Raw genomic sequence first — 133,256 nt, 5'->3', positions numbered from 1 at the left:
ACGTTTGCAGTTTTAAAAGAAATTTGATTATTATTTTTTTATTTTTATAAAATGCAGTGCAAAAGCTTCTTTTCTCTACAACGAAGAACGCAAGCTGTTCCACGATGGATCGGTTCAATATACATTTGTTAGAATTTCTTCACACACTAAATTTTCTCTAATAAACCTTAATTTCGGCTAGCTGTCTCGGCTAATGCTATTTTTACAAATAATAATTTAAAAATATTTTTTACCGACACATTTAGTTAGCTTGTTAGTATTGCCTACAGATCAATTCTACTAAGCTACAATCCATCAATGAATAATATATTATATTCATATTATTTCGTTCTCTCGTAGAATTTCAATAACGATTTCGCTTTAATCGCTTATTACTTACGCAAACTATTTCAATTGAGCAAAAAATAAATTAAGATTTGCAATTATTAGTTACTTTATCCGCTATTATAACTATCTTACAAAAAAAATAGAGGAGAATGAATACTTGTTTCTCATTTTTTTACAATTAATATTCAGGTACAATTTTGCAAATATTATATAATAATATATAATGCAATAGACATAATATAAATATCATATAAATTCATGTTATAATATGAACACAACAGTTTTGTGGTAAAAATCTATCACGCATTTATTTTGTATTTATAAAATGTCAATGTCATGTCAATTTCTTGAAAAAAAACTATAACCCACTCACGGTTGCAGTTTTTTTCTTTTTATTAGTTTTCTTTTATATTAATAGGAATGAAAAAATAATGCCGATAACTATTAAATATGTTCTCGTTGTGAATTCAGCCGGTTCGTTAGTCTATTCGCTAGCTTATAAGGCATGAGATCCCTTGGGCCTGGATTCTAATCCAGAGTTGGAGCAATAAAAGCTCATGGATCTCTAGGTGCTTTTATTGTAACGTAAACTGACAGTATTACATTCCCATCGAAATCACGTAAAGCCTTTGGTCCTACACCTGATCTCTTTGCGAGCTGCCGTCTCATCACCACCATAAATCAATTTAAAAAGTATTTTATTGTCTTTTATTTAATTACTTTTTGAAAATTAAGGTTACAGTTTTCGTCAAGTACTTAATAATGAATTTAAGTGATAATTCCGGACCTTATTGAAGCCAAAGTATCTTATATTTAATTAAAAGTACTGACAATCAGGTGGAATAAAACTATATTGCGAAACCACTGTGTACAAAACTCAAAATAAGGAGTAATGTTGAAGGCGTTGTTCAATTCCTTCTAAAGTTAGAGCTAAGCCCCCGAACGTTTGAATGTAACAGTAAGCACCAAAACGTAAGAAAGTGACTATAGCAGTTGAAATAGGACTACTTGCCCATCAAGGGACTTTTACTGACCACTTGTCATTTAGGAGCGGCGTAAGCGGTCAATTGTATTTATGGGCTGCTATTTTTACTTTCTAAATTAGTCATTAGTTGAACGGGCACACAATATTATGCTTTGAGAAGTGATTTCTTAAAATTTCGCATTATTCTTGTCTTCTTAGCATTTATTTTATACAAAATATCGTTTAGAGTAATGATCTTCAAATAAATATTACTAAAATAAAATATTCAAAACAGATTTACATCACGATATGTTTAACGCGGTACTCTCCCCATGACGCGAGGAAAAATTTTACTAAACCAACAAAAAGTTCCATTCATCTGCCTCAAAAGTACATAAAATGTGGGAAAGGGCTTCACAGCTTTGGAAATACGACCTTCAAAGGATTATTCTCGCATATATTTAATGTAAATGTAATAGAGCAAAATATGAGAATGAGATTCATTTCATCATCTCAAATAATCCTTTTGAAAAATAGTGATTCTTACTTTCTGTTTTTCGTATTTTATTTATAAAATTTTCAAAATGTTGATATTGTCTGTCTCTGTTTTTCGGACTACCGTATATTATCTTGAATACTTTTAATAGTTAAATACTTTATTAAGCGGGCATTGAAAATATCATTCGATTAATTACGATTTACACGTATACGATATATTAACAATTTAAATTTCGAAAGAAGTGAAAATTATTCAAAAACGAATACAAGTTCGAATATTATATCATCTCACATAATTATGCTAATAATATTTTATCCTATGTTAAGTAAAATATTTTCACTTGACAAATTCATATAACTGCAAATATCTATTTTCTATTTCTAAATGGAAATGTTTATATTTGATTCATCGAAATTTTGCGGAACATGGTAACATCTGGTTTACCTACGGAGTGAATTTTATCACACTAACATGAAGATTCTTTCAACGAGAATTGTAGGGATTGAATTTACCAACACTGTGTAAAGTTATGTTAGTTATCTGTATGATTTTTTTAACCGATACATCTTCTGAATTCTACGAAATCTCAATATCAAAATTATCTACTGTATGGTCTTTTATTCATACACTAACAAAGAATGAATTTCATTAAACAACGCCATTTTTTTTATTTTGCTGGCACATCGATATTTTGTATTGACAAAAGGCTAAAAAGCGTAGCGTATTCATTCGAAAATTATACTAAGGTTTTCGGAAAACATTTTAAACTAAAACTTAAAATTTACCTCTCTGATACGCATAACGACCGTGGCCGAAAAATAACCAAAAGCTCATTATGTAGCAGGTGTGCGAGTCGATGCGCAATAAAACAACTTTTATTGGTATTCCTTTCAGTCTTATTCTATTCTTTACGCGTTAAAATAAATTAGAGTCTATCATACAAAACAAATGCGAACTTCTATAAACCGAATTCAAAAATAATTTAAAATGCAATAAAATTTGAAGGGTCTTTTTTATTTATCATAAGCCTAACAATACTTTATAACTATAGTATTCACTATTACAATTGATTCATAAACAAATTATTTATGCACGAATATACATAAAAATATAAAAAATATAACAATGCACAAGTTTCTGCTCAAACATTTGTATACTCTTTATTCTCTCACTCTCATTATCAGATGGGACGGAAATCCGATACAACCGCAGTGAGATCAAACACAGAACCAAAGGGTTTACATGATTTCAAAGGGAGTGTAAACATTATCGGTTTCCTAACTGCAAGCTACTACTGACATTTTTCAGAGAGACTATAACTTTTACGCTCCACGAAAAAAATCTACGGTATATCTTTAAAAAAATTGCCGTTTTTATTTTGCAATTTGGAGTCTTGGTAAAGTTATTAAAGTGCTAACAGTAAGATTAAGATAAAAGGTGGTCTTAATGCTTGAAGGCATTCTTTTTAGTCAACTATTAAGATAACAATCAAATAAATGACACACAAACGTTATATAAATATTATTATTTTATACAAATATTAATTGTAAAATAATATTAAATAATATTAAATGCTAAAATTAAGGTTTTTTTTTCTATATGCGCCGGGATGGCAAATGACTCTACTCCACCTGATGGTAAGCGGTAGTAGAGTCCAAACGCGACGACGGGAAGAATGTTCTGTACCAGCCGTCCCCGCCTTGCCGGCCCGCAAGATGCCTCTTCACGCCTCGTTGGAAGGAACCCGGGTTGTAAGAGGAGGGGAACACGTGAGTTGGTAAGGAATTCCATTTTTTGGAAGTGCGACAAAGAAATGAGTTACCAAATTTCTTTGTGCGCGATGGAATTGATGGGGGAAGTAGTTATTATTTGTTGTTATTAACCTGAATATTAGCATTCCAAACAGAAATTTAACTAATTTATTACGAAGAGATGTCTCACGTATACCAAATTACAATAAAATAAAAAAGCGGATGTACCATTCAAATTGCAAACAGTGGACACACAAAAATCCTAGGAATGGAAAAACATCACCATTTATCAAAACATGAACAAGAGCTATTGAAATGTTGGAATCTTGATACAACGACATGTATGTAGCGTGTTTGTTGATTTAGTAGCATAAAAGACGAAGCAAGACCCCATTGTAAAGGAGCCATCAAATAATAACGGTATATGAATGCAGATAAACCTAAAGCCACATCTTTAAGAAACGGGTTACCAAACTATATTAGAGGAACCGATTGATTAAATTCGACTAAAAATCGAATATAACTGCGACAATAGTTTAGTGTGTGCGCAAATAATTAATAATTATATAATAAATTTAAACATTTTAATGTAATTTCGCAGTCTATACTTGAGTTGTCACAAAGAGGCTTCAATTAACTAAAAAAAAATATGTCTTTAGTAAAGCTTATTATTGTGTTACTGTATTTTTTATTGTTTTTTTTTTTATTTACTAATTTCAAAAGAAGTGTAAAAAAATATAATAATTTACTGTATTCCAGTGTCGCCATTAATTAATGTTATTTATAAATGTTATGTGAATAAACATTATTTTATCTCTTGTTAAATAACGTAAAACGAAAATATCTAGTACAAAATAAACATTTCTGTTATTAAAATAGATACATAAAAACTAGTATAACCGCGAGAATAGTTGAATTTAATTGACATTGAGCATTTCACAGGCAAATTGTGCGGGAGAGCTAATATCTGATGCTGTTTATCAGTGGTGAATTTAACGTAGCTTAAATCGTTGTATAAATCCTCGCCACATTGAATAAAACGTTTATGTGGAAAATAACTACAAATGAATACAAAACAATATTTTTATATTACCGTATACACAGCAGTTGATTAGTTAAGCTACCCAATTGGTAGAGAAATTGTAACAAAAAAATTTAAACAAATTATTTTTAATTACAAGCTGTAAAATATGTGTGTAAATAGAAAGTATTTTCACCGTTTCCTTGCATTATGTTGTTATATGTTGTATGTAACTTGACTCCGATGTGATTCGGTAGAACTTCAGTGCGCTTTCGACAGAGTCGTGATGGTATCGCTCAGTTCTGAGCAGAATCAAAAAAAGAAAAAAAGAGCAAGGCATCGGTCGGTCAAGGTCACGGAACTGTCTTACCGTTCCATAAAGTACTTTGTGTGTGATATAAATTGTGAAGTGTAATAAAGTGTGATTATATTAACTTAGTGTTAATCATTTCACGATAACCCACTGTACGCCCACATGATGTTCGACGATCGTGATCGAAGATCTGATGCCCCTCCGACATATATATAACACATAAGCAATACATTTATAATCTATTTCAAATCAGTTTCCATAATTATTGTAAGTTCCTGCAAATACTTTTTATTCTTATAAGAAAATATCAGTATTACATATACAAGTACCAGCACTGTAAATCTCAGGTCGTATCGAACTTATATAAGCACTTATAATATATATTTTTTATAGAATAGGCAGGTGGACGAGCATATGGGCCACCATGGTAAGTGGTCACCAATGCCCATAGACATTGGCGTTATAAGAAATGTAAGCTATCCCTCACATCGCAAATGCGCCAAAAACCTTGGGAACTAAGGTGTTATGTCCCTTTTGCCTGTAATTACACTGGCTCACTCACCCTTCAAACCGGAACACAACAATACCAAGTACTACTGTTTTGCGGTATAATATCTGTACATGTACACAGCCCTACCACTAGTAATATATAGTTATAACTTCATAATGCTAAATATATGACATAGAAATCATATCTAATTTACATTTACAATAATTTAACAGGTTAAATTTATTTAATCGGAAAAGATATGTTTCTAGCTTTGTAGCCTGTTACTTCCATTACTAATATTGCTTTTGTGGCGTGGAAATTATGCGCATAAAAATAATAGGACCGTATAATATAAGCGACCGAGGAAAGTTTGGCGTCATCTGGGATGTATGACCAGTCGTACACTGAAGGTAATGTCGTACTTCGCAGGTATGTTTTAAATGACTATTTATAATGTAGTTCCTTTGACATATTCGTATAACTAAACAAAATTACAATGTTTTATTTTAATTATTTTTCTTATCATTTTTATAAAATCACGTTATTCATCTTTCAATTTTTATTCTGTTTCCAAATGTAAAATGATTTTACAGAGATAAAAAAAGAACCAAGCTGCTAAATGACGCACGCATATTACTAACATAAGACAAGAAAATATTAAAAATAAATAACATATAAAATGATAAAAGAACACGTCGCAAAGATCAAGCTTTAATGTACCGGCGGGTAGGGTATCGCAGGTGAGAGTTTGAGCTATATTTGCCGCGTCCTCGAACGGCGCTGTTTGCGTGGCAAACACTCTGCTCCCCTAGTCAGCTTCGACCCTCGCCACCCGCCGCCAAATCCCGCCCACGATAACCTGCCCATCACCTGTTAGCACTGATTTTATGATATTTGATATTGCATGTTTGATCTCAATTTGTTTTTGACTTTATTAGCAACAAATTTGTTAAGTAAGTTAAAGCAATTTAAGTATCAATTAAAATATATCCATGTAAATAGCCAAATTACGGTTACCAAAGAGAATCTTTCGTTTATCACACTGTTGTAAAAATGTATGTGAGATATAGAAAGACTATGCATTGTCGTTGAATAAAACAATTCCAAATAATAAGCCTCAGCAAAGAAATGTTTACATTTAGTTCGTTCTTGTGATGTTTGTAAGCAATATGTGGAAGTATGTAAACGAGCTCGGCGCAAAGAACGCGTGCCGAAGAGACTTACTCATATCTCACCAACCCAGCCTCCTCGTCTCAAATATTTCTGTCTTCTTTATTCAAATAAAATATATATACATTTTAATACTTGATTGTATGTCAACAGTTTATTTCGAGCCCGTTGTGGTTGCGTTACGTAAGATACAATAAAAGTTTGTAGAATCCACCTCATAAAAAGTATCTTTTAATTAACTTTGTACTTACCCTTTTTATCGTGATTAGTCTTATCTTAATTCAAGTAATTTACATGAGAAACATTTCGTGACTGCAAAATTATATTATTAATTAAAAAGGCTTATTCTTTAAATTACTAAAGAGTAGATCTATATTATATTGTAATGGCATTAGGCCATTATTTTAGACTCATAACATAAAACGATACATAAGCATTACCTTATTACTGGTGGTAGAGCTTTGTGCAAGCTCGCCTGGGTAGGTACCACCCACTCATCAGATATTCTACCGCAAAACAGCAGTACTTGGTATTGTTGTGTTCCGGTTGGAAGGGTGAGTGAGCCAGTGTAATTACAGGCACAAGGAACACAAAATCTTAGTTCCCAAGGTTGGTGGCGCATTGGCTATGTAAGCGATGGTTGACATTTCTTACAATGCCAATGTCTAAGGGCGTTTGGTGACCACTTAACATCAGGTGGCCCATATGCTCGTCTGCCTACCTATTCTATAAAAAAAACCTAATTTGTTTTATTTAAATATTATAAGCAAGTAAATCATATCATGAGCAAGCATATATTCTTGATCCGTTTCTCTTCTTCATTTTTATTAGAATAACATTTTACGTGTTTAGTTAGTGTTACGTTTTTTTCTTTTATTTGTTATAGTAATTATTTCAAATATTAATAATATTTTAAATTACTTTTCCTTAAAAAGAAGGAAACCTCGTATTAAGTTACGTATATGTATTTCAACAAAGTCAGAATGCAAATAAATCGTGAAAGTCGATTTTAATCAACAGAATATTACTAGTCTATTACTGTTTTACGCTTGTTTACTAGATAATATGAATTACGTCATAATACGTTATAACAGCGTGTACACTATGGAGAAACGATATCCTACTGACCGTTCCGATTCAAATTCGTAGCCTGACACAATAAAATTAGTAAACTGTGTGTATTTAATACATTTTCGTATAGTGTTTATTTTCCTTTCTGGATCTCAATTCATTTGCCTAAAAGACAATGAAAGGAATAATTTATCCATGAATATTAATGAACTGGGATTCGCACTCATCTCCCTGCTCACGCTTTTATTGCGTATTAATATAATAGCTTCTGAATACCAGGATATCGATAAATCTTTGTAATTTACGGCCCTGATTTGTAATGAGCGATAAAATATCGATTCGTAATTAATAAAGTTCGACCTATATACTTATAAAAACTAAAATTTTACAGACATGACATTATGCAAAGAAAAGTTAGTCTTTATTTATTATTGTATTACATTATTGATTGTCGAAAATCTATTGCTGGTTTGAAAATAAGGTGCTTATTTTCACAGACGTCGTATAAAAATAATCTTCTCTCTGCTTAGTTGCAATCAAATCAATGAAACAATACTTTACACGATAATATACAATTTTAACAACAAAAATGATGTTGAAAATGTTATAATGGACATAATATTTTGCATAAATTATACATTCAAATTAATACAACACTAATATTAATGGCTACTATAACTAAAACTACTCCTTAAAAAAATATGCATACACTCTCATGCAACTACTATTTTAAATGAATAATAAATTAAAATTCAACAATTCAAATGTTTACATTGCATATATTTCTTCAAGGCATTCTATTAGAATTCGAAATGAATGTTAACAGAATTTAATTTCGAAAATATATTACTTGAAAGGGAAATCATGTATCTTATGTTTAATGTATTAAAAATATATACATATGTGTATGTATTATTTTCTCAATCCACTATTATATAAAATAATTTGATATATATTTAAATAAGCAATTAAAATAATTTTGTCGATTCTAACCCAATAACGGGTTCACATCGGGGTAAGCATAATTTTAATTTTGATGTGATTAATTTGCGTCATGATTAATCTCGTGCTTGATATAAATTGAATTTTATAGTGTGGAAACCTGCTTATGTCTAGCCAAATACTAACACACCAGATATACAATCCACAAGCTATCCTATCCTTTTTACCTTTAAGTCTTTTATAATATTCCCTGTATGCAGTTAACTTTTTATAAATTACAATTAAACAAACTTTAAAAATATTGGATAAAATAACATTAAGCTACGATAAAACCGCGTCGAAAACGGCTTAACAAAGTTAAACGTAATATAAACAATTTGTGGCAACACGCTTCGTAAAGTTACATTACACTACAGACCTCCTCGCTGGAAATTTATATTTAGCCGACTACGCTTCGTATTATATATTAAACCCAACATTCGTTTATGTATACTTTATTTTATATTTAAATATATAATGTCAGGTTGTTATATAAATGTTCATGATACATAAGCATATACAGCAGTAGTTTATATAAAGACCATACTGATGTAGAAACTACTTCAAACATGTGCTAATTGTATCGCACACTAATTAGACTTTAGCTTGCAATTAACAGAGCAACTTAATTAAGTCATGATTTTGAGGTCGATGTCAAAAAGGTCGCATAGGTCATAAAGGCGTTAATTGTTTCTAAAATATCATATATAAATTATTTTATTATAATATTAAACATACTGAATATAAAGGTATAATTTTTATATAAATTAAAAATCTTTATCAATGTAAATAAACGGTTTATACTTAATAATCGTACTAAAATGAATAAAATGATACTAGATTGTATTGTCAAAAAAATTGAATTTTAGGGTTAAATTCTAATAGTTTATTAAAAAATAGTGGCTTTGACCTAATACTAAGAGATAAAGTTAAATCAAAAATCTCAATCAGTCTGTGCTTTATTCCCATTTTTATTCCCATATTGACCCGTCATGTAATCATGTACCACAGGACTAAATAGAATGTAAAATTAGAATTTCTTCGGAAGGTAGATTCTACCAAGAAGAACTGAAAACAAACTTAATAGTCTCCGTAGCACCTTTAATCTATTTAATAAAATATTAAAGTCATCTTATTGTGTGAATTGAGCTAAAAACTGTTTTAGCTGAATTGTTTTTTAGTTTCAGTCAAGGCATACTTTTTATGTAAAATTCAATATCACTAACATTTTGGCTCAGTGACAGAAAACCTGTTTTCAGAGCCGATGTTGAACAGATATTTGTAATTGCGTACGAATTTTTCGATCTGGGTTACTCTCTTCGAGCTTCTCATCTTGTCTCGCGACAAACGTAAAATAATTTTACAAAGAAATTCATAATAATTCGTATAGTTTACAAAATTTCACCTCATAAAAGTTTTGGTGAAAAAGAATATAATCTATATTTTTTGGAAGCATTTATTTTTAATAGTTTTTCATTTCCTTCAGAAAAGGTCACCCTCATAGTGCTTACAGAACATTACTTAAATTTTATATACATCGCTTAATTACATATATGTATATATATTATTATTCTTAATAAGGCCATGATGCCATGAGGCTGATGTAGATTCAGCGAGGATACTGTTACACGCTAGCTTCCGTAGTGCATACTTTACCTGGCATGTATATTTTCGTATCATCAAAGGATTAAATTCTGCATGAACATTAAGATCCGTCGCAAAAAAGCTAAAGCAAACAAACGAACGTTGCAAATATTCGTTAAAAATTATGTCTTTGTTTCGTTTGCAGTTGTAACGCTTGCACCTTGGAGTGGAGTAATAGTGCAAAAACTTTTATGAAAAATATAAAATATCGTCTTATTGCCTCTACTGGTGACAGGGCTGGTTCATTTTTCGCCCAGAGAATCGCAATTGCGATTCAAAAGGGAAATGCTGCTAGCATTCTTGCCACTACTCCAAGCGGTTATGAATTGTACAGTAGATTTTTCTAATTTTGATTTATATATAATAAGGCTTTAATATAAATAATTCTTATTTAAATAAATTGTAAGAAAAAATATTTATCTATCATCATTCAGAATCGTTATCTGTTTCAATTCAGATTTATATATTAAATGTATAATAGTTATTTACAGTTATTATAAGGATATAAATATATGTATTATATATTACTCAATACAAACTTACACATAACGGAAGAATATACTAGAATACTTGATATACCTAATTGTGTAGTATCATCATTAAATAAATTACTATGGATGTAATTTGGTTTACCCACACTATCAAATTTTCCTTATAAGCTTCACAAGCAGTATTCATTTAGTTATTATGCAGACGAAAGAAAAAAATTGTCAGGTAATAATTATGTCTATAAGTTTTGTTTTTTTTTTTATCAATGGAATTGTTCCACAGTCCACAAAGTTATACATTCCAAATAAAGAACTTCCAAAAAGCAACCAATTAATAATTATTTTATTGAAAAACGAGAAGTTAACAAAGGAGGGTTCATTATTAGCATATTATTAGAGAATGATGTTTTATACAATAATGGCCGGCTTAAAAGGCAATCACTTACTTTCGCATTCAAGTTGAGCACTTAATGGGTATACTATGAATACGTGATAAACGTATTAAAACAGAAAGTGCAGTGCAAGTATTCGAGCCGGCGCCACGTTTGATAGAATAATAAAATAAGTTTTATAGCCTCTCTTTGCCCTAATAAATCTTTACTATCAACTCGCAGATGTCTGCAAAGATAGGATTGTACAGCACCTAAAAGTTTTCATTACTGTGATATCGCACACACTTATGTACTTAAAATTCTACTCCGTTATCTATCTAATCATCTAGATTGAAAAAAAGGCTAAAAAAACTACATTATCTCACCTTACCTGAAGTCATTATTAATATAGAATAATAATAATGGTCCTTAATATGTCTTTAAATCTAGTTTCTACCATTTCAATGAATACCGCTTGATACTCGTAATTAATACCGCGGAACCCAGAAATGTATTTTGTAAATTCACTTGGGAGCACAAACCAATGTTCAATTGTTTCGAAACAATACCTCAAATCAATCCATGTCGAGCTAGCAAAACCTCATAAATCCATAATCCCAAAGGCATCATTCAGATAAAACTTTATTTATTACCTTGAGTTATTTATGCAGTGCGTACCTATTGACAACTCAATCTACGATTTCCTCCTCATAACTATCAAAGTAATATTGAAATGATATGTCAAAAGCTTAACAATACCAATAACAACGTTTAAATTTTATTGAAAAAAATAATAGTAAAAAACGACAAGCTCCTATATAAAAAAAACGTATAGGTACATATGTTTTGGACCGTTAAGGATTTTCTTCGTCCGTTCGTCATGTTGACTGCAAAAATTAATTGTCATAAAAACTAAAACAATAGGTAAAATTAACTTACAACATAAGATAAGAGAAAATGGTTCTACAAATAAAAGCTTGTAAAATTGATTGGTACTAACTTCTAATGTGTAGTTATTTAGCTTTCGCAACGACGGACAGTTAATTAAATAAAGTATATTTTTACTTTATAAATATAACTCGTTTTAAGACGGAAACTGTTTCTTTTAGTTGAAATGAGATGAAATAGATTCTTCTCGAGCTGATAGTGAAATACGTAATAGTTTAATCTTGTCTGTTATTTCTGTTTGGCATTGTTTTATTGACTAAAATATAATTTTTAGCCTTATATATAGCCTCAATTGCTGATTATATAAATATATATATATATATATATATATAACGAATTATTTCCGCTCAGTTCCTTTGTTCATAGCATCGCAAACACCTCCGGCGAAAAGATCAAAGAAAGAAAAGTACTCAACGCCACTCGCCCTTCGCCCTTTAAACGGTCACGCTTCAGTGCCCGTCAATTTGCAACCAGTATTTACAATTTCATTTATTGTACTGAGCGCATTTTCTACTGGAGTGTTTTTTAGATTGTACTGGTTTTTTGCATCTTTCCTTTAATTGATTCGACAACAACCGTTTAAGTAAAAGTGTGAACATTTTTTGCCGACCACTACTGATCTCTGCGACTGCCTGGTCGCCCGTGTCACAGCTCTGTAAATGAGAACCGGTACATTGTCGGCCAAGTCCCCTACCCTATGAAGTAGAGGAGGAACGTAAGCCACGGCCAGGTCGATCCCCCACTACGGCATGGACTGCAGCAGTAGGTCAGGAGCCCCGAGGTGTGGTTAATGTTCGTCTAAAAGAAGCTGAATACTGCGCTCATGTCGTTTGCAGCATTGCAGCTTCTTCTTTGGCCTGGCTCCGCCCGACATTAGTGGGGAACCGCAAATAAAATAGGCTTTTTTTTAAATCGTAATTTTTCAGTTTTTTTTTTAATTAAAAGGCTATTAACATCTAAATTTAACATATGAAGTTTGTGTGTCTTCTAGAAGTATCTTAAATATAATTTTGGAACATAGTTAGTTATATGTTTTTTTTGTTACTAAAAATTCAGGCTTCTAGCTTTGTCCACAAAGAAGTTACAAGAGTTAAAAATGAATGGCGTCCAGAAAAGAATGTTACGGCGGGGCCAATGTTTTGCCCTCAGATTCAAACCTGGACAAATACTACAGAATTTATATGTGGTTAATGTAATGGTTTTTTTTTATTCATTTCGCGCTAAGCAATTATGAAAAAATTGTAGGAAATATACATGTATTTATTTTATGTGTGTGTTTGAACATCTGTTACATATTGTCACCAATCTATAATATACCGCCGTGGTAGAATTAGCTCCTAAACTTCGAAAAAAAAAGGTAAAGATCTCCATTTTGCATTTACGTTTGTCATATTAGTAAGTTGGCATCCTGTATTGAAACTCTGCCAAAGTCATAACTAACACAAAGCCATCCAACATCGTTATTGTACACAATGTATTTTTTTATATCTTTTCTCGATAAAGTAAGGAAAACTAATTTCATATGCAAAGACCGAGTACTTGAATTTTTATCATGCTCACGTTTGCACAATCTAATTAATTGATTATGCTTTCGAAAAAAATAACATATATATAGAAAACTGAAAACAGTAAAGAACTAGGAAAATCATCTTTCATTTTATTGTAAAAATAAGGATTTTATCAAGAAAAGGATTATGTATATAAAAGTGTAAACGTTTAAAACATGCAAACTATTGAGTATAATGCAAAAGTATCGTTTGTCTATCTTAAAACAACACTTCTTAAACAATTTTTTTGTAAATGTTATTTTTTCTATAAAATTTTGCAAGACAAAAATAAAATCAAATTATTAATTACATGAAAACATTATGATCGAAATTGATTTAATTTCTTTTATAATTTATTAAATACTATATACAATTTCACTAACGCATAGAAAATAACCTTGAAAGTTAGGCTTTTATTAGAAAAAACATTCCGCAACGTTGGAGATGCTACCCTCTAGTGTAATAAATAAACAGTATCGATTTCGAGACTTATGAGCCATATATTATTACTGGAATCTGTCCATTACCATTATTTTCATCTGGCCAAAAAGTTTTTTAACTACTTGAGGAGAGATAGCAGCTCTTTTCGGATCATTTGATTTCATTACGGACTTACGTTCTTCAAAGCGAGCGAATTGTGCGAATAACCGTAAAATACGTAAATGGTATCTTAATTGCGAATCAAATTATGGATGGTACAGTTATAAAGACATTTCAGCTCGCCTTAAATAATATCAAATGTATTATTGTAACTAAGTCGCGAAGTCATTTAATAATTACCTCTTTATGTATTTTTAGTAAACAAAAAGTGATTGCATTAACATGATCTTGATGAACATGAAAACGATGCATAATCAAAAAATATGATATTAGGACTAACATTATGTGTCACCAAGATTTTATTTTTTAATTGGTTGGTGGCTCGTTGTTTTTTGTTTTTTTTCTTCAAAGGCAATGTAAAATTTAATGTTAAGCGCTCACATAAAGTTTAAGCAACGTGTACGGTGAAGAGACAACCAGTAGGTTAGTAGTAAACAAGAGCTTTGTTATCAAGAAGGAGCATATTATTATTGACATTATTCTACGCTAAGTTTTATGGAATCAAAAACATTTTTTTATAGTATAGGTAGGCGGATGAGCATATGGGCCACCTAATGGTAAGTGGTCACCAACGCCCATAGACAATGGTATTGTAAGAAATGTTAACTATTGCTTACATCGCCAATGTGCCACCAACCTTGGGAATTAAGATATTATGTCCCTTGTGCCTGAAATTACACTGGCTCACTCACTCTTCAAACCGGAACACAACAATACCATGTATTGCTATTTTTCGGTAGAATATCTGATGAGTGGGTGGTATCTACCCAGACGAGCTTGCACAAAGCCACCAGTACCACTACCACCAGTCAATACATACATTACGTTATATGCATTTTTATAAAGAAGCCAAAACACCATACAGACCACCGAACGGTAAATAGTGAATAAATTGTTGCCAACGCCTGAAATACTTCTTCTTCTTCTAAATAGCTTCAGTGTCATAAGAAAGTATGACACTGAAGCTATTTAAACTAACTTTTATTCGAAATACTCTAATTTCCTAAAGAAATAATACAATAACCAGGTCAAAAACCTCATTTATGTCTAAAAAATCTAGCTCTGTATCTACTTTATAAACGGATAAAAAGAATAAAAAATTTATAGAAGTGAAGAAATTCTATTGCGACGAATAAAATATAATACACAATACCAATTTATTATCAAATAAATAGGACCATATTTATCCATCTTATAAGAAATATGGGAAAATGGAAAAAGTGTTATCAGATTCGTAACTAGATCGTTTTTTTTTACATTGTCAGAATTGAACTAGAATCGAGCGTTCAATAGTAGACTCAAAATTAATATATATAAAATTAGCTTGAATGATATATTAATCTCATCTGCATATTTGATTAAAAGACTAGTATGCAATAACGAGTGACAAAGCATAGCGAAATTAATCCAAGTCACAGGCTCCGATGCTGCTCAGCTTAGCTATAAACTAGAAATGTAGCACATTAATGTGTGACGTAATAAAACGCAGTTACTATATTAGGCCATATATAATAACAACACAGTACATCGTAAACGTGAGGACCGACGCGCTAGACAACACAGTCAATAGTAAGGTAACATTTGTTACACCACCTCGTTCCCTTACGTTCTTCATTAATTGACATTCGATTGACATTAACTGTCTAACCCTTCATTTCATGTCGCTGTATATCCATTCATGAGTTTTCGTCAACATAAAGTCTGGTGACAAAGTATACTGTATTTTTTTACAATTTCAGTGAGCTCACGAACAGGAATACTTTGAGTATAATGCGTGCAAATTACACTGTTTCAAAATAACTCTCACACAGTAAACCTAATAATTATATGAAAATTCTATACCCATTTGCTTAGAAAATTAATTGAACTTACTGAAATACAGTCCGAGTCCAATACATAATATTATGAACATAAATATAAACACCTTGGCCACGACAACTACGTTTATCAAATATGTTTCACTGTTTATTTTAAAATTACTCAGGTTCGGAGAATTTAAGCTAATTTCATAGAACAGTGGTTGAAAATGGGAAAACCTACGCAAAAAGAATAAAAATATACATAGACTACACTTTCATAGCATCTGACATTTGCAAATAGAGTTCTATGTATATCTTGTTTAAACATAACCGGCCTTACATACAAAAGTTGCCCTTTTTGACACTCGAAGAAAAAATATATAGTCTAACTAACTACCCACTACATTTTATAGTGGAAATTAGTGGAAAATGGTCTTTTGATAATGTCCAATATTTATGAGATTATGACGTGTTATTTTATAGTAAGGTGTGTGCTACGAGATTCACATTTTATTTTAAATAAATTGTTCAGATTTGCATATTATGATATACCCTATCAATGAAATGTTCTGGTTTCAATAACTATTTCAAATAAAATTGTTTTGTAATAAATCTTAGCAATTATTATTATTAAATTATATTTATTTAATATAAGTATTAAAATATTTATATAAGATAAATAAAGTTGTTTATTTACGAAATTAAAAACGCATCACATATATACTTGTACAATATCATTAATAATAATATATTTTATATATAATTTACATATACATTTTTGTATAATATGCACTCAAACATACATATATATTAATTGTAATCTGTTTGGCCTTATTTTATAACTATCCATCCATCATTGTACGAAAATAAAGTGTAACGCCGTTTATAGCGAAATAAATAAAGGTATACGAGAATAAAACTCAAAAAAACAGAAGAAATAAATAAATAATTATAATTTATGGCGTGAATACAATAGTTGCAAATGGTTTATGGCCCGCCTAGCGATGTAAATATCGCAGGTTCGATTCTGGCCCTTTGTCGTCCCCACTTCTAATACACAACTAACTGGAGGGGTAAATAGAAATGTTAGTAATTCCTCGAAAAAAAAAATATTTTTCGCAATGTAAAAAATTATCCTAAAGTAAATATATACAGTTAATTTTAAGTGACTGTATTCAAATAGCAGTGTTGTGTAAATAAAACCTTACCTTTATCGACATTGGATCCCGTTTTGCGTTTAAATTAAACGTAGCCAGCTAAATTTTGATGTAGGCTATTAAAATACAAACTATGCTTAATGTTTTAGAAATCACAAAGCTGATATAATGGAATATTATGACGAAGCTTTATCTGTCTTTGGAGATTAGTCTGACTTAATACAGTTTTCCCTGTTTTAGTTACATTATAATTCTAGTCATTTACAGAACAGTCCAGTCAGTATGGATAAAATGATCCTTTGGCTTGTAAAAGGTGGTGTAGTTACAATTCTGAAATATATCGTTTAGGTTTGTATTCTGATGAAAAATCCAAGTTTGTGACCTTGAGGTGTTGCGGTGACGCTGCCAAGTTGGATGAAAGGTGGCAAAATCTGTTTTTTTTTTAATATAATACCTAAACATTTGACCCTACGACTAAAAACGTTCAATATTAACCTTGAAGGGAATAAAATTTCACACATAGTGGAACATTTTGTGGAAGTCTCATATGTATCGAGTTATATCAGCGTAAAGATGAAAAATTGTTAACAAAATCAAATTTGATTTTTTTTTTGTAAATTTCAAGAGAATAAATAACATTATATTATTTTCACACATGAAAATAAGATTATACGGCGAAATGTATTCCAAATTGAAATAGATATTATTGTTATTAATAATATGATATTCAGCATGAACGTTTCAATTCTCGTTCGGTGAGTTCTGTGCAGATGTATTTAAAAGCAGCATTATACCTGTATATAACGTTTTGATTATAAAGACAGCAATTCCCCTCTACTCAACATTCGATGCTGTTTTCTTTATTGGTGAAGACGTCGATCTTCTCGTTATAAGTCCTTTGGTGCCAAGTTTCCAACCTCAGACTTATGGATTTTTTTCGATTCCATACCATTTCTGAACGTCCTATTGATAGGTCCTCAACGCATGATGTTGTATAGCATCCTTCGTTGAGGGTAAACTTGCAATATTAAATTTGCTTTCCAATTATCGAAAATTAATTAATTACGAAGGACATTTCAGTGTTGCTTGGCCAAATTTGAATCTGCTATCTTCCTTTGGTTAAGATCAACGTGCTGCAAGCACAGGGCTCTCTTGCACCATCGAGACACCGCTACCAGAATACCAGTGTGATTATAACATTTAAATAATTATATTTTTAGCATACATTAGATACAACAAATAATTAAAGTTATAAAATGATTATCTGCTGCTATAAGTAAAACATAATCATATTCATTATTAGATTTTGTGAAGTACAAGTGTACTACTACAGAATTGATGACCTTAAGTAAAAATAATAATTATTTCTTATAACACAAAATATGTATATAACTTCTATATTTCTAAATCAACGGCATAGCTTTCTCGTTAGACTATATCGATAAGTTCATTTGCATCAGCGAATACTTTATCAGACATTCTTGAAACACTTGACCCACGAGTAGAGGGGGGGGTCGTATTACGGCGTATGGTTGTATATCATTAAGTCGTCTATAAAAGTACGACATCACATCATTATACAGAAATTATTATTATTATTCTCTGGTCAAAATCAATACTTACAATTAGTGCTTTTATTCCTACAAAAGCTGTGAGAACCGAGTTGGCGGAGTCAGACCTGGGCAACCAGTAGGCTCCAAAACCCCAAAAATAGTTAGCCCGGACTCCTGACTGACCAATCAATTAGGAAGATGAGCTTATTTATTCTTCATTTTATTTATATTTCGGTTAGTATAAAAATATCATATATTTATTATACAGTAACATAGCAATAAACATACACATTAAAAATACTTTTTCCATATATATATATATATATATATATATATATATATATATGGAATGAATATTTTATAATTGATATATATATATATATATATATATATATCAACTAATCAACTAATACAACTATCAACTAATATAATATATATATATATATATATATATATATATATATATATAATCAACCAACCAAAACAAGTAGATATTTTCGTGATGACCATTTTCATGTAAGTAGCTTAGTAATAAAATTTGTCGTATTTATAAATTTTAGTTTGAGGATCAAATATTTGTATTCGTTTAATATTATAATACGTTGAATACCGATAGTGTTGTCATAAAAGTTTTTATCGATGAAAAATGCATTTTAACGTTAATCTTAAGTTTATTGTTAATCTTGAAGATGATTTGTGAACAACGTCGTATAGCCGATAGTATAAGTTGAAAATATCCTTAATGACTGTGATTCATTGAAATTGATTTTCACCATATTATGTTTCCATAAGTCAAATACGAAGTCTAATATAGTACGTATTATATAAATGTAATCAAATAATTCTAATAGGCTTATAATTGCACTTTTGAATCATGCATATCATAAGCATGTTACGGTATGTACGGTATTGAATTAAATGTGAAGCTACCACCGGTGATCTTCTAGTTTACCTGACCGATGGGCTGAAGCAGTTGAGTCAGTTGAGTCTAAAAGTCACCTTTTGTACTCAACTACAACAAAATTAGCAGTTAGTCTGGACATAGAAAAAACCTTTGATTGGGCTTCCAGGGAAATAATGCAACTGGATCACCAGTTTTGCCAGATCGGACCATCAAGGTCGTTGTTGACGGTGCAGGCTCTGACTTAAAATTCGTCAATTCTGTTATTCCACTAGGCTGTATGCCTACTCTGCTTTTTTACATATTAATGACATGTGTAAATTAGCAACATTCAATGTTGGGAGACGACAGCACTGTAGACACCTTATACACCGGCCGCGCTAATATTAGGTCCTTACATATGAAATTGGCTTTTGTACGGGAGGAATATGAAGTCAATTTTTTTTTTTGTAAAATATATTTAATTAATCAACGTATGCACCGTTGTTATCTATGCACTTATGCCATCTTATATGTAGTTCATTGATCTCTTTACTTAAAAAAACAATGGGGGCGAGAATCAATAAACTCTGTGAAGGCGGTTTGGACTGCCGCATCGGAGATGAATTTTTTTCCATGTAAGAAGTTGTCCAATTCCCGAAAAAATCTGCTGGAGCAAGGTCCAGGGAGTACGGTGAATGTCACAGACATTCTAATTGTAGCTAATCTAACTTAGTGGTTGTTTGTTGTGCAGTCTTGCGTTGTCGTGAAGCAGCAGTGACCTAGAGCGATTGACCAATCTCGGTTGTTTAGCAGCTAGTTTTTCCTTCATGGTTTGCAGTTGCCGAAAGTAGATATCTGCCGTAATCGTTTGGCCAGATTTTAGAAAGATGTAGTGAACGACACCGGCGCTAGTCCACCAAACACTCACAAGTAACTTTTTCTGAATCAATTTTCGTTTAGGGCAGGATTTAGCTGGGTCTCCAAGGTTTAGCCATTGCGACGAGCACTTTCGATTATCGTACAGTATCCACTTTTCATCACAAGTGAAATGATTCGATTTAAAATCCCTTCATTATTGTGTCGGTTGAGCAAAGTAACACAGCAGCCGACGCGTGTTTGCAAGTTCGATCCATGAGGTACCCATCGTTCAAGTTTTTTTTTACTTTCCTGATTTGCATCAAGTGGATTAATACAGTTTTATCACTTATCCCGAAGCCTGCAGCTATCTCTGAAGTGCTTTGTAATGGATCGGGTCCCACAATAGCCTTTAATTCTTCATTTTCCACTTTGGTCTCCAGCCGTGGTTCTGAAGGTCGAAATTTCCAGAACGAAAACGTTATTCAGATCAAAGTGGCTAGTACGACAAAACGCTAATTTCATATGTAATGGGAACACGTCGATGAGTATAAACTTGGGTCTGAAATTACAAGTGTTTATTAATCAAAGTCTGAGATTGGGGGCAAACAAACTTATTTTAACTCAACCCCAATACGGCACAAGTTTGCGCTATGATTTCTAAAATTTCAACTTTTGTACATATGTACAAAAATTGACATTTTGCCTTTGCATTTTGAAAATACCACCTCGCTGCCAAATCCAGTATCGGGACGTTAGGTTCCGCGGTCTATTGGAAAGTGAAGCCAAATTAGCAAGTACTTCACGTCAGTTCCTCGCCTAAAATTCTAAGCCGAAGGTAATGGGTTCGATTCCCACCCAGGATAGACATGTCATGTACATTGTGTACATGAACATATCTGTTAGTCCTGAGTCTAGGTGTAATTATCTATATAAGTATGTATTTACAAAAGAAAAGTAGTATATGTAGTATATCAGTTGTCTAAATTCCATAGCACAAGCTCTGCTTAATTTGGGATCAGATGGCCGTGTGTGAATAATGTCCCAGAATATTATTATTACTATTATTACAAGTAGGCACCTCACATCGCTATGTGACCAATGCCATAGTATGTATGCATCCCTCACAATCGAGATTGTTCATTTTATTTGCACTTCATCACAAGCAAATTTACAATAATATGCCGTGACTCTGTATCGTAACTATCGTGCCCCGAATTGTGTATGTAAAATTAAAATATAGGAAATGTAAATTAAATGTAAATATAACTCTGTATCGATATTATCTTCTATTGAAAGCTGAAAGCACTAGTATCTCTATATGAAGAGTACGGACTTATTGCCGATCATAGTTATGATCAATCTGCATTAACAAAAGATTAAAATAAACAATAATTATAAGCTCACTAATATATTTCGCGTGATTTGTGAAAGAATCCACAATCATAAGATCGACTTTCGGTAGATTATTTGTTAGTCTACCTGAAAATACTGCTCTTATTTTAGCATAAAATAATATATTAAAAATCATTCTTATATTATTATAAGTTAAAGAATGTATGTGGAGCGTCAAATGACAAAGAAGAATAAAATAAATGCAAAATGAGCAAGAATTATACGAGAGCGCCTAAATTAATTTATTTATAAAAAAAAACGCTTACATAATATAATCATAATTTTTTCACACATATTATTATAATCATTTATAGATTATTGTAGTACAAAAAATATTACATTTTTTTAAATTTACATTTTCCTAATTGCTTATTTACAGGCTGTTTCTATTACTACTCATACAACAAAATATACAAACATTTTGGAATTAAAAAACAAATATACAAACAACAATAATATAAAATAAGATATATTTTAAAAAACTTTCCTTAGAGTAACAAACTAATTTGAAGTAAAGGTATTTTTGATTTCGCAAAACAATGTGTATTATTCGAACCTCACTTGGCATTATAACATTATACCATAGTGCTTTTATTAGTATTGAAATTAATAAAGTTCCATTGTACCATAACTTTATACCCATATTTCATATTTCATAATCAAGTCATCTGACAACTAATTAAACTTATTACTAACTACTTTGTTACGATGAAAACAGTACGTTTTGGGTTTATTTTACAGAATATTTTCGTACTGTATCAAAATTCGGAACACGTTTCCTATAAGTTACCCATCCTATCATAGCTGCCAATAAATGTTTTATCTAAACATTGTGCGTTGGTGAACAAATAAGACATTATGTTGAATGAGTGGAAGCGTTGTATACGATAACTTAATTAAAATTTGACCTTGTTTTAAATTAAAGGAGCAACGTACGTGATAACTCGCTATGTCTCATACACTTTACACGTGAGGGAAATGGAAATTATCTCGACCGAGAACGAACCTGTATCATTGCGATCCCTGCATTAGTGCTGTCATTTGTCGCTTATTAAACACGTGTATACGTGTAGATTTTCCTTAGAGCAATCCGAGAGGCTTTTTCGGGTTTCATACACAAAAGGTGTAATAGAGTTTTATTGCTCTTATAGTTATCTGTTTTTTACAATCTTATATAAGTCAACGAGTATAAAATATATAGCTGTAAAAAGTAGTATAATTGTAAAAAATATAGATCACATAGTAACACGCTAATACTAACATCCAGAACACACAGACGGACAAACTATTTTATATTTATTTTTAGTTTCATATATGTTAGAAGTTATTTTTTTTAAATTCAAATATTTTCACTTCTAATTTTAACTTTTAGTAGTCAGAACAGTATCTTATTTGTTTTAAATAGGAATATATATGATACGATTCTGAAACCAAAAAGTTATAATTTGTGTGTTCGCAATCCATTTACACGGCTGGACTTCAGGACAGAGGTCACCTGAATGTTTCTCGTGTTCTTATAAAAATGTATTTTTTGGATTTCTCACATTAAAAACAATCATTAATTTTCATTCTCTCAACAGATTAAAAAATTATTTAAGTTTTTAAGAAATTTTAAAGGTTCTGTGGATAGGTATTCCTTTAATAATTGTGTAAATATAAAATATAATATTTTAAAAAGTTAATCTCGACTTCAACCTTTCAATAATATTATTTTAGTTTGTCTTCATACGTATGCAGCTCACATGATTAATATGCGATGAACTGGTTCAACTTTTAACAGGACTTTCACGTGATTTGAAACTCTCCGCATGCGAATCTCACGTATGTATTTAGGCAGCTATCGGAATTTCTCTGATAAAAAATAACACATTACTTGTATTGAGAATATTTTAAAACTTGAAAGACTGATTAGACATGTGAACGACTTAATGAAATTTATTTAAAAATACACTATATAAACAAAAACTAAACCTATCAAATATAAACATATACATCGAAATTACAAATAAAAGTACTAATACAGTATCTGTAATTACACTGGCTTACTAATCAGCAGAATATTTGTTGAGTAAGTGATACGCACCCAGACGGGCTTTTTTTTTCTCGCTGGAAAAACACATTTATGTGTGTCCCCCACATGAGGTGGGGGGGTATGTGCGACTCGCCGGCGCTGAAGGCGCCGGAATACCCACTAAAAATCCAGCGGTACCCACTCCGTCTTGTCGGGGGACCTCACGGGATCGCTTGCGCATACTACCGTGCCGTCCCGACGGTTGGCCCGCTTCTGTGGGCCTTCAAATCCTAGGGGGTTCTCGGGGTACAGAGACCCCTAGCCCCGGCGACACTCACGGTGGGAGGAGAAGATGCGCATAGCGCCGACGTCTTCTCCCCGGTCTTCTTCGGCGAAGCGGGTCAGCGGAGGCACTCTCCTCGCGCTCCCGCTCCGCGGCCTCCTTCTGCGACATGACATTTTCGCAGAAGGAGACCATCTATATCCAGCACCATGGGCCTGCACTAAGCCTTACCACTAATACTTTGGCAATGTGGTTAATTAACATTTAAAAAAAAACAAACAGATACTGTTCTTTTAATTTTATAAAATTTATATTTCTATATATTTTTACCAAACTTAGTTGACCAAAGGTTATCTTTTTTTTATAGTATCGGTAGACGGACGAGCATATGGGCCTCCTGTTGGTAAGTTGTCACCAACGCTCATAGACATTGACATTGTAAGAAATATTAAACATCGCTTACATCGCCAATACACCACTAACCTTGGGAACTAAGATGTTATGTCCCTTGTGCCTACAATTACACTGGCTTACTCACTCTTCAAACCGGAACACAACAATACCAAGTACTGCTGTTTTGCGGTAGAATATCTGATGAGTGGATGGTGCAAGTTCGTCTGGGTGCTTGCACAAAGCCCTACTACCAGTAAAGCGATTAGATCGCTTTTGCACGCCATGTTTTTTTCTATAACTCTTACAAACGATATAAAATTGTATGGCAATCAGGAATGATATTTACATAGTTGAAAATTGCACGCGAGCTGCTGATTTTTATTACGAACGTAAAAGGGTTCACTGACTATAGAATGTTTACTTATAACATCTCATCCCATTCCCGCAAATTTTCATCGTCTCATTCATTTATTCATGAACATCTATATTTCATCTCACATCTACTTGGAACCGTGGTTTGTTACGAGACTGAACAACCATTATGCGGTGAAAATATTATTTACACTGATCATAAATTAATATTCAAAAACACTGTTAATTTATACATATATTTCGATTACATTAAATGTATTCTTTCATAAAAAATATTTAACGCTTATAATAGTTTGTTAATTATTGTAACATTTTTATAACAACAATTTCATGATTTCACTCACATTAATTCCAATGTTCTGCTATAAATAAATATTTTATATTAATCAAGACTGTTTATTTAGTGACTTTTTGTAGTTCATAACGTAGCAGGGCTTTAAGCAAATCACATGGAATATGTAAATCTAAGGTGTATTTATCTAACTCCTCCTGTCATTTGAATATACAACTATTATAGGTACAGCAATATATAATTCATTTACATTTAAAATTATTTACAAAACATTCAGGTACCGTTCGTAATGCATGACGATAACAGCTATGTTTAGATAAAAAATGAATTCGTTTTAATAATTGTGCCCGCTTATATTCCCATTAAAATTCTCCTCACGAAAACTGTCCGCACAAACAAGTTTGTTTGTAAACTGTCTTGATTAGTGCCTGCGCTGGTACTAAAATCCCCCGCCCACCTCACGTCACAACCACAGCAACGCGACCGCAGTGAAGTTGCAGCGGCAGGAGTCGGCAGAGCAAACTAACGCACCGTAACTTAGAGCAGGCATCTACTTGATGGCGGTAAATCCACTCGTAAATAAACCATGGTATATTGCCTCCAGCATCACAGTAACTTGTCATATGCAATATATACATTTTTAAATTATTTATTCGTATGAATTGGATTGTTCAATGGATTCATTATCTTTTTGCGTAGTCTTATTTCAAATGAATGTTTAATTTATCATCAAATCTCAACGGATTTAATAAAAGAAAAGCATAAATATGCTACAGAAAGAGATCTATTTTAAGATTGCGACACTTCGTACTATATTCAGCAAAGCCAACCTGTGACCCGACACATATGACGTCAACGTCGCTATCAAAAGATTTTACAGTGAAAAAATGTTTTAAAAAATGTATAAGACATATTGTTATTATTATTCTATATCAAATTAATTTCAAAAGTTTATTAATATAAAAATAATTATAACATCACTATGCTTTAGTATTTTGATACAACACTGATACAAGATTTTTTTTTTATTTAGGACAAATTTATAGAACTGAGTACAGATATCATACAAAACATGAGTATATTGTTATGCAAACTCTCACAAATACAACAATCACTACAATTAATTAAATCATCTACCCATATTAAACTTCACGAGAAAACAAACTTGATTAGTACAAAATTATTTTAATAACTTATCTGCTCTCAGCTGTTACATCGCGTTGCAGACAGCGGTAACGAAGACATCGTTGAGTTTGCATGTAAAGTTTGTGAAGTCACATTCTTTATTTCTGAAATGCGCTAACGTTTGTTCGTCGTGAAAGTATATAAGGAACGAAAATAAAAAAAAACCCTTACTAACTTGTGTGACGTGGATTCTTCTTAATTCTGAGTTTTTTCGCTTATTATAAATATCGTAGATTAAATTTTCGGAAGCGTGATTTATGTTGTATTTATATAAAAGTAAATTTCTTTCAAAGCATCTATGCAAGTAACTACAATATATGTTCCGTCGTTTTTTAACATAAGTCACTAAATAAACTTAAATGAATTCAAATGTAACTGAGCCTTATCGTGACTTACGCCTTATTAAGAACAAAATAATCACTAATATTCTCGGCGCCATGGAGAATGTCTTCAACTTGGTTTATATTTATGCGGTCAAGTGTACAGTAACGGTCTCGAAAGATACTTTATTTGTACAGTTATAACGCTAAAACAACGGAAAAGCCGTGCCGCAGAATGGCGCCGCGCCAAATGTCAGTATCACCAGGATTAAACAGTGCTCAAGTCAAAGCGATATCATCAACTGATCTCTCGTCGACTTAAAATTTATTACTGTCACGAATACTTTCGTTTTTGTATTTAATTTTACAAACACAACAGATACATACATAAACACGTACGAACAAACACACATATATTTTGAAATTTGTTCACCTTAGCACAATTACATAAAACAAAGTATATCAATAGCTTTTGTCTCTTAAAAATTGTGAATACGCTTGCATACAAACAAAAATTAAAGAAATACACTTTTGCTATTGTAAGTCGCGCTGATCCAGTGAAATATGAAACATCAGAATTGGCGGCGAGCCAGTGTGCTTGCTTCGCGTTGTAACAAAGGTTTTCATATAACAATTTTTTGCAGAATCATAAAAGAATAAATATTGGAGTCCCCTTAGTGTAAATTATAATTAGCTTTAACTAAACATCTGAATTTTCTTCCCACGTCTGTTCATACATTTTATCTTAATTTCTTTATCCAAATAAAGAAATCCTGTTTAGTTTTATTTTATTAATAATCATTATTATAAAGCTTTTATTAAATGTAGGTAAATCAAATATATATATATGAAAAACGAGTTTCAAAGGAACTATACCATCGTTTTTAAGGCGACACTTTACTTGGTTCCGAATGGTCTCGTTGCGATATCGCATTTACTAACGTGGAGTGGACCTAGAATGTTGCAAGTACTGAGCGAACCAATACCCATAGCCTTAAATGCAATATATTTGCCTTATTTGACTCCTTTGATGTGCAATTAAAAACCGACAGTGGATGCAAAAACATATATTTGTTATTTGCCATATTTGTACAAACGAAGTAAACATAATCAAATAAGTCCTCTTCTATACACAGTCGTGTTCAGGCAATCAATGCAAATACGCTACACCAAGTGCGGTGCCGCCATAGTGAACGTAACAGGAAGTAGGTATTGATGTTACCTTATAATATGTATTATAATTGATCTGGTAGACTCTCTTCTTTCGGTTCTTTTGTTAGTAACCTTTTTTTAGTAACGGCTTAAGTTCTAGTAATTTTACAAAGTATAGAAATAAATATAAACCTATACGATCTGTTAATATGTTATTCATACCCATTTATTTTATAATTTTTGAATAGAAGTATAGTATTTATGTATTAAATATAGATTTATTTAATAGAGTACATAAATCCATTTATAAAAAAAACTAGCTGTGCCCCACAACCCCTTGAAATTATTTTCCTGAATACAAGTTATTTACCTAAATGGTTATGTCAAAATTTGATCAACAAAATAAAAAAAATATATATAAAAAATAGTAAAAATGTATGCGAATATATATAGTTAAAAACAATGTTTAATGAATTAGTAGTTGGAACTAAGTATTTGCAATGACGCTCATTACAATTCTTTGTACATCGGATCTATAAACAAGCCTAAACCAACAAATGTGCGCCCAAAACAAATAACCTCCGCCCATGGAACGAAACAAGAAACATTTATTTCCATAAAAATATAGAAATCAAAACCTCGTCGATATTTATTTATTTTACCAAAATATTTGAGTTTTTGTTTCGTTAAGATTGCATTAAGAGCTTCCTTGTCTCATACAAAAAACCGAATATTATCGATTGTCCTTTACTCCTTTTTTATTCACACATGCTACTGAAAAAATATTTTGGGCGTAATTAATAATGTAACAGATTGTATTAAAAGGTTAGTAGCTTTTATTACTAAATAAATTACCGCCGCCTTTACAGATTTCTGCTTAGCCTAAAGGTTGACTGGTAGAGAATGCCTTTAGGCATTAAGTCCGCCTTTTGTTCCTACTACACAATCTGGTGGTCAAAAAAGTTTTTAAATAAAAATAAATAAATTAGATATATATATACATACAGAGTATATTATACAATTATATTGGATACTATCTGTGTTCGCAGCTTTAAAAAAGTATATTATGTATATACGCAAACGGAAAAAGAAGCCCGGTAGCGCTTTTCATTCTGATTTGATTTAGGAATACTATTATTTCAGGCTAAATCTTAATAATACTAAAATAAAATATAGCCTATGTTACTTTTGGATACTGGATAAAGTTGCTTTCAAATGGTGAAAGAATTATTAAAATCGGTTCAGAAATTTCAGAGTTTAAAAACAAACAATTATTTCTTCTTTATAAAATTATTATTATTATTATTAAAATAAAGTGGACCTTGAAGTTATTTGTAACGAGATAATAAGCACTTTAATAATAAAATTATTGCGTAAATACGGAAGTACTTGTTAAACAAATATTACGGAATATATCTCTTACAACAAAACCTCCATTAATTAAAGAATTTTTTTGCAAAGATATCATAATATCTTCTCATACCTCGAATAGTCGTCAGGGGAAACAACAGGGTTTCCGCTGAAATCCCTTTTATCTCACCCGAATTAATCCCACATCTCAAAAGAGAGTGGAGTAATCCATAGCCTAGTCTTTATTACTGACATCGTTCACATTAATTTGGTTGAGGAGGTACTGAAAATTATTTAATTATATGCCCTTATTAATACTTAAGAATAGAGGACTATAAAATGACCACATGGATAATAAAATGACAAATAAAAAAAAACACCCAAACGAATGTAATAATAATTTAAAAAGGAAATAAATGCCCATCCGTTTTTACATTTAAGTATTTTCTAGTCTTATATATATGAAAATAATTTATTAATGCATTCTTAGTGCGACGAGGTGGTGTAATTCCAAAAACTTATTTTATCATAGCAATAGTATTTATTTACTACATGAGACATATTGTCACGATTGAAGAACTTTCGAAAGCTTAATATTCAATAGCCTAATACTTATCGGGAAATAATTGCAGTGCATTATATTATTAAATATTATAATATATTATATAAAAAAACTCAGATACCGTGGCAGATACCTAAATTCAAAAACAATTTTTAATCAAAAATATGTTTCACAATGGTATGTATTAAAATGTAATCGATTTGTAAGACGTTTTATGTTTCGTATCGTAATTTGGTTAGGGAAATTCCGGACTTGAAAGTGGTTGAGTTGATATTCGACGGATACATTCGTATGGCACATTTGGTTCCAATTCAATTCTCTGCTCGGCTCGTTGCAGCAGTGAATGAGCCATCGCTGTGATTGTCTCCGCTCTCGACTCGGCCCCCGCCCCTCTGTCCCGCGTCTATCGCTCCGGCAGGTGCCCTTAACTGAAGCAAATTGCTTTTGTGCTGTTTTAAGCTATTTGAATACTAAGTTACAAAATGTTTGTAACATAATGCAATTGCGACGAAAAAAACATACCATTTAATTCTCAATTAATAAAAACTGATTTTACTAACAATAATATTTTTTGCTTTTGAATATTATTCATTTATGACTATATTATATATTATAGGTACGGACCAGGGTAGTCCCCATAGTAACAAACGTTGTATGAAAAAAATCAACCGTTATCCTATTTTTATTAGTGGGATATAATTTTATTTATAATTGTACACAGAGTACATTGCTATTATGAATAGCGTATATAGTTGAGGCAACTGCACATGCGGTGTAAATGTTATTAATGTAGTAAGTTGATAAATCTATAGAAATAGTTTTGTGTTTTTACATATTTTTTTTAATATAAGGGAGAAAATATTATATGCAAGGTCTATTCGTGTTAGGAAATGTCAAGAAGATATTGGTGTTAACTTTCTATTTACTTATAAAAAAAAATAACTGGACTTGTACGTGTCAAAAATTTCAGAAATTCATCTCTGGGATGAAAATGTTACATTCCCCTCCAGGTGGTACGGAGTTTTGATTTTTTTTTTTACTTAAAAACGGAAAAAATATTGCTCTTTTTAGAGTTTATTTGCTTATGCGGAACTACCTTATCGTCGTGAAATTGTAAAAAACAGTTTCTCGAAAATTCTAACATCTGAAAAAAGATGAATGTTTCCTGAGATTATACCGTTGGAAAATACGTCTTGTAGTAGGATTTCATGTTTTGTAACGAGTTATTTAATTTCATTATGTACATATTAAAAATAGCTCCAAACTTTATATTTATCTAGAGAGGCCTTTACATACAATATAATTAAAAGTATATAAATAAAGTGTGCATAGAAATATTAATTTTTTTATATTTATAATCATTTTTATTTTTGTTGAATCTAAAAACAAAAAACCGTTAATATATCATATTCCTACAAATAGATCATCGTCTTTAAACCTAAAAAGAAACGAGATAATGATGTGAAATGGTCATATTTGTTTACCTCGCATTTATTCTAAATGTGAGATGAACATTTAATGTTACGAAAAAATAAAATTACAATAAATTTGGACGAGCCGGTTGGCGTGGTTGGTAGATACTTGCTTTTTCACGCCCAAGGTTGTGGGTTCGATTCCCACCCAGGACAGACATTTGTGTGCATGAACATGTCTGTTTGCCCTGAGTCTGGGTGTAATTATCTATATAAGTATGTATTTACAAAAGAAAAGTAGTATATGTAGTATATCAGTTGTCTGGTTTCCATAGCACAAGCTTTGTACAAGTTTAATTTGGGATCAGATGGCCGTGTGTGAAAAATGTCCCAGGATATTATTATTATTATTAATTAATGAATTACATATTTTCAATGTATCTCAATCTTCGTGTTGTAGATTATCCTTTTAATCAGTGTAGAGGCAAGATGTAATGGCAGACTTACTGCGTCACGCTTTCCTCATTACCTACCTAGAGCGCTAAACTATAATACCACAATTACATCATTGGATTTAGGTCATTATTGTTGACATCAATTAATTTCTATGATTATATATACATAGAGGCAGAGAATATAGAATGAAATACAATTTTCAGCTCCTTCAAAACATATCTATTTAATGTCATATTTATACACCTTAAGTAGGTATATAGAAAACTAGCTGACCCGTGCCCATTTCGTTGGACGGTAAATATTTTTACTTGTGATGAAATTATGAGTGTGGTTCGGTAAGTACTGAGTGCTATGATTTATTTCCTGACTGCCAAAAGTCCAAAGTCCAAAAGTCGCGTTGGCCGAACATTAGTAAAATTGTCTTGCGTATTTGATATTTTATATTATTATAATTATTTTAAATTATTATAATTATTTTAAATTGTAAAGCAATTTATTTCTAATTAGATTTACGTGTTGTATATGAAAAAAACCGTCTAATAGAAATATCACTCAATAGATTATGACACGATTGTCCTATGTCGTATTATCTTTAACCATTCGTCCAAATTATATGCAGTAAAAGGGAAAAGTCTTTTGTTTTGAACACTTGGGACGATAAGAAACTCGGAGTTCTGAACAAGGTGCGGCGTTTTTTCACGCCACAACAACTGTGCCTGTTATACAAAACACAGGTACGGTCTTGAGTTGAATATTGCTCGCACCTTTGGGATGGCTCCGCTAAGTACCTACTGGAGGCCTTGGACCGGTTGCAGCGACGTGCAGTACGCATTATTGGCGACGTAAAGGTCACAAACACCCTTGAACCTTTACAATTGCGTCGCGAGATAGCAGCACTGAGCGCTTTCTATCGACTGTATCACGGCGAGTGCTCTGAGGAATTGTTCTCTCTAATTCCTGCTTCCCCTTCCTTCTTAAGTCCACGCGAGCTGGTTCTCGATGTCACCGCCTAACTGTGACATCAATTCCATCGTGCACAAAGAAATTTGGCAACTCCTTTCTTTGTCGCACTACCAAAAAATGGAATTCCTTACCAGCTCACGTGTTCCCCTCCTCTTACAACCCGGGTTCCTTCAAACGAGGCGTGAAGAGGCATCTTGCGGGCCGGCAAGGCGGGGACGGCTAGTACAGAACATTCTTCCCGACTGTACTGGCCGTCGTCGCGTTTGGACTCTACTACCACTTACCATCAGGTGGAGTAGAGTCATTTGCCATCCCGGGGCATATATAAAAAAAAAAAAGTTTACTTATTTTGATAAGATTTCATAATTGTTGATAATATGACCAATAAAAATGACCTGATGATTTATAACGATTTCAATTATTTTTTTTTAATAAAAAACTACTTTCTTTGAATTAAATATAAAAGAAAGACATATGTTGCTGACTGTTGCTGACTTTTTTGCAGGTATTATCAAGGTCTACAACTTTTTTCTAGAACTCAATCATATATCTCTCATCGTTGAGGCAGCGTTCGTTAGAAACCTTTTCGTTCGACCGTTTTTTCTCCAACTTCCTTTGCAAATCCGACTACCACAAAAAAGTATTTTCATTTGAGTTAATATATTGACTATGATACTTACAAATAATGTGGCTTTCTATCGGTAAAAGTCAGTTCAAAATCAGTTCAGTAGATCCAGAGATTACTCCCTACAACCGCACAAACGCACAAACTTTACCTCTTTATAATATTAGTATTGAAAACACTTTAATTTAGTAAGCAGTATCTAAAAATATTCTTGAAGTAACACGCATAACTAGGTTTGCAATTAACATGTATTCATACATTAAAACATATTTTTTTTCAAACACGCTGATCAAAAATAATTCAAGGCTTACTATGGAGTGTTTGAGTTTATACTCTGTTGTATTTGTTCGGAACATTTGCGCCTAATTTAATTCTCTGCTCTGCTCGGTGAATGATTGCTTTATGGTACTGTCGTTCCACTCCCGCCTCACGATACAATAGAAACAGTATAATATTTCGATGCACTATTTGTAAATTATTAATATTTATATATTAATATATTAGAAGTATATTTATAACTTGCATTTAGAAAGATTTTAATTAGAATAGGACTACAAATTCTTAATCATGAACAATTGACAAGCGTTTGACATTGTACTTTGATTAACTTTATAACTTAAATAGCAAGAAATATTAATTTCTGGTGACAAAAAAAAATTGTAGTGAGTTAGATGCAAAATAAATTTAAATATTTAAAGTCAAAAGTTAAGTCAATAATATCACTACTTATACGATTTGCACCAATGGACAAAGTGATTCATAAAGAAGGTTTAGATGTATAATTCATTAATGTTTTGTGTATATTGGCTGAAATATGACGATGATTAATGAACATGACAGAAAAATTATGCTCCTAGCATTACTGGCGTACGCCAGGTAAACCAATTGTTATTTTTATATTTATTAGGAAGCCAACGTTATATGCTAAAACATACATTTTCTTATTGAGTATATAAAAATAGTGTTACAAAGCATGTACCAAATACCGTAAGAATCTTGGGCAACAAAATGTATACCACGGTTTCAATGAATGAACATGTAGACGTCGAAACTGACAGAACTTATCATTAACAAATAAGTAATGCAATAGTTTTTCGTGTAACTAGTAACACGTATCCTCAACGATGTCAAATGCGTAAAAATACTCAACCTTCTACTTAACTTACTAACAGCAAAAAAAACGCACACGCATATATATTATAGATAGGATAGGGTCCTCTAGACTGATTTCGGCCACGGCATCCAAACTCAAGAGAGATTAGATTATATATATATATATATATATTGGTTTATATATCGATATAAATCAATAGTGTGCCAACATATCAACGTATTAATAAATCGAGAAAGTACACTGATGTTAAAAAAATGTAACATAATAAAGCTTTCATATGACAGGCGGTATTTCTATTAATAGCGACTGCAACACCGATGAGCGGGTTGAAGGATCAAGGTGTCGAGACGACGCTCTTAACGAAGTTACCGCTGGTTGCAACTCGCCGCCCGACCGCCTCGTTCGTTCAGATTTATGCAAACTCACTTTATTACAAGGCTGCAAAATAAAGAATTTTTGACTGTTTACTTATTCCAGACTGCCTATATCTTCAATGTTAATTATAATAAGGCTCGGAGTGTGATGTTATTAAATTTATTAAATGTTCTCAATTTACTTTGCCTACATTTATCCGAAGGATGCTGTGATATGATGTGATGATGCTGTTTAATGTGTGGTTGTTCCGCGCTCTCTTTATCAGTGGCGCGTTAGAGATATGCTTCGTTACATAGTTGTGTAGAAATAGTGTACATATTAAAATATTTCTTGCTACTTAAGATTGGAGTATTGGAAATATCAGCATCTGTTATGCTGGATCCGTAAGGCATTTAGGCACATTTTCAGAGAGTGGCAATATATGTTAAACAATAATTAATACTCTGCAAACAGAGTGCAACGCGAAAATATGCTCGAAAAATCATATATTTCATTTTTTATCATCATTGTCTTTGCCGTAACTAAATCACTCAGATACTTGATTTTGTCTCACTCGTGTTTAAGGACTGGTGCTGATACTTTATCTGAATAATAGCGATCTGTTACACAGACACTATAATATTTTGTATTATTTATATTTCAATATATGATATTTGCATACATTTCACAAACATCTATAGTTTATACTTTGTCGAGGCTAAGGTGTATGCACACAGCCACACATGTTGTCAACATAGCTTATGTTGCTTACACTAATAAGGGAATTTATTACAATTTTATTTTATTACAAATTTAAATAACAAGAATTTTCAATAGGAAATTATAAAAAATATTATAGGTACACAACAATAACAATAGAAGTAATCTTGCCACTATCGCCATTTTGGTTATTTCTGAGCCTTCGAGGGTTTAATCGTGAGGATCGCAAGATACCATCAAGATCGCAAGATAATATATTGCCATCCCAGGGCATATAAAAAAAAAAAAAAAATACTCAATGGGTTGACAATAGTTGCCCGTGAACGGCGACGGGACCTATTGTGGACGCCGCATGCGTTGACACATTTTCCCTGTCTCAAGTCAGGGAAATGACATTGTGAGGACGGAAGCCGTGAAGAAAATTGCTAAAGCGAACAAGCGGCAACATATTCGTCCCTTATTCTAAATCATATATTTTCGCCATTTGCATTTGAAACAAATAGATCTTAAAGCTAAAGTGAAAAATAAACTACAAATTTAACACCCACGTTTGTTTCTATTAGTATCAGGAATGTTAGTCCTACAAGGCATAAACCGTCCTCGCATGGGAAATCTAGCGATTTTCCCGTTACAATAAATATTATGATAGACGCAGACAGCATCAAGCCAAGCGACTTATGCGCCTGTACTGTGCTTATACATCTTACTAACATCCCCAATATCTTTTTACAACTTTAATTAATATATACTTGTTAAACTACTAATTTAAATTCTACTTGTCAAATTTAAAATTGACAAGTATAAAAAATTTAATTATAATATAAATTATATTTTAATTATATTTTTAAATAAAATTTAATAAATTAAAAAAGTTATTCACTCTGGTAAGGGCTATTTCTGTTTGACGAATAGATTGAAATAAAGTTTTCCAAAACTGATTACTTGTGGTGGTTTCGACTGAATGCTTGCTAGTCTAATTGGTAGCTTATAAAGGCCCAGATCCCGAGGTCCTGGGTTCACGGTATCATATATAGCTCAAAAAAAATTCAATAACGATATATCGACTTTTCGATTTTAATTTTTATTAGAATTTACTAAAAATATGATATATATTTCCGGAAGAAATTATCTAAATGAAAATTAAACTGCATCAAGTTCGTACCCGAACTTGCAGCTTGGTATAGCTTAGACAAACTAAGCAGACAAACAGACAGCAGATATGGCGACTTTGTTAAGTGTTTTTAAATTAAGCTATTTATTTTATTATTAATTACGCGTAGATGAACAGAAAAAGGAACATAAAATACGATTTAAAATAACAAGCTATCTTAGATCGGGTTACTACAGTATCGCTAAAAATAGTGCTCAAACATACCTTTTTTTGCTTACACATTAAATAAAATCTCATAAAGTATAAAGAAACAAATTAAATAAACACATATGTACCTAATATCTTTTGTCCACCTTAAGCAGCTTGTTATTATTGTTTTCAACTGTAAATAAAATAATTGTCTTTTCATAATAACGAGAATAATTGATTTGATTACTTTGATTTTATAATGGTGTGAAATTAACGTAATTAGCATTTGTAACCACGTGCACGTACGCCGATCCCTATAAATACGGTTGCACTATCGGCACTCGAGAGACCCACTCCACCGACTTCATCCTGAGCCGAGGTGCGATCTCGTAGGAGACACCCTCAGGATGGACGTCACGCGGAGCCCGAAACGGCTCCAATTTCAAAGCAGAGTAGTACTCGCCACACCGCCCGGCAACGCAATAGAGGCCAGTAAAGCCAACAGCATACGTACATACAAAAAAAAACGACACTCGAGCATTATTACTCGAGCCGCCAAACAGTACGGACCTCTCTGAGACGTTACGTTGCCCTTGGAATATACGAAGCGCAGCAAACAAGTATTTGACTTTTTATTTCGACGACCCAAATGTGAGTAGTCATCATAAGTTAATAGTAAAGAAGAAGTTAACAATTGAGACGTAAGCAATGCTGACCTTTACGGAGGTTCTTCATCCGTTACTTTTATAATCTATAACATTCATCTTATCATTTGTTGTCTCATATATATAAATACATCTTAAAACTTGTCCAATAATATTTCAAGAGGCTTTGTGTCGAGTAAGTAACTATCGCAAGTAAAACACAAGAGAATGTTAATTCCAAAGCTTGCAACAAACAGATACTAAAGAAAAACACTTCTGCTATTATTCAAGTAAATCGCGCTGATCTAGCAATATGAATAAGACCCTGTTTGCTTACTTGTCGCCATAAAGATTTTCATATCAGATAGTGAATCTTAATAAATTCTCATCATAGTGTATTAGCTTTAATTATGCGAATTAATAAATTCTTTTTAATTTGCCATTACATCCGAGTATCGAAAATTCACAAACCTGATTAAACTGAAATATCTCTGAGGCTTTTAATAATAAAATATATTTTATTTTATTTATTAACTCTTTCAACTATACCATTAATAATAAAACATTTAACAATGTCCTTATCAAACATTCAGATAAGTTTCACTTTAGCACTTTTACGAATATAGTCAATATATAATAGCTCTTTCTACGAGTTTTCATCGCCTCATTCGTTATTCATGAACATCTATATTTCATGTCGTATCGACTATCGACATCATGCTACTCACCATTGCATCAAAACGATCATTCATTTTATACACAATGCCCCTTTAAAGGCGTTAATCATATAAAAGAAAACCTAATATTTATATTTTCTTAGACCATATAAGGTCTTAAGCTTTCATTTTAATGAAATTTAATTATCGTATTTTGAAGTAATAACAACAACAATAATTATACTTTTTGAGTTAATTTATTGAATAAACACTATTACCCATTTTAAATATAAAATATACGTTTTAGAAGAGTTAGTGATAAGTAGAACTATACGGCAATAGTATATAGAGGCTTAATAAGACGGTATAAAGACTATCCTAATATAGCATTACATTGGTGTGCCTCGTTAATTGTAGACGTACAATAATCTCGTTATGTCATCACAACCTGTAGGTGACATACAATCAGGTTACTAATTACTTTTGTTATCAAAACAATCAGTACTTACCGCTTCAAAAACCCATATGATGGCTACGAGTAAAAGCGTTCCCAGGGTGAAATAGCGTCAGGCAGGCGGCCAGCCGTTCTGAATGGATACTAACCAACTACACAGGACATAAGATTATATATAATACACAAGTTTATATTTACGCAACCACAGGTGCTCACTGTTCCCTCTCTCATAATCCGAAGAGAAATCAAAGTCTAAGAAAGAGTTTAGGCCCATGACCAACGGCTTTTCGTGCTTTTACATGCTTTGCTACTGAGAATTTTAGGTATAAAACATTATTATTATTATAATCATCCTGACAAGGGCTCTGAAACCAGGACTTCGGGATTTGCGGCCGTATAAGTTAGCTACTACACCATAAGGTTGCCTTACTTATCACCTTACTTATCGGTATCATATTGCGCATCATACTTATAATAAAAAGACGTAACTCTTTTAAAAAAACAAATTATTCCAATTATCTTTTCTTTACTACATGTGTATATATTTCTATTTATTCTATTAATATTATATGTCCCTTTAAACTTAATTAAATATTATTGGAAAATATTAGTGTTAGGTAACTGTCCGGTTTCATTTGTGTTTTAATGTCTAGTAAACTGTTTCGACTTATTAGAAAATTGAATACACAGGTCGGCGAGATATAAATATATTTAACACATAATAAACCAAGAGCAGTACCTATAAACTTTTATATAGGTCATAAAAGAAGACACGACGGCAGACCTCGCCCTTCGATGACATTATGCTTCGTTTTAGATAGTCCACTAAATCTCTTTTAGAAATAAATATAAATATTATTATAAGGTACTATTTTCTATTTTACATAAACTGTTTAACACGTAATGTAAACCAGAATAAGAAAATAACACATTTTATATATATTAACTAAAATGAAGTTTAACAAAAGAATATAGATTATTGACTTATAATGTTTGTTAGTATTAGTATAAGTTAAATTAACAGTCTGGAAATCAATCTAAAAAGAAACATGCTGAATCGGTATTATAGAGCTTTGATCAGTCCAACAATTTTTGTTAATTAAAAATGTTGCCATCTATTCACAGGAAGGCTGTACAATATTAAACAAATGATACATTACAGAAATTAATCACATCAAAATAATCGTAGATTCTAATGATTTGTGTCCCCTGCAATAAAATTGTTCGTTACTTTAGAAATATTAAAAAATACCTAATAAGCAATGACCAAGGTATAGCCAGTATAAAAATATTCATTACTGCATACTTCATTGATAATAATTTTAATTTTGTTTTAATATTAATAGTTCTCTGTCTGTAATATTATTATTTTTTATTTTGCCATTTATGTTTTACTATTATGTATTTATGTATAATTAATCACTCCATTTAGTTATTATCATATAAAACTAAGTTTTTTTTGTATTTATGATTTAGTGTGATTGTTAGTAATCAAGCAAAAAAAAAACAAAAAATTAATAAATGAATATTTGCTTATTTCATCCTAAACAAAAAAAAATATCTGGTTAATAGTGATTGTTAACTGAATATCTAGTACATTTTCTCCCAATACGCCTCACTCGGCTCGTTGCAGCATAGAATGAATGAGCCATCAACGGAATTGTCTCCATATCCGAGTCCCGCACCGCGTCTCCCGCACATATTCATTCACTTTTACGAAATTAATATAATATGAAGGTCAGGATTATTAGTGTTTTAGTGACAATATTTTTTTAATATTTTTTATTCTCTACGTAAATATGTCACATAATTAGCAATAAATTTATTTCGTGTAGGTATCATGGAAACGGCTATAGCGATTTTACTCAAATTTTATATTAAGATAAGGTTACCTTGATTAATTTTATACATCAGTATATAAACTTAAATATCTTATCTTAAATTGCATTTTTCATTGCAGAGTCGAGTGAACCTCGGCCGGTACTTGTATTAATTATAGTTGTTATTACGAATATATTTTAAAATACTCCCCAAACACACCTTTGCACGAAAAATTTTAGGAATAAGCACATAAAATAAATATACGAAAATATTCTTCTGTTCTTAATTAAAATGAATCGAATACAAACACCCGAACTAGCTTATAGTTCTCTTTTGTAATTTATATCGTACTGTCATGAATGTGAAGCGTGATGCGTATTTATTATCTATAAAATCCAGAGTTCATTTAAATACTTGGTACTTGGAAATATAACAGCAATTCACTCACTTCACTATCGTCATTTTGTTCTCGAACATTTTAATATAATGAATTTGTATAAAAATGAACAACCTGAAGTGACGCTTTGTGAAAGGTAGGTAAAAATATTTTTTCTCGTTCAAAAAACATCCTTTATTGAAGCAGTACTTACTTCTATTATCGAAAGAATAAAATACGGTATAAAGCTCACACAGTCCTAAAACGTAGCGACAAGCATCAGCTCTAATATCTTTCCACTACATAACGTAATGTCGCACGCGCGCTAAATCTTTCTACCGCCATTTACACGCATTGCAAGGGTAAACAGAAATTTTCCCTTCAAAATATAAAAACCCTTTGTTCGCTCTAGTGTGAACACTCTTGTATTATATTTAATACTATCAAATTAGCTTTTCATTAACCCACGATTAATATATCTTTTCCAAAAAAGTGACCTAAGTTACCTATTCGTTTTATAAATTATTACATTATACATGACATAAAGCGATATTCCGAGGTCATGAAAATAAAATGAAACCAAGTTATTTAAGCACAGCAGTACATATTGTAGTGTAGTTCAACATCAATATATCTTTCTAGTATTATTACTATAAACTAATTTTAGTGCATTAACGTAGGTACCTTTAAAAACTTTATTTTATTTACATTACACTTATACTATTAATTAGTTTCCTGTACACACAAGTATAGTATGTATATATTATTTATCACTTTATTTCTATATATCTTATCTTTCCTTATTTTATATAGTTTGAAAATATCGTACTGTAAATCATATTTCAATTGAATATTAAAAAATCGCAGACGTGCAAAAAACGCGACATTTATAGAGGATTTATGAAGCATTCGACCTAAGGAATGAGATTTGTTTAAAATAGGTTGCCAGCTACAACTACATATACACCCTCATTTATTATGTTAAGGAGATTTCAAACTTTAATTTGGCTTTGTTTCCATCCTTAGCTTGTGAGCTAACAGACCGACAGAACATGAATTATTTTTAAAGTGAAACTTCTTATCGTGGCCTTGCGTCACCGACATGCCAATGTTAATATATTGAAATCGTTAAAAGTACAAATAATTTAAGTATTGTGGAAATTAATAAGGATAATAATCATTCAAATTTATTTAAATACCGTTTGGCTGTATCAACTCCCGCCTCTTGTCCGCCGCTAAGGGGGGGCGATGCTCCTTGACGAGAGGGGGGCGCTCCCCGATGCCGTTCAACCGGGCGTTTATTGCGCCGACCGCAGACACTATGGATGCCTTTAACTCCTCAAGTGCCTGCGCATCCTGCATGGTGTTGGCCACCGAATCGTTTGCCGCTGCCACCGTTGTTCGCATCTCCTCGCGTCACCGACATGCCAATGTTAATATATTGATATCGTTAAAAGTACAAATAATTTAAGTATTGTGGAAATTAATAAGGATAATAATCATTCAAATTTATTTAAATATTATTTATTTAAATTAAGCTGTATTAAGATTTTGTACCGAGTTTGCGACATACTGTGTATTTTGCTGAATACAAAGCTATATAATAATAAGGGATAGAATTATTACTTAGAGTGCCAATAGATGTGGAAATTGGACAAATATATTTAACAGTTTCAAGTTTGCACTTTTGTTGGCAGTCCCTATGATTGCCTGTTTTTTTTTATTTATTTGTTTTGTTATTAAAGCCTTTTTAAAGTCTATGTAAATTGTATCGACTTGTTTTTGATAATTTAGAGCTTTAAACAAAGAACTTGTTAAACTGAATTAATTTGAGCTTGTAGATATTGCAGCAACATAATAATTTCCAGGGCTCATAAAGTTTTTAGCTAAACCAACCAGTTCATTCATTCAACTAGCCAAGTCAATTCTATCGTCACTTTTAAGCTTTCAGCTCACGCATTAAGTGGATAAGGACCCGTTACATGAAAACTACGTACATTTAATATTTGTATACGAATGCTTTGAGTTAATTTTGCGGTCACTTGGATTTTATTTAAATAGGTACACTAACGAATTCATTAAGATAATACGACAAAGACATTAGAAATTTTTTCACTCTTTTGGAGTTAGTTAATTATCAGTTTTTGAAAGAAATACATCTTTAGCTACGCCAAAGGATCATGTCCACTTTTCATGGTATTTTTTCTTGACATGATGAGAAACTATACATATGAATATACATGGATTTCATAACTTCAACACTAGTACAAATAATGATACACGCATTTTGTATTTGTATCAAAATTCTTATTTATATATTTTATTTCAGCATATGCTTTTGGAAGGATTATTTAAATAAAAACAGAACATAAGTCATTTTTAAAGTGAAAACTTATTTATTATATATTCTAATTTATAATCTTAATATGTTGATTCTCTTACGAACTTTGTTAATAATAGTTACTTAATAGCGATATAAAATTATTTAAAGAAAAATTATAGAAAATGTCGTCACTGATTAGTTTCAAGATTCATTTTTAACGTTCCTGAATTTTGAGTACTAAACTTCGCTGTGAACTTAAGCCTTCCCGCACTCCGGATGACGTCTGCCGTGAAAGTGGACGTCATACTAAGTGCATGAAATTTAATATGAAATCGCACCTTCACGCAGGCTATGTTGATATGGATTACTTTATTTCACTTAGTGGTGGTCTTTGTGCACGCCTGCCTGGGTAAGTACCACAAGCACAAGCAATATTTAAATGAAGAGTCATCAAATTAACTAACATGATGGCCGTTAGATGATACTGGTGCAATTAGATATATTAATTCTACGTAACAAAACTACCATGTCGATATGTATATATGTGTATATTATAAATAATAATAAATTTATTTTCTGACACATTATTACTTGTAATAAATTAAAAGAATCATAAACCATTAACCACTTTATTAACCACACATTATGTACTATACAAATTTTATGCTTTAAATCAAATCTCTCTTATCAAAAACTTCACCACTGTAGTCACTCGGGGTCATTACCTAATTAAAAAATATATATTTTTCATTTGATCGGAGCGAAGTTTACAAGTTTCAGTGAATTTACGTCACAATTTTAATACCTCGTTATATTTTTCGCTGAAAATAAAATCTATCTGGTTATGGTTATTAATTAAAATTTTTAGATTTTGTTATTAAGTAGAAATATGAAATTTGTTATTTTTATAAGTTTTTCAATAATAAAAAATAATAGCGATATTATTTAAAATACAAAGAAAACTATTGTTCGCCCTCGGCTTCACCTGCATGTTAGGTAAGGAGAGTTTAGGAGATGTTATTGTTGGGTGGAGAGGTTGTTATAAAAAAGTAAGTGCCCTTTCTCGTGGTTCAAGCTTACTTCATACCAAATTTCATCAAAATCGTTTCAGTGGTTTACCCATGAAAGCATAACAGACACACAGAGTTCTTTCGCATTTATAATATTAGTATAGTTAACACCTTCAATAAGTTTCAAAATCAATTTTTATTGTTTAGTTTTTCTTACATAGGCTACTTTTTATATCTAACAACCCGGGGACAAAACTAGTTATATATAAATCTGTGGCAGAATGCGGCTGTTAATATTTGTCAAGGGTTTTGGTGTTCAAGGACACATTATTTATTAAGGACACATCTAATCTGGCACTCTGGTAATCGCTTAATTTTTTTCAATTGTTAATTGCAAAACACTATTTACTAGTATTTTTTTGTGGATAATTTTCGAAAAGCTTCGTAATCTATTAGACCTATGCGATGGCCGTCCTTGATGCAAGTTGTAGATTCTGCGGTTTCATTATCAGGGAGAGAGAGTGGACGAACGCCCATCCGCACCATAATGGTGACACGTAATCGTCGAATGCTATTATATAGCCAAAGAAAGTAATATTTTCAACCATTAACTTACCAATCGGTAAATTTATGTTTTTTAAAAATGTTTGTGCTCCAAGGAAAAAATATACATTTAGGCTTGATATAAATTAAGTACCAACATTTTATCACAAAAGTTAGTAAGAAATATATTTTAAATGGGTTTTTGGTAGCATTTAAACAAAACACAGAATAGTCCTAATTACTACATTCGCTTAAACTCTTATAATCTTCACTGTTCGCAGCATCACAAAATGTAATCTCAGCAATGTAACTTTAAAGTGGATACACCGGACAAATAAATGTATTTCTTCAGAATAGCTGATTCTATTCCAGTTCAAAACTATAAATAAAGGCGAACTTTGTATTTTTATGAAGCAACAAATACAATATTTAAATCCTTCGTTAAACAAAAACCTAAAATATGAGAATACATGTTCAAATGTATTATCTATAGCATGAAGTTGTTTGTAAAATAAATGAAATGTTTTACAATAATAAAATTTTGCTTACTACCACATTCGAGCCGCCGACGCGCATAAAGTTCTTAAATTGAAATGTAACATAAAAATCGCTCGTTTCATACGAAACAACCTTAATAAAAGCCATTTTCGAAAGCATGAAATAAAAAATAAACTCATATTACATAACCCATTAAATTTAAACAAAATTTGCAATAATTATAAAACAAATTTAAAAAAAATACAGTGTATATGTCTAAGTAACAATTTGCATAATAAGTTAATAATATTAACAATTGCATAAACTTTAGTCTAAACTTTAGGCTTTACTTTTCATGTTATGTAAAATAAAAGGTTCACAAAAAGTCGTCGGTCGTCGGCGGTTTGCTCTAGCAAAACTTTGTTACTCCCAGTAAAGTTTTCTTTATTCTTTATTTATTCTTGTAGTATTAAACCATCTAATTTCCCATAAGCAGTTAACCAATGTGTTAACTATTTATTTAATATCAAGGTTAAGCATTAATTGTTAAATAGTATTTATATACTCGTATTGCTTTCCTCTTAAGAAGGAACATTTAAAGTTTATTCCATCACACCACACATAGATCTAATATAGTAGAATAACTATTGTCCGACGTCATATCATATAATCTATCTAATTTTTATTCTTGTAAAACTTTTTTTTTCACCTATGCTAACAATAAAAAGCCGAGATGGCCCAGTGGTAAGAACGCGTGAATCTTAACCGATGATCGTGGGTTCAAACCCGGGCAAGCACCACTGAATTTTCATGTGCTTAATTTGTGATTATAATTTATCTCGTGCTTTACGGTGAAGGAAAACATCGTGAGGAAACCTGCATGTGTCCAATTTCACTGAAATTCTGCCACATGTGTATTCCACCAACCCGCATTGGAGCAGCGTGGTGGAATAAGCTCCAAACCTTCTCCTCAAAATGAGGAGAGGAGGCCTTTAGCCCAGCAGTGGGACATTCACAGGCTGTTTCGGTTCGGTAACAATATCAATGCATGTATTTTGTCATGTAGGTACAATTAGTGGATAAACCTGCCACGATTTAGTTTCGTAAATTGTGGATATTTTAAAGAATTGTTTAGTTTAGCAAGTTTGTTTTGAAACTGCTTTGAATAATATTTATAGGGCTTTACAGCACTGCATCTCAACCAAAAGCCTCACTTCCAAATAATACCTTATGTTGGAAACTTTATTCAAAGTTAAGATCTTAAGTCACATCTATTTTGCATAAGCATTGTAACTTTCTGAACTGTATTCATTTCATATCGTATTCTAAACTTCATTTTAAATACAATTCTCGTAATTATTTACAAAAAGTTTTAAAATTTTGTAATTAAAGCCGAGATGGCCCAGTGGTAAGAACGCGTGAATCTTAACCGATGATAGTGGGTTCAAACCCGGGCAAGCACCACTGAATTTTCATGTGCTTAATTTGTGATTATAATTCATCTCGTGCTTTACGGTGAAGGAAAACATCGTGAGGAAACCTGCATGTGTCTAATTTCACTGAAATCTGCCACATGTGTATTCCACCAACCCACATTGGAGCAGCGTGGTGGAATTAGCTCCAGTACCTTCTCCTCAAAAAGAGGAGAGGAGGCCTTTAGCCCAGCAGTGGGACATTCACAGGCTGTTACGGTTACGGACTTTAATAAAAAGATCGTGACAGATTTGGTGTAGCTTCAAAAGAGAAGGAACAGTCTAAAAAGAAAATATCTCCTAGCAATGAGATAGGCCAATCAGAAGCCGTCCTATAAACTTCTCTTAAGAAGAACGTTTGGAGCTGAAAACTCAGTGGTGCTTGCCCGGATTCATACGCATATATATGTATAATCAGATTTATGATTTTTTTTAAGAATCATTTGTATCATGTCAGTGATAAAAGAAAAAAAATAAAGTCATCATAGACTATTAGAAAAAAGGAAATAGAACGCGGCTACGGGCACGCACGGAAATGAAACAGTCCACAAACACTTCCTTCTTTGGACGCACTCACTTATCCGCAAACACTAAAATATACGTTGGCGGACCACAAATGTATTATCTTATATTTAATTTTTTTAACTGCTACTATTACGAAGCTTCAGATTAACGGTTAAAATATATCTTAATAATTATTAAATTAGGAAGCAATTCAAACTTAAAATATTCTTACAGTCCCATAAGAAATTCCAGCGAAATGCTTCGTCATCACGGAGACAAGTTGGAGTGACAGAGCCACTGCGTCACCTACCGTTCATTACCTTACCGTCTTGCGAAATGTACCTTTTAGAAGAGAAACAATTTAAAAGTAATCGGACATCTATATTCTATATAGCAATCAAAATTTAAATGTATAATAAAATTACTAACAAAATGCTTGTTCTATTTTTTAATAAGTTTTTTTAATTTATCTAGTATCTGAGATGGTCGGTTATTTAATTGGAATATTTTCCTTTCCAATGAACATAAAAACATTTTTATTTAAATTGAAAATACTTGCTCGATTTGGATTTAAACGTTGTTAACAACCGGAACCTGGGAAGGAAATAGTCTAATGCTATGACAGCGTAGGCTTGTAGCTAAAGGAAATGTAAGTCATTCAATAATGTCTAGAATAAAAATATATTTATATGAATAACTATAAAATAAAAGCGAAACATCGTTCTATATGCTTATAAGCATTGTCAAAATAACATTTTTTTTATATAGAATAGGAAGGCGGACGAGCATATGGGCTACCTGATAGTAAATGGTCACCAACGCCCATAGATATTGGTATTGTAAGAAATGTTAACCATCGCTTACATCACCAATGCACCACCAACCTTAGGAACTAAGTTGTTATGTCCCTTGTGCCTGTGTTAAGACACTGGCTCACTCACCCTTCAAACCGGAACACAACAATACTAAGTACTGCTGCTATGCGGTAGAATATCTGATGAGTGGATGGCACCTACCCAGACGAGCTTGCACAAAGCTATCATCAGTAATTACATTCCATTTTAGAAGAACATTTTTCTCAAAAATGGAGCATAATCATTTTATATTGAACAAAATAAAAATAATTTACATTACAGTAAAAAAAGAAAAGCTTTCCAAGCAGCCTTCCATTTACCTTGACTCTCATTTTTCGCATCATTGCTTAACGATTCCGTAAACAAATCTCCCTCTGGAGATTTGATTATTTGATATTTTTCGTGGCAGGTTGAATTCACTTATCTTGAAAAATATACTTAAATGGGTCATTAGAATATAATTATATGTTAATAATTATAATAATATCCTGGAACATTTTTCACACACGGCTATCTGATCCCAAATTAAGCTTGTACAGAGCTTGTACTATGGAAACCAGACAACTGACATACTACATATACTATTTTTCTTTTGTAAATACATACTTATATAGATAATTATACTAAGACTCAGGACAAACTGACATAGCTATGCACATACATATCTATCCTGGGTGGGAATCGAATCCACAACCTTCGGCGTGAAAGGCAAGCATCCACCAACCACGCCAACCGGCTCGTCGTTATACATTCAAATCTACTAAAAAAATATTGTATAAACATAAGGTCTGGGTAAAAATCTGGGTTTCGTTAAATTTAAATATTTTATACATAAATTATATTTATTTCTTGTGCGAGGAAAACTAGCGAAGTAGATACCGGAGCGCGCGCGGACCTGCAATACAGTCCGTGACCACGACAGATGCAGCAAGACAGCAAGTGTGGTTTCGGGCAAAATCCAAATATAAATATATAAATTGGATGGCATTTGGTTTGCCCATACTTTATTTTATTATAATTTGCTACAATTAGACACAAATAATATCATTTAGTTTTTCTTCAGTTATTTTATTAAAATTATAAAGATAAAAATGCTAATTCATAAAATAGCTACATACTTCATAAAAACATAAGATATGCGATGTGCGAAGAAATGAAACATGTAAATGTATATCTCTACATACGCATCCCTCTTTTTAAAGACAGAAAAAAGCCTTCAAAATATGCTTTTCGATCTCAAGTAAATGCAAAATAGGACATTAACAAGAAACATACACTATCTTGACTTACAAAGGTTACATGAAGGCAATTTGGAAACATGTCGAAAATGCACGGTTACTAGGGCAACATCTAACTTTGTGCCTACACCATTTCACCCTGCAAATGGAAAGCTTTTAGCTTGTAAACGAATTTCTATACCAACGATTCCGAGAGGGTTCACTCGGTGGCATAACAAGTCGTAAGATGTGAAAAATGCTTATATTAGAAAATAACCTTATAGTTATTTGCCTTTTATTCATATCAATAACCAAAAGTAGACTTACTTAGTTGTTAAAAAGAAACAATGTACGCTACATAAATTCAAGTAGGTACAATTCAAGTTAATCACGTAATATAAGAACTATTTTTAGTAACGCGATTGTTAGGCCTATGAGATTTGCTATGAGAACAATTAAAACAAAATAAGTTAAATAACTTCAAAATTATTTTGATTTGTGTGTGGTGTATTTTTATCCTTGTATAATTTGCAGTATTTGCGGTATTGATATCAATTATTTCGCTAATAATAAATTGTTTTTAATATATAATGTATGTCAAAAATAATATTAGAATGTTAAGAATTGCTTGACATAATGGTACAAGTGGACATGAATTGCAACTAGGTATGATGTGATAGTTTTAAACAAGTAAAAATATGCAATAATTCATCATTTTTCGTAAAATAGTTGTAACAATAAATTGAAACGTAACAATTTTAATTCAAATCTTAATTTTAAGAAGATTTATTAATGCATCTTAAAAAATCATATAGTCATTTTCTTTATCTTAAAAAATTGTTGATGTAAATTGTAAGGTTTGAAGATCCTTCGCTGAAAACCAGAGAGACGTCTTAGTGCTTAATTCAATAACAGTTTCAATAAGATTGAAGTTTTGATAATTAGTAGGAGAAAATATTTCATGCATTTATAACAATTTATTTTTTATTTAAAAAATGATGTTTAATTTTAAAACAATTTCTTTTAAAAATGTTTACTTTGTAAACTGCCTAGTTCGACTGAATAGCAAAAAACTAAGTCTCATTTTGCTCAAAGTAGGTACTCGCTTCACTTTCAACTTTCGTAACTTTAAAAATCATAGCTGCTGTCCATAAAAAACGTCAATTTACTGCAGCATCATACCTAACTACAAGTAAATGTAACTTATAGGTTTACTTTTTACATCAAAGTATTCAAATCGTTAGCATAAACCAATTAATAGTTAACCTTTGGCATACTTTGGTAACTTTTTCCAATTACCTGAATAATTTTAAATTAAAGTATTTTATATTTCTTCTTCTTTCTGTCATTATATTAATAAATAAATCAAACAACCGTAATCATTTTTTATTTTTTTTTATACCATATAAGTATTTACACTGGCTTATAAATCACTAAAAACGTTTAATGATTTTGTCAATTTATTATTACAAAATAATAAAACCATTAAATATTGCAATAAGCGCAATCTAAGTTGGCCGACCTGGCGTTACTTTTGCGAGATTTTCATAAATGTATAAGAAACAATAAACGACATTGAATCACTTCTACTTTTGTTATTAAAAACTGCCACTCAATATTTTCAGATGTAACTTAGATCGCACTTATTGTGATAACTCTTAAAAAGTATTATTCACATATATATAAATAAAACTGTATATATATAACAGTCTTATACTAACATTATATAACTTTTGAACTTGACAGGATTAAATTTTTTGACACAAGGTCAATCAATAAACAGTCTGCTTCATCGATAACAACTAACGGACAAAAATGTGAACTAATTTTGTCGCTTCGAACGTGTAGACAGTGTTGCCAACGTAGGCGATTTTTGGCCATTTAGGCTACTCAGAACAAGAATCGGCGATGAAAAAGTTTAAAAGGCGACTGGTCGCCAATTAGGCTACTTCAGGTTAGGTTTTTAAATAATCCGAATGACAAATAACGTTAGAAAGCTTTAAAAGTTTATTAAAAAAATCAATGTTCACGCGAATATTAATGTGTTTATGTGTAATTTAGGTACTATTTGAGATGGTCACCCTATTTGTTTATGATTTGTTTGTTTCGGGGAATACCCTGAATTTGTCGTAGCTATCATGTAACCAAATTTAGAACGCAAAAAAGTGATATGTATTCTGACTGTAAATAATGACTACCGCAATTATCTATATTATACTGACCAAATAATTCATGGAAATTCAAGTTACATTTTGTCACTTGCACTTCTCCTATGCAGTTATCGTGTAGTTTCAAAACTATTTTACTGTAATTAATGTAAAGGCATAGTTTCTGTGATAAATGGGTAAACACGGTAACTATATCAAGCATTGACTGACTGGGAAAAATTACTAGCGCTTAAAAGCAAGTCGTCGTTGAGTTAATAATATTTTGATGGCATTTAATTTTGAATCTATCATATTTTCTAAATTATTTATTTGATTCATATAGAGTAAAGGACAATTTAATCTGCTTTTAATGCCAAAGCTAACAAACGAACTATTAATGTAGATAAGGATTAATACTGAACAGAAAACAGCTTCAAAAGTAACGTAATGTTTTGAACATAAAAGTAGTTATTTTATGTCAATCGTACGAGACACGCTATCGGAGACTTTTTTGTAGCATTATTGTAGATCTACAATTCTTTAGTACATTATTTTAATGTTTCTCTGCTTTACTCGCGTACGCTGTGTAATGGAGAAAAATTCAATGATTTACTTGGTAAAAATACTTACTATTTCTGTCAACAAAGCCAAAGAAGTTAAACAACGATGCAGTACATACCAATTAACGTGCAGTGGTGGAAAAAATTCAACACTTGGCACCAAACCACATATGACTCTCAACCAGCAAACCCAACATTGAGGATTTTCCCTGTCAGTTAGGGAAAAACCCATTATTGACCAAAAAGCTATTATGAATCAATGGCGCGTATTAAGCACGTTGCGCATTGAGGAGATAATCGGAACAGCTGCATGTCCTAATGACATTGTAAATTTGAGGATACAAGTGCTAAAAATGAAGAATGCTGGTGGAAAAACATTGACTAATGCTGTTGTTGAAAAAAAAATTCATTACGCTGAAAATTTTTGCTGATTTTTTTTCTGAAATTAAAACAAAACGTTAACTACCACTGAGGACGGCGAAAGTTTTATTGGTGCCATATTATAGCTAGCAGAAAACGAATCAGGTTAATCTTAATTTTTGTTTAATTTTTTCTTTAATTTGATCATATCAATCATGATGATGATGATGATGATTTTTCTTTAATTTAGTTTTTAAAATGCACTTTACTTTGTTTTAACGTACATTATAGTGTTAGTGTGTCTATTTATAAATATACTATAAATAAATTGATAAAACTACATTTATGCAAAGATATTCATATTGTTGGCAACACTGCGTGTAGACAGCAGTTAGCACTAGAAATTGCCGATTATCAACCGTGAGATGGCTTTTGAGCAGCTTTATAATTTATTTTAAATCAATTTTAAGTACCATAAGTCCGTAAAAGAAGCATCAAATGATCTAGGAGTGTTAATTACCTACCTGTTTAGAATTTATTTGAAATGTACTGCCTTCCCGTACATTCCAAATAAAAAAAAACGATTCTAAACAAAAACTATTCTCGCGATATTAAGCACTGTAAAAATAATATCCTAAGTTATTTTCAAGTTTACATTATATGAGACAGACGAAAATTATAATTGATACAAATTTACAGGATGAACATAATTTAAAATAATTATGTATATTATATAAATATTTCGGAGCGAGTACGTCTGTAAATTTATGGAACTACTATAACGATTTATAACATGAATCAATCTTATTATATTATTTGTTTCATTACGTTAACAATTTACGTTACGTTAGCAATTCTATATTCACTTTAGCACAATTCATACAATTCACACCAAAAAGTACACGTCAAAATATAATATCGAATCATTTAATTAAATTTAACGAGACATAATAGGAAGAGCACTCTCATAACAACGTAGTCGCTAAATGTAACTTAATATTATTTTATCACGTCAGTGTCACCGGTTCGATCGACAGCGGCGGGCGAACTCCGGGGCCACCTGTTGCAGCCAATGGGGCTGCACCGCGGAGACGGTCACGAGGTAGGACCGTTTGGTGTGCAGCAGCTCCGTGTAGAGCACGGCGGCGGGCGGCGGTCGCGCGCAGTGCAGCACGCCCGCCGGGTGCAGCGCCGCCGCCGCGCCCGCGCTCGTCACGTAGCGCGCGCCGCCCGCGCCGCCCGCGCCGCTGCGAGCCCACGCGCAGTTCGTGAACAGCCCGCTTAAGAGGCACTTTAACAACTGAAACAATATCGACGGCATTCAATATTTTTCCGAGTGAGTTACAAACAAAAACGCTTAAATCATTTTGATTTAAAACTTATCATAAAAACGAATTAGAAAAAAAATCACCTGATCGAGAACTGTTCCACAGCTTGTGACAGGTAAATTTAATCGGTGGCACACTGAGAGGAGTTGCGATCGCACTTCATAAGCATATGACAAATTTTTGTGATTTAGATAATTTTCTTTACACCATTGCTGCAAATTATAAAATAATAAATATTACATTGAAATAAATTCGATGTCATACGTTTCATATCTTTTGTTACATACTTTTTTTAGCGGAGCTTTGCAAAACGCTTTATATACGTTCAGAAGCGTGATATGATCTCCTAGAGGCGATATAAATTTTTGTTTTACTTTCAAAGCTTCTTCCCTTTTGTGTAATGGCGTGTGAAACACATTTTCGCTGGACATTACCGCTACCAGGCTCAGTGCCTGGAACATTTAAACGATTGAACATTCATATTTAAACTTTAATATATTTTATTTAAATATTTAGATCAATTTTAAATTGTTACCTCTTCTAAACAATTGTACTCTGGAGCGCATAAAAGTACTTTTGAATATTTGGGATCTATTGGAAATGCAGTCATTTTCTTTCCTAGAATTGTCAATTTAGGATCGTTCTCATTGTCTATAGCACCTGAAATTTTGTGAAGTATTATAATTTTTATACTAAGGATATAAAAAAAGATTAATATTAATAAAAATATTAAATCTTTTAATAAGTGATCAGCTCAAGCTCGGCTTAGAAATCGATACTATCTACTAAATATACTCATGGACAATTTCAGAGAAAAGTAAAAATTAATAATATTATCGAACATGTTCTTATCATTACTATTATTTTCCAATGCGGATTCTTTCAATGCTATAAAAGAACAAAAATGATAATTATCCGTACAAAGATTAAAAATCTCTTAATTATTTTGGTTGTTTAACAGTGTTGGCTTTAATCATTATAAATTTCTCCAAACGCATTTTTTTACGCTTTTATACAACTTTTTTTGCGTTCCTCTAAATGTTAAGTCCTTTATATAAGGTTTATACTTGCTTACCTAATTCTTTTAAGAGAAGTAATGAAGCTTGTATGGAATCCCTCGGTGGCGAGTCTATTAATGGAAACGTACTAGGATCCATTCCAGTTGCAATTAACATCAACATCGATGACGTCAAAGGACATCTACATTAAAGAAAAACTTTTGTTATTTCCAATTCGACTTTCTAATAACTAATTATTTAATATTATAGATAAAGGAAACGTTTTAAAACTTTGAATACGACACGGCGATAAAAGTAATATCTTCTTGCAAAAACTCTTATCAAGAGACATGTCAATGGTTTCTCGAAGCCACATCGGGAGTACCAGTTTTTACTGTAATGCCCACTTCCTTACTTCCTGACTTATATACGTGACGCGAGTGCGTCTGTAACGTAATAGGAAATCGACGTAGCTTAACGTGGCTAAAACGTGGCATCCATACTTTTAATAAGTCCCCAATTTAGTATCATCGTAATTGGGGACCAAGAAAGTACTTAGTAACTTTTGGACATCTTATTATATACGAAGAGAATATGTTATTATGTTATTATTTAGGATTTTTCAAAGATAAGAACCAGTACTTGTTTACTTAATTTACGCAAAACGACAAATACAGATAACATAAATAGAACTTACAGATACCTATGAATATATAAATTGAAAACATAAAAGACGAAACCGCTATTGCATCTAATGCAAATAAAGTTTTTTTTTTCAACGGCGTAAATTTTAATAGATTGCGCGCAGACGAGTTTTAGAATACGTATTAAATAACGAGAGTTTTCATACCTAACAATCTCAGGCGCGTTGTGCGCAAGTCGCGCCGCGAAGTCCCGCGCGGTGTACAGTCGGTAGGCGGCGCCCGCGGCCGTGCGGCCCGCCCGGCCCGCGCGCTGCCAGCCCGCCGCCTGCGAACACGCGCGCACCGCCAGCCGCTCCGCGCCCGTGCTCGTACACCACGTCCTGATGCGAACCATACCAAATCCACTTTCAATTGTTCAGAAGACAAATTTTATTATTTCTGTTACCGGCAAACTTATCAGATGTCTAGAATATTTGTGATATCCTTATTAAAATAGTAACTCAACATTATAAAGTTGATAAGGACTTGATTTCAGAGAACTACATAAATAAAAAAAAATATATAATTAGTTTTCACCAAGTGGTCGTAACTTGACCATAATTATAATTAAAAATTGATTTTTATTTATATTTATTCTTACTTACAATTTTTTAATTGATAACACTAATGCTATTCAATAGTTATCTAACAAAAAGAAATTATTCGCTTGACAAAGGATAAAAAGGTAACTTTTTGTATTTGCCATATATTATTACTTACATATAATATATAGAAGTATTTTACTATTATAGAATGTACTATGGTGACAGCGACAAATACCTAACTGAAAAAAGACTTTTAAGACAGGGAGAAATGATATTTCAAAATTGTTCATTGGGAGATTTTTTTAAGCTTCTAGACTGAAATGGATTTGGCATCAATATCAATGGGGAGTATGAATAATTACAAATTATACTATTTATAATAAATTAATATTACAACAACACACCTTTCTTTAACAACACCAGTATCTATAACAAATTTTATCTGTGGAATAGTAACAGATGCCTCTGCTATATTAGTTGCTAAGACTATTTTTCTCATGCCAGGAGGAGTTTTCTTCCAAACTTGCAATTGCTTTGATGCAGGTAAACCAGCATATAGTGGACAAACTTTTATTGGAGGACCTGTGGACTCCTGAAATTATTAAGCTGTATGACATACACAAATATGTGTGTTTCAACATTAAAATTATTAATTTCATTATAATCACAATTACTTCTAACTTACTTTTGCAATTTGTTTTATATTAGTCAGTACTGTTTCTATTTCTTCTTGACCCGTCAAAAATACCAAGAAGTCATGACTGAAACAATATTTTATATGAAATGCAATGAAACATGTGTTTCACATATAATATGATAAAATAAAAATAAACATACTTAGCTGGTGTAGTTGCATGCAGCTGGAATATTGTACAAACAGCAGCATACTGGTAATCTTCATGTCTTATCTTAGAATGGTAAATAGTAACTGGATAGGTCCGCCCTTCCAAATATATGACTGGACAGTTATCATAAAAGTTTCTAAAAGCATCAACATCCATAGTCGCTGACATAATTATCACCTGCCAAGAGTTTTTTAAACTAAATTTTCTGAAAAATTTTTGTTTATTTACAACTAAATAAACTTATTTTATTAACTTTAAACTCTAACTGACTCTCTTATTCTACCAGAATCTCTTATTTGAAAATCAGCATAATAATTACTATTTATTACTTAGAAATAAAATTCAGTCATTTTTTTTAATAAAAAAAAAATTACCTTTAAAGGATTTAGTTTCTGTTCTCTTCTATTTTTCTGAGCTAGTTTAACAATACCAAAAAGCATATCAGTATTAACAGTACGCTCATGTGCTTCATCTAAAATAATAGTAGAATATCTTTTTAACAAAGGGTCAGCCACAGCCTCCCTGAGTAGCATACCATCTGTTAAATATTTCACCTTTGTTCTAGGACTTGTAACATCTTCAAACCTAACAGAATATCTAAAAAGACAAATGTACTGTGATTTCTATATTATTGTATATTGAATATACCTATTTAAGCTATTTGTTAGTGAAACATGATTCACCTTTTTAATTTTTTTTGAGATTTTTTTTATGCAAAATACAATTATTCAGTTTTGCTTTATCTTTGTACAATTTTTCTATCTACCAATTTGATTTTTTCTCCTCTCAGGACCTCAAAGGTTGGCTAGAGAGATCTTTAAAAATGTTTAAGTTTCTCGATTTAGATGCAAAAAACAAATTTAATACATACCCAACAATAGATCCAATTTCTGTCTTCATTTCAGCTGCTACTCGCAAGGCCAAAGTAATAGCAGCAACCCTACGAGGTTGAGTAACAGCTATAATAGATTTACTCTCTACTTGATGTTCATAAATAAGTTGAGGTATTTGCGTTGTTTTGCCACTGCCAGTTTCACCAATGATTATCATTGTATTATGTTTCTTAATTTCTTCTAAAAGTCTACAAATAACATTATTACCATTTTATTACAACAAATAAAAAAAAAGTAGTAGAGAATATATTTTTTAAAATATTTAATAAATTAGTATTACTGCTACCTTCCTTTAACAACGTAAACAGGCAACGATTTTCTTACTTCTTGAATGTCTTCAAGAATATCATTCGAATTATTATTCACTATATTATTCTGATTCACACCATTTTCTTCAGTTAGATTTTGATTCTCCTTAGTTGCTTTAATATTATTTTCAAAACACAATTTAATTTTCTTAACCTTATGAAGGTTATTATTTTCATTAGATTTTTTATTTTCTTTTTCCTTGCCAACTGAAGCGTATTTGGAATCCATGATAATTGAATAACTTAAGCTAATTAAAATAATAATATCGTCCCTAATTCTAATCACTAGAGTAACATGCCAAAATCACATTGTTTTCCACAACGTAAATAAAAACCTAACCTTATGGCCTGTGATGCCAGTAAAAAAGTCGTCAAGCGTAAAGTTAGTCAAGCGAGTACTTATTCCATTCCATTATCGATGGATGCCATCGATCACTATAATATAAAAATGGTAGCCAAGCGTTCAAATGAATTCCAATAAAAATAAAAAATAGTTTAAAAAACTAAAAAATACACTTTTGTCTCTAGCCGAACTAAAAACTAGAAAATAATTTTCTTTAAGTTAAAAAAAATTAAAGAGATTAAACATTCTTAACAATCTTCGACAAATACTTATTTATGTATTCTTTTTAAAAGTAATTTTCACTTCTGCTTTGTAAGAACATTTTATCGTGAAAATGTTTGGGGTCTAGTCTAGTGCTAGATGTCAAATATCGTAAATAATTTATTGACAAATATTTTTAAAAATAAACTCATTTTATAATATTTTAAAAAGTACACACACTTAATTACTGTCAAATATCAATGTCAAAATTGTCAAACGATGTGATGACATTACATTACACAGTCAATTTCAGTTAGCTATCTAATAAGAGTATGTAGTACCTAACAACCTAACTAATATATAGACAACTCACACCCGTGATAGAGAATAGCAATCATATAGCGATTATGAAATGAACAGATGTAAAGAAAGAGAAAAATCGTATATAATTACTGCTTCGGTATGTAATTGATTAGTCGATTGACGTAAATTAAAAGAAAAAGTACCTATAATAAGCATAAGATTATCTTCGTGTTGAAGTTCTATCCTAGTGTTGAAATATAAACTTATAGATTTAATTAAGCTTTTAAATTAAACAAAAAGATATGCTATTTATGAAGTATAAAGGACAATTCTAAGAATAACCATGAATTTTTCGAGAACTTTATTTAAACGTATTCAAAAGAATATTGTTCATTCCAATCGGAATTATGCTAAGTCTGTTAATCCATTTACAAGAACGTGGGGTATGATAAATGATGAAATAAAATCAGGCTTTAAACAAAAGTCTGATTATCCTGAACATGCAGATGTTGTTATAATAGGAGGTGGTTTTATAGGATCTTCTGTAGCATATTGGCTTAAAAGTAGAGCAGGTGAGGGATTATCTGTCGCTGTCATAGAAAAAAACACTACAGTAAGTATATCATCTATTTACATGAATAGTAAATTAAATATGCAGGTTCATGTAATTATTATTATTACTTTTCCAGTATGAAATGTGTCAGAATATGCATTCCCATGGAATTCTCACTCAACATTATTCTCTACCTGAGAATATTTATTTATCACAATATAGTGCAGATTTTTTGAGAAATATAAAAAATAACTTGAAAGAAGATGTGGATCTACAATTCAAACCACATGGTACTTTAACCCTTGCGAGTGAAAAGTATGCTTCCAATTTGGAGGAAAATGTTTCACTGCTAAAAGAATATGGTATAAGTAACAAATTACTCACAGCTGAAGAAATACAGAGAATGTATCCTTGGATTAACACATCAGACATTAAATTAGGTAAAATTTTAACTATACTTTTGAAATTATTTATATATAATTAGATTATGATTTACTATTATTTAAAATATTTAACAGGTTGTATTAGTAAAGAATCCGAAGGTGTGTTCAACTCACAAAATTTGTTAAAAGGATTAATACAAAAATCACAAGAACTAGGTGCTACTTATTTAAAATCTGAAATAATTGATTTTGAAATGAATCCTCAACAAGACGTTTTAATGGAAGGTGTCGCACCAGGGTCATTTAAAAAAATTAATAGACTATTGTACAGAACTGAGGATAATCAAGAAATCTTTCTAAAGTTTGCAGTTTGTGTCATAGCTGCTGGTTCTGATTCAGAAACTATAGCAAAATTAGCAAATATTGGGACAGGTGGTGGTCTATTATCTGTGCCTTTGCCAATTGAAAAGCGGTAAGATAATATACATAAATAATTTGCCATCCATCCTGTAAAAACAAGTATTTGAAAAACAAACTGTTGTTATGTTTACATATTGCACAATTTTTTATATAATTATGTTTGGGCATTGGTTTTACTGCTATTAAACAAGCTTAATATCTTGTAATTTATTTATATTTATTTGTCATGTCTTTAACCTAAGAGTTAGTTGATATATAAATATATATTGTTGCTTAAATATAAGCCTTGGCTCATATATATAAGTCGAGATGGCCTAATGGTTAGAACGTGTGAATCTTAACTGATGTGACTGTATTCTACCAACCCGCATTGGAGCAGCGTGGTGGAATAAGCTCCAAGCCTTCTCCTCAAAAGGGAGAGGCGGCCTTAGCCCAGCATTGGGACATTAACAGGCTGTTACTGCTTAAATATTCATAAATAACATAATTTTTCCAGGACTTATAATGTATACTCAATAGAAAATGAAGGTAACGAAATGTCATTTGGCTTAAATATGCCTTACATAATGGATACAAGTGGTTTATGGATGAAAAGAGATGGACTTCGAAAAAAATTAATATGTGGGCAAATACCTCCTATAAAACATGACACTAGTATATCTGACAGTGATGTTTTTTACTCTTCATTGCACAATAGATACCCAGACTGTGTTAATTCTAAGGTAAAGTTAATTTTTTATGGCTATAAAGTGTGATTTTGGTTACATATTTATAATATCATTTAATTCATATGTATGCTTAATAAATTTGGTTATTAAAAAGAATTTTTATATAAACTTAATATTTTTAGGTAAAAACTATTTCAACTGATTTTATTGATTGCAATACCTATGATGATACTGGAATTTTGGGCCCCCATCCATACCACACAAATCTATTTTTTGCAACAGGATTTAGCAGACAAGGTATTAAATAATTTCTTTTAATTAAATATTATGCATAGTATAAAATTATATATTTTTTTAAATATATTTTTTAAAGTTATATAATTTCTGAAATTTTATAAATGTAACCCTGGTTTATTTTCAGGAGTTCAACATTCTCCAGGAATTGGTAGAGCTGTTGCAGAATTAATTATAGATTGTCAGTTCACAACAATTGATCTATCAAGATTTGGGTTTGATAGAATATTAATAGATGAACCTTTAATAGAGTCTAATGTGTATTAAAATATTACATTAATAATAAAATAAAACATTACAATTAACATACTTTATTTCTAAAAACAAACAATAAATTAAATATGTCAATTGAACTATAAGAAAAACAAGTAGTCATTTTGTTTAATGACCATTACTTATTTTAAATATGACATAAAACAAACTCTTATATCTTAAACATTCATTATACATATATTAATTAATATTATTATATTGTTCCAATTATTAATTTATGACTGAATTTTTTCTATTTAAATTGGGCTGGTGGAGTTGCAAATAAAGCACCTCCTTGCTTAGAAGCTGCACGTGATGGAGCAAAACCTAATAGCTTTTGAATATTTTGCCTGTAAATAAAATATGGTTTAAAAAATACATATTCCAACAATTCCTAAATTAAAAATTTATCAGTAAGTTATTATTAAATATCAACTCTTACCTTATGCTCATAGTGCATAAAATGTAAAGAAATATAAATGAACAATCAGTGTAGTCATCTCCTGGTAAGTTTCTGTGACTCAGTCCCTGAATCCAGGAAATAGGGTAGAAAGGGAGCTTAGCAACAACTCTTCCGTCAAATCTAAACAAATAATATTGTAGAGATTAATATTTAATAAAAAATATGTTTCTGTTTCTGATTTAAAATATTAAATAGTGTCAATTTTACTCACATGCTATTGAACATGCTAAGTAATGCTGTAAATGCAAAACCAATTGCAAACATAGACTTCATCTTAACCATAGAGAGATCTCGATTGTTGTTTTTAAGTCTTTCTTCTTCACGTTCAATTTTTTTCTTGTGTTGCTTATCTAACGAATCCCCGTGTGCTTCCTTACGCTTTTCCACTAAATATAATAAATAACTACATTATTCATGAAATAATAAAAACCTTAATATAATGGTCATCTCATAGCCACAGTTGCAAAACAACAACATTTACTAACAAATCATTTTTTTAATGCTGGAATAACACATTTCTCGTTCCCCCACACGAACAGTGGGGGAACAGTGTGTGTCCTGAACATCGAATATGCACTAAAAAACCACCGTAACCCTTCCCGTCTTAACGAGGAGCACCACGGGATGGCTTGCACAGGCTACTGTGATGCTATCAAATCCTAGCTGAACTCATACAACAGAATGTTAAAAATCTAGTAAAGCTAGAAATTAAAGACTAGTTATTGAATAAGTTACAAGTTATTATGGGCAGAGGTTTTTCATATATTGATCTAATTTCCTAATTAAAAAGCTTAATATATAATTACGTTTTTTGCTTTGACGCTCAACTTCAACTTTTAGTTTCTGATATTTTTCGGTCCGATACACTAAAATCCACGTCAATCCTGAAAATAAATATAAAAAAAATTTTTGTATTTCAGTAATGTGTTATTCAGCTATTGACTAGTATGTTTAAATATATTGGGATGTTTTAATACCTTCTCCCAAAAATGCAGTGCATATTGAAATAAAGACAATTAACAAAGAATCACCCCACATAATGCTTATGTTTATAATAAATATATTTCCGACGCCACGTAGGTATAATATTATTTATAAGTATATATGGTATAAATTCAAAATGTATTGGTACCGATAACTTTCATAGAAGCATGATTTTTTTTATCAATTCTAGTATTTCTAGTGTCAACGTCAAATGTACATATACACTGTTGCCTGTGCAATAATTTGAGTTTTTAATTTTTTGTAAGCCGTACACATGACAGAAATAGACAGTTCAATTTTGCCAACTTACCAAGTTAGCACAGATAAAATAATACTTAAAATTTTCGTTACATTACGCTCAAATTAAACTGTAATATGAATTTTTTAACTATTACAAATATGCTCTATCGAATTTTTAAATGTGAGTGGAAATTAACTTTTAATCTTGGTAAGATTTTAAACTAGGATAACAATACAGCTTAATATAAAATAATACACAGGAATTTTTAAATTGATTTAAAAATATGAATCAACCAACATACCGTACCATTACTTCAATTTTAAAAATCAATTAGCAATTAAAAAATCGACTACTTTCAATTTACACAAGTGCGCTTATAATTTTTAATCTGTTTGTTTGTTGGGTTGATAGTCTGTTGTCTATTGTTAATTCGTAATCGTAATGAACGGATTTCCGCCCTTCCTTCATTCTTTAGTATTGCAGTTTCCATTTTGTTGAAGTCAATTTAATTCAACTTTTCTCTTGCTTGCGCCTAGCCGTGGTTTTGGAACAGCGACTGCCTTTGGCCGGAAATAATAAAGGTCTTCTGTCGCTGGCTTAGATTTAGGACTCTTAACGTGTTGAAGTCGTATATGTACAATTAATATTAATAAAATATAAAAATCTAGAATATTGTTAATAGGCTATATAAATCGAAAATCACTTAAGAATTACATAAGAAATAACATTGAACATACACGTTGGTGATAGCATTTTAATTTAAATTAGTGTAAGAACTTTTAAGAACTAATATGCAATGTGCCTTCATAGCTTTGTGAGGAATCTACAATAATTATCGATCGTTTTAAAATGAATCGCCATTTTGTATTACTACAAGCAAGGCGTGGCACATAACTGCAACGCGTCATCCCAGTTTTGAAATATAACACGCAATAAGTAAAGCATGGTAAGTTTTTCTATACAATATATAAAGAAACATGATATTATTAATTTATTATGAATATTATAATAATATTCGTTGATTAAAATTGGTTTTTATTACAGCCTTTTTTTTAAATTGTAACTTTACAATGTTCTTAAGCTATTTAGAATTTAGTGCAAATTACTTAAATGCGTCAATCCAATTAAGTAGGTCGAGAGTCGAAAAATTCAAGGTTTCAACTTTCACTAGTTGCACGCTACACGTACGCACATTCATAAAATAAGTCATAAGCCTTAAAAGTGGCTGAAAAAAATCATTTGAAATACTAAATTAATTAAAAGCAATGCAAGTTTAATATAAAAAAAAGCAATTATTCGAAAATAAAGTCAAAATATTATGCTCCGTCACAGGAATGCCATCAATGCATTACAGATACAAGTTGGTTACAAAATGGACTTTGAACTATTGTGACTCATTGATTTCGACATACCATAACTAAATTCTTTCTATATACTGTTTGCCACTTTTTTTAATATCATTATTTTTTTAGTAATAAAATTTGTCATGGCTACTTCAACTTGTTCAGTTAAAAGTAGATAATTAAATAAAAAGTCTTGCCTTTTATGTCCAATTTACTATGTAAATTGTTGTTATTTAGTTGTAAATTGAAAAATTTGTTTTAATTAAAAAATATTCCAAATGATTTTTCATTGATATTAAATATTTTATTTTGCTTTTATTAAAGATGTAATGATGTATAATAAATACAAAGTTATTTTTTTTTAATTATAAAGAACACCTGAATGTACCTACTTAATATAATGCTTACTGGTATTTTCATTACAGCCCCGAATTGATCCAATTCAACTCTTGAACTGTCTCAGTGTACTGCTGTCACCTACTGGGGGCATCAAAAGCAGGGATGAAGTGCATAGACTAGCTAAGTAAGTCAAAAATATACTTATTTGATTGTTAACAATGTAACAAGATTATATCAACATTTAGTGTATTTATTTAATAAGGATTTAATTTAAATAATTTAGAGTACATCTTATATCACATTATCATTTTTAAAATTTTTATTTTCAGCTTAATGACCAAATTTTCGAAGAAACTTGTGTCTAAATGTATATACATTCAAATACTAAAATGTACTGAAACTGATTTATTAGGCTTATTTATGGGATCAGGTGGCTGGAGGCTGGTGCATATGTGGCTGACAGAAAATATTGTGTCTAAAAATTGGCCACTTGTCAGAGAATTATTAGAATTATTGTTATTATGTCCAGTTGATGTAGAAAGGCTTAAGACTAATAATTGCCCTAAACTTGTAAAAGAATTGTCTAAAGATGGAAATCATTGTGGTAAGTAGTTTTTGATAGTATTCATATTCATATATATAAATATATTTAAACATTTGGATTATATTATTATATGTGACATACTACATTATTTTACATTCACCCTAGTAATCAGTAAAGTAATATTTAAGCTTTTAAAAATGTTATTAAAATCTTTAAATGAAATGAAGAAATATTAGTATTTTCTTATCATAATTTTAATAATTTTCTTCAATTTTAGCCATTCGAGCTTTAGCCTCGAAATTAGTGGAACAATGGCTTAAAGCTGTTAAAGGAGAGCATGTAACACCAATAGTAATAGCAGATATATCACAAATTGTATCTGATTTTCAATCTGAAATTAAAACTGAAAGTTTAAAAAATGATGTAGTATTTGATCATGAGGATGAAAAGAGTTCTAATAATTTAGAAAATTCTAGCTTAATTGAAAATGAAAGCCAAGACGAAAAAATAGAAAATGAAGAAAATAGTTCTGAAACTAAACAGAATGATATTCTCGAAAAAGAGGATATTAGTAATGAAAGCGATACCTTACCCGTATTGAAAATAACATTTAAAAATGGTAAACAAATTTTATCGCAGGTCGAAGAGGAAAATAAGGAACCAGAAGAAAGTGAAAGGGAAAAAAATAGAGAAAAACGTAAAAGTAGGGACAAGTCAAGTGATAAGAGCAGCAATAGTAGTAATAGCAGTTCATCAAAATCGTCAAGTTCATCTAAACATTCAAGCAAGTCTTCAAGTGATAAAACAAAAAGTAGTAGTAGTCATAAAGATAGTAAGCATAGTAGTAAAGATAAATCTAAGGATCGTCATACATCTCATAGTTCGAAATCTAGAAATAGCAGTAGCAATTCTAGTAGCAGCAGAAAATCCTCCAGCTCATCTAGTCGTAGTAAGTCAAGAGACAATAAAAACGATCAAAAACATAGCTCTGATAGAGACAAAAATAGAGAAAGAGATAAAGATACAAAAACTTCATCAGATAGATCAGATGACAAAACACAAACACCCTCTATTCAAAAACTTGGCAAAATACCAAAATTAAGTGATTTAAAGAAAGAAAAGCCTTCAATATCCATAGAAGTAAGAAAGCCTGATGAACCAAAGCCGAAAACAGTTAAAACATTTAATTCCAAATTTAGGAAACATGGTTTAGAAGAAGAAATAAAACCACCACCATCAAGAGCTACTCTTTTGAGCAATAAAAAACCTCCACCAGTTCTTCCACCAACTGTTTCAATACCAAAACGACCATCACCTGTTCACAATGAGACTCCTCCGGAGAAGAAGGCTAAAACCCTAGCTGATATTGAAAAACCTGGATCTATAAAATTAATACCTCCTAAGCCTAAACGTAAGTATTGTTTTAATTATTTGTTTTCAAAAATATTATTAATATATTTTATTTTTACAGGAAATGGTGATTGCACGCAAATGCTGCAAGCCTCAGCATGTTTACCAAAATATAATAATTGCTATTTCGGGTGTGGTAAGTCTAAAATGCATAACTTGACGGGTTTCATATTTTTTGTTCAGAACTTAACTGTAAAGAATTTATTTCAAATAAAGGTTAAATTTGATAAAAAATCTTTCGCTGAAATTATCCTGTGTTCAAGATAATTTAATCAAGAAAACCAGGAGAGACTCCCAGTACACGCGGACAATTGGGAACATCGCCTGTTTACGATCTGCACCTGACATGAACTTACGCCAATCCATATTAAGGAAAATAGAAGTAACAACACACTTGGAAAATATAAAAACTCCATTAAAACTTATTGGTACTAATCTATCTGGTAACTTTAAAAGGTTAATAAATATTAAGCAATTAACCTGCCAGAATTAGTTTCAATATTAGTTATAGACATATACAGTGAATTAGCTGAAAATATGTGGATGTTTTATAAATATGATAAGCATATTTTTTTTTAAAAATACATCCAACCACGACCTAAAAAGATCCAAGAGATTAATAAGCTATTATTTTTTACAATTTATTAGCTATCCAATTAATAATACACTTGTACTACGCGTAGCGCGTAACGTACTCGGAAGAATTTAAACCTTATTATTTTATATATTTGGTTACATTTACTGTTCATATTAATTTGACAGTACGCTGATCATTGATATCGTAACATTTGCTATTATATGAATGCGAATGCATTACAATAAAATCTAGATATGTCTATTTATTTTATCATTAACATCAATTGACGGATTATTTATTATCTGTGATGGCTACAGTTAACCGCGCGATTACTATATTTTGTTCCTCGTTGACGAAGTTATTTTTACGAAATTATATTAACTACTGGTTTTAGCATTATTATTTAATTAATACGCGTTATAATCATAGTGGAAATTTAAAATATCAGTAGGTATTTATGAAAACTTAAGATTATTTATATTTGTGTTTTGACCGCTATGATACAATTTTTTTGAGTCTACGAGTCATGACCATGTCAAAACTGAGGTATGATCGCAGTCAAAATACAAATATAATGTATAAATGTTATATGGTACATCACAAATATTTAATATATATTATAACAGTTAATTACTAACAGTTTCGTTATAATCGTATAATATATTACCTATACAATTTTCTGTATATATCATGCATTTGACCGTCGTCATGATTTAATAATCTAAATTAAGAACAGAACTGCCACTTGAAAACTTGCCAAATATTAATACAACAATAGCATTTCTAACTTAATTGATAGTCTATGCTTAAAATCTTATCAAATTTAATTTGATGGTATTACTAATCGGCAATAATGATCGAAATCTGCATCAGATGAATGCCTATCTACTTGGAGTAAGAAACTCACTTGAATAAAATGTGTACAATTTACGAAGGTCGTGAAATGTACACATTTCATTGATTCAAAATTAATTGTTGTTTAAAACAGTACTTACGTGTTTTCCTTTTTATTAAAAAATAGCTTATAAAGATCAGCTAAATAATAATAATATATCAAATGTTTTTGAACAGCGAATGGCAACAGCAATAATGATTAAACAATGTTAAAAAATAATACAATAAAACTTAATGGAACAACCTAAACGATTTTACTGTATAGTATTATAATGACCGTGAAAATCACATGTTAGTCAGTAACATTACATTAATGCCGAAACTGATTGAATATAATCAAATAAAACTAGTAATTACTCCGATCACAATTATCACGTAGTTGCGTGTATTTATTTTAAGATGCGTCCTTACGCATCAGTTTTTATTTTATTTTTTAAATAAAAATGCAGTATTCTTTCTGTAACTTATCGAAGTATTGTTTTCACCTTGAAATAAATTTATGAACGGTATTTCTAGTTACATCTTATTAAATTTCAGGCATGTCGATAGCATAACTGACGAAAAACCAACTTGAATTAATTTAAAAAAATGACTATTACCGGCGATGTATTTTGATAATGTATATATTTTATTACAGCTATTACATTTATATTAATTGACGATTGTTACAATGAATAGTAATATATAAAATATACCTATTCAGAGTTGGCAGAGTACCTGAAAGGCTAGACTGAGAAAGTTTGAAAAACGTTCACGCCATATAGCAAAATATTTGTGTTTATTAAAATAAATGGTGAAATAAAGCTTATAATGTTTTGAATTTGACTTCGGTGGAAAAATCATTATACAATTAATAAAGTTGTTTTAAAAATATGTTAGTGATATCTGACATTTTTTTTAAATAACTTTATTTTTTACCACACTAGAATAGGAATTCCCGATTATCTGAGTAAAGAAATAGCCAAACACTATCTTCTTTCAAATTGTTCTCACTATGAAAATAACCAAAGTTAGAGTAAATTTGGACATATACATATAAAACATTGTCTATATTTATAAATATGTAGTGTTTGGTATTTTTAGATACAGTTAGATAATCTTTTTGGTATTTATAAAATAAAACTAACATTTTAAGGCATTTCTTATGAAATCTTCACCGAGCCCAATATGTAATGTGCTTTTTTAAACATAGTGTACTTACGAATACGCACGAATAAGTTTCATACATTACGTTATACTATAATTTATAGTTACATTCCTCCAGTCTGGTTGTTAGTTTGTTCAATATATATATAAACTAATTTAATGTATGTTTTTGATTTACGTATTATGTTTTATACCGACGAAAATTTCATCAGTCAGTTCCCTAAAATATACATCTTCGGAATCGGGACTGATATTTTTGTACAATTTGTTTTAATTGTCTCCTTTCGGTAGTTAGTCTTATTATCTTAAAATTATTCTACTTTAAAGTATTATACTTTGCAATATTTACATATCTACGAATACAGTACTTAATATTCTTAGCAAAATGTAAATATACTTTTTTAAATTGCATAACATATTAGTTGTTGTTAATATGTAACAAATGGTTGTATATTTTTATTAAATTTGGTTTTTATATGTTTTTACATAATTTCTCGGAAAATACCTTTTTTAGTTACGTAGTTTTAAAATACATTAATTTCCCAATTTATTATTACCCTGTTTTCGAATCTTAGCACCCATTTTATTTGCGCAGCGTCTTTATTGATTTAAATTTTATTATTTTTAGTAAATGTGGAAATGAATTTTTTTAATATCAAAAATTTTCTTACTGCCCTCTGGGAAGCCTGTTCCTTATATGTTGACCTAAAGTTATCGAACAACCGACTACCTGATTTATTAAAGCCAGCATTGGTCCGCGTAATGTATAAATATAGGGACACGAAAACCGCAACCATTTTTTTATAATAATATTGTGTTTTGAAGTTTTTGATTTACGTTGACTTACTCGTTTAGAATTTTCAACTAATTTATACGACTGGTCTCCTTAGTTGTAAAAGATTTACAGTTATTAACTTGATATAAGTTGAAGTGTTTTAATTAATTTAATTAAGGGGTGTAAAATAATGTTTTAATATGGAATAGGATAGTGAGAAACTATTAATTAAATATCAGATATTTTATTTAAAAAATTATTGTTCGTACAGGACTCAAAACATGAATGTATATGAACCCGGTGTTATGCATTTTAGATTATCCTAATCCTCTAAATGTAACAATGTGAACGTTACAATTAAGTAAAATATATAAATAATTATACATTTTTGTTACAGCTATGGTTCTGCAGGAGAGTGACATGTTTATGGATGCGTTAAATGCATCTGCAACTAATAAAAAGGAACCGAAAAAAAGAAAACGTCGTACTAGTGGATCAAAAGATGGTAATGCTCAAAGTGATGGATCACCTCCGCAAACTCCGACAAATCTATCAAGTCCAAACAGTGAAAATAAATCTGTACCACCTCGTTTTTATCAAGACACACTAGATGAAGAAGAAAACAAAGATAAAATCACTGAAAAACACATAGAATCTAAAGCTAATAATACTGAAGAAGCTGTTTCTCATGAAAAAGATGAGATTGAAAGTATAGATACATCAGAACCTCATACATTGACAATAAATGGCTTAAAAGGTGTACTTTGTTATCATAAAAGAAAAGGTCCTAAGAAAAGTATAAGATGGAAACCAGAATCAGAGTTAGAAGAAATTCAATACTTTGAACTTGATGAAACTGAAAGAGTTAATGTGACGAAAACATTCACGGACATGAAATATTTAGAAAGAATACACGAAAGAGAAGCTTTCGAAAAAGCAAGAAATCTTAGTAACGATGATATAATGGAAGAGAGAACGAGTTGGAAACCTTTAATACCCATTGACATTGAAGGACAAATTCAAATAGAATATGGTAAAAATAGCAAGGAAAAAGACATACAAGCCATTCGTCAAAAAGGCACATTACAACCTTTATATTTCCATAAATCTATGATTCCTGACTCACCTCATGAACCTGACATCGAGGCCCATACTTACAATGAACCAATAGTTATACCTTTAGAAGATGTAACAGGAAACCAAGACAATATTAGTGACTTTAGAAATATGCCATGGCCAGAACCCAAGGGTAATGCGCCTCCTACAACTAATAATAGTATGAATGTGCCAACAATGTTTCCATCAAATATATCTCAATTTCCCAATAATTTCCCTCCAACACAATTTCCAGGAGTTCCAAACTTTCAAGGGCCACCTATTATGCCCGGAGATTGGCAAAATGGCGTAGTACCGCCAATTATGACAAACGGGATTCCTGGTCCAATGGCTCCTTCAGGTATGGCCCCAGGGCCGATGCCACCACCAAACATGCCACCTGGAATGATGGTTCCCCCCGAAAACATGATGATGGGTCCAGAAATGTTTGGAGGAGGACCTAATCCTATGTTTCCTGTTCCCCCTGATGGGTTTAACATGCAACCAAATATGTTTCCTGTCGACTATAATATGTCTGGGCCGCCTGGTCCGGATGGATTTCCTGGGCCTGGTAATTTCAGAGGAGCTATGCGAGGTCGTGGTATTGGTGGTCATTGGAGAGGCAAAGCAAATGGTGCTTGGGATGGACCACAAAGAGGTCGTGGAGGCCGAGGAGGAGTTCGTAAAACTGTTTGCATATATTTCCAGAGAAAAGGCTCATGTCGACAGGGCGATAATTGTTCCTTTTTACACCCAGGTGTCAATTGTCCTTTCTAAAAGCTAAGTTTCTATATGTACATATTAATATAATGAATAGAATATTTACTAGGTGATAAGAAAATATTATTTGCCTGGTCCAATAAGACTGTTTAATGTAAATAGTTAATATTTTGTAAATAATGTAAATCTGTTACTAGGCTTTATACAAATTTAGTGCAAATAAACAAAGTACTTTTTTATATATAATTCTATATTTTTTATTTACTCATTTGATAATTTTTACCTTTTTTTCCACATGCCAAACAACTATTTTCAATATAAAGGGATTGCTTAAAAAATTACAATTTCATACAAAGTAAAAAAAATACCAAACATTCGATGAAGATTTTCCACAAAATTTAACAATTCGATACAGTTAAAAGTTATATTACTATTACATCTTAAAACATAAAATATTGTTTCCGTGATATCAAAATTGTACTCATTTTGAAAATGGCATCTAATTGCGTTTTGTCTCTTTCACTTAAGAGTATTATTTATTGCCTATTCATCTATCCATTATTAAAATATACATTTATGATTTATAATAATATCCTGGGACATTTTTCAAACACAGCCATTTGATCCCAAATTAAGCTTGTACAAAGCTTGTGCTATGGAAACCAGACAACTGATATGCTACATATACTACTTTTCTTTTGTAAATAGATACTTATATAGATAATTACACCCAGACTCAGGACTAACAGACATGTTCATGCACACAAATGTCTGTCCTGGGTGGGGATAGAACCCACAATCTTCGGCGTGAAAGGCAAGTATCTACCAACCACGCCAACCGGCTCGTCAAATTAAAGTCATATTTAACTAGAATATGTTTATTACAATTCAGTTACATATATTTCAAAACTTTTATAAAGTTTGACTGTCAAGCTTATTTACTAAAACGAACCCCAAACGCCTAAAATACACATACATTTTACTCGCTAATCGAGTCCATAGACGTGATGATCATGTAACGGTTGCCCGATCTCACTGCAACCGTGAGCCGGGTTCACGCGCCAGGAAGGAAAGTTGTGAAAATTACTTACAAAATGTTATTTTGTTAATTAAAAATTATTGATAACATAGTAAGTATTGTTCTTTGTTATTTATTTCCCAAAGATGAATAGAATAAATTAATATTGAATGTTGAGTATTTTGATTCGTTAAAACAAACATTTAAGTGATATTAATTATTCAAAATAAAAATTATACTAATAATTTAATATTTTCAATCAAAGAATAAGGGCAAGGAGATGGCCAATGAAACAAAATGAGATGGAATGGATGGAACTGTGTAAGGTAATGCTAAAATTAACAATTTCAAAAGTTTACGTCAAATTAAAAAAATCTAAAACGGGTATTATACTACACTGAATGTCGTTCCCTAAACCCTTAATAAGATAAGAGTAAGGCAGTTAGGTTCTCTAAGTAGGATGTTAGAGTGGACCCTGTCGGTCTTACTCCATTAGTGGCTTTACCACCGTGCAGTGTAATAATAGTTAAGGCACTTATTCAATCCGCGAAGAGCGCCGAAAGCGGTCGTGTTTTTTGTTTTCGCGCGTTTTTTAGCCATGTCCGACAAAGAACTAAAAGGGTTGTTATCTAAAATAAACTTGTACAAAGATAGATTATCGATATAAGGAGTCACCTAATTTAACAGCTCCTCGAACTGCTCTTCACACATTCTCAGGTAGTTTCCGAATTCATTTTTCTTCAGATCTCCGAGAATCTGCATAATTGGTTTTAATCTAATTTTAAGATAAGCGCCCCAAGATTCGCTCTCTAGCTGCGTAAGGGATTAAAATTTGTGTATTGTAATAATGAACGCCTCTAATTAGAGGCTGCGCCCACTCTCAATTCAGTGTAGTGTAATACCCGTTTTATGCAAATCTTGTTGTCCCAAAGCGACGCGAAACTAAGTTTTATATTCAAATTAAAGTTTTTTTATTGAGAAACTATATTATACATGTTACCTATTATTCCTTTGTACATTAGAAATTATATTCCTCGGTCTTCTGTATTATTTGCCTTACTGTGTGTGTATGTGGTCTACTGTACTGAAGCCTTTTCGAAACCCAGCCTGTTCCATGGGTTGAAAGTCATCGAATTTTCGGGCAAGACGATTCGAAGAATACGTTTAGGCTGGGCGGCATTCGGGAGATTACGTCTTATTTTTGAATCGTCGATCCCACAGTCGCTTAAGACCAAGGTCTTCAATCAGTGCGTCCTACCTGTAATGACTTACTGCTTGGGATTTCTCTGGCAGATAGAATCCGAAATGAGGACATTCGCCAGAGAACTAAAGTCACCGACATCGCGCGTAGAATTAGCACGCTGAAGTGGAAGTGGGCTGGTCATGTCTCCAGGCGCATTGATGGCCGATGGAGCCGACACGTGTTAGAGTAGAGACCACGCTTAGGCAAACCTAGTGTAGGACGCCCTGTGACAAGATGGACCGACGATTTAAAAAAGGTGGCAGGTTCGGAATGGATGCTGACTGCCCAAGATCGGGATGGTTGGCGTTCTATGGGGGAGGCTTTCGTCCAGCAGTGGACGGCAAAAGGCTGAAAAAAAAAACATTAGAAATGTATAACATATGCATGCCAATACATCGTACTATGTACTTACTATGTGTAAATATATAGTAACTTTATCATTTAGATTATATAATCATTCTGTAAAAACATAAAAACTAAGTAATACAATCACAATAAATTAATCATTGCATTGCTATTAGCTTGTTTTGATTGGAACTCGGAGCCGAGTCGACGGCATCATGACAAAATACATTTCGACACTAAAATCGAACACATGGCATTCAGTGTTAATTGATTATTTCATGGCGCAATGGTAAGTAAAGCAGTAAAGGTAAGGTATGTTTTTAAAATTATAGGTTGCTGATTAACTATATTGAAAACCAATAATATAAGACACATTTATTGTCCGAAAATACCATATAAGTGAAGTTTTACTAGTAGTATAGGGCTTGTGCAAACTTGTCTGGGTAGGTACCACACACTCATCAGATATTCTACCGCAAAACAATAGTTGGTATTTACCATTTACCAGTAGTTGGTAAAGTACGGGCCTTGATGCCTGAAAAATAAAGGTGTTATTATTATTGTGTTCCAGTTTGAAGGGTGAGTGAGCCAATGTAGTCACAGGCACAAGGGACATAACATCTCAGATCCAAAGTTAGGTGGCGATGTGAGCGATTCTTAATATTCTTTACAATGCCAATGTCTATGGGCGTTGGTGACCACTTACCATCAGGTGACCCATATGCTAGTCAGCCTACCTATACTATATATAAAAAAAATACATATAAACTTTTTAATTATGCATGTCACATTTTGCTATTGATATAAATAATTTTTTGTTTGCGTTACGCATGTATTGATATAGTGTTGTCAGCTTTTAACATAAACAAGTTTCAGTTACTTGTACGCATTTATTACATTATAAATGATAAATTGGTAGTAGATAACTTTTTTTTTTTTTATAGAATAGGAAGGTGGACGAGCATATGGGCCACCTGATGGTAAGTGGTTACCAAACGCCCTTAGACATTGGCATTGTAAGAAATGTCAACCATCGCTTATAGCCAATGCGCCACCAACCTTGGGAACTAAGATTTTATGTCCCTTGTGCCTGTAATTACACTGGCTCACTCACCCTTCAAACCGGAACACAACAATATCAAGTATTGCTGTTTTGCGGTAGAATATCTGATGAGTGGGTGGTACCTACCCAGACGAGCTTGCACAAAGCCCTACCACCAGTATAACTATTAGTGATACGTGGACGATGTTCAAAATATTTAAAAAATATACAATGACGCCTTTCATTTTTGATATATGATGATGATGTCCTCCTTGACGTGTCCGTCAATGGCGAATTTACCTAGTGTGTTGCGAGCTAAGAGGCTTTAAAAGCCACATTTGGTTTTAAACGTCCTGTTGCAGGGATGATAACACAACTGACGTTTACTATTGTACGTGTAGCAATAAGTGGGTTTGGGACGGGTGTTTTTAATTAGGCATTTGGCATCGAGCATCTTCTAAGCGGTTTCGCTAGAAGATGGTAGCTTTATTAATAATATTACGCCCCACAGGTCTCTGTTAAGCGTGCAATTTTATAATAGCAATTTTGATACATACACATGACGTGGCAGTTTTTTAAGCCTAAGACCGAATTAAGCATATGAAAATTCAGTGCTGCCGAGTTGAACCAATGCCGTGGGCATCAGCGCTGGCGGAAGGCCGAGACGACGCCGACGTCGTCTCTGTCGAGCAAGATCGACCCTTTTCCGTTTCCGCTCTGCTGTCTCCTTCTGGACCGTAACGGTCTCACAGAAGGAGGCTACGGTCCTCCATTCCAATTCCTTGCGAAGAATCACCAACATGATTGTTCGCAAGGAGAGGTTCGGTCCGACCTCGCAGACCAGGATCTCTATCTTCACATTTCATGTGGGGCACGCCTCCAGCGGGCGGTAACGGTTATGGGCGGTAACCCGGTCCGCACCACAGATGTCAGATGGCAGATTGTCGTCGTATTGCGTCCAATCTTACACAGGTATTCTCCAAAACAATCATGACCTGCGTAAGTCGGAAGGTGAATCGTCGCTTTCGTCTCATACAGGTTTCCAATGCCGGCAGGATCACTCCGACGAAGAGTTTGCACGCATAACATTCTTTGCGAAGGCGGTCACACCACGTGTCAAGAGCCCTTCAGTGTTCCCGCCACTTCAACGTCTCAAAAGGGGCGCACTTTCGTTGTTCTGACGGAGGACGTGGGCTGCTGACAGACCCTCGCGTCCATATATCCACCAGAATGTCCAAGTGCGGAAAGCGCACCGCCGACGGTTGCCGCCTCGTACTATGCGGATGGCCACCCACATGGTGGTGGGAAAAACGGAGGTCGGCAGGGCATTCCAGACCTTGGCGCTGCATATCTGAAACGAGGAAGCAAATTGTTTCGTACGTGTCTTAAATACGTCAACTACGTACGGGTGCAGATCTTTTCGATGCCTCGCAGTTCTGTGGTAAAAAGGTATAGAATTATACCCTGTGATTTACTTATTATATCTTGTGATAGATAACATTGTTGCCGGGAGGTGGGTACAATGGAGTGCACTTGCACTTCTCTGCCATGAAAGAAAATACTAAGAAAGTAATTAAGAAACACTTTTTTTATTATTAAAATCATGTATGTTATTAAAAACTTAAGGAGACTATTTTGATTCCCTTTGTTATTGTTGGTCTTTAGTATTAGTTTATGCACCTATATACTCTTAAGGTATTACTTGTCCCTGATTTGACTGACATAGACCTTACCTTGAGGCCGTAGACAGAGAAACAAATAGACCAAAGGACCGTGAAACAGCAATTGAGACAGAGATAGTTTGTTAACGTATAATGTTGCCATAGTAATTGCATTTCCTGTTTTGTGGGATAATTTATTTCCAGGATTTAAAACAAAACCAGATTTTATTTAGGGTTGACAGTAACAATTTCATAATTATATCCATTAAAGTCTTATGTAAATACAAATAAAAATTCAGTATAGTTATAGTACAAATCATGACCGTGAAGAATGTTGGAAAGAATGCTAGCAGTATTTCCCCTTTGAACGTTTTCTGGGTGAAAAATGAACCAGTCCTCCTGTCACCAATAGAGGCAATAAGATGGGGTGTAATATTTTCGATGAAAGTTTTTGCACTATTACTACAAGGTTGTAACTGCAAACGGAATAAAAATATAATTTAGAAAAAAGGGACGAATAGTAGTAAACGTTTGTTCGCTAATGACGCTGGCCATAATTCGCCTTAATAGGGCCCTGTCAGCGTCACTCGCTGAGGCACTCACGAGATATTTAAGATGTTGTGTTGTAAAACCGTCAGTGGTACCAACCTAGCTGCTTGGGAATGAATTAATGGAAGCATAGCTGTCTTCATCTTTTAACCTGTAAAAAAGTATTCTGAGTAGGTGGAATTGGAAGTACAGATGCTGGATTTGGTAAAGTAAATGCTTTTTCCGTAAGGATTCTAGCGTTTTATCATTAAAAGGTGCGAGTATATCGCTAGAAAAAAGAAAGCGAGCTGCGTTCTTAAGATCTCCCTCTATTGCTTTATTTTCATACATTGTTTTAATTTGGTCGATAAAGAGCCATCTTTGGTTTTATCAAGATGAAAAAATTTAAATGAAAATGTGAAAAGATGTTGCCATGCCGAATTACAATTTGAGAGACATTTTTTAATTTCATTGGATAAAGATCTAGCTAGAGATATTACTTCATACTTCAATCACAAATATTATTATATAATTCTTCGACCACAAATAGGCGAATGAATATATTAAAATAATATATTAATTGTTGGAATATACAAAAATTCAAGCCTCCATAGATAATAGATTTCTCTTTCATTATATTATTCAATCTTTCACTCATTCACATTCGCTCACCACTCATTCAATCAACGAACATCTTTACTTTGATTATTTAATATTCATTATTAAAATCATTGTCAAGTCAGTGCCGTGTCAGTGCAGACGTGTCTTATTATACCTACCCCATTTCCCTTCATTAATAAATAAAGAAGCATTATTAGACGTATTTATTTGCACAACATAACCTTCCGCCATGCTATGGCATAAATAATGATCACCGAGAAATTATATTTAGGAAATAAACCTTCGTACTTACGCGTGCCGTTGTATCTACCGGCAATTTTCTTCTCACTATCGCTTTCACGTGAAATAACACGACAACCCATTATTGTATAATTTTCGATGTGATATACAGATAATTTCTCCGTCTACTGCATTAGAATCGTTTTCTAACATAAAAATAAGCAAAAATTGAACAATAAATAACTGTAAAAAATATTTGTTCGACTTTCATAGCTTATGCGGTATAAAGCTTAATTAAGCTTTATTAATTAAGATTTATTAATTAATTAAGCTTAATTAAGCTTTATACCGCATAAACACATTAAATTTAATGTGTCTAGGTTTTCGTGTTTAAGGATCTACCAAAAGAACGTACTGGTACTTACTTCTAACAGAATATACCGGTCTACCTATTAGTATAGGTATGGCTAGTGGCCAATACATAAGTACCAGTTAACAGCACGAAATCACAATAAGTAAACATGTACTGTGTTTGTTTCGGCAAAACAACATATCGGTAGAGGTTAACTTTTCCAATCAAAGGAAATGCTTGATAACATGAACAGTAAAACTCTATATCGAAATACGGATTATATACTCTTCTTTATGTGTTTTTTGGTTCTTTACCGAGAAAATTTTTATAAATCAATTAAAATAAAGATGTAGAAATTTAGTATTTTTTTCTTAATAAAGTTTTTAGGGTATACGACTTTTTTTTAATTTATTGGCCGTTATGACATTTAATTTATTTGTATCTTTCACCTGACCTGATTAGCTTGCAGTTTCAGTAAAGTTAATTAATTATTTATCTATGTTAATATATATATTGAATAAATATGATATTGTGTCTTAGGATATTTGCGGGTTTTTAACAGCACTTTTAGTAGTAGAAAAAAAATAATTATGTAGGTATTGGCAATAATGGCATAATAACCTCGTTTTATTTTAATTAAATCCTGAAATTATCTGAATTATTACTGAATGCTGAATTATTTATCTCCCAAAACAGGGAATGCAGTTACTATGGCAACAGTATACGCACACATCCTAGACAGAGAAACTAATAGACGCAATGACGATTTCCTTCTCACTTACACAAGAAAGAGAACGAAAATCACGTTACAAATAGTTTAGACAGAGATAGAATTATCAAATCTTTTGTCCTTTATCGCGTAACCAGTTTTGGTGTTCGTTTCGCTACTCAAGTAGCGAAACAAACTTGACAGTTGGTGCGTTCATTGTATTTTTTGTACAATTTTCGCTTACTTTTATGTTAGAAAACGTCTAATCCAGTGAAAAGGCCGAGAATCAATCCTTATATGATATCGAAGTTTATACAATGGTGCATTGTCGTATTATTTCATGATAAAGTGATAACAAGAAGAAAATTGCCGGCGTGTGTTTTTTCGCATAAGTACGCCTATTTTTCCCTACATATAGTTTCTCAGTGCTGTTTATTTATGCCATAGCATGACGGAACCTTATATTGCATTAAAATCCAGAAGATAATAGGATTTTCCAGTTTTTATCATTCATAACCTATAATTATTTATCGTGTAAGTGCTGCCAGCGTAAGCTAAGAAAAATGTCCCGATTTTCTATAAAAATATCGACTCGTCGACAATGTAAACAAATAAATATGGAGTCCAATAATAGAGTAAATAACCTAAAGTGCTTCGTTATATGTAAATATGTTATTTTAATTTATTCGTTCTCCTTTTTATAATTTCCTAACGACAACATTATTTAACATTCTTCATGAATTTATAATATTATTAGATTCCGAGTCAAGAGGTTAACTATTCTTTACTAATAATTTAATTGAGTGTTTTAGATTTCGACTTTTGAGGAGAATACTAATCCAGTACCATATAAAGATGCCGAAATACTATTAATAACGGAAACAAAAACAAACAATGTAACAGTATTTGGGTGTATTTGGAAAACAAAAAAAATATTTTAATTAAAAAAAAAGTATAATAAAAATTAAAAAGTAAAATTTATTAAACTAAATAATTGTTTTAATTAAATCCTGAAAATTATTTATCTCCCAAAACAGGGAATGCAGTTCCTATAGCAACATTATACGCAACATTAAAAAACTATCTCTGTCTCAATCGCGGTTTCACGGCCCCTTGTTCTATTTGTTTCTCTGTCTACGGCACACATTGATAAACTATCTCTGTCTCAATCGCGGTTTCACGGCCCCTTGGTTTTTTAGTTTCTCTGTCTATGGGAGTAAGTCAGATGAAATGGTGTATTTGTGGGAGAAACACTTTTTAGGGAGTTTTTTGAGAGGGAAAATTTTTTAAAGGAATCCTCTCTTAATTTCAAATTTACTGCTGCTCTCAGTACTTGCTTTGCTTTATTTAACATAATATTCTAAATGTATTTTCAATCTATTTCAATTCATGACAATGTATACTTCTCAGAGACTTGCAACACTAAGTAATTACTGCATCGTAAATTTTTATTATACAAAAGACAAAAGAGAATGTGTATCATATACATATTGATAACGATTTAAGCGAAATACTGGTAGTTTAGTGATTGGCTTCTGTTCTAATTTTAAATTCTAATACGAAGTAACAATTTAACCAGTGAGCTGACTTTGGGATCCTACAATACCTACCTACATAACAATGTCTGTTAATATTTTTTTGTATTTTCTCTTTTATAATGTAATTTTTATATTTTCGCTAAAAAATTATTTGTTTTGAATACCGTACAAAAAGTTTATTATGCAACGTTGGTTTTTTTTAGAAGACCGTAAGAAGAAAAAAATTAAATTGTTACGAAAAATGTCTGAAAAACTCAACCCCGAAAAGTCCGAAATATTATCTCAAGAATGGACATTTACTGTATCTGTATCCAATATAGGACCTAAGGAGAAGGTGGTTATGGCAGGAAATATTGCTGAACTCGGAGAATGGGATTATAAAAAAGTTGTTCTGCTTCACCAAGTTGAAGATACAGATATATGGACTATTACTATAATTATACCTAATACTTGTGATGTATTCTACCGCTATGCCATATGTCTTTTTAATGAAGAAACCAAAGACATAATTGTACGGCGATGGGAAACTAACATTCAACCTAGAGTAATTAAAGAAAATATGCTACATCCAGTTACAGATACATTTGGTGAATATGGTGGAAAGCAAAACATTTGTAGGGGATGGCTGACCTCCCAAAGCTTAGTTCAGTTCAAATTTAATAACAATCCTTTAAAACTAAAAAGTCGTTTTGTTGGTAGACTAATAAATATAAAGATAACTCCTGTTAAGTTATCTTTTGGCGCTGAGCCTCAAATAGAAGATTCATCTCTTAGTACAGATACAGCAGATGTTGAAATTCCCGTTGGTGTTTTTGTTGAAATAGCAACCCTTGATAATGACCCATCTATTTGTAACCTTCAACCTCAAGAACAATTTGGTCGAGAATATAAGCCAAATGATATCATGTTAGTCAATGTCTTAGCACCAAACCCTAAAAGTCTTGCTTATCTCATAGATTTCTATTCATATAGCACTCGTGCTTCGGTTGAAGAACCTCCATGTCATATAGGGTATACATATGTTTTGCCAAACATGTTTAAGCCTTCAGAAGGCTCATTGGAGTTGCCGGTTACCTGTAATGTTAAGCATCGACCCCTTGGTACAATACATTTTGAATATCTTATTGTATCTCCTATGGAGGATAGCCTCTGCAATTTGGAAACAACTTATGCTAAGCACTGGGATCCATCTTGGACTGGACTAGAAGTTGGCCACAGGGGATTAGGTGCAAGCTTCAAAACTAAGGAGTAAGTAAATCAGTTTATTTCATATATTATCAAAATTAATTAACCTTTTTTCTTTAAACATAAACAGTAATGTTGTAATAAAGAAGCAGATTTTTTTTGTTTTCTTTAGATTCAAATAAAATTTAATGATGCATTTGATATAAAAGCATTCACATTTTAAGAGGCTCTCATTTCTGACAAATAGTATATTAATATTATGTATTTTATATGTAACATGAACAGAGATAAATAATCAGTATGGATATCAACAAACAGTAGCTAAACTTTACTTGAAAAAAAAGGGTGTATATCTATCTGTACACATAACCTTTCTTCTTTTGCCTTAAAACTAATTCGAGTGTAAAATATTCTGTCAGTGTCATTTATTATGGAGAATAGAGAATAGTGTACACTTTTTTACATTGTACACTTTTAGCTTTCACTCATTTTTATATAAAATGTCATGTACATCAAATTAGAAAGAAAGACATAATACTGATTTTGTTATATTGTTCCATGATCTCAACTTCCTTCCTGTATATATGTTATATTAAACATATGTCTTATACTTTGCAATTAGGCCCCGTACTGGAGAATTCACGATGCTTAGTGATAGGGCCTACTTGTTTCGTTCTCCAAAATGTTTAAACATTTCAGGGGAAATGCCATTCGTGAAAACACAATAGCTTCCCTTAAAAAGGCAGCTGCCAGCGGGGCAGACATGCTGGAATTTGATGTGCAACTCAGTAAAGACATGATACCAGTAATTTATCATGATTATCATGTGTGTATTTCAATGAAAAGAAAAAAAGAAGTTGACTTCACAGAAATGCTAGAATTGCCTGTCAAAGATTTGACCTTGGAGCACCTACAGAAACTTAAGGTATCGCGACAAAACTATTCATCCAGTCTTCATTTTATTAAATCGCCATAAAGTTTCTTCATGATTTTTACAAATGATTGTACCAAGGTCTTTTCTTTTTTTTTTATCATTAAAACATGTTATATTCAAACTCTTTATTCGTGAAATTAGAAATTTTCTCTTCATAATTTGTAAAGATTGATTATTTATCATTGTATTTTTTTACACATTATATTAATCGTACTTTGTCATAAATTCCACCAACTTAAATCCGTAATTTTCAAATATTAGTTTTTAATATAATTGTAAATTTGCTATTCTTAATTAAATGACCAACTTAGGTAAATAGTTCTTTATTAAATAACATTTTTATTAAGTTCATTTTATCAAAAAATTATAATAATAATTATTAATATATCGTTAATTTATTTAAGCGAAAGTGTACTTTACGGATCACGTCTGCCATTTACGATAAAGGATAGTGACCCAGTAAGAGTATATGTAGCCTAAGTCTAACTTTAACTAAACACAAGTCTTCCATTGACGAAGAATTCAATTCTTGCAGTTTTCATTTTAGTTTATTTGTTTAATTTGTTCATAAAGACATCAAATATATATTTAATATTTTTTACATTTATTGAATATACTTTTCAAATGTTAAATTTGGTTTTACAAATAAGATGTCCAATTATACGAGTGTACTTTATTAATGTAATGTTTTCTTTTTTTTATATTAATAATAAAAAAATATATATATTAATAAAAAAAGAAAACTGTGTCTAAAAATATTATTTCTGCTTATAGTAAAACTGCTTGTTTTTTTATTAAAATCATATATTTTTCTAATGTAAACATACACACATAACATAAAAAAATTATTCTATGTATACATTAAATAGATGTAAAACTTGTATATTTTTAATTGGGTTTTGTTTTCTTTCTAGGTGTACCATTTAGTAGAAGGTCGTAACCATGAAATTTTGTTTTTTGATGAAGATTTAGAAGAACATCAACCTTTTCCAACACTTGAAGATGCTCTCAAAAAGATAGATGTACATGTCGGTTTCAACATTGAGCTTAAGTGGACTATGGAATTGAATGATGGCACCTTTGAACTAAATAATCCATTTGACATGAATACATATGTTGACAAGGTATTCTATAAGACATATATACGATATCATGCACTTTTTTATAAAAAGAAAAAAAAATTATTTAATGTGAATATATTTTTCTAAACAGGTCTTAGAAGTTGTTTTGAAACATGCCGGAGAGCGTCGTATTGTTCTTTCTTGTTTCAACCCCGATATATGCACTATGGTTCGAAACAAACAGAATAAATATCCAGTCATGTTTTTAACAGTGGTACGTGTTTCGCTCTAATTGATTCGTTTCTTCTTCAGCTAAAGAGTATTACTAAACACAATTGTTCATTTTCAGGGAGTTTCTGAAAAGTATCAGCCATACCGTGATCCGAGGTGCTTGACTATACCAGCGGCTGTCCAAAACGCTATTAGCTCCGATATTTTGGGCATTGTCGTGCACACTGAGGATTTACTCCGAGATCCTACTCAGGTATACTTTAGTATTTTTTTTAACTTTAGTTTATGTTTTACTGGGTATGTAATTCAGCTTGTGGTATGGGTATATGAATTCATACGTAATTAGGCGCACGGCCTTAATATTATAATATAATTTATATAACATATGATAATATTACTTAGCTTTGGTATCACGAACAATATCACCCATAATGGCATGTTTTATATGAAACATCCAAAATTTGTTCATTTTTTTCTATTCTGATTACAAAAAATAAAGTATAATATGCTAATGCCACCTCTCCGTTGAGAGAAGGCTTGGAACTTATTCTACCACGCTGCTCCAATGCGGGTTTGTGGATACACAAGTCACATCAGATTTTCATTCGTGTCTTTACGATGTTCTTTTACTTCACCGCCGAACAGGAAATTTTAAGTAGGATTTTTTGAATTGTAACCATTTGTCCTTTTTCTATCAGGCTAATGAATTTTTAGTGTCGATTACAATGCCTTATTAACTTACTTAAATTCATTATGTTATGTATACTTAGTGTGTCGCTATCATTTCGACATAAAATATTATATCATTTTCGACTGTTACAAGTTTAGTACAACAAGCATTAAACTGATAAAACATGTCGTTAATTCGTTATCATTAGTTGAATAATAATCTAACGTAATTGAGGTAAAAAAAACCACTATTATATTACATAAAACATACATAATTAAGGTGATTACTTTTACAACTATGCAGGAAACAGTAATTATTATCTTCCTAACGTTTTCTAATCGGTAATGAATATTCAATTTATTATATCATATTGTTGTCACATTGAATGCTACAAAAGCAAGGGTTACTTATGTGAGATAAGTAGAACTTTTTTGAAATCACAGCCTGAAAATGTCTACTCCAAATGATAGGACGCCTCCTCTCATTTTGAGGACAAGGTTTGGTTATTCCACGGTGCTGCTCCTTTGCGGGTTCCACATCACCACATGTGACAACCAACAAAATAATTTTTATATGAGATATGCCGGTTTCCTAACGATGTCTTCCTTTACCGTCGTTAATTCAGATGAATAATAAACACAAATTAAGTACATGAAAATGTGGTGGTTCTCGCTTGAAATTAACGCGCAATAATCGGCTAAATATTTTCATATCAATAAACAATCTGTAATTTTTTTAAGACTATTATTATAATTTTTGTTACACAAAATAAATAAACGAACAATACAATCTTCATGCAAATTCTTAGACAGACTTTTGCATTGATTAAAAGAGTTTAGAAAATTGGACTTGTAAATATGTAATACCTAATAACTTTGACAAAAAATGTAATAGATTTTAGTTATCTCATGTTATGTTATATGATATCTATCACATTGAATAGGATAAAGATAATACATACGCTGTTTAATAAAGGCTATCAGAAATAGTCGTTAGTAATATTGACATGATAACGAATATTGAAAAAAGACTGCTTTTAGTAAAACATTATTAATTTATTCCATCTAGTATTCGTATTATTAAAAATTTTAGCAAAACATATAACGAGTTTTCATGATTCGATAAAAAATTCTTATTTCAAAAATGTTGATCACTTTAATTCTTTTTTCCGTTTTTAAAAGTCGTTAATGATATGTATATAAGATTCGTCGTTATAGGCATTTACTTAGTGTATTAATTGAAAATAAAAGCAAAGAATATATGAAATGTTTCGAACATTTTTTTTTTAGTTTCCCAAATATAACGCTCCTTAATCTATCTATCAAACAAAAAAAAACTGTTGAAAAACAGATTAGAAAAAGTGTACTGAACATTTTCGACTATATCCATTTATATGTAGATATTTTATACATTTTTAAAGCTATGTCCAGAGAAATTATTTCAGCAACTTTCTTTACTCAAAAACATTTTTTCTCATTTCAGGTGAAACTAGTGACAGACGTCGGTTTGGTCATATTTTGCTGGGGAGATGACAATAACGATAAGAATACTATAAAAAAGCTCAAGGAAATGGGCTTGCATGCTGTGATATATGATAAACTCGACAAGTATACCACTAAAGAAGTTAAGGTAATTTTGTATTTAGCTTAACATGTCAAGTGTATACATAATTAGTCGTAGAATTTAGCTTTATTTTTTTCATTCTGCTGCACAAGAGCATTTTGTTTTATTTTTAGTTATACTATTTATATTTTATTTAAATAAGTAAGATTTATCCAACTATTGCACATAATAACAACTGAGGCGTGTAACGAAAGGTCATCTTCACGATACCTCGAAGACAAAATCCCTTTACATCTGCCCGTATTTGTCGTGACTGAACGCGTGCGCGTCCCCGCACAGGAGAGCATATTCTTGGTGGAGGCTCGCGAGTCGCAGCGGGAGCTCATTGGGCTGGCCGCACTGGAGGCGTCGCCGCGCAGCGGGAGCTCCGTGTCCGCGCCCAGCGCCGGCGACTCCGGCGCTCGGCCCTTCCTCGACCTGTCCCAGCGCCGGGAGATAGGGGCGCGCTCGACCGTCACCTCTCTGGAATCGCTCGCCTCCTCTATTGAAATACGAGACGATCCGACCGACAAAAACTTAAAACGCAACCGAGATCTCATTAGGAGTATCGATAAAGAGTCCCAAGTAAAAGAGCAGCGAAACTCGTTTAAAGGTCTCTTTGCAACTTGCGACGTCGATAAATCCAAAGGTTCCCCGAAAAAATCCCGTAAAGACGAGTAGATACGATTGCACAATTTCATTTCGATATAACTACTGAATAATTTGCACAATGCATTAGTTATTAATTTCCTTAGTGAGGCTTGCCACATTACATAAAACATTCACTAAATTTTATTATTTTTAATAGAATGTATATTATAACAATCAAAAATATTTTAAAGTGGATGTCCTTAGGCCAATTTTTAAGTATTAAAACATAATCAATATATTATACATATTTTATTTTTATAAATAAATAGTGTCTATGAGGACTATGCATGTTTCGTTATGTCTAATGACGTTAATGTTTTTTTCAAATCAGTAATAAAAATAATAATATCATTTCAATCGATTATATTGGTATATTATGTATATGGCAACACACAAAGCTCTACCAGCTTATTATTCTATTATAAAAAGTTCTCTTAGCATATTTTTTTTTCTTAATTTTGTATAAACTGATTAGTAGAATTTATTAGTTTTTAAATAATTTTAGTTATTATTACATGTATAAAGTTACAGCATCTTCTGTTTATGCGCTTTGTAAGTTTATTTTCCACATTTTAGAACAAACCATAGTTTTCTAATAATATTTATAGTAACCTTATGTTTTGTACGATTTTAGTCTGTGATACAATAAATGATAAATTAATGTTATATACATCATATATTTTTTACATCTGTATTATAAAATTTATACATCTATAAATAAATATTTAATCATAATGTGACTGTATCTCTTTATTTTAACTGAACATGTCTGTGCTAAAGGATATGGCTGGTCCAACTGTAGCAGAGTAAAGGTACCACACACAGGTGTCTCAAAAACCAAACAAATACAAACCTGTTAAAACTTTGAATGTGTTCTATGGTGTGTTTGGTTTTGGGTCATTTGGTTTTTGTAATTAATAGGTAGACAGCGTGCTAAACAATTTTGATTTTTTTGTTTCTAAACATTGGTCCCCATCAAGCCTATTTACAGAATCTATTTATCATATTTTTTATTAAATTTGCCTGCAAAAGTTAAAGGAATAAGCTAAGATAAGGATGAGATACGTCGAAATAGAAGACGTGTTTAAATGCCTTTAACCTTTTCAGGATATATCAAACTGCATTGAGGTTTATTAGCATCCTTTATCATAATAAAAAAAGTGTTGTATCCAGGACGTAGCGCAGATAATTTTTAAACTGAAATCATGGAGAGTATTTTTTATTGCGGAATAGTGCCTCTGATAAATCAGTTACGAAGTAAACTTCATTTTTAGACTGTGTGTCTAGCAATAAATTATTGTTACATTTACAATCGCTTTTACTTTTCAATTTTACTCATAAGTAAATTAAATAACAATTAGGAGTAGATTTAATATATTTATTGAATAACAAAAATGTGTATAAAGAATATATTATTAATGACTAAATATTATATGAATAAATAAATTTTGTAAAGGACGGAATGTTATTTTTTAATCACAACAACTAGCTACCTTTTATAAAATTACTTGAGTTTCTAAAACTGCTATAAATATATTTGGAATACTATGTCGATTCCATTGCAATAAGTATAACAAAAAAATAAATGAATTTATTATTATAATACAAATGTGTTAAATCTTTAAAATTGATTGTGCGCAAAATTATTGCTACTCATTTTATTTCAGTTTCAAATATTCACAAACTTGAATAAAATTGAGCTTTGGCTTAAAGTTAAAATTCCTACCTATATTAAAATTCCAATTCTATCTATACATATATTTATGTTAATTGTAAGCTGAATTACATAGTAAACAATAATAATTTAATGATAGCATGTAATTAAAATACACAATTTCTGAAAAGACATAATCAAACTTGATGTATGTGTATATACACTTTTTGTGCTCATGGCGACTAGTATGATTTTAAATACTTAGTTTGTAATTATTTGTCACTTTTAAGATATATATATATATATATAAGAAAAAGCAAGAGCAATAATAATTTTAAGTACAAATAATACATATTGCATACGACATATGCTACAGGATGATAATCTGTTTTTTTGTAACAATATATAAGTTAAACAAAATATACATAATAAAACAATTAATTAGCATGTCGTTTTATTTTTGTACCTGGTACATTCGATTTTATGTTTCGAGCCTTCTTTTACGTGGATATTGTACCGATCAACTCGCACGATATGTACAATGGCAAATATAATGCGAAAAGTCCCCAACTGATTTAAATAATAGAATAGCCCAGGAATAATGAAACAAAACAATACATTTTTCAGATCAAAGGCTGGATGTTGGCACACAATAGTCCATTTGAAACAAAAAGATATATTTTAATTATATGTGCAGACCATAATTCCCATATTTTACTCAGCTCTTCTTTTTACATATAGCCAATTTCCATATTATATTTTTAAGCTATTTGTCTAAATGAATATTTGGCTTATCTTTATCAGGTCCAAAATATTCAGAAAATAAGAATTAAGTGCATATCATCAATGTATTTACCATGATGATTATTTTTCTAAACCTTGTAAGTAAAAACTATGTTCATTAAAATTCATTATTTTATGTTGTTTACTTGTTTTCATTGGTAAAATTCCTTTTAATATAAATATTTCACTTAAAATTAAATCTGTGATATTAAGCATTGAATTCAATAATTGCCTACTAATTTAATTTTATCTATTTTAAATAATAGCAAAGAAATTATTTTGAAATAATCAAATCTTTTGTGGATCAATGTATATCTAACATGGCGCATATTTTCAATTCCTTTTTGATTAAAAATGATGAAAGCCGCTCAATTTTTTTTACTGTAAACCATAGCATTTATAATATAAACAAAAGAGCCTTAAAGTTATCCATTAAGTACAGTAACATCCACTAATACACGTTAGTCTTAATATAAAAAAAATGTCTAGTCAGCTAAAAAAAAAACAAGTAACAAATATATAATAAGTAATAAAAAATGTATAGTAACATTTTAAGATTGACTAAAACCATTTTTTATGATTTAGTACAAAAATACTGTTTTTGTTTTATGGCTTTTTTTACAAAAATATCTACCAATTACAATATTCAAACTTGCTATTTTGCTCAAATAATAATACTGAAATATTTATCCACGGTTTTTTACCAACATTATAATTTTTAAAATTAATCTAATTTTTAAATAACAGAAATATGCTTGAGTTGAAAATTTTTTAAATTCGAAAATGTTTAACGGATTTCAAATTAGGAGCACAATTTCATTTTATATGCAAAACTGAAGAAACTTTTTAGGTAGGTAAATATCTTTGTAAATAAAATTTATATCTAGGTAAAAATGGACGATATAAATAATAATGTTATATAATATAAATAATAATGTATAACATTTTTTATACATTAAAAAATGTTAAGAATAATTTAAATACTTAGTTTAATATTATACAATTTTATGTATAGTACTATAAATTCAAAATGGACGGACACGTTACTATTTTTATAATAACTAACTCAGTATAACTGAATACTTTGAGTAGGTAAAGTGAAAAACTTAGCTAATCCTCCAGGTGGCTTCGTTTTCAAGTGTTCTTCTATGAACTGACAAGGACAGATGAATTTTTCGCCATGGCGTCCGGGTTGAGCACTGCTGAGATTCAATCTGTTTTTAACTGCATGTGATCCCCAACGACCGGCATATCGTAAATATAGAAGCGCACCTCTCTCCTACATAGACATTTTTTATAAATTAAAATTTATTATTTGAGCTTCTCTTACTACGACAAATTTAAAAATATTGACTTGCCAAACTTAAGCGGTTTGGTCAATCAAGACCGCGGCGCCTGAGCCAGTTGTTGCACGGTGGACAACAGGCACGATTATCTTTGGGTTCTTTGTTCCGCAATATCTCCTCTATATACTGACAAGGGCACAACGCATTAGCTAAGTGCCTTGGCGAAGCGGGATTTCCGCCATCCTCGTCTAGTGTCCAATCGAGTCGTCGTCTTAAGAAGTCTTTGCCCCACCGCTGAAGATACCGGAGGAACACTTGCTCCGCCATATCCTGCACATTTATATGCCTTGCTTACCCATTACGTAAACCTTACACCGCTACTATTAAATACCAAACACTAATACATATTATTAGATATTAAGTATGGGTTAATATACAATAAGGGTTACATAAAATACGTTTTTAGAATAGTTGACATTGCATTTTGTTATATTTCCCATTCAACCTATTAGTGAATTTTATAGAGTAAGAACTACTGTCAGGGCTTGGCACTTTGAATTACTTGTGATTGAAATATAAAAACGTATTTAGTACTTCAATTACTTTCTAAAAAAATTATTATATTGTGTTTCAAATGCAAATACTTATGGCTTAAAAATACATTTTCACAAAAATATATTTACAACCAAACTTCAATATAACAAAATTGAACAATAATCCAGAGAAAATATGTCAATTTTTGATATACCCTATATAAAGTTTACATGAGCAATATAAGCGTCTAAGTTAAAGTCTTTCTTAGAGAAGTGCATTTACGATAATTTATTGCAATCAAATGTCTGAATGTACTAATGTTTAATAAAAAAAACTTTATGGCCTTACAACTTTCGAGAATTAGTGTGCCCCGAAAAAAGAAGTGACAAAAAAGGCCTGTTTAATACTATATATTTTAATAAAAGTAAAAAATATAAGCGATAAAACACTAGAAGCACTTTCTGGTGTCTATAATATATATGTATAATAAATAGAGCTTAAGGAGGTAGAATCATATGTAATGTTATTAATACATGTTGAATGCATTAACAATTATGTCCTTATTTATTTGTCACAATTTAATAACATAAACTTGTTAACAATAATTAATAACTGATAGCAGTCTACTATACAGATACTGAACCAGAATGCTCTTTGCATTCAGGTTCAGTAAACAACAAAAAAACAACAAAATTTTTGCATATCAACTATGGGAAAATAACTTGACCGTATTTACGTAAAAATAAATTGAAGCATTATATAAGCTGAAGTTTTAGTTTAATATTGGAAAGAAATTATTATATAGTTAAAAATATTTAGTATTTTTAATTATAAGATAGATAAAAGATACGAATTGCTAAAATATATTAGTAAATTTAATTGAAAAGCATAAGCACTGCAATGTTAGGGATATGGCATTTAAACAAAGTGATAAAGCAGACGAATTTCATACGCACTAAAGTTATGAAGAGTGTAGTTTATTGAACACCTGTTTCATATAAATACAGATATTTTTGCCTGTGAACACTGTGCCACAACTGGTTTTTGTTTATATAAATTATTGATGAATTACTAAATTCGGGTATTTTTTCAACAAATAGACATCACCTGTTTCACACCTGCTATACTAGCTTTGTGGTCAAGTTATTTCAAATTTGTAAGCTAAAACTCCAAAAAACAAAAACAAGTGTTAGCTTAATTCTAAGCTAAAACATGTTTTTTTTTGTTCACTTTTTCTTACAAAATTAAATAAAAAGTGATATAAAATTAAATAATTGAGTTGAAAAATTATATTTATATTTAACATATAAAAATTTTTAGTTCAGAATTTATTTCCATAACTAAAAGCAAAATAAAAGAGAAGTTTACAAAAATATATTCATAAATTACCTGTTTTCGGGATAATCTTGTAGATTGGCTGCCTTGTATGACAATATCATTGGTTGACACATCTAATCGTCGTTCCCAACCTTGCATTATTGTTTTACCTTCCTCGCTATCAATAAACTGCTGTAAATGTGCTATGCATGGCCCCGAATCAAAATACATATAGCAAAGGTTTACTTTGTGACATGATATTCTTCCTCTGTCATCTAATGCTAGCAAAAGTTTGTGTTTATTCAATAATTTATTAACACTTGCTAAACATTGCTCTAATCCTTTGGATAGTTTTAACTTTATCCACATGCAAAGAAAAATGGCCATTGCATTAAGAACAAGCCACATAACTCCAAGTGCAAATAATGTCAGACCAGTCAAGCCCGAAAATAGTAAGGTTAGGAGCACAAGAAATGCTATAGTAATCCAACAAACTAGAACTCTCTTGTAGCAAATATTATACATTGTAAAACGGGCATCATTTACAAGAAGTTCCATTGCATGAACATATTCCTCAACAGTCAGCTGTAAAAAGAGAATAAGCCATTTATTGAATGGAAACTACATTTTTAGAGAAAATTAAAAAAAAAAAAATTGGTACACAAACAATACAACTGGAATAATTGACTGTAACATGATTATGTATCTTAGATATTTTATTATTTTTTGACAAACATATATTTAAAGTGTGTTTGTGTTTATTCAATAATTTATTAACACTTGCTAAACATTGATCTAATCCTTTGGATAGTTTTAACTTTATCCACATTTAACTTTATCCACCATACAAAGAAATATGGCCATTGCATTAATTTTGCTATTTTGATAAAACTTTACTAATTTTAACAATTCTTATTTATAGAGCAAAAGTAAGGCCAGTAAAGTTAAATTCAATACAAATTAATCAAATATAAATACAAAACTAAATACATAAAATTAAATGGCAAGTTAAATTCCTGATATATTAAATTTAATATAATATTAATTTAATGAGTCAATATTTTATGTAGCAATGAAAAAAGGGATAAGCAGTCAATCAAAATTTAATGTATAAGCAAATGTCTATAATTGTTTTATATGAATTAGTCAAGAAATATTTATACTTACAGTTAAGCCCTGAGCCATTAGCTCCTCGGGGACAAGTTCTGGACGAAATCTTGCAGTGGTAATCCATGGCCATTTCGTATTAGTAGGCAACAAGGTCACAATAACGTCGCCATTAGCTGCACATACAAGACAGTTACATAGAACATGAAAGAAAATTAAACATTTAATCATTACAATATTTTGTTTGTTAGAACTTACTAAAACCATGACGGGTATTGATATATTCAACATTTTTCATAACAGCACTTTGCGACAGTGGTTCGATATTATTTTCGCTGCGATCTAAGTTTACATGCACTGTTTCAGTTTTTAGTACAGCAGGTATAGCAGAATTTGAAGCCGTTGAATGCCTTATAGTACTAGCAGCTGATTCATCCACCACTTCTGATTTTAGATTAAAATCACTTTGTTGTGGAGATTCATCATCAAATTTAACCCAATTTTTTCTATCTTCATCTTTGTTTAAATTACCATTTGTTTCAATAGCTTCAAATGACTTTTCTTCTGCATTGCTCATTATAACTAAATTTTAATAAAATGTCTGTGGATAAAAAATTATCAAAACAAAAAATGGGTAACAAAACGTAGTATCAATTATCAGCTTGTGTATTTTTTAGTTATTATCACGTCAGATCACAGATGTCAGTCACGAGTCTGCCATTCGGCATTAGACAGTAGACACTAATATTGTTAAAATAATGTTACATAGGGACATTATTTTCGTTCATTACAAATGTATAATGTAATTAAAGCAAATGTGCAATTAAGACTATTCACAGAAAAAGTATTTTTCAATCATAATTATAATGACTAATAATGATCTCATTTATTATTACCTTTTAATTACATGGCAATACCTATGTTAATTTTAATTACAATTATTATTATATAAATCCGTAGACAGAGAAACTAATATAAACCGCAACACTACCTACCAAAAATAAGGGAAATATCAACCCACGTTTTATTACCTTAGGGAAGCTAGATTGTGTTTTTTTTTTTACGAAAATGACATTTTAAAATATTCTATAGCTCGTTCTCAGTTTGTATTTATTTGTAATGTGTTTTAATTTTATTTTCGCATTAAATTAATTGTAAAAAAGATTACCTATCTTTTGTTTTAATTCCGAACGTATTATTCATTCAATGTTGGCTTTTGCAACTGGATATCAGATTTCCTGAGTGGACGATCATTTCGAGTTGTCCATCTAGGCTTCTCGTCTGATCTAATGGCGATTAATGCCGGTGTTCCTCAGGGATCAATTTTCTCCGCTACACGCTTCCTGCTGTATATAAACGATCTGCTAAAACCCGGTATCTTTGGGTACGCAGACGACAGCACTGTAACTGAGAGATACATATCCGGTCCCCGAGCTAGTGCAACAGAAACTCGTGAGCGTGAGGCCTTGGTAGAATGCATCAAATTGACAATGGAAGAGGTATCGAGTTGGGGCGATGATAACCAAGTCAAATTTAATCCTACTAAGACTCAAGCGTGTTTGTTCACCGCCAAGAGGAGTCCATTCCACCTGACTCCGACTTTCCGAAATGTATCTGTATCCATAACCGACAGTATTGAGCTTCTAGGAGTTACTTTAACATCCAATCTCAACTTTGGACAATACATTGAGTCCAAAGCTAAAACTGCTGGCAAAAAACTTGGCATCCTCTTCCATTATTATACAGCTTAATTAATATGTTTGTCCTATTTTAAAGGAATTAATAAAACTAATTAAATTGTTGAATTATCCAAATGCAACACTGATAAACGAACATCACAATGCTATATGATGATTATGATATAATAAAAAGTAATTTAAAAAATTTAACCGATTTCAAATAGCTATAAAAACATTAAAAGAGAAAATAACTCAAATTATTCTTAGAAAAAAAAATACGAAACGCGAGTCGGTAATACTCTGTTCGGAGCAGTAATGTCTTATTATTGTAAATTTAAAATGGCGTAAGCAAAATTTTGTGTCTGTAATTATCTTATTATTCTTTATTGGTTACGAAATAAGGTTGAATTTGAAACAAAAATTATTATACATTTCTTATCTCTTTCTGTTATTGTAACTCTGTCTGTTATTCTATTATGGCGTAAGGTCGAAAGCTAATTTTAATACAATCTAAACCGCGCTTTATGGCTTTAACTGATATACTACATATACTACTTTTCTTTTGTAAATGCATACTTATATAGATAATTACACCCAGACTCAGGACAAACAGACATGTTCATACAAATCATGTACACACAAATATCTGTCCTGGGTGGGAATTGAACCCACAAACTTCGGCGTAAAAGACAAGTATCTACTAACCACGCTAACCGGCCCGTCAATGAAATATTTAATCAATTGCCTACTAGATAACTCTATATGAAGTTGAGTTTATACGGTACGGTGATGCTTTCGATTTACTATCTTAGGCAATTATTATCACAGTGTGACTGCGACACAACAACAACTACACGAAAATGCCAACTGCATCCTTTTTTTTAACTTTAATTATTCAAAATTCGAATGGCTCGATGAGGTGGCCGACTGAACTTAAAGTTACTTGACAATTCTTCTAACTCACTTAAATGAAAGTATAATCCAGAATCCCGACATTTTTTTCTCATCGCATTTTTTTATATTTCGATGCATGTATTTATTACCTACAAAGTACAATATTATTACCCAATTTTATTGTTTAATAAACTGTTGGTGTTACAGTGTAATATCTTTATAATATTTAGGTAATTTTGGCATTTAAATATAAATAAAATCCTATCAATTACTTCGAAAACCTGGAGCAGCAACTTGTCTATCTATGGCCTCTACCTGCCCGAAATGTTGTTTAACCGGTTTCGTTGTTCTCTTGGCCTGCATAGTCCGCAAAATCACTCCCACTAGCCGGTTCGCTCGGCCATCGCACAATGTTTCTACCGTTCATTAAACGGACTGTTTTTTATTATAATTTATTGTTATAAAGTAAATTTTAGAAAAGTCACCCGGAGCTGTTAAAATCTTTAGTTGCACTATTTTAAAAGTTGTTAAAAATTTAACATATGTGTTTTTGTGGTTCGTTTCACCGTAGGTATAAGTTAAAGTGAAAACTGAAACCTGTGCTTATTAGAGCTGATGAACAAAATTCATACACGACATAGCAAACTATTATGAAAAATTTAGGTCATACAGACATGGAATCTTTACCTAAGCAGTTTGTTTTAGCAATGAGAACACTATTCGATATAATGGATGATAAACACACAGGGTATGTAAAGTTAACAGATATCGAAAATCGATGGCGCGATGACCGTACTAAAGGCCTACCCCGTGGTGTTATTGAAAGTCTTCAAAAGGTTGCTTCGCATGATGGTCTATTAACATTTGAAAGTTTTTGTACTGGCCTCAAAATTTGTCTGCTACGGAACCAAGTCCAAAATGCGTCTAGTAAAATAAATACAATAAATGAAGGTATTGATAATACTGGTATTAATTCTCAAATAAGTACGAATATACATCGGCCTCCATCAGCCCCAATAATTGATCTAGACAATTCACATAGTACCAGAAATTGGAATTTAATGAGAAACGCTGGAAATTCAACTCATCGAACTACTAGCATGCCTCAACTAGTTGAAGATAAAAACAATGCTCTACCTGAGCTATTGCAAACTGGGAAAGTAACTTCAGTATCTAAGCATGACACATCTCAATCTCTTAAGATTTATGGTCCTCCAAAGCCTCCAAGACTAGAGAAAAATGCAATGGAAAGAAAAGAAACTTCTAGAAGTATTTACAAATCGGAAGAGGCGGCTTTAGAGAGTGATGATATAGAAGAACCTAAATTGGATTTTGAAGAAATAACAAGATCAATAGAAGGACAAGACCGTGGCCTCGGTGATGGGCGATCTGCTAATGGAACACAACCAAATCTACGAAAGACATCGCGACGACGAGAGCCTCGTCGGCACACCCTACATAACGGTGTAGATTATAACTTATTAAAAAAAATGAAGCAAATTGAACAAGAAAAAGACGTGTTATTACAAGGATTAACAGCTGTAGAGGAAGCACGAGAATGGTATTTAAAACAATTAACTGAAGTGCAAGATAAAATGCGATACGCAGGAAGAATGGGCGCATATGTGGTAATTTATAAATTGATACTATATTTTTTATAATAGTCAATATAAATAATAATAAAATTTAAAAAGGAAGTACTTTGTAATTTAAACATTTTGTACGTGTGATCATCCGGTTATCTTGTGATCCGATGATAGGTTGTGATATGAAGTAAATCTCACGGCTATAAACTACTATAATATAATGTTTAGTTATATAAACAATTAAAAATAATAAAATAAAAAAATAAAAGCGTTAAAAATAATAAAATAAATAAAACACTATGTAAACTATATCTTTTTTTTCAATTCTTTTTTAAAATCAATTACTACTAATCAACACGAATGAATTAATATTCATCGTTAAATTATAATATAACATAAGTATTACGGTTAAACGCTAATATGTAGACCCTACATGGAATTAGTTGCCTATTTTACCACCGTATTTTTGCGTTACTTTATTTAAAATTTAATTCGTATTTTTCGAAGATTCTAAATTCCACTTTTTCCTGTACTATAGTCCAAATGCCAACCAGCCTCTAAATGTAGCACTGCTAGGCTAATGCCTTCTATTGCGAATATTTAAGAGCTTATTCCAATAAATATATTATAATCATTTGGGTAGGTCTCCTGAGCTCAACTACCCTCTTCATTTTCGTATGAAATATTATGTGTTGATACTATAAATATATATTTTAGATTAATTTATATTAGTATGAAATATATAACTTTAACAGCATTGTATAAAAAAAATACTAATAAAATTGTCTTGTTTAAGGAACCATGGAATGAAGCACATCAAGAGCGCTTAGAATTACTACGTGCAAGAATCTTGGAACTAAATCGACAACTTGGGGCACTGGCTACTGGGTGGCGCCACGGACCGCTGTCTTTACACATGAATCTTGCTTTGCCAACAACGTTGAATACTTTGCCAACACCTAATAATGCAACTGTTCTCCGGTCTCAAAATCGAATGCTAGCAGAGGTCTGATTAGTTTTAGGACACTTAAACTTAATCAACAGAAATAATGGTCATTCCACCAATTTCAATCATTTAAAAATAAACATTTTATTCCTTATGGTTTTTAGGTTTTAAATTTTTAAACGTTAAGCAGAGTCTTGGCTATATGTTTTGTTTATATTGTTTGATTCTAAATTAAAATAAATAACTTTGATTGCAGGAAGTTAATCGCAAGAACGAAAGAATATCAGTCCTAGAAAGAGAAAAATCAGCACTCATCAGAGAACTTTTACTACAAAGAAATAGAACAAAGTTATTAGACAATTTTACATAACTATGTTTTCAATATTATTAATTTGCGATGTTAAGACTTAGTGCCATGCATAAAATATATAACTAAATAAAAATAATCAAACTCAGTGTATTACTTTATTTAACTACTAATTTGTTACAAATAATATCTAATTTATATTTTTATTGTACAAAGAATAATCATATTCCCTAAATGGTACATCATATGTTAAATATCCTTGATCCCAAGCTTTTTCAATAGCTACTAATAGCTCTTTATGTTTCTTTTGACAAAGTCCAGTTTTAAAGGCATCCAATATCTGCAACAATTTGCAATCTTTTAATCAAGTACTCAGTTCTAGTATAGTATATTTTTATTGAACCAGAATTTTAATAAGATCTCAGTTTCATGTTTTCTACTTTATTAATTCATCTGTTTACTAAAATAACCTTACTGTTTAATTACAATAACAATAAACTCAAATACATAAAAAATATGAACACAACTCAAATCTACGGATATATCAATGTTGCGAATGTAGAATATATATATCTATCTATATAATAATTTCTGGCCGAACCTTTGACCAAAAACTCATTTTGGCCAAAATGGGACAAAATTTTTGTCGAAGGTTTCTAAAAAGTGTCTAATTTTATCTAACTGATACAATTGTGCGAGAGTGCAATAGAAGAGATAGGGCGGGGAAGACAGGGGTCTTACAGTGTTGGCATTCCCACTATGCCTAAATCAATGAAGCTTTAATTAAAAAGTTCTTAAAGACGCCTAAGTAGAAATATTCTCGAGCAAATTTCACTAAATGTGATCTAATGAGTTAAATGATTATACCTTGTTATTTGGTGAAACACTAATTATTATAATTTTATTGTTATTATTACTTTGACTTGGCAGAGTTTAAAATAATTTATTTGCTAGAACTTGAGGAAAACTGAAACTGATTGTTTAATTACTTTTGAGTAAATGAATATTGTAATAGACATTTTTTCAGTGTTATTATTTTTAACAAGGTAATTTCATAATCTTGATGATACTGTAGACAAACAGTTAAAATAAACTTACAATTACTTGACTAACACTGCCTTCATTTATATTTGGCAAAAACGAAAATAAATAAAATTTAAACAAATATATTGATTCAATTACCTATATATATAAATCTAATCTAATATCATTTACTTACATGTCCTGTGTATTCTGATATAAATTGCTCCAGCAATTTTGTGTTTCTGGGTTCTAGGATTAAATATTCATCTCGACATATTGGACAGGGATTGCCCGTTGATATGACTCCATTGCGTACACAAGACCTTCTCGTATGCTTTGGCGCCACACCACCTTTATGATTTCGTCTATATAAAAACCAGACCGGGTTATCGCCATAGGTTTGCTTGTATGCTTTACTTTGCAGATACCTTATACTAGTTTCAACAGGAACTTTTTTCGTTCGATCTTTTAAAGGATCGATTGGGTTCTGTTGATCATCCGCAGATTCATTGGACTGATCTGAATAAAAGCGTATTATTCTGGTAGTTCTTATGTCAGACAACGTTACCCTTTTAAAAAGCATACGCACATTTGTTACAAGCGACATATTTATGAAAGTATTTATGAGAAAGTTAAATTATATTATAATCGGCATGTGTTATTAAAATTTTCATTTGACAAGCTTTTCGCCTATCAACGTCAAGTTGTACCATAGGTAATACATATAAGCTGAGTTGAACTTAGAAGTAATTTTTTTTTGCTATAAAATAGGTTAACCAGAAGTCCGAGGCGAATCTTCGAAGTTAAGAATAATGTTTATAATAAATGAACAACTAATTGGCTAAAGAAATAAAAATATTATTATGTATTTTCGACACATTAAATAATGAAATTAATATTTCATACATAATAAGTTCAAGTTCCCAGTTTTTCGTAATCTATAATATTTGGAAAAACTTAAGAAATTATTTACTGAATTTTATTCTAACACAAATATTGTTACGTTATTTATTATTACATGCTCTAGTGTCCAGTTACTTAGCGATTTTTTTTTGAATTAAATACCTTAAACCAGGTTCTATTTCAAAATAAAATAGCCTCACAGCTAAGCAAAGGCCTCATCTACTCTCGTTGATGGTATAATTAATTATTATGGGTAATATTTTTTACTACTTTTGTCGTTATGGTTATAAATAATAGAATATTTTTATATAATTGGCTTAAAAAATATTTTCTTTAGAGCAAACTGCGGTCAGTGTTCTTTTAAAAAAATGTCTATTTTTTCATTTAAACATATTTTAATCTGTTTAACAGATTAAAATTCCGTTCTTTCTTGTAAAGAAATGTCTTGTGATATTAATCATCGTTAAATTTAAAAAGATTTGACTTCTTAACGTTAAGTGATAATAATCAAGATACATACTAATATTCTACTTGTAAGTTTACAGCTTAGTCAAAAAACTGTTTAAAATAACTATTATAACATAAATTTCAGTATTAACTGAAATTTATTCAAGTATTGCTTAAGTTAATCTTTTTCAAAGCTTTACCCGTAACATTTACTTAATATTATTTTGGCAACCATATCAAAGCTAAAGAGAAAATTAAGTTGAATGATAATTCTCAGTAAAAACATTTAGGATTCCACTAACCAATTTTTAATGTTAGTGTTAGAGTTGTTTTAATTAATGTTTTTTTTTAGATTTTGTATTGAAGAAAGTTCCCTGATAAAATAAATTACAAAAATACAATCATGTCAGACTCAGCAGCTGATGGTACAATAATGTAAGTATCTGATTAATGAGTAAAGTATATGTGAGCTATATGGCGAATTATTTTTTTATTTAAAATAAGTATTTTTTAAATAGACTTTTTAAGCTTTTAAATAAGCTTGAATACTAAAAAACCTTTAGAGATTTTAAAACATACTTTTTGAATTTTAGTTTTTACTTTTAATGGTTATTGTAATATTTATAACTGTTAATAAATAAACATGTTCGCTTTAATAAATATCTGTTGTGGATGATGTTATTATTTAACATTGATGTTTATAATTGATTCAAATAAAAGATAAAAAAGCTTAAAATATCTAATCTACTCCAGAACAAGTTATTAATCTACCTGTACAGCATTTTTTAATATAATTGTAGTTATAGTCTTATAAAATAGCCGAGATGGCCCAATGGTAAGAATGCATAAATCTTAACTGATGATTGTAGGTTCAAACCCAGGTAAGCACCACTGAATTTTCATGTGCTTAATTTGTGATTATAATTCATCTTGTGCTTTATGGTAAAGGAAAACATTGTGAGGAAACCTGCTGTGTCTAATTTCACAGAAATTCTGCAATGCCATTCTGTGTATTCCACCGATCCACATTGGAGCAGCATGGTGGAATAAGCTCTTTGAGTAGAAGGCTTGGGAAACCTCCTCAAAGAGAGAGAGGAAGCCTTAGTCCAGCAGTGGGACGTTCACAGACTGTTCCCATATACATATATACACAATACAATAATGATCTGTTTCATCTATTTATATAACTATAATTGATAATATTGTTTTCAAATATTTGTAATGGTATAATTTTATATTAGAATACTATAAAAAATTAATATAAGACAATTCTCCTAGCAGATCTTAAATTTGTAAAATTCTTAAAATTGGTTGTGACCACTTTGGGTTTCTTAATTTGGGCCTCCACATAACATAACCCAAACATCCCAAGTAATTTTTTATTCTTTTATATATTTATTTATGCAAATAGGAGTGAAATTACTTATTTAAAATTAAACCTATTAAACTTAGTAATATAATAAGGTTTATTTAGAAGTTAGTTTCTAAACTGACTGATGACAATGATTTATAAAATGGATTGGTTAATTATTAGGCATACAAAATACTGTTTGTTTAAAATTTGAAAGCTGGTAGTAATAAACATACTTAATCATTTATAAGTACACAAAAAAAGGACATATTAGATGGTTTTCAAAAGTAGGTACCATAATCTCTATTAAAACCCAAATAACATATGAATAATTTACATTTAGACATATAAAATAAACCTACAAAAAAACCATTAACCCAAAAATATTTTATACAAAAATATTAACTTCGTAATTTATTTAATTGCTATAAGGAGTAGTAACAATTAAAATAATATTTTATTGATTATTTTTATTAAATACAATAATTAATGACAATTTCCTAAATATGATGCTATATCGTAGGTCAGTTTTGTACTAATACATAAATTTGCTACTGATATACTTTATAAAATTCGGAATAAATCATTGTTTCTATATCCGTAACGAACAGCATCCGACTCCGCCCTTTGTGCGTTCGCTGGTCGGGTCTCTGGTGTGAAATATATTTATCTCTTTTCATCTTATTTGGTAGCAAATAATAAAAATATTTCATCTATACAATACGGAGACGCTCGAATGTTCCCGATTTCATCCCGAAGTATGACTGTCCTAGTTTCTGTTTCCTCATATGTGCAGTCAAAACAACCATGTTCAACGTCGTTTACGAATCTTGTCGCTCGTAATACATGTGTAATGTTGTTGTTGTTGTTATTGTTTCTATCAATTATTATTACAATTGACCTAAGACGTAATTAGTTATCAGTGAGTTATCCCGTTTACAATATTATAGTATAAAAGTTACAGATTTATTAATAGACACCGTGAAGACATATGCAATCAGTCGTGTTCTTTTTCTGATATTGTGATTTTATAATTTAAGATTTTATGACGTGTTTAGTAAAAAGTTAATTAAAATTGTAGTTCAAATGGCAACTTTACCTCGAATGACTGCATCTAAGCATGTTGTTAACAATATATCATCACCATTTAGGTATGTAAATATATCATAAATTGTAATAAGTTATTTTTAAATAATACCATTAATATTTTTCTGTGTAGTAAATAGATGTGTGTTATAGCGAAGCTTATGAGTATTCGAGTTATAACGTATATTATAAGTTGCTTTTACAAAAAAACATGCTTTCCTAATTTTGTAGTTCGATGATACTTGAAAACATCATAATATAATGACAAAATTATATTAAATTAGTTGTCTGCTCCTATTGATAATTAATAATAATATAAAGGGTCTATTTACCTAACATTTTTCCTTGTCGAAAGTTAGTTAATTATTTATTATAAGCGTTTTCTGTAAATACAACTTATCGTAACTACGATAAGACGTTCATATTGCAATGTACATAATAACACAGTACATATAAGTGGAGAAATGGCTATGAAGCTGGTTCGATACTGATTGTATGTATTGTAGTTTTCTTTTAGAAACATGAATAAGTGGCTAAAAAATTATCAAAGGATGAACCTTTCTTACCCATTGCGAATAAATGTCAAATAATAATAGTAATCTTTTTTTTATTAGTAGTTTTTTTTCATTTGTAACGTACATCTAGTAGCATGTATAAAACTTAAAAACATTTTAACGAACATTTACTAACAGAGATTTTGGCATAATCACATATTTTTTACAATAACTGTTAAGTATTACCTTTTTTGTACGTACCAAGCTATATCAAACTGCTCTTATTACTATTCATTCGGACACTTTCTTCAATTTTTCATAATTTAAGCTTATACTACTTGACATATAGTATTATTTCTTATCAAAGATCTAGCATTTAAAATATACTGTAGGTATGGGTACACCTTGAGTGTAAAAACAAAAATAAAGACGTGAGGTGTACAACAGTTTTTTACAGTACGTCATACTAATCCGATTGCATATAAAGTACGTTATCCATATCATTACATAAGTTAGCGATTACAATAATTGTGAATAAAAACAAGAAAGAAAACAATTGTACGTGCACTACGATTTGTTACCACATTACGTAGGAAGACAGACAAGTGGCATCTGATAGTAAATGGATACCACCGCCCGTAGACATTACCACAACCCTTACAACGCCAATAATAATAATAATAATATCCTGGGACATTTTTCACACACGGCCATCTGATCCCAAATTAAGCTTGTACAAAGCTTGTGCTATGGAAACCAGACAACTGATATACTACATATACTACTTTTCTTTTGTAAATACATACTTATATAGAAAATTACACCCAGACTCAGGACAAACATACATGTTCATGCACACAAATGTCTGTCCTGGGTGGAAATCGAACCCACAAAATTCGGCGTGAAAAGGCAAGTATCTACCAATCACGCCAACCGGCTCGTCAAAAATGCGCTATCAACCTTAGAACAAAGATGTTATGTCAATTGTGCTAGTAGTTACACTGGCTCATTCACACTTTAACCAGAACACAACAATAGTAAGTACTGCTGTTTGGCGGTAGAATTGACGATGAGTTGCAATTACGTCTAAAAAATTGAATCGTAACTGATTATAATTATATTAAATTGATAGTTTTCTTATCCCACCACACAACAGCTTACACTAAAAATTATAAGTTGAATAAAAACTTTTAAAAATATACACTAAGCAGTGAAAAATAATTTATTAAAAGTAATACATATAATGTAATAAAGTATGTGTATAAATAAAAGCTTACACTTCAACATTGTTTTTATATTAGTTTGCATGAGAAATAAATCTTTAATAATAAATAATCATACAATTTTACAGTACAAGCCCAAGAAAATTGCAAGAGATGACACTACCAACTCCGGACGGCCATGGTATGGAATTTTATAATTAGTAAAGAATTTTCAAAAGTATATAATTAAAGTAATTGTCTTGAAACTCCTATTTTTCAGATGTCACTACTGCTAGTGGAATAAGCATGAAACAATATGAAGAACAACTAAATGGCTTAAGAAAAGAAAATTTCCACCTTAAACTGCGCATATATTTTCTAGAAGAAAAATTAGGTAGTGGAGCGCCGCCTGCCGTTCAAGTAAGTTATAAGACGAACAAAATATTAAAATTGTAAATTAAATTTGTAAATTAAAAACTATCACATGTGTGACACTCATATTTTTTTTTTTATCGTACATACTGCAATATATATTTTTTCATTTAGGGTTTATTAGAACACAATGTACGCCTTCAAGTAGAAGTAGAGGAACTAAGAAGGCAACTTACTGATAAACAAGAATTATTGGCGGCGGCAGCTGAAGCCATTGATGTCTTAGAGAATCAGGTAATTAAATGTTATGTAGTTTATTTTTTATTTATTTTCTTGTATCCTATCTAGAATTGATTTTTATTGTTTTTTTATATATAGGGGTCGATTTCCACTGAAACTGCAGAGGTGTCAATAAATAATATAAATAATAGTGTTACAATGGCAGCGAAAGATAACAAGGAACCAATAAAGGTATCAATACTTTTATATTTAGTTTAGTAGAATGGTTTAGTTCCTTACAATAATGAACTACTACAATAATAACTTACTGAAACTTTTATTTTTTACTTTAGGAAACGGGAATACACACCGACGTCGTCGACGAAACATATCAGTCGGAATCAGCTGGGTAAGTAAAAGTAATTTATGTATGTTTTGATCGAAAAAAAAACTATTTCGATGGATTGTGAATTTCAGTCCACTAAGTAGGGATTTAGGGGCAAGGGGCAACATACATTAAATAATCATGTTTTTGTAATTCGTAAAATTGTTTGACTGACTCAATGACAATAAAACTGTTAATTATCAACTTGATTATTTTCTTATTTTAGAGATTACCTTGCAGTCACCGTTAATAATGAGGACTTGGTAAGTAAACACAAAACATATCAACCATATGCTATGATTACAGGTATTACAAATGTATGAATATTACATGTTCAGATATGGCTATATAATTAAGTCCATTGTTATCATACAAGTCTGTAGTCTTAGGGGTGAGTGAGCCAGTGTAATTACAGGCACAAGGGACATAAAATCTTAGGTCCTAAGGTTGGTCAAGCATTGGCTATGTAAGCGATGGTTTACATTTCTTACAATGCCAATGTCTATGGGCGTTGGTGACCACTTACCATCAGGTGGCCCATATGCACGTCCGCCTTGCTATTCTATATAAAAAAATATAAACTTATTGAAAGATTGATTAGTTTTAGATAAATATAATATCTCTATTATATGGCTGCCACTGTGTGTACCTATTAGTTCCAATCACATCAATGATTATACTATAGCTATCTATAGTTGCCATAGTTTTCATACGATTTTACTTGTTGCAGGACCAATTGACAAGGCTTAAGAAAGAAAATCACAATGCTCTGGAAATTATCAAAAGATGTATGAAAAAAATTCAACAACAAGACAAGGAAATAAAAAGATTAAAACTGGTATTTAACTTATTAAATTATCGTATTTTATAATTTAATTTTTACTTTATTGCAATAAATACTTATTAAAAAACAGGATAAAGAGTTGACATACGCCCACGTAAGTGACTCACAGCTGGAAAAATATGAAGAAATATTAAAATGTAAAGATGAACATATCAAAGATTTGGAAAATAAGGTCAGGCAGCTGCAGACTAGTTTTGACAATGCACAAAGTGAAGATTCCGCTGGGTATAATTTTATTATAAAAAACCCAAAAAATATATAAAAATGAATAATTTATCAATATTAATTCTAATATTGTTTTTTAGAAACCTTCAACAATTGCTAACAAGACGCTTACAAGGATTGGCATATTTTCTTGATAAATTGCTGTCACATAAGTAAGTAAATTCATAATTTTATATAATCTTAATATATAAATGAATAATAATAATATCCTGGGACATTTTTCACACACGGCCATCTGATCCCAAATTAAGCTTGTACAAAGCTTGTGCTATGCAAACCAGACAACTGATATACTACATATACTACATTTTTTGGAAATACATACTTATATAGATAATTACACCCAGACTCAGGACAAACAGACATGTTCATGCACACAATTTCTGTCCTGGGTGGAATTCGAACCCACAACCTTCGGCGTGAAAGGCAAGTATCCATATCCAGTATACCAACCACGCCAACCGGCTAGTCAAAATGAATGAAATAAGTTTAATAATAATACAAATTAAATTATTAGTAACGTAAGATTGTCAAACATAAAGTTGCATTTAAATATATGTATTGTATTCATATCATATCCGTTTGAATTAGATGCTAATATTTGTAGATTAATTGAATAAAAAAAATTACAGATGTGTATTGGGTGAGGAAAAGAAAAGACTTGCTGAAAGTATACTAGAACAAAGCCTAGCCTTACCAGTAGGTTTACAATTAGACGAATCAATGGCTCCAGAAGATTTCACAATGGATGAAAGTAATCTAGATATTTCACAATCAATGAGGATAGAAGATTTAACTATGATGTTCGGACATCACTTGATGTGTAGTGATGATAACAACCGATATTCTTTAAGAAGAGCTATGCGAAATGTTCCACAAGCTGATGTGATATCGGAATCAGAATGTTGGTCCGAACCAGACAGAAATGTTTCTTTAGCAAGAGTTGGTCTCTGTGATACAGGAGTAGCTGTTAAAGAGTGTATTTCGGATGCAAATCGACATCGGTCAAGAAGGTCCAAAGTGTCTTGTGGGTCTCAATCTGAAGAAAATGCTCTTCTTGAACAAATTCTTGATATATCTAAACGCAATCAACAATTAGAAGAAGAAAAATTAGACTTTAATACAAAATTAGAATCAGCACTGAAACAAATTGATAATCTCACAATTGAAAAGGAAAAAATGAAAGAAGCATTGGAGTTGGAACAACAAAATGCCAAAGATGCTAACAAACATTTAGAAACCATGAAAGATACGTTATTCGCTCTGGAAACAAGAATCAAAGATAATGAACAACAAGTTACTTGCAATATGCAAATAATAGATAAGTTAAGAGCCGAAAAACAAGAATTAGAGGTAACGTTTTTGGAAACGGAACGTTCACTTAGACGTGCAGCAGACGAGGCAACGGTCCAGGCTTCGCAGGCAGCTCTGGAAAGAGCTAGGGCACAACACGACAGGCTACGCATTGAGAGAGAATTAGAAGAAACACGTGAAAAGTTGGCTACAGCATTGGAATCCAATGCACAATTGGAAATAGAAGTTACTCGTAAAATGGCAATGGAAGCTGTAAATAATATTGTTGAAATCCATGAAGGAGTTCAATCCGAGGAAGATAGACCTACATCACCGGATCAAGGAATAGATAGTGATAGACTTTCGAGCCTGGAACAAAATGACGCAGTAAACTTATCTCCTCGTATGTATTGTTTCTTTTACCCTATCAATTCAAAGGCAATTTAAAATAATGCATATTCAAAACGGCTTTTAAAAGGATTTATTAAAAAAAAATTAGTTACCTATAAAAAAATGGGGTTGAGTCACTTGAGTGGGTGGAAATATATCTATATATAAAATATAAATATATCTATATATAAAATATAAATATATCTATATATAAAATATAAATATATCTATATAATTTGGGCTTCTTAAAATATATTAATTTAATACTTAAAAAAAATATTTTAAGCCTTAACTCAAAAATTTAAACAGCAAAAATATTTATATTGTTTTACTTTATAGGTTCTCTATATGAAGAAAATGTTACACTTAAGCAAAAATTAGCAAGAACCAAAGCAACACTAGCAGAAACTCTAACCCAACTGAATGCAGCGAATATGAGAAAAAGAAACGTGCAACGCGCTATTTGTAGAGAAATTCATAAAACACAGGGAGTATTGCGTAAGGCAAGGGATCAATTTGAAAATAATAATTAACTATATCCTTCATGCACTAGACTAAGTCTAGCTTTATTTCCGATTGACAATAATTATGTATTAATAAGTTTTTATATCTACTAGTTTTACACTATTTAGGCCAAGAACTCATGGAGCGGTTTTCACAGCTGAAGTTTGAACAGCTGTTTAATTTATAAACTCACGAGAACGGAGTTCTGTTTGGTTACCGTCGTCGTCGTCGACGTCGCGGTTGCGGTTATCGCCCATTTATCCCTAGACGAGCGGTTGTACAAAATAGCGTCTGATTTTCTGTACGCACGCCGCCCGTAAACTAATCGTAAAGCACTCGGGCGAAGCCGGCAGAATCTGCGGGTGACCGCGACCCACGTTTCTTCTAGTTAGCCCGCTGGTGCAGTGGACCGGCAAACAATCGCACACATTGTGAGCGTAAAACGCGAAGTGAATTGTATTCAGTTTTTTAAATACATATATATCTACATTCTACAGAAGCCTCGATCCGTGAGTTTGTCTTATGCCTTTTTTCACTTGACCTACTTTATTACTTCATATTTATCTAAATTGATTTGTCAGTGACATAACCATGTTTTTTAATGTAAAATAAAGATTGTATATTCAATAAAACTGTTTTATTTTATATATCGTAACCGAGAACTATTGTCTTCACAAGTAATAGTACTAGAAATTAACCAAAGAATAAATAGCAAAAAATCAATATTCGTTTTAAATATATGTCAAGTAATGTAATCAGAACCTTGTAGGGAATGACTGTTTGAATTTAGCGAACTTAGAACCTATTTAGAGAACCTATCAATATTTCATTTGTTAAGAGGGTTGTTATTACATTTCAACCGCCATTAAACGGTTAACTTTGGTGTTCTTATTCTGAGAAACTAAAAGACTGAAATTTTGAAGTTATTGAAAAATGAAGAATAGTTATTAGTATAGATAATAGCGGCCTCAATTTTCTCAATTTCGGCTTAGCTATTCATACAAAGTCAAAAGTCCAAAGCAAGTTTTACGTAAAATACTCGAATGCACTTTTTTGAGTTCGTAGTATACAATATTATATTGTAAGCAGTTATTTAGTCCACAGTGGCCTCAAAATTTTGATATTTGTATGAATTAACTATAAAATAAAACCAGATTAAAAAGCATAAAACTACTAATAACGCTCCGAAATAGTATTGAATTTCTCCTGAATAAATAATTATTATTAAGAAAAAATATACAAAAATTGACTTTACATCAAAAGAAATTTTTTTTGATAATTTTAAAAAATATCTAAAATATTTAAAAAAAAACATAATTACAATGTCCAAAATGCGATGCGTTGGGCGTTCGAATTCAGTACTGCGCGAGCGCTTCTGGAAGGTGTCCTACCTTTGAATCGTATGCCGAATTTTTGAGCGATAGAGTGTAAACTGTATAGTGCGCCTTTCTATTGTAGATACTAGATCTTTTTTTAATTAAGATAAATAATTAAATATAAGCAAGCTCAATCATAAGAATTAATTTTATTTAACTTTCTTAAAGATACAAAAACAAAAATATAAAGGTAACACAAAACCATATATGGAACAATAGCGCTACGGCTTACGAACTGAAGTCCCAGGTTCGAACCTTGGGCTATTCCCAGCACAAGCTTTATGTTTTTTTTTGCTTTATTGGAGGGGTAAATTACGAAAATTCCTAATATTAGTAAATTTCTTAAAATGGGGTTACTATTATTCTAAAAAAAATGTATAATAATGTACACGAGGAAAGCCGCGAGTGGATATCTAGTAGCAGTAACTCTAATGCATTCAAACTCAATCACTGAACACACTCAAATCACACAGTGAAAAACACAGAAATTTCACAAAAAAAAAGTTTTATTGGATTTTGAGATATCTGCCGGCCTTCCCTTATTATTGAATTGCATATTAACAATATTAAAAAAAAAACAATAAATAAAATAATAGAAAAACTATCAATATTGCTTAGTCAAAGCGACAACGCTGTGTCGTAAACTCAAGAAGCCAATCAAACCGTCCTCATGCGTAAATACCTAATTTTGTAAAATGTAATTTTGTGATCACTGGTGGTAGAGGTTTGTGCAAGCTCGTCTGGGTAAATCTGGATTCATCAGATATTCTACCGCAAAACAGCAGTACTTGGTATTGTTGTGTTTCGGTTTGAAGGGTGAGTGAGCCAGTGGAATTACAGGCAGAAGGGACATAACATCTTAGCTCCCAAGGTTAGCGGCGCATTGGTAATGTAAGCGATGGTTAACATTTCTTACAATGCCAATGTCTATGGGCGTTGGTGACCACTTACCATCAAGTGGCCCATATGCTCGTCCGCCTTCCTATTCTATAAAAAAGGCCTTTAGCCAAATACCTAGCTAAATTGAGACTAAGTTAAATGTCAGAAATTCATTTTTGTAATTGGTTGTGGAATACGTCTTAATTATTATAAAAATAAAATATTCTATTATTTTTTAAACACTAGTCTAACAGTGCTAATTAAAAAAAAACGTGTTATAATTGGCGGGAAAATAGATATATCAAAAACTTGTACTTTACTTAACAAACCTTTTTGTTCAAGATGTCGACTTATTATCCATGTAAAATTTTAAATGCAAATTTTAATAACTTATGTTACCTTAAGGCGATAGCGAACGTCAAAGACAAGCACGATCGATCTGCACCATCAAATTACCATTGGAAGATACTCAAATGCAGGTAGGACAAAATAAGCTACCTTAATTAGGTACTCTATCCGGTTGCAATCATTTATTATCAAATGTGTTTTTGCAGGATGATTATATTCTCGGCTTCTTCTATATTGTCTTGTCCTGATAAGAATGATGTTAAGAAAATTCATCTTATTTTTAATAGAATAGGTGATGATTACGACCGTTTAAATTCTCTATTTATAAAATACTCTTTGATTCAAGTGAGTAATTATTATTGTAGTATTGTTATTTAATTTGTTAATTATCAACTGATTTATGACTGAAAATTCAATTTAAGGACGGTGAGATTCATCAAGTAACATCGGATGTTTATTCAATGTGTTTTTTTTATACAATGTCAGCTAAAATTGCACCCTTATGGAATTACGTAGGCCCAAATTATTTTATAAATAACAGAGACTTTTTAAAAGTTCTTGGGCCTCAAGATGGTATAAAATTGAAACTATTTGTAAACGGTAAGTGCTTACAGACTAATTGATTATATTATCCAGTCAAGGAAGCACATTAATAAACTAACATTTTTTTTTTTTATATTCGCCGGGAGGGCAAATGACTCTACTCCACCTGATGGTAAGTGGTAGTAGAGTCCAAACGCGACGACGGCCAGTACAGACGGGAAAAACGTTCTGCACTAGCCGCCATCGCCTTGCCGGCCCGCAAGATGCCTCTTCACGCCTCATGACGCCGATGACGGAATTGTCGGCAAAGAGTTTAGCCAGGAGATCAGCTTGCTCTTGCGGACTGTGAGCTAGCGATCCGTCCGGATTTCTGAGCGGTGGCAGCGAAGGTTGGCAGAAATTGTTTTGCACAGACTTGGTCAGACACTAGAAGCTACGGGAGCCCCTAGGATGCGAAACAAGGTCATGACCAATCTGTACAATGCGCTGTGCATCCGCTCACGTGTATGCCTTTCTACAGGACTTGGAATTTTTATTATAGTTTGCTTTCAGTGAGTCAATGTTAGATGCCCCGCTAATACAGCCGTTGATCCACTTGCGATATGCCGCCTGCTTAGATGATACAGCATCGGCACATTCACGAGTGAACCAACGGTTACGCGTACTCCTACTGACGAGATCTGAGCTAGGAATGTAGTATTCCATTCCCAGCATGATCTCGCCAGCAACAGCAGCGGCACTAGCTGTCGGGTCATTCCCACTGAAGCAACGTTCCTTCCAAGGGACCGACGCATAGTAATCGCGCATACCGTCCCAATCCGCCGACTTATAGTGCCAAACGCGACGTTTGCATACCGCTAGTGGCGGCAGCTTGGCCTGTGGCACTCTGGTAGAAATAAGGCTGTGATCCGAAGAACCAAGAGGAGCCTGAACCACAACCTGATATTCCACCGGGTGAGAAGTCAGCAGAAGGTCCAGTAGAGAAGGTGCTTGCCCATCAATGTCTGGGATCCTGGTGGGCTGATCAACCAGTTGGGTCAAGTCATGTGTGAGAGCAAAAGCATGAGCAGTCCTTCCAGCATGGTCAGTTTTGAGGGATTTCAACCAGGATTCGTGGTGAGCATTAAAATCCCCCAAAAACACCAATTCCGCGTTAGGAAATTGCTCTTGCGCAGCATCTGCCACCCGACTAAGATGGTCAAATAATCGGCTTGTCTCCAAGTCACCATTGTGGGATCTGTAGAGGCACACGTAGACTCGGCTCTGACGAACCAGGTCCACACGTACCACCAACATGGAGAAGGAGGGGTCCTCCAAGCAGCGCAGTCGGTGACAGCAAACATCCGTCCTGACGAACAAGCATACTCCGGCTTTCGCTTTGAAGGATTCTTCAAGCGTGTAGCCGGGATAATTAAGGTAGCTGGTATCGGCAGGACGGAGTATTTGTGTCTCCGTGAGAAACAACTGGCCCGCAAAAATTGCTGGCCGTGCTGTCTCGAGATGGTGGTGGACAGCGTTGAGGTTAGTGTGGAGTCCTCGGATGTTAGAGAACTCGACCTCAAACAGCGAGGGTATGGTGGGGGTGTGCACCGCTGTACGACCGTTATTTCTTTTTTGTTGCGCCATTTGGGAAAAATGAAATGGAAAAGAGACGTGAAGCGAGCGATGTATTGCCACGATAGGGATGGGCAAAGTGTGGAGGCGTGTTTCCCCAAGTGGTTGCCAAAAGGAAAAATACACTGACCCGCCGGACGGAAGGGCCTCCGAACCCCCCCGGAAGTGGCCGCTGGGACCCCACCTACCGGTCACCAATCGGCACGACGGTCCACCCCGAGATTATGCGTGGCCTGGTGGGGCAGCCTCACGAGCTGGTTAGGCACGCTCGGGCCCCTGTACTATGCCACGGGCGGCCAGCGGAACTGCCGTTTCTTCGGGTCTCCCTGACCGGCAGGTCAATACAGTGTCCCCCGGCATTGGTTCAACAGCCGTCTCCAATTGGACCAACACCCATCGTGGCAATACTCGCCCGCCATGCCTACATACCTAATATTATATTCAAGCCATTACAGGTCATAAAAAATAACTGTGTCTGACCGTAGGTCCCATAATACAATTTAAGTGTATATTTTACGGGTTCGGTCTGTTTTTGTAGCGATATTTGAATATTAAGGTTCTATCGCACCAACTTCAATATTTTATGCTTAGTAGTGGTAAATTGGAGTTATTCATTGATGACTGCGAACATAATAAAATTTAAAAGTAGTTCAATATACTTTAAAGTAATATAAACACAATATTTTATTAAATTGGTTCGAATTTACCTTTTCTAAATACTTATATGGCAACACTCAATCAAGATTTAGGTATATCACGCAATATCTCGATGTTTATGTAATAACAATAAGTGTGACTCTATTTTTTTTTAAATTGTATAATGATCACCGTTACAGATGATTACACAATATTGCAATTAAAACCGGTTAAAATACACCTTATGAAATCAAAAGAAAAATTTATTTCAGGGGAAAGTATAACAGTTCTACCGAGGTATTTACTTTAATTTTTAATAATTTTGTATTCGTTATGTACATTTAACATTTTAATAATTATTATTATCTTCTTTTATTTCTTAATTCAAGCTTAAATAAGGCTGTCATTGAAGAATACAGCAAGTCTTTACCAAAAACAGGAGATTTTAAATGTTATAAGGATATACGTCGGCACTGGAAAAATATTGCAAGTTTCAAAATATTTATTGTTATATTAATGACAACAATTTATGTATTTTTATTATATAGTATTTAAAATTGTATAATTATATTATATTTATTATTACAATTGTATAACTGTAATTGTGTGTATATATTATTGTTGTGTCATCGTATATAATACGATGCGAAACGATACAACACAACACAACACGACTCGACACGATATGATAGACCATTAACGTTAACGCAATTTCTCTAATTAAGATTTATAACTTCACACAATTTTATCTATAATACATTAAATAGTTTAATTTTAATTAAAATTGATTAGGACCGCCCACCGATGCTTCCCTTCGTGGGAGCAAATTTTTGGCCCCACTGTGCTTGCCAGCGAGTAAGGAGGTTTTTATGTAAAAATTTCATGTGTGGCTCTGAATAATCTTAAACGGATGGGATGCCTTAGCCAAGTAGTGGAATATTTATAGGCTGTTATTTTTTTTTTACTCTAGAGAATAGTCAACAACTCTATCTTCTAAATATATATAATTTAAAAATTAAAAGTGACAATCATAATTTTTAATCAGCATGGATATCGGTTGCCGGACGAAGAACATTCATACTACACCGTTCGCTTTTGGCGCGGCGGGCCACTGACGTATCCAGAGGTTTGTCTTCTAAGAAGCTATCCTATCATCACGACGTTACCAAAAAATGCTGAAGTAAGTTTATTTTCTATAACTATAATATATAATCGGGATAAGTAATATACTTCTGTTACCGGACATGCACAAGTACGTATTCATGCTTAATTTTTGTTTACCTATACTTTATTTCGTTAAAAGCTAAACTAAAGTTATATGTATACTTAGAAAGCATGCAGGTTCTTACCAATAAGGTCCCCCAGATCGATTTCGGCCACGGCGGCCAATCTCAAGAGAGATTAGCCAACGCAGGACGTATTATAGTGCACGAGTGTGTGCGCAAACACAGATGCACTCTCTATTACCTAACTCTCATAATCCGATGGGACGGCAATCCGACACAACCGGAAAGAGTTAAGACGCATGACCAACAGCTTTACTTGCTTTCCGAGGCACGGGAGTGTATACACTTCCAACTTCCAGACCTCGGGCTGCTACTGAGAATTTTCTGACAGAAAAACCCAATAACTTTTTTATTGGCCCGACCTGGGATTTGAACCCAAAGACAAACGAGGCAATCAATGTATATGTTATGAATGTCTTACTACAATATATCTTGTGAATTGATAAAAAGAATTGAGATCGTAGATATTTTTTACATTTATATAGTTTTTTTTTTTTAAATTATATTACACAAATTTATTCAAAGCCATCCTCCCATACAGTATTAAAATTTTATTTAAATCTATTTTGTTACTTTCCTATCTATCCACAATAATTGGAATTATTATGAATAACATCAATCAATTTATTTTTCAGAATATAATATTATCGAAGTTTATTAGTACAATAAAGCTTAAAATGCCTTATATTCTCGGGGTTCCTGTAACGATAATGAATGACTCGTGTCACCATGAAAACGGCTTTGATAATGTAAGTAGTAATGGATGAAAAAAAATACGTTACTTATTATAAAGAGACCTAGTGAATAAAATTTTATATATGATTTAATGTCATGTGTCAGACATTATTTATAGTGTAGTGTAGTGAGCCAAGATGGCCTAGTGGTTAAAACGCTTGAATCTTAACCGATGATCGTGGGTTTAAGCCCGGGCAAGCATCACTGAATTTCATGTGCTTAATTTGTGTTTATAATTCATCTCGTGCTTGACAGTGAAGGAAAAAATCGTGAGAAAACATGCATGTGTCTAATTTCACTGAAATTCTGCCACATGTGTATTCTACCAACCCGTATTGGAGCAGCGTGATGGAATAAGCTACAAGCCTTCTCCTCGAAAAGGGAGAGGAGGCCTTAGCCCAGCAGTGGGACATTAATAGGCTGTTACTGTTACTACTACTGTCTGAATTGAATTGGTAGTGTAGTATAGAGAATTAAAGGTCTCCCTTTTGGATTTTCTTAGTTTCACATTTAATTATAATTCTATCGTTGTTGGTAAACTCACCTACCTACTTTTTTTTAGGTAATAAATGGTAAATTATCAGAAACTCAACAAATAAGTCTCTGCACACCAACACAACGTTAAGATTTGTTTTATTATTTATAAATACCTTTATATTATATGCAATAAAACAATTTATGGCTTTGAAATATTTATTAATAATGTGATAAGCTATACTGTAAACGCCATTATTATCGGAAATTTCTAAAAAAAATGTTAAATAATTATTTATGAAAGATTTCATTATTAACATATAATTTATAAAATACAGAAATATTACATTACCAAATAAGATAAGAGTCATTTAAATTTTTATAAAAATCTAAAAATGTTTTTGCGTCATTATAAAAAAAATGCATTATAACAATAAATACGTCAGAAATAAAAACAAAATATTTTATCAGAAAAAAATAATGCCTATTAAAACATTTCTCCAATTATGCATAACATTTTATACTTTTAGATTTTTTGTTGTCGCAAATGTTATTCGTACAAAAAAATGTTTGTGTAAGCTCTTTTAATTATATTTTTTTCATACTAATGATAGATATTAATAGTAGATGTTGAACATGTCACTTTATAAAATGTCAAAACATCTAAATTTCAACATAATATGCAGAACATTTACAATTATTGAGCTCTTGAAGGAAATATCGATCCTAAAGGGCTTTGTGGTGGACTTAGAGCTGTCTGGCCGGCCGTTAGATTAAAGAAGCGCGCAACTGAGGGCGACAAATTTCTGTTATTTTGTTGTCGAATTTGTGAATTTCTAACATCCTGAAGAGCAAAAATATCATCATTAGTAATTAAACTACACTTTAGTCGTATTGTTTATAAAGTAATAAAAATATTTATATATTCTTATTAAACAGATTATGATCAAGTCCCACGTGCGGTTATTTACCGATCTAGGCATACGAGGAGGTGATCGATGCGATGACACTCGAAGGATATTTTGAACTACTGGGAAGTTTAAAATGTACTGCATTTTATATCCTTTTGCTAAATCCTCCACTGTTTTGCCTTAAAAAAAAAAGAAAAATAAAAATTGTTAATACTTTAAAAAAAAACTTCAGTCATATATGTGATCGAATAGCACGAATTAAAGACAACAAGATTGTTAAAAATCCTGTGGTTATAACACAAACATATTTTTCGTATGCACACCTAACGAACGATTATAGTATAAAATACCACTTGATTGCAAGAAATCTTATAATCATTATCATATAGGAAAATATTATTTACATATTAAATTAAAATATAAAATTAGCAACCTGTCAAAGTAGTTGGTATATTGGTGTTACATCTTCCAGTACATAGAATTTTCTGTAAAGCTGCTATGTTATTAAAAATGATAGCAACGGCAGCGCCATCGGCCAGCTGAGATGAGTCACAGCATGATAATAAATATGTCCAGTCGTCGGTTTCCCAGTGTAATCCAGAAAAAACTGCAAGTTGCAAAGTTGATGCACCTGTAAAATGAGAATAAAAAGTAATATGTAAAGCAATATATGTGTATTTTATTGATAGTTAGGTATTTAAGTTTATAACTTTGTAAGTTTTATATTTACCAGCTTCATTTAATGAATGTGGATTTGCTCCATATTGAATGAATAATTTAACAATTGAATAAAAACCAAATCGAGCTGCTAGTCTTATAGGCCAACCATTTTCAAAATTAGGATCAAATCCATTTTCTAACAATTCTTTTATTTCACTCTCATTATTACTTAAAATATTACTTTTCAGTTTCTCTTTATTTCTATCCATGAATAATAAGTAATTAAAATATTTTATGAAGTAAATAAAGACGATAGTTTGAATGACCAGTAACTAAATTAACTTCAAAATCATATTTTAAAACTACCTTAAATCTGATTAAAACAGAGTAAAAATGTAACATTTTTTAGAGAGTACTCTATATGAGAAAAAATATATTATTGAGATAGCTTAGACAAAAAGAAGTCAACAAATGTTAGTTTTAGTCGTAGACAGAGAAACTAATAGACACAATGTCGATTTCCTTCTCACGTACACAAGAAAGAGAACAAAAGTTCCGTTACAAATGGTTTAGACAGAGATAGAATTATCAAATCTATGGACCCTTATCGCGTAATCAGTTTTAATGTTTGTTTCGCTACTCAGTAACTCAAGTAGCGAAACAAACTTGACAGTTGGTTGCGTTCATTATGTTTATTGTTTAATTTTTGCTTATTTTTATGCTAGAAAACGATTCTAATCCAGTGAAAAGACAGAGAAACAATTCTTATATTATATCGAAGTCACAATGGTGCATTGTCGTATTATTTCACGATAAAACGATAGCAAAAAGAAAATTGCTGGCATGTGTTTTCACACGTAAGTACGAAGGTTTTGTCCCTAAGTATAGTTTCTCAGTGATAATTATTTATGCCATAGCATAACGTAACCCTTTATCGTATTAAAATCCTGAAGATAATAGAAACTTCCAGTTTTTATCATTCATAATCTATAATTATTTATCATGTAAATGCTACCAGCGTCAGTTAAAAAATGTCCCGATTTTTGATAAAAAATATCGACTTGTGTTGACAATGTTAACAAATAAATAATAATAATAATAATGTCCCCCAGACCGATTTCGGCCACGGCATCCAATCTCAAGAGAGATTAGCCAACTACGCAGGAAATATGCACAAGTGTGTGCGCAAACACAGGTGCACTCTCTATTCCCTAACTCTCATAATCCGATGGGACGGCAATCCGACACGACCGTAAAGAGTTCAGGCGCCATCAATCGCCACCAGGCAGGTCCAACGGCTTTACGTGCTTTCCGAGGCACGGGAGTGTACACACTTCCGACTTCCAGACTCCAAGCTGCTACTGAGAATATTCTGACAGAAAAACTCAATAACTTTTTTACTGGCCCGACCTGGGAAGTGAACCCAGGACCTCCGGGTCTGCGGTCTTACATCAAGCCACTAGACCAACGAGGCAGTCATAAATCAAACAAATAAATACGGAGTCCAATAATAGCCTAGAGTGCTTCGTTATATATAAATATGGTATTTTGATTTATTCTTTCTCCTATTTATATTTTCCTAATGACAACATTATTTAACATTCTTCATGAATTTATAATATTATTAGATTCCAAGTGAAGAAGTTAACATAGAAATATATGTGGCAACCATTTTTTATTAATTAAGAATTTAATTGAGTGTTTTGGATTTCAACATCCGAGGAGAATGCTAATCCAGAACCATATAAAGATGCTGAAGTACTTACTATTGATAACAGAAACAAAAACAAACAATGCAACGGTTTTGGGTGTAGATGGAAAACAAAAAAAAATAATTAAAAAAATGTGTAATAAATATTAAAAAGTAAAAACCACATTTTGTTTTAATTAACCCTGAAAATTATTTATCTCCCAAAACAGGGAATGCAGTTACTATGGCAACATTATACGCAAACATTGACAAACTATCTCTGTCTCAATCGCGCCTTCACGGCCCCTTGGTTTATTAGTTTCTCTGTCTACGGATTTAGTTCATAAAATAACAAAATAAATTTTAACATTAAATGTTCAGTATTTTTTATCTGTTTTAAGTACCATGAAATAGTAGTGGCAAGTGGCAACATTCAATATGATTTGTCAATTTAGATTTACGTTTTGTTTTGAAGTTTGAAGTCACTGAATGATTTAAAAAAGTAATTTTAACTTTATTATAATTTTACGATTTTTACGTTCAAGATTTTCAAAGATATTATATGTTTTCTTTCGTAAAACTAACAGTGATTAAGAAAAAAACCTAATCACTATTTGGTATTGTAATGGGAAGGTAATATTTACTATCTTTAACTTAATATAATATATATTGTCTGTTATATTAAGATACACATTTAGAGATGTTTTCATTTAAATAATTTTTATTTCTTAGGCATACAGAGTGGCGTAATATGGTTAAAAAAGAAAGAAGAAGAAGAATTCGAACTCTAAAAGCCAAACAAATAGGTAAAATTCCATGTAAACATATCAAGCAAACCATTACTTACATTTATTATTAAGTTTTTAACATCAGAATTTAATGATTATATAATTTTAAATATATTTATCAAACAGTGATACTGTATGTTTTAATTTTTTTAGAATCATCACTTGAGTATCAAATGTGGTGTAAAAACCAAGAGGCATTAGAGTTACTTGAGGCTGAACAAATCGAAAAATCAAATAAAATTGAAAATGACAAATGGATACAAGCTGAGCTAGAATCATTACAGCAATGGAAAAAAATACAGATCAAAAATGAATCATTACTCCAAAATAAACTTCAACAACTAGCTAAACTAAAATTAGTTAGTATTTAATTTTATAATATTAATATTCATATTTAATAAGACAACTTGAAGGGTTCAGCGAGGAAACACTCAGTACCATTATAGTTTGGCTAGCTAAGTTCTAATTGTTAAGTTTCTACAGATTTTAAACTGTTTGAGAGTATGAGACTAGATTTTTAGCTTTGTAAAAAATATAAAACTTATAATAATTTAGTAGAAATATTTCTATTAACTTTTGTCAATATGTTTTTAAAATGTTAATATCAAAACTCTTCATTCTTTGAAAAATCTTGCCTTCATCCTTCAATATACTGGCTGACAATAAACTGTTAATTTATGATTTTTAGGGAACAGAAGCCATCCTTCAAGGTGAAATATAATAATTTTCCTACAAAGCCAAAATTAAAATAACTTATTATTTATCTTTTAGGAATGGGAAATGGAAAAACAAAGGAAAGAAAGAGAAGCGGAGCGGTTGAAAGAAATTGAAGACGAAAATAGGAAAAGACAAGATATATTTATGAATAATTTAGAGAAATTTTTAAATGGAGATATAATGGAACCTCCTCAAGAACTATTGATCTTATATGAAAGTAAACCAAATTGTGAACCATGCCCATTCTTTACTAAAACAGCATGTTGTCGTTTTGGCGATGAATGTTCTAGAAATCATAAATATCCTGGCATAAGCAAAGTAAGCTATTTTATTTTACTTATCTGAACTGTCACCATACTTCTATATTTTTTATATTTTATGTAGCTATTAAAGCTTGTTCGTAGAATTCTGTCCAAGTGGTATGGTCATTAGAGTAACAAAAATATAAAGCATGAGAAACATACATTTAAAATTAGTCAACATTATATTTTAATTAAATTGTTGTTTTTTCTTTTTATTTAGATCCTTCTAGCTGCAAATATGTTTGGACATTTTGGTTTAGAAAATGCTAATTACAATGAATATGATACAGACATAATGTTGGAATATGAAGATAGAGATACTTACAAAGATTTCAAAGATTTTTTTTTAGATATATTACCTGAGTTCCAGAAATTTGGAAAGGTTGTGGAATTGAAGGTTAGTTAAAGTATAAATTAAATTAAAAAATCAAGTATCCTTTCAAATAGTTAAGAGCCATATACATCTTTGGTACCTTATAATTTTAATTTAATATTAAGAATATTTACTGTATATATAAACTAAGTTTCATGGTTAACTTAACTCATAAATCATTATATAAAATAGGTGTGAACAAGTTGAAGGTTTTCCAAATCAGATTTTATAACTGAAAGTACAAAAAGAGGTCTACCATCAGGTTTGTATCAATGTCATAATTATTATTGTTTACTTTCAGGTTTTTTTTTATTTTCAGTGAAAAATAAAATAATTCAGATAAGGTGTTTTAAAAACCATTAAATATTAATTATATATATTTTTAATTTTTTCACCTAATGGACTTTTGATTAATATTATTTTTTAGTTTAAGTTCTTTGTTGTAGGTGTGTAATAATTATGAAAGACATCTTCGTGGTAATACATATGTAGAATATGCTGATGTACGTAGTGCTGTTCAAGCTTATCGCGCTTTACATTCACGATGGTATGGGGGCAAACAACTTTCTCTACAATTTTGTCATCTTCTCTCGTGGAATTATGCCATATGTGGTATGTTACTACTATAATTAAAATATATAATTAATGGTAACAGACTTAATAAGTTAATTTATCTTTTCACCTTTTAAAATAAAAATATATGCTTATAGGATTACAATCAAGTAAAAGGTGTCCGAAAGGTAGGGCATGTAATTTTCTACATGTTTTTAAAAATCCTGTGAGATTACAAGAGGAAAATCGACGTTCTGAAAGGTATTATTTTTATTATTCAATATTGTAAAATATCAAATCATTATTAAATATCATTAAAAAAAAAAACAAAAAATATATTAAGTGAAAACTTATTGATATAACGAAAATTCGATTAATGCATAAGAAGATGTTTGCAAAACAAATATATTTAAATATCCAAATATTGATGCATTACTTTGGTGCCTTTCTTTTAGCTTAAAGTGTACCTCAAAGTTACAATTCGTTATGTAATTTTGGCATATGAATATGCATTTTGAAATTTCATTGATCTTTTCAGGCCTCGATGGACACCATCTCGGTCTTGGAGATGGTCAGAATCACCGGAACGATTTGTAATTAAAGATAAGGAAATTAAAAGACATTCTAGTAGCAATTCTGAAAGAAACCATCGTCGACATCGATCTCGTCGGTCAAGCTCTTATCGAAAACGAGATTGATGAAATAAAATATAGAAAAATGAATCTTTTTTTAAATATCCCGTTAGTATATCCCATGTTTACTTTATGCGAGTATATTTAAAGTAAATAATTCTGCCAGAGTAATTGGCCTTTCATGAAAATGGTCTATAAATTATTATAACACTTCTCAGTTGCTTATTGGCAATCGGTTAAACACTGAAAGTGAATCTACCATTCTACCATAATTATCTTGCTGTCAAATTATTACAAAGTGAGTATAAAAAACTATATATATGTGCCAACTTAAATTTATCAAAAGCATAAGAATCATTAAAATCAGTTCAAAAAAAGTCTTACCTGATTATACAAACATATATATTTACAATAATTTGCCGACGATATCGTCATCATAGCAGAGTCGCTGGAACAACTCACCGAAATGCTGCGTAGCCTAGGCGAGTCTTCCCGGTATGTCGGTCTCGGTATGAACTTGGACAAGACCAAGGTCATGTTCAATAGGCATGTCGTGCCGGGACCGATATACGTCGAGGGGAAACCTCTCGAAGTTGTTAGTGAATATACCTACCTAGGACAGATAATACAAGTCGGTAGGAACAACTTCGAGAAGGAAGCCGATCGAAGAATTCGCTTGGGATGGGCAGCATTTGGCAACCTTCGTCAAGTCCTCAAGTCGTCTATACCGCAATGTTTGAAGACGAAAGTCTTCAACCAATGCGTCTTACCTGCCATGACATACGGTGCCGAAACGTGGACACTAACTGCGGGACTAGTCCACAAATTCAAAGTCGCTCAGCGTGCTATGGAGCGAGCTATGCTCGGAGTATCTTTGAAGGATAAGATCAGAAATGAGATTATCCGGAAAAGAACCGGAGTCACCGACATAGCTTGCAAAATTAGCAGGCTGAAGTGGCAGTGGGCTGGTCACGTATGTCGTAGGACCGATGGCCGTTGGAGCAGACGAGTCCTAGAGTGGAGACCGCGAATCGGCAAGCGCAGCGTAGGGCGCCCTCCAGCCAGGTGGACCGACGACCTTAAGAAGGTGGCGGGCACCAACTGGATGCGGAAGGCGGAGGACAGGGAGCTTTGGCGCACCTTGGGAGAGGCCTATGTTCAGCAGTGGACAACGATTGGCTGTTGATTGATATATTTACAGAGACGAATTAATGTTCTTTTTAAGTCGGTTAAAAATATTTCTAATGAAAAGTATTGCAGCACTATACTGTAATATATCAATATCAAAATAATGTAAATAGGAAACTCAAAACACAGTGACTGTCTGTGAAAAAAAATTAAATGAAAATGAAGCACTCGGATTTGAACCCCTTAAATTCGGTTACGATCTTCGTGTTCTATTTTCTAGGCATTTAATTTTATTGTATTTAAGTCAGACTAAAAAAATCTAATAACAGCAATTTCTAATTTTTGTAAGCATATTTATTACACCTGCTACAATGATTTTTAAAGAAAATAGTTATGGGGTTGGCATTTAAAATTTACATCTAGAAATTTGAAGTTGATAAGGGTGGTTTTTTATAGGGGTTGGTTGCCCCTTTCAAACGACACCCAACCGAGACAAGTAATTTTTTTAAAAGAGTTTGAAGTTACGTGCAACGGAACGTTAATTTGCGTTCAAGAGTCCATTTTTAAAGTTCTAGAATAAGATTAATTTGATTAGATAGTTTAGTTAACATTGGCCGATTGAGATCTGATCGGAAAAGTAATCTCCTTCTTGCTTCGCCTATGTCCTAGAATTTAATGTGTAATCATTAACTGCTATAAAAAGTTATCTGATACTCTAACTAATATAAATGAATTGATGAATTTGCTTAATTCCAAAAATTATTGGTCATTTTTATTATAATATATTCTGTAGGACATTTTTAAGTTCTATGTCACTTATCTTGGTTCAAAATAATTACCTATGTCATAACTCATTATAAACGTCAAGATGACAAGTTTGTTAAAGTTAAAGCATATGAGTACAAAAATATAGAGAAATTTATTCGACTATCGTATATATACAAAAAAGCCTAACATCGTATTGCATTAAAAAAATATACAGCCTTTTATATTGACAGTTTTATTAAAAATTTTCCGAGGGTTTTTGAACTTAACTGCTGATTCTATTTGATATGTTAAAAAGAAATATTATTACATTTTAAAAAACAAGATAATGGCTATCAGAAATATAATTTCATCAATATTTTTAAGTAATCGTTATATTTTTGTTCGAACATTATATTCTGTTACTTGCCCTGTTAATAAATTTCAGAAAAGTCATCAATTAGATAGCAAATTTTCTTCTGCATTTCTTATAAATAAAGCAAATAAAAGCTTAGGTGACCACGAATTTAAAACTAAAATAAAAGGTAGTTATCAGTTTTAACAATTGAAAAATTCTATTTAATTTGATTATATTAACTTATTTTTATTTTATATGATAGATATTGATGCATCTAAAGAAAGAATAATCAAGGAATTAAATTTCTTGTCAATAAAAGATGCTACGCCTTTTTTCAAGTTGCCTGTGAAATCATTACTGCAAATTTACAAAACAACTAAAAATGATGAACAAAATGGCTTTTGTAAAAACAGGTTGTATTATATTGCCCACCGAATTAAGGTAAAACTTAAAAATATTTGTATGGAATTGTTTAGAATTATTTAAATTTAAAAAAGTATTTCTTACAGTGTCCACCCTCTAATTTAAGTGAACTAATTATAAAAAGGACTTTTATATACAAATTATCATTTGATTGGTTAGAAAGTTCTTTAAATGTACTATTAGGTAAGAGGTAGGTATATTTGGTATGCAATTTTATTGATGATTGACTGTGGTCTATATTATAAGTTAATATTTATGTTTCAGTTATGAATGTTCCTGGTGATCGCATAAAGCGTGATTTATGGGTCCTCAAGTATCATCATAAAACTATATATGAAAGGCTTCTAAGAGTTAGAAATTTGGGTGTTGAAAATCTGTACCCCTGGATGGTTCGTTGTTCTGAAGATATATTAAGCAGGTCAGAAAATTCTTGTAAATGGAACGAAATGCAAATTTCAGTAGATTCCACTTTCATCATTAATTACAAATAATATAATATTTGTAAAATATAAATTATTTAATAATAAAGAAAACAGTTTATTAAATTTATGAAAGAGGTCAGTTAGTGGTTTAAGTTATACAGTAGTAATTATATTATTTTACTTATAGATCTATAGAAATAAATCAAGAAACTAAGGCAATATTGGGAGAAAATAAAACAACTAAAATGTACCTTGCGAACCGCTTAAATACTACACCAGATGTTATTGAAGACATGTATCTCAAAATACCTGCTCTTAAAACTATCAGAGTCAAAAAGGTAGCTAGACTTACTTTTATAAATATAACATAATATACATATATAGTTTGTTTGCACGCGGTAACGTGTCAAGCCAAGTTCCAGCTAACAGAACTGCTAAGCAGCACCGTGTGTAATATTACATGAACCATTTGGAGCCAAGTTTGACCCCCTCGTAACTCAAAAACTATTATATTATAGCCTTCGCAAGTTATAAAGCTGAAGGTTCTTATTGTATTCTTCCAAAAATTTGGCTTGCTGCTAGAAATTAGCCATCGAACATAGGGCTCTTCCATGACTTTTAGTAGGAACTTAATAATAATTCATATATGAGAACTAGCCAAGTCTAAAAAGTAATGATATTTTAAGTTGCTATAAAACATTTTATATTGTTATAAATAAATTTCAGGACTGACCATTGTACTTGGCACCCTTTTGAGCCGGTTGTCGTGGTTGGTAGATACTTGCCATTCACGCCGAAGGTTGTGGGTTCGATTCCCATCCAGGACAGACATTTGTGTGCATGAACATGTCTGTTTGTCCTGAGTCTGGGTGTAATTATCTATATAAGTATATATTTACAAAAAAAAGTAGTATATGCAGTATATCAGTTGTCTGGTTTCCATAGCACAAGCTTTGTACAAGCTTAATTTGGGATCAGATGGCCATGTGTGAAAAATGTCCCAGGATATTATTATTATTTAGATTTGACTTCTTTTGTTGTTGAAGTCATCAACCAAGGCATATATTATAATATTGAACTTGGCTCTCATTTCACATTAATGGTTTTGATGGCATATTAACTACAATTTGGTATAACTTATCAATATCACTTTCAAAGTGGATTATAATGTCTTTTTTATTTAAAAATGTTTTTCAGATGTTATTCATCAATATTTTATATATATTTATTTTCTTTGCAGGCAAAAAGTTTCTTGGATTTTTTAATTAAAGAAGGTTTTACTGTTGAAGAAATTGTGGACAAGCCTAGAATATTTGCAGCTTCTCAAAAGACAGTAAAATTGAGATTAGAAAAACTTAAAAGTTTAGGTCTCAGTGAAATTAATTTAAACATTCTTTGTAGAAGTAGGAGGGATTTTCAAAGATATTACGAATCCATTGAATCAATTTCTAAAGAGACTGAATGAGAAACAAATACCAAAATTTTTATAAATTACTTAACACTATCAAAAGGTAACTGTAACATATTTAAAATGTAAACTTGTTATGTACTAAGAATGTAAATTACAAATATATATCCTTTCAATACAAATGATATATCCTTTTTCTAATTTTATCTAAACCTTGCTTGAAGGAAAATTGCTCAAAGGTAAAAAGATTGTATGATGTAGCTGTATTGCTTCCAAGTATATATCAGTCAATTCATATTCATTTAAGTCTTATTTTTAATCTGTAAATAGTGACAAGCTATGTCTACTCTAATTTATTAATACATTTAGTTAAAATTGTAGTGTGTAGTATTTAACATTTCAGATACACTTGTTCATTGTTTTATTTTTAAAATGAATATCGAGACTAGCGTACCAGAGGAGAGATAAATGGATTAAGATCTATGGTATAGAAGACATCCTACATTTTTAGAGCCTGTAAAAACATTCTTTAATTTAAATTAACCCTCTAAATTGGACTCGAGATAGGTAGGCATTATAAGTTGTACTGGATCATAATTTCTAGGAAAAAATAAATTTATGTTGCCATTTTATTTTGTTTAATTTTTTTATTTTCTCTTCCAAATAATGACCTTTACAATTTTAATAATTCATAATATTTAGCACCAAACTTAATTTAACCAAATTTAAACAGCCATTTCTTCTCCAAATTAAATTATATAGCTTTTACTATTTGCAAATGTTAAATGATATAGTAACAATAATAAATGCGACTACATCAACCTCGATTATCTACAACCGTTAGAAAGGGTTTACTTAAATAAAATAGGTTTGTCTACTAATTCCCAAATTTCTGTCTCGGTCGTTGAAAAATTGTTGTTAATCTTTAGTAATGACGTTTATGGATAAATCTTTATCCAAGGTAACTGATTGAACTGATGCCAGCTTGTCGTCTAAAATCTACAAGTATGTATTTATTTATAACATGTGATCCGTCTTATCATTGATTCGATTTTAATGACCATTTTTAATACTCCCTGCCTAGCTCATTAACATTGAATAATGATCTAGATTTAACGCCTTCAATACAGGATGTATTAGATAAATTAAGGTTCTCATTTTTTGTTTATGGCTAATAAGCAATAAAAGAGAAGAAAGTAAAGTAGCTTGTAAATGTCGTACTGCTACGCCAAGGTCTAATATGGATACGTAGATTATGAGCATACTGCTCTGTGGGTTGTTAGATAATTAATGTGAGTTTAGATTAACGATTAATTATAAATTTTCAAATAATATAAACTAATAATTTTAAAGCAAAATCAATCAAAAATATCAAAATATAAATAGTCAAAATAAATAGTTTGAAATATTAAAGAGTATTTAAATGATATGCAAAACTAAATAACTGAATTACTGCACATTCAGAAGTTACTAATTCATAACAGCTATTTACTGTTTATTTTTTAATGAAAAGGTTTCTAACATTTTGAACTAGATAGATGACTTATTTTTTGGTTGTTTTATTATAAGTTTCATCTAATCTATATTACAATTACTATTATAAATATGTACAAAGTCAAAATACAAACTATATGTGCTAGTATAGAGTTTTTTTTTTGGTGTATTGTAATACATTTATTTTCTTACTTTCCTACACGATGTGAAACATAAACACAAGACAGAATGTCAAAGACTGTTTTCATTCCGATTCTTTTTTATTTTTATTGATTACTTGTCTAAGTGCATACTACAGAATATGTTACCTTTTATTATCATCTGAAAATTACCTTTTCAAACAAGTTCTATAACTTGGGAGATTTTTAACACATTTCAACAGTCTCTAAAGTTGACAGTTTTTGCTATAATTATCATGTTATATTTTATTAGCAATGACATTTTTAACATTGCAATGAATTATATTTTGTTTACTGGTTATGAATTCTTTGACTTATAAACATGTGCTTTCTTAAATACAATAAAATTTCTTTATTAGCAAATAAAACAATTTATTTTAAAATGATAAATATTAACCAAATCAGATACATGCACCTGTGGTATGGAATGAATCACATTGAATGAAACCATTACTAACAATTTTACCATTTCCTCAACATTAATGTAAAAAAATTTTTTATTATACATAAATAAGGCGGTTTATTGCAATGATGTGAGAATCTTAAGTTTATATTCTGGACTTATCGGAGCTTACAAGTTACACATATATTCAATTAAATGTCTAGCATGCTGCGAATTTTAATGTCACATGGTATTGTAAATATTAACTACCTAAAGGGTTTAAATGAATTTCATAATGTGAGGTCTGAGTACAAATCCATAACTTCGGATTTATTAATTAAGCTACTGGTGAGCACATTGTACTCCAGGCCCTGTATGCATGTTTTCTTCGTCATCACTAGCATATGCCTCTTCACGGCCACGACTCCTCTCACTGGCTGTGTACTCCATCATATTGACTTCCTCAACATCTTCACCTGTTGGCATAACGAAGGCTGGTCTGGGGGGCAATATACTCTCAAGGTTTTGGAGTTGTTCCTCCAAAGCAAAGTTATTTTCAGGAAAAGTAACATCGAACTTAATGTACAGATTTCCCTTTTCAAATGGGTTTTTGTATTGAGGCATTCCCTCTCCCTGTATTCCTTTCAAATCACCTGGTTTAATTACTTCTCCAGGCAAATGTCTCACAAGAAGGTCTCGTCCATCTAAATGTTTCACAACAAATTCAAAGCCACACAATGCTTCTGTCAAGCTAATTTCACGTTCCATCAATAAATCATCACCAGTTCTTTTGAACACATCATGGGATTTTTGCTGCAATACTATGATAACATCACCTGGTTGAGTGTCAGGTTGTTGATCCCCCTCTCCTCTAAAGAATATCTTTTGATTTTCTTTCATTCCTTTCTCAACATGTACTTCAAGTATTTTGATCTCGTTTAGTACTTTTTTTCCCTTACATTTGGAGCACTTATCTTTATCGTTTATTGTTTCACCTTGTCCTTGACAAGTAGGACACCGGGTCTGAAACTGGCGGGTCATACTTGGTCCAATCTGCTGGTAAGAAACTTTAATACCTTGACCATGACAATCGCGACAGCATACAACTGATCCTGGCTTACCACCTACTCCTTTGCATGGGCCACAGATAACATTTTTACTTAATTGTAACTTAGCCGTTTTACCAACGTACATATCTTCCAAAGATACTTTCAATGGATGTATAGTATCTTCCCCGCGAGCCCGACCTCTCCCTCTGCCACCGCCGCCCATACCAAATATGTCACTAAAAAAGTGACCCAAGAAATCTTCAGGCGGAAAGCCTCCACCTAGCCCACCCTCTTGTAATCCTTTCAATCCGAATTTGTCATAAGTTTGTCGTTTTTTCGGATCAGATAAAACTTCATAGGCATAGCTTATTTCTTTAAATCTATCACCAGCTGCCGGATTTTTATCAGGATGATACTCTTTTGCAAGTTTGTGGTAATTCTGAAATAGTAAAAAATAAATTTACATATAGGCAGCATTGATCGTATGATTCAAGCACGCTTGACAAAGGCGACTGAAGTTCATATTGTCAATACAAAATCAGTACCTACGTAACAAGGGAAGTACTTACTCTTTTTATTTCTGATTCGCTCGCTGTTCTTGAAACACCTAATATTTCATACAATTTATTATCAGCCATTTTAATGTAGACTAATTATTACAAAAGGGAGTAACTTCTTCGCAGCTGATGGCTGATGCGAAACGAAAAGAAAGAACAATTTACCACAGACTATGTATTTTTTTAAAGCTGAGCATGCACGTCTTAAATGATGCCAGCTTTGATGACGCAATTAATCTTTGAATAATATCATGTGGCTCATATGTTTTTATTGACTTTAAAAAAATAATGTTATTTTTTAATTAGTTATAAAAAGAGAATTGCTGTTCTCTTTTTATAACTTAAATTATGTAAATAAAAAAAATATCCTTGGTAGCTTTACTGGTAGCCGGTGATCATAAAGTCAGTGCGATTAAGCAAAAGCTATTAAAAATTGAAATTGTTATTATCTAATATAATTTAAAATGGTTATAATACCTTTTACAATCTTAAGTGATT

The 133,256-nt window shown here is 31.5% G+C and overlaps 14 protein-coding genes across 20 annotated transcripts; 8 read left to right on the top strand and 6 right to left on the bottom strand.

Moving 5' to 3' along the window:
* Positions 1-53,020: 53,020 nt before the first annotated feature.
* On the bottom strand, positions 53,021-58,077 carry LOC126781054 (ATP-dependent RNA helicase DHX33-like). Its single transcript, XM_050505827.1, has 12 exons — positions 57,688-58,077; positions 57,380-57,589; positions 56,883-57,105; positions 56,501-56,685; positions 56,349-56,424; positions 56,068-56,255; positions 55,286-55,459; positions 54,513-54,637; positions 53,973-54,097; positions 53,725-53,889; positions 53,521-53,649; positions 53,021-53,409 (listed from the first exon to the last, which is right to left on the bottom strand). Exons 1-12 carry the CDS (start codon positions 57,936-57,938, stop codon positions 53,128-53,130), a joined length of 2,133 nt encoding a protein of 710 aa, XP_050361784.1. The 5' UTR covers positions 57,939-58,077; the 3' UTR covers positions 53,021-53,127.
* A 497-nt stretch (positions 58,078-58,574) lies between these two features.
* Positions 58,575-61,179, top strand: LOC126781055 (FAD-dependent oxidoreductase domain-containing protein 1). The gene is made up of 6 exons (XM_050505828.1): positions 58,575-59,169; positions 59,246-59,549; positions 59,628-59,964; positions 60,409-60,634; positions 60,763-60,877; positions 61,002-61,179. Exons 1-6 carry the CDS (start codon positions 58,900-58,902, stop codon positions 61,139-61,141), a joined length of 1,392 nt encoding a protein of 463 aa, XP_050361785.1. The 5' UTR covers positions 58,575-58,899; the 3' UTR covers positions 61,142-61,179.
* On the bottom strand, positions 61,170-62,809 carry LOC126781059 (calcium load-activated calcium channel). Its single transcript, XM_050505834.1, has 5 exons — positions 62,567-62,809; positions 62,396-62,473; positions 61,801-61,975; positions 61,569-61,709; positions 61,170-61,476 (listed from the first exon to the last, which is right to left on the bottom strand). The coding sequence occupies exons 1-5, from the start codon at positions 62,625-62,627 to the stop codon at positions 61,380-61,382; spliced, it is 552 nt and encodes a 183-aa protein (XP_050361791.1). The 5' UTR covers positions 62,628-62,809; the 3' UTR covers positions 61,170-61,379.
* A 483-nt stretch (positions 62,810-63,292) lies between these two features.
* LOC126781050 (serine/threonine-protein phosphatase 1 regulatory subunit 10) lies at positions 63,293-71,888 on the top strand. Its single transcript, XM_050505819.1, has 5 exons — positions 63,293-63,760; positions 64,583-64,680; positions 64,826-65,100; positions 65,318-66,451; positions 70,240-71,888. The coding sequence occupies exons 1-5, from the start codon at positions 63,758-63,760 to the stop codon at positions 71,712-71,714; spliced, it is 2,985 nt and encodes a 994-aa protein (XP_050361776.1). The 5' UTR covers positions 63,293-63,757; the 3' UTR covers positions 71,715-71,888.
* Positions 71,889-80,827: 8,939 nt separating this feature from the next.
* On the top strand, positions 80,828-89,080 carry LOC126781051 (glycerophosphocholine phosphodiesterase GPCPD1). 4 transcript variants are annotated; one of them, XM_050505823.1, is made up of 8 exons: positions 80,828-81,017; positions 81,137-82,181; positions 82,818-83,043; positions 83,967-84,176; positions 84,265-84,387; positions 84,463-84,597; positions 86,497-86,643; positions 88,048-89,080. In XM_050505823.1, exons 2-8 carry the CDS (start codon positions 81,175-81,177, stop codon positions 88,075-88,077), a joined length of 1,878 nt encoding a protein of 625 aa, XP_050361780.1. In that variant the 5' UTR covers positions 80,828-81,017; positions 81,137-81,174; the 3' UTR covers positions 88,078-89,080. The 4 variants fall into 4 exon arrangements, with proteins under 4 accessions (XP_050361780.1, XP_050361778.1, XP_050361779.1 ...); XM_050505821.1 differs by lacking the exon at positions 88,048-89,080 and adding an exon at positions 86,917-87,430; XM_050505822.1 differs by lacking the exons at positions 80,828-81,017; positions 88,048-89,080 and adding exons at positions 81,034-81,054; positions 86,917-87,430.
* Positions 88,631-94,752, bottom strand: LOC126781057 (uncharacterized). Of its 2 annotated transcripts, XM_050505831.1 has the most exons (5): positions 94,207-94,749; positions 94,009-94,124; positions 92,914-93,426; positions 91,063-91,320; positions 88,631-90,983 (listed from the first exon to the last, which is right to left on the bottom strand). In XM_050505831.1, exons 1-4 carry the CDS (start codon positions 94,523-94,525, stop codon positions 91,081-91,083), a joined length of 1,188 nt encoding a protein of 395 aa, XP_050361788.1. In that variant the 5' UTR covers positions 94,526-94,749; the 3' UTR covers positions 88,631-90,983; positions 91,063-91,080. The 2 variants fall into 2 exon arrangements, with proteins under 2 accessions (XP_050361788.1, XP_050361789.1); XM_050505832.1 differs by lacking the exon at positions 91,063-91,320 and having other exon boundaries at positions 94,207-94,752.
* A 2,178-nt stretch (positions 94,753-96,930) lies between these two features.
* LOC126781056 (suppressor APC domain-containing protein 2) lies at positions 96,931-99,467 on the top strand. The gene is made up of 3 exons (XM_050505830.1): positions 96,931-98,149; positions 98,904-99,113; positions 99,310-99,467. Exons 1-3 carry the CDS (start codon positions 97,172-97,174, stop codon positions 99,421-99,423), a joined length of 1,302 nt encoding a protein of 433 aa, XP_050361787.1. The 5' UTR covers positions 96,931-97,171; the 3' UTR covers positions 99,424-99,467.
* A 37-nt stretch (positions 99,468-99,504) lies between these two features.
* LOC126781058 (28S ribosomal protein S18b, mitochondrial) lies at positions 99,505-101,081 on the bottom strand. Its single transcript, XM_050505833.1, has 2 exons — positions 100,580-101,081; positions 99,505-99,700 (listed from the first exon to the last, which is right to left on the bottom strand). Exons 1-2 carry the CDS (start codon positions 100,988-100,990, stop codon positions 99,551-99,553), a joined length of 561 nt encoding a protein of 186 aa, XP_050361790.1. The 5' UTR covers positions 100,991-101,081; the 3' UTR covers positions 99,505-99,550.
* A 1,021-nt stretch (positions 101,082-102,102) lies between these two features.
* On the top strand, positions 102,103-110,703 carry LOC126781052 (centrosomin). Of its 3 annotated transcripts, none has more exons than XM_050505825.1 (12): positions 102,103-102,168; positions 106,016-106,068; positions 106,147-106,286; positions 106,413-106,532; positions 106,617-106,709; positions 106,811-106,866; positions 107,069-107,105; positions 107,573-107,680; positions 107,757-107,911; positions 107,992-108,063; positions 108,544-109,607; positions 109,934-110,703. In XM_050505825.1, exons 1-12 carry the CDS (start codon positions 102,137-102,139, stop codon positions 110,125-110,127), a joined length of 2,124 nt encoding a protein of 707 aa, XP_050361782.1. In that variant the 5' UTR covers positions 102,103-102,136; the 3' UTR covers positions 110,128-110,703. The 3 variants fall into 3 exon arrangements, with proteins under 3 accessions (XP_050361782.1, XP_050361781.1, XP_050361783.1); XM_050505824.1 differs by lacking the exon at positions 102,103-102,168 and adding an exon at positions 103,869-104,235; XM_050505826.1 differs by lacking the exon at positions 102,103-102,168 and adding an exon at positions 103,873-104,006.
* Positions 110,704-112,695: 1,992 nt separating this feature from the next.
* On the top strand, positions 112,696-118,140 carry LOC126781109 (uncharacterized protein C18orf63-like). Its single transcript, XM_050505931.1, has 8 exons — positions 112,696-112,832; positions 112,908-113,046; positions 113,124-113,301; positions 115,695-115,791; positions 115,884-115,980; positions 116,540-116,674; positions 117,416-117,536; positions 118,100-118,140. Exons 1-8 carry the CDS (start codon positions 112,696-112,698, stop codon positions 118,138-118,140), a joined length of 945 nt encoding a protein of 314 aa, XP_050361888.1.
* Positions 118,141-118,433: 293 nt separating this feature from the next.
* LOC126781174 (uncharacterized) lies at positions 118,434-119,876 on the bottom strand. The gene is made up of 4 exons (XM_050506015.1): positions 119,631-119,876; positions 119,334-119,531; positions 118,961-119,079; positions 118,434-118,833 (listed from the first exon to the last, which is right to left on the bottom strand). Exons 1-4 carry the CDS (start codon positions 119,827-119,829, stop codon positions 118,687-118,689), a joined length of 663 nt encoding a protein of 220 aa, XP_050361972.1. The 5' UTR covers positions 119,830-119,876; the 3' UTR covers positions 118,434-118,686.
* A 1,875-nt stretch (positions 119,877-121,751) lies between these two features.
* On the top strand, positions 121,752-124,683 carry LOC126781157 (U2 small nuclear ribonucleoprotein auxiliary factor 35 kDa subunit-related protein 2). Its single transcript, XM_050505992.1, has 8 exons — positions 121,752-121,883; positions 121,983-122,056; positions 122,192-122,397; positions 122,810-123,073; positions 123,278-123,454; positions 123,877-124,042; positions 124,141-124,243; positions 124,521-124,683. The coding sequence occupies exons 1-8, from the start codon at positions 121,876-121,878 to the stop codon at positions 124,678-124,680; spliced, it is 1,158 nt and encodes a 385-aa protein (XP_050361949.1). The 5' UTR covers positions 121,752-121,875; the 3' UTR covers positions 124,681-124,683.
* Positions 124,684-126,548: 1,865 nt separating this feature from the next.
* On the top strand, positions 126,549-129,172 carry LOC126781179 (transcription termination factor, mitochondrial). The gene is made up of 6 exons (XM_050506020.1): positions 126,549-127,031; positions 127,107-127,285; positions 127,354-127,450; positions 127,532-127,685; positions 127,877-128,027; positions 128,930-129,172. Exons 1-6 carry the CDS (start codon positions 126,836-126,838, stop codon positions 129,152-129,154), a joined length of 1,002 nt encoding a protein of 333 aa, XP_050361977.1. The 5' UTR covers positions 126,549-126,835; the 3' UTR covers positions 129,155-129,172.
* A 552-nt stretch (positions 129,173-129,724) lies between these two features.
* LOC126781178 (dnaJ homolog subfamily A member 2-like) lies at positions 129,725-132,939 on the bottom strand. Its single transcript, XM_050506019.1, has 2 exons — positions 132,771-132,939; positions 129,725-132,640 (listed from the first exon to the last, which is right to left on the bottom strand). Exons 1-2 carry the CDS (start codon positions 132,837-132,839, stop codon positions 131,495-131,497), a joined length of 1,215 nt encoding a protein of 404 aa, XP_050361976.1. The 5' UTR covers positions 132,840-132,939; the 3' UTR covers positions 129,725-131,494.
* Between the last annotated feature and the right edge of the window lie 317 nt (positions 132,940-133,256).

Source organism: Nymphalis io, chromosome 3, assembly GCF_905147045.1.
Source record: "Nymphalis io chromosome 3, ilAglIoxx1.1, whole genome shotgun sequence".
NCBI classification, from domain to species: Eukaryota; Metazoa; Arthropoda; class Insecta; order Lepidoptera; family Nymphalidae; genus Nymphalis; species Nymphalis io.
The sequence above is the reverse complement of the archived record's forward strand: the minus strand, read 5'-3'. Positions and strand labels throughout refer to the sequence as shown.

Coding starts and splice junctions, on each gene's coding strand:
- LOC126781054 (XM_050505827.1), bottom strand. CDS start 57,938: ATGGATTCCAAATACGCTTCAGTTGGCAAGGAAAAAGAAAATAAAAAA. Junction 55,460..56,067: donor ACTGGTGTTGTTAAAGAAAG/GTGTGTTGTTGT, acceptor GGTTCGCATCAG/GACGTGGTGTACGAGCACGG. Junction 53,650..53,724: donor GCAAAGCTCCGCTAAAAAAA/GTATGTAACAAA, acceptor TATAATTTGCAG/CAATGGTGTAAAGAAAATTA.
- LOC126781055 (XM_050505828.1), top strand. CDS start 58,900: ATGAATTTTTCGAGAACTTTATTTAAACGTATTCAAAAGAATATTGTT. Junction 59,550..59,627: donor CACATCAGACATTAAATTAG/GTAAAATTTTAA, acceptor AATATTTAACAG/GTTGTATTAGTAAAGAATCC. Junction 60,878..61,001: donor AACAGGATTTAGCAGACAAG/GTATTAAATAAT, acceptor GTTTATTTTCAG/GAGTTCAACATTCTCCAGGA.
- LOC126781059 (XM_050505834.1), bottom strand. CDS start 62,627: ATGTGGGGTGATTCTTTGTTAATTGTCTTTATTTCAATATGCACTGCA. Junction 62,474..62,566: donor CACTGCATTTTTGGGAGAAG/GTATTAAAACAT, acceptor ATTTATTTTCAG/GATTGACGTGGATTTTAGTG. Junction 61,976..62,395: donor TGAGCGTCAAAGCAAAAAAC/GTAATTATATAT, acceptor TATTATATTTAG/TGGAAAAGCGTAAGGAAGCA.
- LOC126781050 (XM_050505819.1), top strand. Junction 64,681..64,825: donor GAAGTGCATAGACTAGCTAA/GTAAGTCAAAAA, acceptor TTTTATTTTCAG/CTTAATGACCAAATTTTCGA. Junction 65,101..65,317: donor TAAAGATGGAAATCATTGTG/GTAAGTAGTTTT, acceptor CTTCAATTTTAG/CCATTCGAGCTTTAGCCTCG.
- LOC126781051 (XM_050505820.1), top strand. CDS start 81,115: ATGCAACGTTGGTTTTTTTTAGAAGACCGTAAGAAGAAAAAAATTAAA. Junction 82,182..82,817: donor GCAAGCTTCAAAACTAAGGA/GTAAGTAAATCA, acceptor TAAACATTTCAG/GGGAAATGCCATTCGTGAAA. Junction 83,044..83,966: donor AGCACCTACAGAAACTTAAG/GTATCGCGACAA, acceptor TTTTCTTTCTAG/GTGTACCATTTAGTAGAAGG.
- LOC126781057 (XM_050505831.1), bottom strand. CDS start 94,525: ATGAGCAATGCAGAAGAAAAGTCATTTGAAGCTATTGAAACAAATGGT. Junction 94,125..94,206: donor CAATACCCGTCATGGTTTTA/GTAAGTTCTAAC, acceptor TTGTATGTGCAG/CTAATGGCGACGTTATTGTG. Junction 93,427..94,008: donor TAATGGCTCAGGGCTTAACT/GTAAGTATAAAT, acceptor CTCTTTTTACAG/CTGACTGTTGAGGAATATGT.
- LOC126781056 (XM_050505830.1), top strand. CDS start 97,172: ATGAAAAATTTAGGTCATACAGACATGGAATCTTTACCTAAGCAGTTT. Junction 98,150..98,903: donor GAAGAATGGGCGCATATGTG/GTAATTTATAAA, acceptor GTCTTGTTTAAG/GAACCATGGAATGAAGCACA. Junction 99,114..99,309: donor AAAATCGAATGCTAGCAGAG/GTCTGATTAGTT, acceptor CTTTGATTGCAG/GAAGTTAATCGCAAGAACGA.
- LOC126781058 (XM_050505833.1), bottom strand. CDS start 100,990: ATGTCGCTTGTAACAAATGTGCGTATGCTTTTTAAAAGGGTAACGTTG. Junction 99,701..100,579: donor TATCAGAATACACAGGACAT/GTAAGTAAATGA, acceptor AAATTGTTGCAG/ATATTGGATGCCTTTAAAAC.
- LOC126781052 (XM_050505824.1), top strand. CDS start 104,171: ATGGCAACTTTACCTCGAATGACTGCATCTAAGCATGTTGTTAACAAT. Junction 106,867..107,068: donor TATCAGTCGGAATCAGCTGG/GTAAGTAAAAGT, acceptor TTCTTATTTTAG/AGATTACCTTGCAGTCACCG. Junction 107,681..107,756: donor AAATAAAAAGATTAAAACTG/GTATTTAACTTA, acceptor ATTAAAAAACAG/GATAAAGAGTTGACATACGC.
- LOC126781109 (XM_050505931.1), top strand. CDS start 112,696: ATGTCGACTTATTATCCATGTAAAATTTTAAATGCAAATTTTAATAAC. Junction 115,792..115,883: donor AGTATAACAGTTCTACCGAG/GTATTTACTTTA, acceptor TCTTAATTCAAG/CTTAAATAAGGCTGTCATTG. Junction 117,537..118,099: donor CGGCTTTGATAATGTAAGTA/GTAATGGATGAA, acceptor GTAAATTATCAG/AAACTCAACAAATAAGTCTC.
- LOC126781174 (XM_050506015.1), bottom strand. CDS start 119,829: ATGGATAGAAATAAAGAGAAACTGAAAAGTAATATTTTAAGTAATAAT. Junction 119,532..119,630: donor ACATTCATTAAATGAAGCTG/GTAAATATAAAA, acceptor CTCATTTTACAG/GTGCATCAACTTTGCAACTT. Junction 119,080..119,333: donor TATACCAACTACTTTGACAG/GTTGCTAATTTT, acceptor TTTTTTTTTAAG/GCAAAACAGTGGAGGATTTA.
- LOC126781157 (XM_050505992.1), top strand. Junction 122,057..122,191: donor TCTAAAAGCCAAACAAATAG/GTAAAATTCCAT, acceptor TAATTTTTTTAG/AATCATCACTTGAGTATCAA. Junction 124,043..124,140: donor GTGGAATTATGCCATATGTG/GTATGTTACTAC, acceptor ATATGCTTATAG/GATTACAATCAAGTAAAAGG.
- LOC126781179 (XM_050506020.1), top strand. CDS start 126,836: ATGGCTATCAGAAATATAATTTCATCAATATTTTTAAGTAATCGTTAT. Junction 127,286..127,353: donor ATATTGCCCACCGAATTAAG/GTAAAACTTAAA, acceptor TATTTCTTACAG/TGTCCACCCTCTAATTTAAG. Junction 127,451..127,531: donor TTCTTTAAATGTACTATTAG/GTAAGAGGTAGG, acceptor TTTATGTTTCAG/TTATGAATGTTCCTGGTGAT.
- LOC126781178 (XM_050506019.1), bottom strand. CDS start 132,839: ATGGCTGATAATAAATTGTATGAAATATTAGGTGTTTCAAGAACAGCG. Junction 132,641..132,770: donor GCGAATCAGAAATAAAAAGA/GTAAGTACTTCC, acceptor TTACTATTTCAG/AATTACCACAAACTTGCAAA.